Source organism: Sorex araneus, chromosome 3 (assembly GCF_027595985.1).
Source record: "Sorex araneus isolate mSorAra2 chromosome 3, mSorAra2.pri, whole genome shotgun sequence".
NCBI classification, from domain to species: Eukaryota; Metazoa; Chordata; class Mammalia; order Eulipotyphla; family Soricidae; genus Sorex; species Sorex araneus.
Genome location: NC_073304.1, coordinates 84,079,342 through 84,223,520, shown reverse-complemented (window position 1 = coordinate 84,223,520; position 144,179 = coordinate 84,079,342). Strand labels below are relative to the sequence as shown.

The 144,179-nt window shown below is 44.9% G+C and overlaps 2 protein-coding genes and 1 non-coding gene across 4 annotated transcripts; 1 reads left to right on the top strand and 2 right to left on the bottom strand.

Moving 5' to 3' along the window:
* Positions 1–33,712: 33,712 nt before the first annotated feature.
* Positions 33,713–105,840, top strand: RASGRP1 (RAS guanyl releasing protein 1). 2 transcript variants are annotated; one of them, XM_055130275.1, is made up of 17 exons: positions 33,713–33,899; positions 38,592–38,776; positions 75,619–75,724; positions 81,182–81,244; positions 83,361–83,492; positions 85,190–85,343; positions 87,504–87,677; positions 90,745–90,861; positions 92,565–92,840; positions 93,634–93,714; positions 95,462–95,566; positions 96,541–96,650; positions 97,652–97,796; positions 98,621–98,657; positions 99,228–99,380; positions 100,130–100,518; positions 103,445–105,840. In XM_055130275.1, the coding sequence occupies exons 1-17, from the start codon at positions 33,865–33,867 to the stop codon at positions 103,574–103,576; spliced, it is 2,394 nt and encodes a 797-aa protein (XP_054986250.1). In that variant the 5' UTR covers positions 33,713–33,864; the 3' UTR covers positions 103,577–105,840. The 2 variants fall into 2 exon arrangements, with proteins under 2 accessions (XP_054986250.1, XP_054986251.1); XM_055130276.1 differs by lacking the exon at positions 33,713–33,899 and adding an exon at positions 33,954–34,387.
* Positions 52,430–52,536, bottom strand: LOC129403828 (U6 spliceosomal RNA). Its single transcript, XR_008629489.1, has one exon. It is a non-coding gene; the product is annotated as a U6 spliceosomal RNA (small nuclear RNA).
* A 3,425-nt stretch (positions 105,841–109,265) lies between the features above and the next one.
* Positions 109,266–133,730, bottom strand: FAM98B (family with sequence similarity 98 member B). Its single transcript, XM_055130277.1, has 8 exons — positions 133,582–133,730; positions 129,250–129,395; positions 127,592–127,726; positions 122,849–123,027; positions 121,448–121,528; positions 119,870–119,986; positions 113,574–113,741; positions 109,266–109,784 (listed from the first exon to the last, which is right to left on the bottom strand). The coding sequence occupies exons 1-8, from the start codon at positions 133,650–133,652 to the stop codon at positions 109,431–109,433; spliced, it is 1,251 nt and encodes a 416-aa protein (XP_054986252.1). The 5' UTR covers positions 133,653–133,730; the 3' UTR covers positions 109,266–109,430.
* Positions 133,731–144,179: the final 10,449 nt, after the last annotated feature.

Below are 144,179 nucleotides of genomic sequence, written 5' to 3'. Positions count from 1 at the left end.
CTCTGCCTAGATTTATCAAAATGCCTGTATCTGACCTCAGAAACCACAGGGATGGAGGAGCTCTGACAATGAAGCACTGCTAGACATGTCTAAACTCCATGTTACACAGAAAAGCCCACCCCAGGCAGTAAAACTGAGGGAGGCTGGTCCCTGGAGGAGATGGTGTCCCTACAAGCACGTCAATGATTGATTGACCTTCCATCCTGAGAACTGTGTTCAACATGGAGTTATAAATAGTGAGAACCAAAAAAAAAAGAAAGAAAGAAAGAAAGAAAGAAAGAAAGAAAGAAAGAAAGAAAGAAAGAAAGAAAGAAAGAAAGAAAGAAAGAAAGAAAGAAAGAAAGAAAGGAAGAAAGAAAAAAGGTCGAACATCCTGTTCACGGCTTTCTAGTTTCTAAGAAGCCTTCCTAACTAAGACCCTTCTGCCGTCCATAAATCTTTCCTGTAAAAGAGAGTGTTGGTTCAGTACCACAAAACCAAATTGTGAGTCAACTGATCTGCCAACTTCCTGAAGGCCATCACCAGCCCTGAGCTGGACTCTGGCTTCGTGGAACTAATTGTTCCAGGAGTCGGTAACCTCAACCAGCCCATAGAGAGCTTCCCCCTCAAAATGAGGTATCTCTTTAGCAAACTCCAGTGGCCTTCTCAATGAGAGAAGGCATCTCCTTATGGCACTGACAAGGGAGATTCAGAGAAAAACCTAGACATCCTCAGTGCTAATTGGTGATTACCTAACTTTGCCACCTGTTTATCCCTGCTCCACCCACTTCACAAAACAAGATGACTCTGCATACAAATCCAAACTTTAAGCATGCTCTCTGCCCTACTGTTTTTCCTTTCTGGGCCTGCTGCTCCTGTTTTAGAGGCCACATTGCTTCATGTACTGCCACATCCCCTACTCATCACAGATGCCGTGAAAAGTCCAAACTCCCTGCATTTGCTTGTCCTGTTCTTCTGGTCTAAAATGTTCCCCTCTTTCATCACTCTCTCTGACATCTTCTAAGATCCAGATCTAACTTCCAATCTTCTACCAAGTCACACTTGACAATCCTGAACTCTAGACTGTATTTGTAAGCTCTAGTGGTAATTCCAAAATCAAACTGGGTCAAATAAATCTCTCTAAGAAACTTTTAAAATAACACCATCCTCCTCAGACTGAATTTGAAATTTGGGGAAGTTAGATTGGGATATCTTCCTTTGGGTATGTTCCTTTTCTTTATGTACCATGGACTTTCATGTGAGGATCATTGGTCTATAAAGTACCACATAGTACTTGATATAAGATATCACAGTGTTGTTTTTCCATCATATTAAGTTTTTAGCTTTAATTTTTTAAGAAAAATTTTTCTATTTTTGGGGGAGGTGGAGGACAGGGGCATACAGGTAACAAACCACACAACACATGTATGTATTTACACATACCTGTGCTGCAGTATTGAATACATCATACAGATATAATTAATCACTGATGCCAGCTTGCCAGATCCAATGAAGGTAGAAAGGGATGGAATTATGGAAGAGTAAAGAGTGAATTGTTTATAGTGTCTTCTTACACATGACACAGACCATTCTCTAAAGAGCTCATCTTATATGAAAAAGGTTGTAGTCAAAATCCAAAGCACTGGCAAGCCCAAATGCTAATGAAACTATAAATAAGAAGTTATTGCTCATGGAAATGCCAAATGAAATGACCACTTCGGCAGTTTGGCAGGAACTACTTAGTTGCTACAAAACTAAACACTCACATGATCCAACAATCACATTTTTTGATATGGACTCCAATGAGTTGAAGCTTAAATCCATTAAAAAAAAAAAACAATAGAGTCTGGTGAGCAACGCGGCCGGAGCAATGCTCCGGACCCGAATCCGGACCAACAACACCAGGGATCCAGACGGAGGAGGTACAGCTGGTACACCTTTTCCAGATGGAGCCCTGGTGACACTGAGCAGCAACTAAAACGGCTCCGGGTTGCGGGACTGGAACACATCTGAACTGCTCGGCTGCTAATGCGGCGCGTGACCTTTTCTAAAAACTGAAAACATATAATCTTTTAATGGAAAACTAATTATCAAATGCTTCCTTGGTAGTACGGCTGTCTTTCTTGGGGGGAAACTCCAACAACAATAGTGAGTTTTGTTTTGCAATATGGAACGTAATCAAGGTAAAGAGAAAATGAAGTGAAATTCATCAGTTATACAGTTGGGGGTGGGGGGCGGGGGCGGGGGGGTATACTGGGGATTTTGGTGGTGGAATATGGGCACTGGTGAAGGGATGGTGTTTGAATATTGTATAACTGAGACATAAACCTGAAAACTTTGTAACTTTCCACATGGTGATATAATAAAAATTTAAAAAAAAACACCAAGAAAGGAGAGGAGCTTTATGTATAATTAGCCAAACATAAAAGCAAATGGATGTAGGGATTATAAGCATGCTTCTCTCCTCACATGGAGAGTCACTCTAATAATGCCACACCACCATGGTGCTCTTAAGAGATTGAAAGGAGCGGGGGGGGGGGGGGGGGAGGGGAGAGCTAGCTAGGCCATTTGCCTTGCACTCCACCGGCAGATCTGGGTTTGATCCCTGGAAACCCATATGGTTCTTTGAGCCCACCAGGAGTGATGTCTGAGTGCAGAACCAGGAGTAAGCCCTGAGTGTGCCAGAGAGAGAGAGAGAGAGAGAGAGAGAGAGAGAGAGAGAGAGAGAGAGAGAGAGAGAGAGAGAGAGAGAGAGAGAAGGAGAAAGAGAGGGAGGGAGGGAGGAAGGGAGAGAGACAAAGAGAGAGAGACAAAGAGAGAGAGAGTTTGAAAGGAGTTTATCTATACAAAGTACAGGCACCATGTCTGGTTCACAGGAATGGCTATGAATGGCATGGTTATTAAAGCTATACTACAAATACACAATCAAAGTTGCTTGCTTGTTTTCCCAGTATTTTATGCTGTGAACTCCCAACTCAGTTTGTTTGACTTTCTACTTCTTTCAAAAATTTGGCTCTACAATCACCAAACTGAAACATCTCTAGAAATACTTCCTTTCCAGTACAAGTTTGATAACATGCTGCTGTGGTGGTGCTCAGTCCCCGGTCCATAGACCAGTGTTGGTTTTCAGGTATTGAAAGGTGGAAAACCACTGGTCTCCTGCCTTGGTTATAACTGCTGGTCCATGGATGGTGCTGGTCCACAGGTGTAATGAAAGGTTGATGCATCTTTTGGATAAATAATGTCTAGGAGTAATACTCTTGGATCATGCAAATTTACTTTTTTATTTACACAACAAAGTCTTGAAAGAGTATTGATGTTTAGCCTCTGCTCGGAAGTGATCTTTTAATGACCATGGGTAACAGGCCAGGGTCCAGAAAGATAGTACAGAAATTTTCCCTGCACACAACAAACCTGAGTTTAATCCCTGGGACCCCATATGGTCCCCCAAACACAGCTAAGAGTAATTCCTGAATGCAGATCCAGGAGTATCACCATCAGCATCACCAGGTGCACCATAAAAGTAAAAACAAAAAATAAAAAAAATAATAACAGGTAAAACAAACTTTAGAGAAGCTTGACCAGAGAACCCAAGAGAATTATGCTTTTGCAGAAAATCCCTAAATGTTACCATCTGGGGAACTTAAACATTTACAGAAGATGACTATGATGCTCAGTGTAATTCTAGAATTAACATCAGAGGCAGCTTTGCCGTAAAACATTCTCCAAACTAACACAATAAGGGGTGTCTTAGCTCATAATCATCATCACCACTATTCACACACAGTTGTGTATTTCCAATTTCTCATTCTGCATTCCCAACTCTTACCCTGTAAGCAAAGTAAGGTTATGCTAAAAAACAATTTTCCCATGATTTAAGTTATTTCACTGAAATGTCTAATTGAATTACATCATGAATTGACATATGTCCCGGTTTAATTCTTGGTTTCTCAGACTAAAGTAATTTTTAGGAGTAATACTAATTTTAAGAATGTTTTCTGGGCAGGAGGTGCAGTATTAGGAAGTATATAAGGGAGATGACTCTTGAAAGAAATAAAATAGCCCTTTCTGGGCTAGATGAATATAGAAATATTTTCTATCTCCTGGCTGATAAAGGCTCTGTGTGGTCTTGTTCTTCATCTTTTCCTTCCCACTTACATACTTTTCATTTATCTAGGGCTAGGTCAGTGGTGTGAGGGGTTATTTCTCCTTTCCTTCCTCAGACTGTGATTTTTGTCACAAAGGGAACTTTCTCTAATCCTCTGGGAGAAAGCTTTGGCTTCCTGCAGATGGGCATCTTATATATAAAGTGTGGAGCTTTCCCTGTGGTGGCCAGAAGCAGGAATGGCAGCATTAACACGTTGACTCCAGTGCTTATGCTTAACTAAGCCAAATTCAAGTGTGAGTCACTGGTGGTACACACTAGCGTTGACGTGTTAAGGAAAAAGGGACTGTGTCTCATGTGCCTCTCAGAAACCTTTCTTAAGCCACAGTTAACCAATGTAAAGGTGCTGGTAAAAAGGGAACTCTGTGCCCTTTCCCAATCAAGCTACCTTCTCCCACCTACCACAGCTCCCAGTGAACTGCCAGAGCAACTACACTTTCAGAATTGGCACCATGCACAGAACCATGAATGGCTGTTGAGTGCTTCCAGGTGTGATCCCCGAACAAAAAAACAAACAAAAGGAATAAGCGTTGATGAGGACACTTCTTGACTCCAGCTCTTCATTACTCAGATGAAATTCATAGAACCAAGTGGACAATTTCTTGAATCTTCTTCCACTGGGAGAAATCCACGAACCCCTTACCTATGGCCCTTCCCAGAAGCAGTGCTGTTTTTTTTTTTTCTGGTGTTTAGGCTCTCCCTGAGGGATGGGGGAGATTATTGGGGGGAGAGGGGGCGGGTGCTCTGTGGTGTGTTTTCTTGCCCCTGGTCCAAATTGGCCAGGCCAGTGGCTCCGCACTCATCTCTGCAGCGGTGCCTTCACTGTTCTTCCAGGAAACCGCCTCTGGTTTAGACCACATGCCCTAGAGGATGCAGGTCAACCCACCTCCCCAGAACCCCAACCTCTCTGCAGACTTCACTTTGCTAGAGGCCCAACTTGTTGCCACAGACAGGAAATGGCATATTCTCGGTGGGGGGTTGGGGGGTTGGCTCGGAGCACTGTTCCTCAGGAGAGGAGATGGGAAGGTGGATGGGGAGCCCAGGGATATCACTGCCACCCTCCCCCCACACACACATATATTCCACACTTTCTGCTCCCCTGAAGCGTATGCTTCCCGAACAAAGTTTGTGACCTGGCAACCCCATCAAGGAATCAGCTGCCTGAGATGGAGAATGCACACACACACACACACACACACACACACACACACACACACACTAACAGTGTGACTGTCCTGCTCTATGTTCACTCAGAACCTTATGCCACACTGAGCACTTTAGGGAGTGCAGTGTGCCCCCCCATCTCTCTCTCTCTCTCTCTCTCTCTCTCTCTCTCTCTCTCTCTCTCCTCTCTCTTCTCTCTCTCATGTCACTCCTTCCTCTCTTGCTCTCTCTCTCTCTTTCCCTTTACCTCTCTCTCCCCTTCTCCCCACCTTCTCTCTCCTAGACCCCCACCTCTTTCAGAGTAAAGGCAAAATTGTAGAGATTAACAGAGACCTTTTTTTTTTATTACTGCCCCCTGCCCTTCATTGGTATTGCTACTTCCACTGTCAGAGGTTGAGCACATGCCCCACTGAGGTAGTCTCTGGGGAATTACACACCAGGTCTCGGTGCTCACATAGTCACATGCTTACAGGTATTTGCACCCCTTAGCTGTGGTGATGGCACAGGGGCACACTTACAAACACTTTTTTTGTCTCAGTGGACAGTGATTCTTTTTTTATTGAATCACCGTGATTCAGTTACAGACTTTTGTGCTTGCCTTTCAGTCATACAATGATCAAGCACTCATCCCTCCACCAGTGCCCACTCTCTACTACCAATGTTCCCAGTATCCCTCCCACCACCCGCACCTCTCCCCTCACCTGCCTCTGTGGCAGGCATATCCCTCTTACTCACTCTCCTTTTGGGTGTTATGGTTTGCAATACAAGTACTAAGAGGCCATCGTGTTTGGTCGATAGTCATCCGTATTGTTTTCCCAAAAGGCTGGACCAGTCAGCATTCCCACCAACAATGAATGAGAGTCTCTTTCTCCCCACATCCATGTCAGCTTTGGTTGTTCTTGTTCTTTTTGATATATGGCAGTTTCTGTGGTGTAAGATGATATCTCTGTTGTTTTGATTTGCATCTCTCTGATAATTAGTGATGTGGAGCATTATTTTATGTGTCTTTTGGCCATTTGAATTTCTTTTTTAAGGAAACTTCCGTTCATTTCTTCTCCCCATTTTTTGATGGAGTTGAAGTTTTTTTTCTGTAAAGTTCTACCGGTGTCTTGTATATCCTGGATATTAAGCCCCTATCTGGTAGATATTGGGTAAATAATTCTCCCCATTCCATGGGCTCTTTCTGTACTTGGGTCACTGTTCCTTTTGAGGTGCAGAAGCTTCTTAGGGCAAACAGACTCTTAATTGAGGCATCTGAGTTATGATTGTGGTGCTCACCACAGGTCATCCCGCTGTGTGAATGGGTGGTGTTCACATATCCAGTTAGTTGAGTGCTCACAAGGTTACAGGTTCACACCCTCTTTTTTTGATGCTTACACCCTGGATGCAGTGCAGATGGAAGTCACTGTGATGCTGGGGTTGGAACACTGGGTATTTGAACTCACGGCAATGTAGCTATAAGGCAGTTTTCTGAGATACTGTGTAGTCCTCTAGACCCCAAGGTGAGGAATGTTATCTTGAGATTTTACTCACCCATGGCAGAAAAAAATTCTCCCGGATCAAATGACCCCCACTTTTCCTGTCTGGAATGCCCCTTGTCACCTTTGTATCACTCTACCAAGGTGAAAGATGCTATTTTACTTAAAGGTTAAGAATAGCACTTTGCTCGAGAGACAGGGGAGGAGTGGGCCGGCCTTCCCCTTGTCCCAATGGGACGCAGAGATGATGCCACATCTGCCCACCATCTACTTAAGCTCTCACGTGGCCACAATCCAGAGACACACATAGAAACCTCGGACCCGAGCAACTTGCGACAGAGATGGCCCGGAACTTTGCAATCGGCCTTCTCTGCTGGGCCACTCTAGACGGGGGCAGGTGCTGTCCACCGCCTGCCCTCTAAGAGCTCCAGTGGTCGCCATTTTCTAGAAGCCAGCAAGAAGCACCAGCTCCCATGTGGCCACGACCCAGAGACACACACAGGAATCTCGGACACGAGCAACCTGCGGCAGCAGTTTCTTCAGACCCTAATTATTAAAATCTTAGAATTCCTAAAGCACGCGACATCATATTATATCCATATCAAGCAATACAAAACACATTGTCTAGCAATTGTATTTTTGGCAGGTATATAGGGAGGTAGGACTGGTCTCAAAATGTCAAAGGTAACTAAAGTAGAGAAAGAATACCTTGCAAATTGTTTGCCACACAAGCAGGGGGAGGTATGGAAAATGGGAGGGGGGAATACTGGGGATTTGGGTGGTGGAAAATGTGCACTGGTGAAGGGATGGTGTTGGATGACTGTATGATCAAAGTTCAAACATGAAATTTTTGTTACTGTAGCTCACGGTGAATTAATAATTTAAAAAAAAAGGTAAAAAAAATAGCACTTTGAGTGGCTCTGAGAAATAGCTAAGGGCTGCGCATGTGCTTGGCATGTAGGAGACCCTGGGTTGATCCCTTGCACTGTATAGGCCCCTGAACACCACCAGAAGTGAGTCCTGACCACCTCCAAACTCACCACAATAACCACCTTGCCATAAAGAATAACGCTTTTGAGGCTAAAGAGATAATCCAGAGGAGTAGGAGCTTTTCTAGCTTGTTACCAACCCTGATTCTGTCCTCAGCACCAGTCAGTCTCCTGAGCACTGCCAGGAGTGATCTTTGAGTACAGATCCAGGAGTAAGCTCCAAGCATAGCCTAGTGTGGCCCCCAAACCAAAAATAAACATTGTCAATAAATAATAGAAAAACCATATATGTAAAATGCTCATATTTTATGAATACTAATGTATATATTATGGGATTACAGTAAATCTTAGTAAATATTAATACATGTGCATAACATTGCTATGAGCTAGGTACTGTGTTATTTCCGTTTTGCAGGTTTGAGGAAGAGAAAGAGCAGACGCATTCCTTACAGTGATTTATTTTCCCCTCCCAGACACCTGGCCACAGTATCTCCTTGACTGAGCAGTGTTACTCCCCTTGGAAAATGTTAGAAACACATATTTAAGTAAAGAAAAGAATTATTCTGATAAGGAAAACTTTCTGCAGGACTTTAGCTATAGGGGTATTGCGAGAGGAGAGAAACTCAAGTTCACCTCCAAATATGACAAGGACAAGTGGGAATTCACAACCTGGAACAGATTACAGGAAGAGGCAGGGAGGGTCCTGGGTGGAAAATCACTAAGAGGAGACACCTCAAGTCCTGGAATTCTTGCTGAACTGGCCTGACAGGATTCTTGATGAAGGCAGGCCAAGGACTTAGACATGGAAGGTAGGGGATTAGAAACTTAATCAGATATCAAGGATATTGAGGAGTTTTGCTAAACTGATCCAGCAGGGTTCTTGTGAACACTGAACGAGGCAGTCCCAACACTGTCTCAGGACTATGTTCAAGACCTAGGGAGAAGAGAGCTCCAAGAGAGTAGGCCGGAACTTTGTTCTAGGAGAGAATCTGTACACATACACACACACACACATACACACGCACACACAAACACACACTCATACACATTCACACAACTCAGAGTCTCACACACACACACTGAGAGCCTCTTTCTCTCTCTCTCTCTCTCTCTCTCTCTCTCTCTCTCTCTCTCTCACACACACACACACACACACACACACGCACGCACACACACACACACACACACACACACAAAAGAGTTTGCCTTTAAACGAGTCCCCATAGTAATAATTATTTTTCTTAGAAGTTGGGGGCAAATTTGTGGTCAAAAAATTTAAGTTCTGGGGATCAAGAGAGATAGTACAGTGGGTAGGGCATTTGCCTCGCACACAGCCAACCCAGGTTTGATCCCCAACACGCCATATGGTCCCTGAACCTTTCAGGAGTAATCCTTAAGCATCACTGGGTGTGGCTCTAAGACAGCCAACCAAACGAAAAAGCTTATGTTCTACCCATTGTTTTCCCCTTTTTTCTTTAAATCCCAGGTCTAGTAAGGGGAAGCTGGGTGGGTTTTATCTGGTGCAGGAGAGGCTGAACATCTATGTAAGCATAGGTCCCTGTTGAAAGGTTACAAGGAGAACTTAATATTCATTTGAACCTATTTTAATTAGCTCCGGAATAGTATTGAGAGAGGAGAAAATAGTGCTACCAAGTACTTCCTGCCATGATTTAAGAGGATATTTAACAGCCCTGCAGATCAAACACAAAGCAGGGTTTTAAGAAACCTGAGAAAGAACTTTGAGAGGGAACAAATGGTTCTGGAGCATCCTTCCAGGGAACAAGCCTCGAGGACCCCTCCAGAGCATCACCTTTATTGGTCTGTGCCTTATTGGGTTTAAACCATTCTGCAACACTCCAGACAGACCTTTGCTTGCTTGCGCAAACCTGAGAGTGTAACAAATGGTTCCTGTCTGTAATGAAAGCAGAAGAAATTTGTTCTGTGAAATTGCAATTGATTTCCACCCTGTGGTACAGACTGTTTCTGCTTCTTTTAGCAAATTAAAATCAGCAATTCTGATTGCCTATATAAATGTCTTGTCTTTAGCTTTTCTTTTACCTAGTTGTAAGATCTTCCGATTTCTGTCCGTTTTAACCAGTTAAACGAGTTATTCAATATGTTCATGCTATATTTATATAGATTCATGCCTTTACCTTTTCAAAAATTATATGCGAGGAGTAAGAGAGATAGCTCAAAGGGCTAAAGTAGTATCACAGAAAAAAACAAAACAAGACAAAAATGATATATGCCTTAATTGTTATATAACAACATAGTCCTTTTCTGTTCTCTGTTGTGACCCTAAAATTATACCAGATCATTCCAGTTCTCAATGAGAGGCAGCTTTATTTTAAACGGGTGGGGAGCATACCTGGCAATGCTGAGAGTTTACTCCTGGCTCTTCACTCAGGAATCAGTCATGTCGGGCCTTTGGAGAAATGATGGGATGCCGAAGGTCGACCCCAGATCAGCTGTGTGCAAGGTAAGCACCTTACCCACTGCTTTATCACTCCAGCCTAAGAAGAAGCTTTAAAATTAAATAAAACTGGGGCCAAACAGCTCAGATAGAGAAGGAAACAGCAGGTAAAGTATGGTTGAAGGACCTGCTTGGGATGGAAGATGTACACTGAAAGTAGACTATAGGTCAAACACAATGGCCACTTAATACTTCTATTGCAAACCACAACACCCAAGAGGAGAGAGAGAACAAAAGGGAATGCCCTGCCACAGACGTGGGGTGGGGTGGGGGTATGTGGTGTGGGGGTGGGAGGGATACTGGGATCATCGGTGGTGGAGAATGGGCACTGGTGGAGGGATGAGTACTCAAGCATTGTATGAATGAAACACAAGTACTAAAGTTTGTAAGTTTGTAACTGTACCTCATTGTGATTCACTAATAAAAAATAAAAAAAAAAAACTGGGGCCAAAGAGAGTACTGGGGTTAACATGCTTGCCTTGTATGAGACCAATCCTGGGTCCCCCACCGTTCCACAGGATTTGCCTTACCAGCACTGCTAGGTATGGGCCAACACCCACCTGCCACCCTGATAATTTTTTTCAATAGTAATTAAAATTGAGAAGTTTCCTTGCAGGAGAACTACACCTCATAGACATCTCTGAGCTTCGGTGCAGATCACAGCTGCTGGCAGTTGTGGGCATGCCCCCTACTATTGGAGAGCTGGGTAAAATCCGCTCAGAGCAGGGTTGGGAGGCATGGAAGATGAAGAAATCTAGAGAGCAGCCTAATTTCTACTTAAGTTGATCCTTCCACCACTGTCAGGAGTGACTCTGAGCACACAGCTAAGAGTGTACCCTGAGCACAGCTGGGCATGGCCTACACCCCTGCAAAATTTACTTAGAAATTGGGGTTTCTACGATGTATGTGTGAAACTGTCTCATCACCAGTATTTCAAACCACAGTCCTTCAGCGAAAATTGGAGGGGAGCGGAAGAATGTTGGTTTCTAGCCAGGGAGATAAGGCAAGTGATAGAACACATGCCCGGTTTATGTGAGACTTCGAGTTTGATCCCCAGAACCACCTTGCCCTGCTGGGTGTGACCCCTCTATAGTAAAAAAAAAGAAAAAAAGAAGGACTGAGAATCTGTCATTTTATATCATCCTACTTGTTTGGTTTTGTCTTGTTGTGCTTTACTTTTTTCTCTATTACTTGTGCTTTGGTGCCACAGTTGTTAAATCATTTTTAAAAATTGTCCATGACTGAAAAACACAAACATCATTGCTAAGATCAACAGAATGTTATTTAGCATTCTAAAATGAAATAACATTGTTTTATAACTATATGCTTGAACCTGGACAGTTTTAACCTGGCTGAGTGAAATAAGCCAGCCACATGGCCTCACGATTCCACTTAGAAGAGGAATCTTTCATTCAGGCTCATAGAAACAGAGTGAATGGTGGTTGTCAAGGACAGGGGCAGAGGAAGGGAAAAGGGAATTGTGTTCAATATGTATAAAGTGTCAGGTCTTCAGAATCAGTAAGTTTTAGATATGCTGGGTGACATTATGCCACTAGTTTACAACACTCTGTTAAGAAGCTAGCTCTCCTGTGACGTGCTCTCACCAGGTCAACTTACAACTTAGGGAGTTGCCCAGGTGAAATGGAACTAGACACCTAGCAAAGAGATCGCACACTGTAGGTTGTCAAGTGACATGTGAAGCTTGGCTAACTCGTTTTGGGTCAATCTGTACCCACCCATCATAAATGAATCTTAAACGTTTATGTAATTAAGAGGTTTGATCATGTCCACAGAGCAGATGGTCTCAATGGTTCGTCAATCTCTCAAGGATGCATCCTTCAGTGGCTCTTAGGTGTGTCAACAGTGGGCAGAAAATCCATCTCAAAGACAGATTCTTCTCATTGCCCTAGTCCAGCTTCAGGTCAAGCTATGGTCATGATTGATGATCTCCCCAATCATATATGAGAGAGAAAGAGAGAGACTAGATAGGAAAGTTTGAGATAACTATCACTGTCATCTCATCACTCCTCGATTTGCTTAAGTGGGCACCAGGAACCTCTCCATTGTGAGACTTGTTACTGTGTTTGGCATATCGAATACGCCACAGGTAGCTCGCCAGGCTCTGCTGTGCAGGCAGGATACTCTCGGTAGTTGCCGGGCCTTCTGAGAGGGGCAGAGGAATCGAACCCAGGTCGGCCATGTGCAAGGCAAACACCCTACTGTTGTGCTATCGCTCCAGCCCATGAGATAACAGTCATAGAAAAAAAGAGATGGGGAGCTGAGAGATAGCACAGTCGGTAATCACTTGTCTTGCACACGGCAGACCCGGGTTCAACTCCTGTTACCCCATCTAGTCCTCTACCCTGCCAGGAGTGATCCCTGAGCACAGAGCCAGCAGTCAGCCCTGAGCACCACTGGATGTGACCCTTCCCCTCCCACCCCCAAAAAAATTTTAAGCAAGGAGAAGAGAGATGATACAGAGAAATAGGCTTTTGCCTTACATAAAGCAATTCTGTTTCGAATTCCCAGTGCCCTGAGCACTGCAGAAGTAAACCCCAAGCCCCTCTGGGTGTAGCCTAAAAACAACACAGGAAAAGAATCAAGGGATTTTTAGATGCCAACTTTTCTCTTGTTATCAACTCAAGGGTCAAGGATATGGCTCAAAGGACTAGAACACATACGTGGTTCCCCTCCCCAACCCCCCACCAATGCCTGCCCATGCCAGCACTGCCAGAAGTAACCAGGTATGCCCCACCTCCTGCCTCCCCAAAAGTAATTTTATTAATTCAAACATGACAATATAGAGCAGATCATAAGAACAGTAGCTCATAAAGACAGCATCAGAGGCAGCCAGCTGTGGTGTCCACTGTCACACACCGCTTTGGAATCTCAGTTTCTCCCACAGTCCCTGTTGCTCTCGCAGAAGAGAAGAAGCAGACGCCTCGCCACCTGGCAAGTGCCCAGTGTCATTAACTCAGGAGCAGAGAGGATTATAGGGCTCAGTGCTTTCCACAGGGTCCGAAGACCACCAGCATCAGCCACCCAAAAAAGGCTGGTTGGAAATCTCAGTTCTCACAGTTGAGAACCAATAGGTGATTCTGACAGCACTGCGAAGTCTCTAAGTCATTACAATGTTGATCTCATCGTGGAAAGAGGGGAATATGTTGATTAGCCTCAACGAACCTTCAAAACCACCCAGGGCAGTATGAAGCTGAGTTTTAGACACTCCCCCACTGCCACCCCCTGAGCCCAGTCTCCCTCTCCAGCTACCTTAAGGTGGAGAAATGGAACTAACAAAGTGTTTTACTCTTCCCCATCTGCTTGCCATTTTCAAGCCATCTGTTCCTTCCCATGAACTATTTTGGCTATTAAGACAGGAAAGGGTGGTGATTAGAGCTGGATTGCAGAACGAGAATACCAGGACTGAGTGTTGTCTGAATTTGTCACTGACTTGCTCTGAAGCCTGCAGTAAATTACTCTGCCTCTCTGTGCATCTCTTTTCTCACCTCTAGGAATAGAAGTTGCAGTTGTGAGGGTTACACTCATTACTGCAAGCTGTGACCGTTAAGTACACAGGTTGTGAGAATTTGAATAACAGCATAGAGAATGACAATGCAAAGACCCATATGTGATAAGTGCTCAGGAAGTATTAATTGTTATCCTTATCACCGACTTCTCTCCTGTGGTTATTCTTTAAAATAGAAGGAGATTAACAATTAGCAATTTGGTTTTTGTGGGTGTAAAGCAGGAAATTGCTGAGCTACAGTCTTAACTCACCAGACTCCTTATTCCCTCCTTCAGCAATATAAGTCAAAGTCAGATTTCAGCCCCAGAATTTGGGGGCATTTGGGTTGGGGGGGAGAAGTGTGGTGCCACACCTGGCAGTGCTCAGGACTTACTCCTGGCTCTGGGCTTAGGGGATCACTCCTATAGGTGATATTTGTGGTGCCAGAAATCCAACCTAAATTGGACGCATGCATGGCAAATGCCTTACCCGCTACATTATCATTTTGGCTCTCGTGGTGCACTTTAGCCTTCCATCCCCTGATAAAAACAGAGATCTGTGCTAATGCCTGGTACAAGCTCCACAGGTGAACTGAGATACCCCCAAGACCAACCCCGGTTGGCACTGTTCTTCTCTCCCTACCTGAGCCTTGCTCCCAATTTCCTGGTTAGAGAGCAGAGATAAATGCAGAAATCAGTTCAGCACAACATGCTCCCAAAAGGAGAATTAGATTGCTTAAGCTTTTCTAGCCTGAGACTATTCTTTTTAAAAAGAAGATGACATTAAGAAGTGGTAACTACCCAACTAAAGCCTGTCATTTAGATAAAGAGCGAGCATTACTGTTCCCAGAGCTGAGTGTGTTGAAGTATGCCCGAGAAATGAGAATCACTTTAGATAATTACTCTTCTGGCTTTTAAGAGAACTCAGGAGACTTGCCATACACGCTGGGTTGCAAAGTCATTAGAACTGCTGGAGTGTGTCATGTTCTGCTGCTCCCGGCAGCCTCACTCACAGGCGGACAGAGGTACAAACTGGGTTTGGACCTTGAGTGCCTGCATTGCCGCCTCCCTATTATGCAGCAAATATTTGTCCTATGACATCCTAAGCCTGGGAGGTCACAGGGGAACTTCCAGACAGCTCAGCCTGGCCACTTGCTGCCTGTCTGACTTGGATTCTAGAATGTAAATCCCCTGCAAGTTTCATTTTCCTTATCTGGGTGAGACACCCAAAGCAAAATGCTTGTCTCAGTTAGCATGCTTTTTCATTTTTGGTATTTGGTAGTGAGGGGTGCGGGGTGGGGGTGATGTGGAGTCTTAGGTGCAGAAAACATTTCAGCACCCCTATTACATAACTGCAAGTGCATGGGTATGCCAGAAGCTGGGACACATCCCTGCTCACCTCGGGCCTCACCCACTGTACTGGCATCCTTTACAGCAGCCAAGATTTTGGCCTGCATTCTAGCCAGCACAGAGCAAGGGGAGGGAAAGCTCTTAGTACACGCCTCTTTCCATCATGGGAACACATCCATACTCCCCGTCTCCGTTTTCCACCTTCCATTCTAGATTTCTCCACCAGAATTCCCCTCAGCCCTCAATGACTTGCCCCATCTTCTTACATGGTAGCTCATAAACACCTATGACATCACATAACTTCTTAAAAGTCTGTTTTAGGGATCCAGAGCAATACCAGCAGCAGGTAAGGTTCCCTTGCATGTGGCTGACCTGGTTCAATTGGTGGCACCCCATAGGGTCCCCCAGGCACTCTGAGGAGTGATCCCTGAGTCCAGAGCCAGGAGTAACCCTTGAGCACAATTGGGTGTAGCCTTAAGACCAAAAAAAATTAATTTAAAAACATGTTTTAAAGCAAATTTCTTTCTGATTTATTATGAGCAAATGTTTCCTTTCAGACCTATTTTACATAACCTTCTACATAGGGTCACACAAAATTAGTGTGACCTAGAAAAAATTAGTTGGGTAAAATGGGGTCATCATCATCATCATTATCATCATCATCATCATCATCATCATCATCATCATCATCATCCTGTTGATTGTCAATTTTCTCGAGCTGTCTCAATAACATCTCAATTCAGCCTAGCCCTGAGATTTTAGAAGCTTCTCTTTACTCGTCCTTCCCAATGGTGCCACATTGGAGGCTCTTTCAGGGTCAGGAAAAGGAGACCCATCATTGTTACTGGTTTTGGCATATGAATACGCCATGGAGATCTTGTCAGGCTCTCCCATGTGGGTAGGAAACTCTCAGTAGCTTGCCAGGTTCATTGAGAGGGAGAACTAAGCCATAAGATATAAGCTTCCAGGAGCTTGGTTTTACAGACTCTGGATGTTGGTCATTGATGGGATTACAAGGCACAACTGGACAACCCCCCATCCCCCGGCAGTTTCTGGGTGTGACTGCCTAGCTACTGCAAAATGGGGGATATGGGCAGAAGAGACCCAGTCCCAATTCGAGCAGGCTTGGAGATCTCAGCCCCAGGTCCCATACACCTGGGTTCCTCTGCCGGTTCCTTCATGAGTGAGGCTCGTCTAAATGTATGGAGAGGGGCATTGAGCATGGCTGTGGCTGGGTTCCGGAGGTCTTCGGCTGCCAGGGCTCTGCTCGGGGCAGGGAGGGAAACTCAATCCATCCCCTCTGAGGGACTCTAGTTAAGACAGCCAGGCTTGGGAACAAGAGACTTATGGGGTCATAAGTGGAAAAAGTTTATGTCCCGCACCAGACTGAGGTCATCACATGCCACCTCTGAACTAATCTCTGGTGACAGATCCTGAATGGTGAACTGTTCAGGTGAACTATGATCACCCATAGATCTTTTTCATGGGCATCTTAGTCCTTCCTGAGGATAGAGTCACCTTCCCCAGGGACAGGGTGATAGGGAGAACAAACAATAGCAGGACTTGAGGACTGGGGGAAACTGGCTGGAGTTGGCAGCAACCCTCCGCTCTCCAACACCAGCACTACCCTGCTACATTCTTGGGTGAGTAGATGCACCTGGGACTAAGTCTCAGAACCTCGCACATGAGAATCATAACAACAACTGACATTTTTAGGGCATTTCATGTGCCAGAAGTATCTGTGTGAGCATTGAGAATGGAGTGATGCCCTGGGCAGGAAGTGCCATTTTGGTGCCAGTTTTCTTAGATGAGAAATCAGGTGATTCTGTCACCTGACCAAAAAGGTCTGACTCAGACTTAGGCCAGTGGGTGTCAGAGTCCTCCTCTCATTCTCTAAGATCTTTTAGCCCTGAGTGGCAAGCTAACCTGTCACCTCTCCCTTCCCCTACTTGCAAGAAATGTGTAAATGTGTCCAGGTTAGATTGATAGATACACACACACACACACACACGAGGAGTTAGGGAGCAATACAGAGAGCAGGAACCCTCCCATGGGGAGCCAACCGCAGGATGCTGTGCTTAAGGAAGGACAGACAGTGGGGGTGAGGCTGCCAGGAGCTACTCGGCCTGGACCCCTACGGAGGGTGAGGGTGGGGTGACTACAGAGAGTATCCCAGACGAGTGTGGCAGCTGGGTCATTTCTAGGAAGCCATTCTGAAGTGACTGTGGCAAAGTGAAGTGACTCAGGATGCCACTCTGGAGAACAGGGCAGTGTTCAGACATTTCCACCTTGGACAGACTGTGAAGGCCATTTCATCCACAAAACCGTGGGCTCAGGAGCCACTTCAGCAGTGAACTTCATGACCAATTATGGTCGTGTTTAAGGAAACCCAGCCCCACCGTTAAACTCTAGAATGTTCCCTGTGCTCTTTACAAAGGTAATAGAGTAATGGAATATAGCACTGTAGCACTGTCCTCCAGTTGCTCATCGATTTGCTCAAACGGGCATCAGTTACATCTCCATTGTGAGACTTGTTACTGTTTTTGGCATATCGAATACGCCACAGGTAGCTTGCCAGGCTCTGCCATCCGGGTGGGGTACTCTCGGTAGCTTGTTGGGCTCTCTGAGAGGGATGGAGGAATCAAACCCAGGTCGGCCACATGCAAGGCAAATACCCTACCCGCTGTGCTATCACTCCAGCCCTCTTTAAAAAAAAATTTTTTTTAATTAAATTATTCCCCTTCTTTTCTGCTCAGTTTGTTGCTGCTAATGTTGAAAAGGTAGGGAGGAATAGTCAACGGGTTGGGGGAGGCTGCAGCCTTGCCTGTCTGTGGTGCCCATACTCTGATTGTATTGCTCACCAGGGACTTCTGTGCGGCTCACTGAGGTGGTTTGTCATGGGTCACACTGCCTAGTGCCTTGATGCCCATAGATCTTTGCATTGTGGTGCTCGGCAGGAGTCATTTTCCTTTGACATGGTGCTCACCCACACACATGGGTGAGGTATCATCGGAATCACTTGCCATATTGGGATCACAAACAGCAGAGCTGCCAGGAGCACAATCAGTGCTTGTGGCAGAACTTGGGATTAAACTTGCAACCATATGCTTGCAAGGCAGGTATTCCAAACCACTGAGCTCTTCCCCCAGTCCCCACCACCACCCAGGGTTTTTTTTTTTTTAATCAATAGACTAGTAGCCACAATCTCTCACTCTTACCTTGCGAGAGGAGCTTAATATGAGGGGTCCATGGCTGGGAATCAAGATTGTCTATTGGTTTGCACCGAACACAGGTGTTCTGAGAGCTCAGACTCAACCACTGTACTCATGCCCTCATCTCCCCAGCAGTTACATCCTGACGTGCCTGAGCCCTCAGTGTGGGTGCCCATGGACAGTGCTAGAGATCTACCAGAACCCTCATGTGCCTATGAAAAGTGCCCTGACCACCAAGTAAAGGGAGTGTGGAGGGCCCGCTTGGGATGGGAGATACGAGCTGAAAGTAGACTATAGACTGAACATGATGGCCGTTCAATACTTGCATTGTAGACCACAACACCCTAAAGGAGCAAGAGAGTAAAAGGGAATGCACCTGCCACAGAGGCAGGGGGTGAGGGGACAGGGGGGAATGAGGGAAATGGGAGGGATATTGGGAACATTGGTAGTGGAGAATGGGCACAGGTGGAGGGATGGGTACTCGATCATTGTATGACTGAAACATAGGCACAAGTTGTAAGTCTGTAACTGTATCTCATTGTGATTCATTAAAAAATTAAGAATTAAAAATAAAAGAGGAGGGTTGGAGCGATAGCGTAGTGGGTAGGGAGTTTGCCTTGCTTGTGGCCAAACCGGGTTCAATTCCCAGCATCCCATATGGTTCCCTGAGCACTGCCAGGAGTAATTCCTGAGTGCAGAGCCAGGAGTAACCCCTTTGCATCACCAAGTGTGACCCAAAATGCAAAAAAAAAAAAAAAAAAAGGGAGAAAAGAAAAGAAAAGAAAAAGGAAGAAAAGGAAAAGAGAAAAGTGCCCTGGACTTCCCAGTCAAAGAGGAATTTAGAATGTGGAGCCCTAAATAATACTTCCTAGAGGACTTGACCTTGAAGTAGGTTTTCTCTAAATGGCCTACACCACTTCCTGTAACACCAGGTTTCCTGCCAAACGGGAACCGGGAGGACATGCTGTGAGCAGTTTCCGATCACAGTCAGATCCATGAATGTAGCCCACTTCAGATCTGGTCTGTAAACAGATTCGTGTCTTGTTTTAGTTTTTAATGTAATCTAATCTTAAAATTGCAATGGGATCCAAGTTGAGGAAGGGACTGAGGTCACACAGGGCATTGCCACTTACCACTGGATGCCACTGAGCAGTCCTGGGACTGGACTGCTGAGGCCAGGACCCAAGTTTAAGTTCCTGTCCAGATGGGAGAACTAAGTACAAGGGAGCTGTCTAGATCTTTTCTAGCACTTAATTGGTGTTTGCAATGTGAGTTTATCCCATCCTTTTCCCTTTATGAGGTGGGGAGAGGGAAAATATTTAAGAACCCTGGTATAGTTTTCAGGATGCCTGTTACTAAAAGTCCCTAAATTCCTGCCTGTTGGGGTCAATCCTTTTCCAGATAGCTACTCTTTAAATAGGTAAAAATACATAACATATGTGTATGCAGAATAGTTATTTTTATTTCAGTGACTGGTTTATAAGCCCATATGTGTCAGAGGGATGTAATTTCACACCTTTTTAAAATACGTCTTATCACATGTCCCCCAGCACCCCATACAATTCCTTAGACGAGCATTCACTGGAGCCCGTCTCCCTTTTTCGAAGTTGTATTTTTATTAGTGACTGTGTACATTCCCTAGGTTCTGAGTCACAGAAATTCCCCCACTTTGTCTGTTACATCAGGCTCCTTAGTCAAGTGGGGGTGGCCGTTTCCCCCCTTTTCTCCCAACTGCCTTGCTGACCTCTGAGGAGGGGCATGGAAAGCAGGTGGTGATCTCAGACCCGTCTAGACAGCCAGCAGTTTAATCAAGGTTCTGAGAGTGAAGACCTCAGTGAAAAGGAAGGTGGGGTTATCTTGTTCTGCAGTTTGCAATACTGTGTGTCTCTGAGACCTGGAGGTGTCACCCAGTCCTGACAACCGGGGGTGGGGGCAGGGAAGGCAGAAACAAATGGGCCCAGATATGTTTCCAGGGTGGGTCACCCCAACCCATTTACTTCCAGGTTTCTCCTGGAAACATTCAATAGCTAAAAAGAAAGGGAAAAGACTTGAACTCGCCAGTTTCCTGTGACCCTTTTATTTTACTGACAAGAAACCAACAGCTCATTCTTTAGAACCAACAACAGCAGCAAAAAAACAGCACACATGTGTCCCACTTAGCTACTGTGGTCTCAAAATACATCTTACCACATGTCCCCCATCATCCCATACTAATTCCTTAGATGACCATTCTTATGTCTTTTCTGCATTTATGGTGTCTATTTGTGTCCTAGGAGGACTTCCTGAGACGTTTAATCATGCACATGGTCGGCTCTGGTGCCTTGCGACATGCTGCATGGTATCTGAAAACAGAGAAAGCCAGAGAACAAGAGGAAAGAGCCTGCCACGGATAAAGACCACGTGACCTCCTCAGAACTGCTTGGGATGGTGCTCAGGAGTCCTCAGAGCACCAGAGCTGCTGTGAGCTGGGTCAGAGAAAGCAGGACTGTGCTGCGCTGCCCATCGAATTAAACTCAGAGGAGTTAGGCTGCTTTTGGGGAACCAGGACTCTGACCAACTAGACTACAAGCTGCAGGAGGGCCAGCATCATGCATGTCCCTGTCCTCCCTTAAAATAGAAAAGAAAAGAAAAGAAAAATGGTCGAACTGTCCTGAGCAGACTAGAATATGATGCAATACAAGTCCCTGGTCTAAGAGACAGGGATGTTTGTGTTTGTTCATTTTTGTTTGTTTCTTCAAACAGAACCACTAAGGAACGATAGAAATAGCCATCTTGGGGCTGGAGCGATAGCACAGCTGGTAGGGCGTTTGTCTTGCACACAGCTGACCCGGTTCAATTCCCAGCATCCCATATGGTCCCCTGAGCACCGCCAGGAGTAATTCCTGAGTGCAAAGCCGAGTAACCCCTGTACATCCCCAGGTGTGACCCAAAAAGAAAAAGAAAGAAAGAAAGAAAGAAAGAAAGAAAGAAAGAAAGAAAGAAAGAAAGAAAGAAAGAAAGAAAGAAAGAAAGAAAGAAAGAAAGAAAGAAAGAAAGAAAGAAAAAGAAAAGCCATCTACTCAGATATTCTTTTGGTATCTTCCTCTTTTTAGACTCTACCAACATTAATTTTTTTGTTGTTTATTTTGTTTATTTATTTTTTTGCTTTTTGGGTCACACCCAGCAATGCTCAGAGGTTACTCCTGACTCTGCACTCAGGAATCACTCCTGGCAGTGCTCGGGGGACCATATGGGATGCTGGGGATCAAACCTGGGTTGGCTGCATGCAAGACAAACACCCTACCCATTATACTATCACTCTGGCCCCCTACCAACATTTATGAAGAAGATAAATTTATGAGAGGATTCTCACTTTCTCATGTTTGTTTGTTTGCTTGTTTTAATGCTGGGAAGTCTCTTTCTTGCTATTACTTAACTTCAAAACTCAAAGCTAATGTCTTTCCCCTTTTCCATGGAGTGATTTTATTATCCCTGATGGCTCTTTGGGCCTCCTTCCTTAGAAAACTGCACTGAAAAATGTATCACCATGCTCTCAAATTCAGACGCACACCCAAACAACCCCCTAGAGTCATGGTCGACCCAGTCCCTTCAAACCTTATAACTGTATAATCTTTTACTAAGGGATATAAAGAAGGCCAAAGTCATAGGTTTTGAAAAAAAATTTGTCTTGGGGGGTGGAATTGGGAAGATGATAGGGATTGTGTCACACCAAGTTAGGGCTTACTCCTGGTGATACTCAGAGGACCATATGACATACTGGGGATCAAACTGGGGTCAGAGATATGCAAGGCAATCATCGTAACTCCCCTACCATCTCTCCAGCCCCATGTTGGTTTTTAAGTAGTAGTAGTAGTAGTAGTAGTAGTAGTAGTAGTAGTAGTAGTAGTAGTAGTAGTAGTAGTAGTAGTTTTGAGGTCATGCCTGGCTGTGCTCAGGGATTATCCCTGGCTCTGCTATCAGGGGTCACTCCTGGAGGGCTCAGAGAGCATGTCAAGAACCTGGTTCTGTTGCATGCAAGGCAAGATAGTACCTTACCCACTATACAGTCTCTTCAGCCCCACCCCTGTTGTTTTATAAAAGTCACCTCTGAAGAATAACTTTAAGCACATGAAATTTTGGTTTGTTTTTCTTTTGTTTGTTTGTTTTACTTCACAGGACATACCAGTTATAGAATCCTCCAGAACTCTTCTCAGACTGCTTTGCTAAACTGCTCTGAATTTGTAGTGCTACAGTTTAAAAGGTATTTTGAGAATAAGTGCAGTTAAAACAAGCAGGGTTTGTTTCCTTTTTCTCTTCCAGATATTGGTGTTTCTGTTTTGCGTTTGTTTTGGTTTTTGCATTACCCCTGGTGGTGCTCAGAGGTTACTCCTGCTCCTTTCTCTGTGCTCGGAGATTACCCCTGGCAAGGCTCAGAGTACATCATAGGTGTAGAGCACATTTAAATTCTAGAGGTTCTTAAATCACCCTCCAAGATTCATGGTCAAATCAGTCCCTTCAAATCTTGTAACTGTCCTCCCCACCCCACGGGACCCAGCCTCAGGAACCGAAAACCTCCACAACCCAATCACCACTATGCTCAAGGCTGCTCCTCACATGCTCAGGCTGCGCCTCACGCATGAGTGAAGTCCCACAGAATCCAGGTAATGAGGACCTTTGTGACCTTGGATGCTGGGCTCATCAGGACCTGGGAGTGGAGATCCTCTGCCCCTCTGCCCGTTTCTCCCAGTCTCCAGTAACCCAGGGGTCATGCCCAGAAGCCTCCTCCTGCCAGCACCAGATAATCTTGTGATGCATATATGCATATTTTCAGATATATACCAAAGCTCACATTACCCAAACTTTAACACATGTTAGTGATATCCTATAGAATGTCTTAATGGCTCCTGCCAAAATAGAACAATCTTCACACTGTTTCCTATATGAACACGTTTTTGTAAGCATGTTCAGCAGTTCTTCATAACAGACAATACAAAATATATTATTTCGGTTGTGTTTTGGAACAGGGCTTGGGGCTTGGGATGGAAACATCTCAAATTTGGTGGTGGGAAGGTGTAATGGTGGTGGGATTGGTGTTTGAATATTAAATGTAATCAAATATTATGAACTAACTTATACAATAAAACAATTTTTAAAAAATCTTGTAACTGGGGGCTGGAGTGATAATACAGTGGGTAGGGCATTTGCCTTGCATGCGGCTGACCCGGGTTTGATTCCCAGCATCCCATAGGGTCCCCTGAACATCACCAGCAGTGCAGAGCTAGGAACAACCCCTGTGCATCGCCAGGTGTGACCCAAAAAGCAAAAAAAAAAAAATCTTGTAACTGTAAAATCTGCTATCGAGGAGCATAAAAATGCTCCTTCTTCAAAATCCCCTTCCCTTTATTTTATTTATATTAATGTTTTGGGGGCCATACTTGGCAGTGCTCAGAGCTTACTTCTGGCTCTAAACTGAGGGATCACTCCTCGCAGGAGTCCATATGGGATAAAACCTGGGTCAGCACATGTAAGGCTGAGCACTTCACTATCTCTTTGGCCCCTTTATTGTATACCAACACTCAATAGTTAAAAGCTACCAGCTCTCCTGGAACCAAGATAGAGAATTTTGTCTTTTGAGAAGGAGATGGGTTAACTCCCTAGACCAATTCATCTAGGAAACAGTGTCTGGAACCCACGGAAAATGTTTTAATTTCATATCTTTTAATATCAGTAAAGAAGTGAATGTGATGATAATGAATATAATAATAATAAATTCAGTCTGGATTAGAGACCTCTTAAAATGCCTTCACCATCACGAAATATATTTCAAAATATATTTGAAGAGGAAGAGGCCCACAAACATCAAAACTGGAGTCTGAAATAACCCTACGTGGAGAGGCCTGAGGCCAACTCCACACCTCAAACATCCTCTGGCTGGCAGAAGACAAAAGTCACAGACTTTGTCTTTTATTTTTCCAGCAATTTTCAACATTGATTAACTCTAACTCACCTGTTTCCATCGTAAGTCTAACCCAGATTTCTTCATCATTTCCTAAAATTAATGACATCAGAGCCACTCAAGCCTAGACTGGATTATACCTGCATGGGCCAAATTAAGACCCAGCATGAGGTAACACTCTTTGGGGAGCAAAACCTTGCTTCTGGAACATTTGAAAATCACACATAAATAGGCACAGCCTGGATTGATCACAGCATGCAACAGTGCTTTGCACGGATTAATTTAAAACCAACCAATTCAGCTGAGCACTTGCTTCGGCCTTTTCCATTTTCAGAAAGCCATAAGGCAGACCCCTTCAGCTGCAGAGTTCAGTGCTGGCCCAAGTATCAGAATGAGTTGGATCAACAAGGGGCAGGAAAAATGGATGGAAAACGCAAAAGAAACTGTTAATCCCTCACTGTGCGTTTTGGCTATGGTTTACATGGATGCTTAGGCATTCTTTTTAGGCCGGAGAACTAGTGCGGGGGTTAAAGCACTTGCCTGGTACACATCTGACCTAGGTTCAATTCTTGACACCACATATAGTCGCCTGAGCACCTCCAGAAATGATGCCCGAGTAAGAGATGAGAGCCATGAGTAAGCCCTGAGCCACAGCCAGGTGTGGCACCGCCCTAAAAAAACAAAACTAACCAAAAAATCAAAGAAATGATTTCCATCAAAGCATTTCGATCTTTGCCAGTTTGACACAGAAGTAGATCCATCCTGGTTAACAGTTGTAGCAGATGTCAGCTTTCAGCTTTTTTCAAATGTCTTTCTAATTGTCACAAATCTCCCTTGGGTGAGACTTTATTATGGTGAAACAGACTCCACTTACAAAGGCAGTTACCCACTGCAGCCAGGCACTCCTGCCCCTGGGCTACCAGAACACAGCCCTTGGGTCCCCTGCCCCCATGTCCTAAGGCCAAAGAACGAGGAGGGGCAGATTCTTCTACTTTTATTGAACTGTTGTCTGTTCACAAGCGTCTCACTGCTCACTCCCATAACAAATCACTGGGGCACCGAATATGCTGTCAAAATCAAGAAGCCACAGTCTGAGTTGCTTGTAAAATGGCCTACTCTTGGAATCCTTCAATAAGAGAAACGAATGCTCCCTTTTATAGAAAAACAGGTTTCCTTTAAGGATATACCTATAAACAACTATTTGAGAAACCCCTGACCCTAATAGTTTACAATGATTTCCCCCTACACAGTTCACCTTTAAATGTATCTATTACTACCAGGAGTTTTCATTTCAATCTTGTGCTTATCACAATACTCTTTTCCAGAAGCTTATTGAACAGGGTTGTTGTTTTGTGTTGTGTTTTCTTTTTGTTGTTAGTGTTTTTTGTTTTGTCTTGTCTTGTTTTGTTTTGTTTTGTTTTTTAACCAGGAAACTACATCCTTTGTTTGACTGGTCCAAGGCATTTGAATCTTTCTATGAACTGGTTGGGTTTTTTTCCCCAAGTTTTACCCACATGTGTGTGGCTTTAGGTAGCTGTTAAATTATTAAGTGGAATTGATACTATGGGGTAGACATTGAGTGTACAACAGGAGTTTTAAAACTTGTGGCTGCATTGGCAAACTCCTTTTAGCATTCAAATGATTGTTATTCTGATTGCAATGTGAGCTCTTAGAAAATCAGCTGGGTGTTGAATTTTAATGCCATCCTGTCTACATAAGTGCGCACGCTCATACACACACACACACACACACACACACACACACACAATCTCAAGCACCCAAAGGCAAACTTGGAGAGTGGTGCTAATTGAATTACATATAAAGCTATATAAAGTGAAACCGGGGATTTAAGGAGCCCCGAGGGTGGCTCTAAGGTGTGAAGGCAATAGATGAAGCCAAACTTCAAACTTGAGAAAAGTATTTGTGTATTTGCTGGGGTAGAAAAGAGGAATCAGAATAAGTTGTCCTTCAGCAGAATAGTCTTCTCTTTGGCCTTACCTTGGTGTGCTTTTTGCTTTTTCCCATTCCTTTGTCTCTGCCCTCACTTGTTTCCCTCACCGTTCAGCTTTACCTCTTGCCTCTTAGCTCTGATCTCACATCCTCGGAGAAACTGGCTGGTTCCCCAGCAAGAACTGGGGCAGGTGTCCCTTGGATGCTGAGGCGCAGCTCTTACTAGATTCCTGAAACACGCACCTGTGCGCCCACACCTGACCTGAGTCATCATCCACTGCATGAACATGCCTGAGTGGTTGCCACATGCCAGATATATTCCTGGTGGAGCATTGTTCGAAAAGTTCCGCAAGGGAGGTTTTCTTTGTACCCATTTCTATAGACCTTGGAAAGGAGGCACCAGAAAGTAAACTCGCCCGAGGTCACTTTGTAGGAAGCACTAGGGCTGAAATTCAGAACAAATCTGTCTCCATGAGGCTGAAGCAATGGTACAGCGGGGTAGGATGCTTGCCTTGCAGCAGTCAACCCTGGTTTGATCCCTGGCACGTCATATGGTTCCCTGAGCCCCACTAGGAGTGATCCCTGGATAGAACCCTGGAATAAACCCTGACCACCATCAGGTGTGACCCAAAAATAAACAAAAGAAAAAAATCTGTCTTCAGAATGCACACGTCTAGCCACTAGGTCATCCTGTTTCATAAGTATCATTTTTCAAAAATGATTTTAAAGAAACTTGTCTTTGTTGCCTCATCTCTTTTGTGGGGAGGAGGGCACACTGGACAGTGCTCAGGAGTCACTTCTGCCAGGTACTTGAAGCATCATATAGTACAAGGCATCAAACTGGGGTCAAGTGCATACAAGATTGGCACCTTAAGCCATGTAGTATCTCTCCAGTCTCTCTCTCTTTTTTTTTAAAGCCATTGAAGTTAGAATCAGAAAGATTTTTACACCAGACTGATTCTGAATGAGATTTATTTATTGAATATTCATCTGCATGTAATTTTTTTTAAAGTTACTAAGGGGTGGAGAGATAATGCAGCAGGTAGGACACATGCCTTCCATGTGACCCACCAGGGCGTGATCCCAGACACTTCATTTTGTCCCCATCACCCTGCCAGGAGTGATCCTGAGCTCAGATCCAGGAGTAAGCCCTAAGCACCATTGGGTGTGGCCCCCCAAAACAATACTATTTTTAAAAATTTTTTAAATGAAAGTTACAAAGGGGAAACAGTTAATAGTATAATTCCTCCCAACTCAGAGCTTCCTAGTTCCCTCTTCCAGAGGTGAGAACTGAGATCATTTTAGCAAAGACAGGAGCCCGGTCGAGAGCTGTGTTTTCTCAACCATCATCCCTACCCTAGTTTTGCATCACTTCAGTGGGGGCGTGGCCAGAATTATTTTAACGTCACTTAAAGTTGTTAGAAAAGATCAGAGTCATCCACTGACAGTAAGGGAAATGCTTTTTCATGCAGCTCATGTTTTGATTTACATGCAACATAATTGTCCACCTGTATCTCTGCTTATAAACCCTGTAGTAATGTGCAAAGAAATACCTGTGAAAGCTCCCACCCTAGTGAACCCAGAAGAGAGACACTCAGGCATTTTCATCAAATCCCTTCCACTTTCACCTCCCAGAAGTGGCTATAGGCTTTGTGTGAGCCCAAAAAGCCAAGGTCTGGATCCCAGGAAAAAACCAAGCAAACATGTATTCATTGGGGCCAGAGAGATAGTATAGCTGAATAGGGCACTTGCCTTGCATGCTATCCACTGCAATCAACCTAAGTTCAGTCCCCGGCAACCCATAGGGCCCTCCAAGCCCCACCAGGAGTGATCCCTGCATGCAGAGCAAGGACTAACCCCTGAGCAAAACTCCATGAAAGCCTTCAAAGCTGGCTGTGACCCAAAACCAAACAAAACAGTACTCTGGGATGGGAAGGAAATATGCCTCCAGGGAAACCTTGGGAGGGACTTCACAAGACAGGAAGTATCCTACCAAGATGCTGAAAACAAGAATGACTTTTCACCTGGAGGGCTTATACTGTGATGCATTCTCTATAAATGTAGCATATAGGACATTCCTAAAATGCTCCTTGGAGACTCATTGTGGACCTCAGGGAGATAGCGCTCTCCTCCAGAAAGCGCAGTGCTCAGCCAGAGACCACCAGAAGAGGGCTGGGAAGCCAGCCAAGCCCCTTGACAGGCAGAACAGAAGGAAAGTCTTCCCCACAGGACAGGGCCTTCTAGCTCGATCTATGGGGAGCAGTAGCAGACACTGACAGTGTTCGGAGTACAGAACAGCCAGTCGTGGTCATAAATTCCGAGGCCAGTTCTTCCTGTCCGGGACATAGGAGCCGCCCCCACAAGAGCAAAGCACCCACCACATCCCTTCCCTTTCTCTCCCCACAGCTCTTCACTCTTCTCCAGAGCTATGTGTCCCTGAACATGTTTAGCTCTGTCCTCAGAGATCCAGGTGGGAGGCTCAACTGGGATACTTCCATGAGAGCAGAGCACCCCTGATTCTGAGGCGGCAGCTCCTGGACATGAGGCTATAAAACCAAGGTGTATCTGTTCATTTGTAGATTCTATGGCTATTGTGTGGGAACTCATGGGAATGAGGATCTTATCTTTTATCCACCGGATTCTCCCTGCAGAGGACAGCATGTGGCATGATGCAGGCATCCCAAGGAATAAATCTAAGCGACTCCATAAATATTCTCCAAGGACAGCTCTTCACCCAGCACATCCTAAAAGACAAAGTGAGGGCCTCTACACCTGTGAGTCCTGTAGGGCTCTGGCCCTCAGTCACTTGCATAGCCATGGACAGGTTTATAGGTAGAGAAAGGTTGAAAACCACCAGTCAACCACGTAGGTTCTAAGTGCCGGTCTGTAGCCTGTAGGGTTCTAAGTGCCGATCCGTAGGGCTGCGGGACAGAGGCTGGGCTGCAGGTATGAAATGGCTAAAGAATGCTGCTCGAAGGTGATTCGCCACTTCGACATGCATTGGACCTGCCTGTGTCTCTGTGTGTTTTCCAAGTGAAACGAGAAGGTGAGCTGAGGGAAGAATGTGAACAAAATGTGGGAAAAGGCAGAGGACATGTGGCCACCAGGAGCAACCAGGATGCAGCTGCTGAGGTCAGGTGCCTGAGAGGGCATGGCCAGAGGGCCTGTTGAGAGGGGCCACCGATGGGGCCACTCCATGAAGAAGTTTGCCCACTACTCTATAGGCCTTTGGACATGCCTTTAGCATTGGAAGCAGAGAAATGACTTGATCATGTAACTAAGAGCAGCATGATAGGAGGGTCAGGACAAGGCAGTTCTGTCACAAGGAAGACCAGTTACAAGTCTACCACAACAGGTCCAGGTAAGAGAAGATGGGGCTCAAGACCATCATGGATCCCCCTAGCCAAACGGTACTGCATTTTCCTTTTAATTTATTTATTTTTATTTTTTCAGTTTGGGGGCTACACCTGATCTGCTCAGGGCCTACTGCTGGCAGTGCTCTGGGAACCATATGTGGTGCCATGGATCGAACCTGTGTTGGCAGTGTGCAAGGCAAGTGCCTCAAGTGCTGTCCTATCACGACAGCCACACCAGCTATGCTCAAGGTTTACTTCTCGCTCTCAGCTCAAGGTTTACTTCTGGCTCTGTGCTCAGGGATCACTCCAGACAGTGCCAGGGACTGAACCAGGATTCTCAGTGCAAGACAAGCTTCACAGTTGTACTATCTCTCTGGCAGTGCCCTTACCTTCTGCGCCGTGAAGTCCCCATAGCACGGGAGTCCCTGACTGTGGGGCTCAGCAGAGACAGGACTGCAGCTGAGGTCCAGACTCCAACTCTCAGATTCTGTCTAAAGTGTCCAAGTCTGTAGGCACCACGGATCCTGGAACACAGATCAGGGAGCTCAGAGACAAAAGGAAGCTCTGTGGGATTGTGAGAGAAGAGACCTGATTGGAAATAAGGGTCTGGGTGCTGGATAACAAGTTTGAGTAGTCAGACAGGAGAGTCACCTGGGTCTGGCTGAAGCCACATAAGAAAACAAAGCACCTGCTTTGAAAATAAATACTTACAAACTCTGAAGGAAACGGATGTGATCCATTCCAGAGGTTTCACAAATATTTGCCAAAGCCAAGTTAATAATCCAGAGACATCATGTTAAGCAGCTCTGATTGACAGGAGGGAGAACAACAGAGAAAGAGTCCCCAGGGGTGGATTGAAAGAGGCGAATAAGAAAAAGGGAACAGGGAGAAAAGGATTAGAACTTTGTTCACCTCAGACAGCACCAGGAAAACCAAGACCTGGCAGAACCTTAAAAAAGAAATGGAGGTGCAGAGAGAGAGAGGACAGTGGGCAGGACACTTGCTGTGCACACTGCTGGCCTGGGTTCAGTCCCCAATACTCAAAATGGCTTCCTGAGTCCCACCAGGAGTGATTCCCTGAGTGAGGAGCCAGATAAGCCCTGAGCACTGCCAGGTCTGGCTCCAAAACTAAGACAAAACAAAACAACAAAAAAAGATGGAAGGGCCAAAGTCAGGGTACAGTGGGTAGGGTGCTTGCCTTGCACACAGTCAGCGTGTTATAGTCCCTAAGCACCAGGATTGATCCTTGAGTGCAGAGCCATAAGCCCTGCTCGTATCTGACGGCATTCCAAAAAACAAAGAGGTGGGATTCATGTCTGCTGTTGTCACTGTTTAGAAAGGCAAATTGCTCAGGTAGGCAGAGTGAGAAAGCCTCCTCTAGGAGCTCAGGTGGGTCCAGAAACAGAATTGATGCAAGCAGAGCACAGGGCTCTCAGGAAGCCAGAGAGGAGGAAGCTCCCCATGGAGAAAGAGGCCGTCTTACAAAAAAGCACAGTAGGAATAATATTTGTACCCATGTGTTCATTGCAGTACTGTTCACAACAGCCAAAATCTGGAAACAACCCAAGTGCCCTAGAACAGATGACTGGTTAAAGAAACTTTGGTACATCTACACAATGGAATACTATGCAGCTGTTAGGAGAGATGAAGTCATGAAGTTTGCTTATAAATGGATAGACATGGAGAGTATCGTGCTAAGTGAAATGAGTCAGGAAGAGAGGGACAGACATAGAAGGACTGCACTCATTTGTGGAGTATAGAATAACATCACATGAGGCTGACACCCAAGAACAGTAGATACAAGGGCCAGGAGGATTGCCCCATAGCTGGAAGCTTGCTTCATGAGCGGAGGGGAGAAGGCAGCTGGAATAGAGAAGGGATCACTAAGAAAATGATGCCTGGAGGAACCCGTCGTGATGGGAGATGTGTGACGAATGTAGAAAATGGACCAAACATGATAACCTCTCAGTGTCTCTGTTGCAAGCCATAATGCCCAAAAGTAGAGAGTATGGGGAATATTGTCTGCCATAGAGACAGGGTGGGAAAGGTGGGTATACGAGAGGAATGGTGGGAAAGGGGGGTATACAGGGGATATTGGTGGTGGGGAATGTGCACTGGTGGAGGGATGGGTGCTTGATCATTGTGAGATTGTAACCCAAACATGAAAGCTTGTAACTATCTCATGGTGATTCAATAAAATTTAAAAAAAAAAAAGAAAGAAAAAGAAAGAAAGTAAGAGACCTCCTTAAAAAGCACACTCAAGACTCTGTGCAATTTCTGCACTTACACACGTGGGCTGCTGTGTGTGTGCATGTGCACAGCTGCCTTCATGTCATCAGCCCTGTGCACACACACCGAACAGCCTCTCTCTACACAAGTATTTATGCTTTTACACCCAAGTATGTGTTTATCCTATGTGGTCTAGAAGGTAGAAATCTGGAACAGTGTCTTATTAATCATCCTTTCACAAGGGTAGGAGCCACGCCCTGTGATGCTTAGGGGCTACTCCTGGCTCCTTGCTCAGGGTAGTTTGGAGGAACATATGTGGTTGCCAGGGATCAACCTGAGGTAGGCCTCAGGTCTGTATGGCAAGTACCTTAATCCTTGTACTATTTGTCACACCAGTATTCACATCTTTATGCCACATGAACATGTGCATGTGTGTGTGTGTGTGTGTGTGTGTGTGTGTGTGTGTGTGTAAAACTTGGTTCTTTCTATAAAGTTTCTCTAGAGAAATTGCCTTCACTGCTATAAACTCAGGAGACAAATTTTGGTCCCAAATATTCCTCAGGTAGCATCAGAAAAACTAAAACCTGGCAGAACCAAGTATAGCAAAGTATTCTAGACTCTGAGGGGTGTATTTTGTGGGGAAAGAAGGTATTGGGTACCACCTCCTGATACTGTGTGTGTGTAGGTGTGGGTGCGCTCCTAGCTTAGATGGAACCCTAGATAGTGGCATACAGACAGACAAGCATCTTAACCTATGGGGTGCATTTTTAAAAAACAGCTCTCTCCTCAGGTTCCAATTTATGGACCTTGTTTTTCATTTTATACAATTATTTGTGTTGTGTGTTGGTTCCTCACCTTTGCAAGCCTTTAAGTTTTCTTACTTTTTCAGTCAAGGAGGCACATAAATATAGAAAATACAGAGGTGAAGGTCCAGCAGGAGACTTGCAGGTCCAGCCATTATGACTGGGAAGAGACCTGTTATTGCAGCACAGATATGGCATGTGACAATGAGAATGGGTGTGTTATTAGGCTAGTCACCCTGATTACAGGCAGACAGAAAGATCTTGGCCCCGGTCACAGTTCTCTCTGCTGTCTCCTACTTGTGTGATATGGGAGGTAGAGTCTCCAAACCTTCATTTTCCTCATCTCATCTCTGAAAGGGCGACCTCCTCTCCCTCTCGGGAGGAGGTGGATGGATGTGGTCACATTTCTGCTCACTAGTTACCATCGCCGCGATGGTTTGCACAAGCAGGGTGGCGGGGCCGCTGTTCTTGGTCATGTGTGCTGTAAAAATAAAAGGTCTCCCTGGCCTTCTTGCATCTGTCCCCGATCTCCTCCCACCGCCCTACACCCACCCAAAGCACAGAAGTTTGATCTGGTACTAATCATGACCTCGGAGAGGCGCCCCTCAAACACCCGCGGGGGCGCGTCTGGCAGCCTCTCCCTCTCCCCGCCCCAGCCCTACGCTCTGATATAAACTGGATATTTACTGGGGGGTCGGGGTGGGGGGAATTGCACGGGTAGGGGGAGAGGGGGTTGGCATTGACCAGCCTCCAGCTGGCGGGGTCCAGATTGCACTGGGGTTGGGGGTGGCTTCTCTGGGGCACACCTCGCCTCTGAGACCCCTGAAGCCTCCCCACCTCTCGAGCTGGCACCCCGGGACGTGCTTCCCCACCCCCAACGCCCCCAGGAGACTGTGGGGCGAGCTGGCCGGCGGGCTGAGCAGCGAGCGCCGCTTTACCGAGTACTGGGGGCTGGATTCGGAGAAGCGCCACATGTTTCCTCCTGCCGATAACATCAGCGTTGTCAGGTGGTGGGTGCGAGCGGGCGGGCTGAGCGCGCGCACGCTGGGGGACCGGGAGGGCGCGCGCTCAGAAAGTTTGAGCCTGCGGGTGCGCGTTGCTGGGGCTCGCGGGGCGACGGGTGGGCGGCCCGGGGTGGGGCGCCGAGAGGCCCGGGGCGGAGGGCCCGGCAGGCGGCGGCGGCGGCGGCGGCGGTGACCGTGGCGATGCGCCGCGCCCCGCCGAGCCCGTCCCGCCGCGCGACGTGAGGCGGCGGCTCCCGAACGCGGGCCGCGGCCATGGGCACCTTGGGCAAGGCGAAAGAAGCTCCGCGGTGAGTCGGGGCCCCGCGGGAGGGCCGGGGCATCCCTTGCTGGACTCGGGACCTGGGGCTCCGGCGCGTGGACAGGTCACGAGGAGAAATGGGGCGCGGGCGGCGGCCGCCCGACGGGCCTTAGCGCACACCCAGGGCGCGCGCGGAACCCGGACGCCCGGGACGCGGGGAGGCGACGTGGCGGGCGCTGCCGCGGGGCTGGACACTGCCCAGAGCCGGGCTGCGCCCGGGGTAGCACTGGACTCCCCTCGCCACCTGCTAAGGGCTCGGGGGTGGCTCAGGCGGCGCCCCCTGGTGGTCCCGTCCGGCCGCGCGGGGCTCGCACATCGCCCAGAAAGGTCCACCGGCCGCGTTTGAGGGAGCGCACGGTGGTCCAGGAACCTGAGAACCTTCTGCATGGAAACTTATCCTCTCGGCCACCCCGCTAGGATTCTGGAGATCATTTTAGGAGGGTCGTGGAGGTGATAGAAGACGAAGGAAAAGCGACAGTAAGTGTGTGTGTGGGGGAAGTTAATAACTCTTGGCAGGTAAAAGCAGCCTGGAGGGGGCCAGGCCATGTTTGCGTTTGCCTCCCACCCCCCCAAAGGGCGGGACAACTGCCTGGGCTTGGTGGAGGCTGGGCACGTTGGGCACTTTCCAGTGCCACCCACGTGGGCGCTGATGTGACTGCTCCGTGCCCAGCTTGCACGAGCATTCCACCAGCCAGCGGAAGCACTGTCATGCTGGACTTTCCAGAGCTCATACTGTGACCCTTTGCCCTCCCGCAGCCCACCCCTACCGGGCTCCAGGGGTTTAGTAGTTTGGGTCTCTGAAACAGAGGCGGAAGCGAACCGGGCTGAAAGAAATTCACCCTAGAAGCCAATAAAAGCCACCTTTTGGGGCCGGAGAGCTAGAACAACCGGCAGGGCGCTACTTGCCCATCCGTGAGAACAGGTGGGCTTACTGGGCTTACTAATCTTAAAACAAAAAAGTAAAGAGCTATTTTCTAATGCAAAGAAAGTTGTGGAGGTTCCCATTCCCTCTGCTTATTTTCTCCTGTGTAGGCTGGACGGCATAAAAACGTTCAGCCTGACATTTTGACCTGCCCCAGTTCAGAGCTTTGACAGTTTCCTTCTGCAAACACTGTGGGACCTTGACTGCTTTGAGCCTCAGAAAATGCTTTTGGATTGTTCTCTTGTGCTTAACGTTTTTAGTCATTTCTTTTCACTCACAAGGGAACTGGCCAAGAAGCATTTAGCTTCTGTCCTTTTAAAGTAGGCCTAAAGGCAGACATAGAGGCTATTTTCCCCTATGGATTGGTCAAAACTCCATTCGACCTACCTGTAAGGAAATATTTTTGCAATTCCTTATCTGCAGCCATCTCACCAGAAACAACAGTGATTTGAAGGCCAGTCACTGAGTGGCCAGTCAAGATTAGGATATTGATGGCTAAAGGAAAGAGCTTCCTAGTTGACAGTGCCACTAACCCCACCAAGGTTGCAGGATTCTGTGTTGGTTTTAATTTCTCTTCTCCCAGGGTCCTCATGCACAAGCCCCCCTGTCTGACTCTCTGGCATCCATCCAGATGAGATCCCCCAGCCACCCTTGCCCTCCCTCCTGTCCTAAATACTCAAGTTCCTTCTTTCTACTTGAATCTACCCCAGAGCCTCAGAGTTCCGGTAAGAGGATCCACCTCTGAGAATCACCTGCTAAGCCACAATACTTTCCCCTACGGGTGACATCGGCAAACATTTCGAGAATCGGAGCCTGTGTTCCAAGTCCACAGCAGTCCAGGCCACACAGAGAGAGTCAGAGTGGAATTTTCCTTTATCTGTGCAGGTGCCAGACAGAGGCAGACCACCTGGCCCCAGCAGTCTGTGGGGACCTAGTCCCTAGAGACTGCTGTAGAGACGCTAGTGTCAGCCCAGGAGAAAATGGAGGCTTCTACAAAGGACTTTATTTTCTTCCTTTCCAGCACTGCCTGGCTGTATGTCTCTGTGGTGATAAAGGTAGCGGCTAAGGCAGAGAGTTGGCTTTGAAAGCTCTGTGTGTACATGCACATGCATCCCTGGAGGGAAGAGAACTGCCAGGGACACAGCACAGGGACAGCGGGCCTGGGCTCTCCCTGTCTCGGTGTTGGTGACCTCATGTATTCATGTTGTTCTTTGCTCTGGGCTCTTCCGGTCAGTCGACACAGACCTTGGATCGTCCCCCCAAAGAGTACCTCTACAACGGGGATTGAGAACTGTTCCAGGACCTGGCCGAAGCGGGAGGGCCTGGGGTTGAGCCTTTAAGGGTCAGCTGTGTTTGGGGAGCGTGTTACTTTTGTTTTCAGCTGTGATGGTCGGCTTCATCATTCTGGTTTTTCTGTCTTCTTATGTTTGGTGCTCAGGATCGAATCCAGCACTTTATATGTGCAAGGCAAGTGTTCTACCACTGAGTCACATTCCTGACCCTCTGCTCATTCTCATTTAGAGAGAGGAACATGGTTTCGGGCACAATTCTTGTTTATTAGACCAATGAAGCCAGAGAGGCTACCAGATATAAATCCCATGTCTAGCACATCTCAGTTATACAATTCTGGTTATGTTTATTTCTTTTAGACTCCATTTTTGGCATTAATGGAGATAACAATCTTTGGGGGCCATGGCTTTTATTTTCATTTCTGTTTTGTTGTTGTTGTTGTTGTTGTTGTTGTTTTGCCACACCTAACAGTGCTCAGTGCTTACTCCTAACTCTGTACTTAGGAATCAGTCCTGCAAGTGTTCAAGGGATCAAATGTGCTGCCTGGGTTTGAACCAGTATTGGTTCAAAGCAAGGCAACTTTCCTAACCCATGAACTATTTCCCCAGCCCCATGGGCTGTGGACTTTTTAAAGACCACACAGTGCCTGCCGAACATGGTAGCTAGAAGCTGCTTTCCTTTCCCTGGGCAACCTCAGGGCAGGAGACAGAGCCACCGTAAGACCTGCACCCTGAAGCAAGTTGGAAACAGTACTTGAGAAGCCAGGGGGACCCTCCACTAGCCTAACTCTGTATTTAGGAACCTCCTAGTACATTATGCTGTCTGCTGGAGTCCCTAATCTATGTGTGCGCAGCATTTAAATTTTATCTAAGTCCCTTTATCGAAGGCCCTGTCTTTCTTATCAGAGACACTTTCTCCAGTACAGGGCTTGGAAATGATTGTCCTGACAACCCCGTGCTTGGTTACCCTCCATACTCACCAGTTACTTAATTAAGATTTATGCTTGCGTTTTTATATTCTGCATCTGATACTCTTGATTTTTATTATTTTTTTTTCTTTTTGGGTCACACCTGGCGATGCACAGGGGTTACTCCTGGCTCTGCACTCAGGAATTACCCCTGGCCGTGCTCAGGGGACCATATGGGATGCTGGGATTTGAACCCGGGTCGGCCGCGTGCAAGGCAAACGCCCTACCCACTGTGCTATCGCTCCAGCCCCTACTCTTGATTTTTAGATACAACCTTACACCCCAACAGCTAACATCAAAGGAGTTTGTTTGACTTGCACAATAGCTCCCGAAGATTAGCTTCCCATGGGCCCCCTCTGACTTATGCCCAGGTCTTTCTGCCTCCTGGAATAAGTGCTCGCTTGTACTTTATACTGATGTCATCAGGCCCATCAAAATATACAGAAACCAAAGTGGTAGGACTGAGGCATATTATTCTTCTCTCATCTTTGGTAGGAAACTCTGAAAAAAAGCAAAACATTTCAATAGGGAGAGGAAAATTGACGCTATATCTGAAAAAAAAAAACTGCTAAGAGTAAACACCCATCACTATGAAAACTTCAGAGATTATACACATGTTTCTGTGTGTGAAAAGATGGAAAGGGAAATGCTGGAAGGGGGGAAAATGCTTAATTAGCCTTTCTTTACGCATCATTTTACAAAGAACTTGTCCCCAAGGCCGTCATGAGTGTGGAAGTCAGGTGAGAGGGATGAAGGTAATTTCCACTGACTCCCACATCCGGCTGAGTCCTTCTGCCTTCAGCCCTGGAATAAAGCGTTCAGAAACTCTGCATTCTCTTTCGTCTCTAAGGACCAGCGCAATGACTTGTTAGAGTGATGTTTAATGATAAAGTGACTCATAGTGATTACCTGTATTGTCAGAATGAAAAAACAGAATCTTAAAAGCAACCACGATGTGTGAAAATGAGAGGATCCGCTGTAGACCTGAACTCAGTGGACCCCATCACACCCGCCCCCTGCGGGTCAGTCTTGGACTTCTCCCAAATCCTGAGAGGTGCCAGGCTGCCTGGCCTATAGTGGGTCTGGTACCGTTCAAGATAAACCAAAGAAAGACAGAACATTTTGCTTTCAAATTTTTAATTCCTAAAATCAGTCTGCGGCCTGACCCAAAACTAGAGCTAGAAACTAAAACTGCCCCTGCCTCTCCTCTCAGGGAACTGGGAACAGGAGACAGTCACCCAAACCCTGGAGACAGAGCCAGGTCACAGCCCTGAAATCACGCCTTGTTATTTACTCCGAGATGTCTCTTTAACAGCCAACCAGTCTGATAGGTGCATTTGCCAAGTGGGAGGGGTAAGTCTCCTCCTAGCCCAACTCCTGGGATTAATTGTCTTATCTCTACTCCTTTCTTCTCCAATCTGCCTCCAGAGCCCAGAGCTGCCAGTTTGTTCCTCCCCAGGCAGCTCTGCTCCGGACTCACTTGCCTTTTTTGCTCTTCCCAGGAAACCTGCTCATGGCTGCAGAGCTGTCCCTAAAGCAAAATTAGAGGTGAAGCCAGCCCTCAGCCCCGGCCCCTCCCATCCCAGCCAGGCCCAGATCAGCCAGTTCCGAATGATGGTGTCGCTGGGACATTTAGCCAAAGGAGCCAGCCTGGACGAGCTCATCGATAGCTGCATTCAATCTTTCGGTGAGTTGGCGAACTGCCCACACTCAAGGGGGGGGGAAAAAAGAAACAACTATATTACTTTGTTCTTGCTTTAAAAAGTGCTCTATAGAATAGCAACCTAAATTGTATTGGGGCTTTAAAAATAGCTTTGGAGCCTCGGCAGTGTTGGAGACGGTGTGCAGTGCCTGCGGCACGTGACTGTGTGGGTGTAATAGGTCGTGAGGAGAGGTGCGAGTTAAAGTGAGAAGTTACTGGGGAGAGTTTGTGTTTCTGTTCTCCCTGGGATGGCAGTTCCCTCATGGTGAGGACTGTTCCAGAGTGCTTGTGTGCCTCGGGTGCTTTGACATCTTCTGGCGGTGTGTTCGTGGGGGCACACGGGGACTGGGTTTCCGAGAGCCAGTGGTATCAAGTTGAAATGTGAAAGCCTTTGAATCATTTAGACAGAAAGGGCTTAATGATTCCCCTTCCCATCCAGAGGGTAGTTGTGATGGGGTAGGAAAAGACTGGCTGAAGCCAGGATGTCTGTGACTGACAGATAGGGGGTAATAAGCATCCCTGATAGAGGGTCAAGAATCTGTGAGATAAGCAGAGACACACATTGGCAGAGAATTATCTAGATGCCATGCTCTGTCATTGCCTTACTCACCGTGAAGGATGTAGCTGACAAGCAATTAGCAGCAGAGATGCCCTGGCTGTGGGGTCTATAAGCACTGTCTCTTCCCATTGTATTTGTGAACTAGGGATTGGAAAGTACCAACTAGTTGCTCCCTTCCTAAAAAGGAATGATTCAAGTGGTAAGGAATATTGTGGATTCCCAGTGATTCTGCTTCTTCCTCTGTGTGCTCCTTTTCAAATGCCGCCACCTCCCACTGGGGGGCTGATCAGCCCTCTGTCCCCAAGCACCAGATCACTCTGTGCCTGGGCCCCCTGCAGAGGGTGGGGCAGGCGGGCTGCTCAGATTCTTGGTCTCAGGACCTGTCTGTGACAGTGAAAGGGATCACTGGCTTGACGTGTTGGAGGTTTGGGCAGACCTTATGTATAAAGCCTGGAAAGGCTTGATGTTCCTGGGATGGATACTCTGGGCGATTTGTTTCGACATTGCAAAGAACAACTTCAATGGTTTGAATACAGTTTAAAGCAGCCCTTCTCAGCTAAGCTCCATATGGCCCCCTGTGGACCAGCAGGGTATTCCAAGAGTACTTCGGGTGAAAAGGGTGCAAATGGGGGCCTAGGGGTAGGACCTCAAGGTGAGGGTTGGTGGGGGGCTGGAGGGCGGGGCTATAGGAAGGAAACAAGGTCAGAAAGAGGTTGAGAAACACAGGTTTAAAGCAGTGGTTCTCAAACAGTCATATGAACGCATGTGCCAGCATCTGGGCCTCAAGTATCCAGGGTAGGAATTCTCATTGGAAAAAGTTCCCAAGTGATGCATGGGAATGCAGTTGATCAGAGAACCCCACTCTTTGGTTTGTTACGGACTTCTTAAGTTGGAAAAGAGGGAGTACTTTTACGATCACCCATGCAGGGTTATATGCTGATCAAATTTGCTCGTACACTTTTGTAGTGAAGTTTGGGAGTAGACTGGATGGCTTCTAGTTCAAAATAATCTGCCTAGGAAAGGCCCATGCAAAGAATAAAGTGGGAGGAGAGCCCGGCTGTGCCCCAGTTCGTCCTCTTGTGCCAGCCCTGCCTTCCTTGCACCTCTTTCCAGCTGGAATATTCTGCATCTTCCTCCGGCCAGGCGGGGCGGAGGCACTGCGTCAGCTTCATGGGTCCGAGGTTTTATTCTCTCTTCGTGTGACTGTTGAGACCAGGACAAACGGGGATGCATCTTTCAGACAGGATTGAGTTCTCTTCTATCCTGGCTGCCAATTGCCAATCACACAACGGAGGGTGTGCCTGCTCCATTCAAGGTTGTTTTCCTAACCTTCAAATAATCAAAACATCAACCTGAAAAATCTGTGGCTGCTTCTCAAGTCCTTCCCGGAAACCAAGCCTAACCCACTCCCCTCCACAAAGCCGACAAAAGCTGTATAAATTCAGTTTTCTGGAATATGTTGAACGGGGGGGAGGACCTTTATCTGAAAAAACAAACAAACAAACAAACCTCGGGGCTGGAGCAATAGCACAGCGGATAGAGTGTTTGCCTTGCACACTTTCAACCGGGTTCGATTCCCAACATCCCATATGGTCCCCTGAGCACCGCCAGGAATAATTCCTGAGTGCAGAGCCAGGAGTAACCCCTGTGCATCACCGGGTGTGACCCAAAATGCAAAATAAGTAAATAAATAAATAAAACTCACTGAGTTTTATAACTACGTGGGGGTGGGGGACACAGCCGGTGATACTCAGGGCTTACTCTTGGCTTTGCACTCAGGAATCACTCTTTGTGGTGCTTGAGGACCATGTGGGTTGCTGGGGATTGAACCCTGGTTGGCCACAGACCAAGCACTTGACCTGCTATACTATCCCTGAATCCTCAAACCTTTTGTTAATCTATAAATTTGTTATTGGACTCTGGAACATAGTCTAGAGAGTAACCTCTTCTTCATTTTTGAGAGGCAGTGGTGAAGCCCCCTAATTGCAGCTGTCCCTATGCACCAGGAGAATTACAGGGTTAAGCCCCTGCTACACAACCAGAGGTGGGACTGAGAAGTCACTACTAAGGGGAAAAAAAAATCTGTACCAGAGACAGGGCTCAAAAAACTAAGGCCTGTGGGCAGAATCAAGGACTTTCAGTTCTCTCCAGGATGGGCGTGCACTGGGCGCCCCCCACCCTACCCCCTGGCTCTCCCACCCCATCTCGCTGGGCCGCACAAGAAGGCTGCTACAGGAAGACAAGGCCAGTCTGATGGCAAGGCTTTGCTTGCGTGCTGCAGAGCTTCCTGCCACAGGGTTTACATGAAAGAGGCAAGAGAAGAGACACCTCTGTCTGCAGGGAATGGGAGTGAGCTCTGAGTCTGTGATTTGACTGTTTGCTGGCTCTGGTTAGCTGTGAAGTGTCTGGTGCAGAAAGAGGGTGGAGCATGAACAGGGTATGCCAGGCGGGCAGCAATGGCACTCTGAACTAATGGCAAACTGCGTGTCCCATCTGTAGGGTCCCCGTCCCCCGTCCTAGTGCTTCTGAAGAGAAATGGAACCTGGGACGAGCGAGAGCAGGAACTATGTCTCTGCAGTGCTCTCTGGTTGCTGCCTTCTCCAGTTTGCAGATACAGGATTGCCTTTAGAAAGGAGCACTCTCGGGGCTGGAGTGATAGCAAAGCGGGTAGGGCGTTTGCCTTGCACGCGGCCGACCCGGGTTCGATTCCCAGCATCCCATATGGTCCCCTGAGCACCGCCAGGGGTAATTCCTGAGTGCAGAGCCAGGAGTGACCCTTGTGCATCGCCAGGTGTGACCCAAAAAGCAAAAAAAAAAAAAAAAAAAAAAAAAAAAAAAAAGAAAGGAGCACTCTCATTAGCTTTTTGTTCATGAGTTGAGATGTCTTCTCCTTTTGACAACCCAGAAAGAGAGGGGGAAAGAGTGCAGATGTGAGCAGAAACTTTTCTCTTTAGTAATTCGTCATATTATACCCTGGTTTCAGCCACTCCTCCTGCCCCCTTGCCGGGAAGAGGAAAAAACCTCTTTTGAACACAAAGACAGGTTCGTTGATTCATTACTTTCTGGCATCTTCTCTTGCCTTCCTGCAGATGCTATGAGGTTTAAATGGGCAAAATGTGCTGCTCGGGGTGCAGCCACCAGGTGGATATTCAGTGAATTAAAATGAAATGTAAAGGGCTGGAGCCATAGCACAGCGGGTAGGGCATTTGCCTTGCACATGGCCGGCCCGGGTTCGATTCCCAGCATCCCATATGGTTCCTCAGCACTGTCAGGAGTAATTCCTGAGTGCATGAGCCAGGAGTGACCCCTGTGCATCGCCAGGTGTGACCCCCAAAAACTAACAAAAAAAAAGTTTCCTAGCTGCCACAGAGTATCGCAGTGTGTTTCTGCAATCAAAGGAAGACTGTTGGACAGTGCGGGGCAAGACAGATGGCCAGCCTGAAGGGGAAAAGTAACTGACAGGCCTAATGTAAACTGTCAGATTTACAGATGCTTTTGCATTTTTGTTGGAGAAGGTTTCACATCCAGCATTGCTGAGGTGTTGATGTGTGTGGGTGGGGGTGGGACTGATTGCTCCTGGCTGGGTGCTCAGTGCTTGCTTTCGTGTGGTATTCAAGGTACCACATGGTGCCCTGGAATAGAACCTGGGACTTGAACCCAGGGCACCTGTCTGCAGTATTTTCCCATCCTTTGAGCCATCTCCCCGGTTCCAAATTCCTGTTCTTCTAGCTGTTCTAGGTAATAATCTGAACACTTGTGCAGGCAGCCTGGGCACTTGGCTCTGGCTCTCTCTTTAGTATTATTCACCATTAATTATCACCCACACTGTGCTCGGAGGAAGGACTTATTACAGTGCTTTTAAGGGTGGGAGATCGGCATGTACAAATTAAGGGTGCACTTGAAGGTCTCGCTTGCCAGCTCCCCAGTGTCCAGACAAGGTTACAGATCTGTGATTAGAAAGTCCGAGCCTTGAGTCATCTCTCATCGCTTCAGCTGAGAATCAGTCCTTTCCTGCCGTCTGTTATCATCAGGGGTCATGCTTTACATTCCGCGCTCTTCCTGCCAGTTCAAACACTGTTCAGCTGGGCATAAGGAGGCAAATCATCACAGCCTGCCACGTTATGTCAAACGTATGTGAATCACACCATCTGTTTCAGAGGTGCAGAGACCTATGAGCTCATTGGGGTTGTTTGGGGCTGTTATGGGGCTTTTTGAAGGGGGGAGTTGAAGCGGGGGGAGGTACTTTCACCTTGTAAGTGGGCTTCCAGCATCGAAAGCCAAACAGAAAGTTTCAGATTGTCCAAATGCATGTAGCTCTTTGCTCCTCTCCAGCTTCCAACAGCCTCAGGGACAAACATGTAGAGAGGTCAGGGACAAGGATCAGCAGTCAGAACTGTTGCTGGCAGTTGTCTGTGGGAGAAACTCAGCATCTAGGTCTCACCGGCTGTTTGACGGGGCACACATCTCACCTGGCGCCTTCTATTATAGAGTGTGCTTCTTGGCACTCCCTGTGATAAGCTTTTTTCTTTTTTTAAACTCTCGGTGCGTAGGTCAGGAGTTCTTGCCTCTATTGGGCAAATGAGAAAATAAATCGCACATCGGAGAACTCCAGCACCTCCCCTCCTGCCTCCAGTCCAGAGAATGATTCCGTTGCTGTGTCCCCAGCAGCTGCCTGCAGCCGGTGTTGGGGCCGGCTCACATCTCATCCTGTAACTCCCTCCCCTTGCTGCCAGGAGAGCGGCCTGCCACCCAGGCAGCCTCACCCAGGGCCTCCCATCCTGCTATCTGGCATCCCCCTGGGGAGAAGTTAAACTCCGTTCAGTATAAGACACTTTTCTTGGAACCCACGTACGTGTGGGGTGTCCTGAAATTTTGTCTGGAACAAAGTGTGAATTTAACTGACCGTGTTTGTCATACTGTCACTATCCAAAGTCCTCCCAAACCTGAAAAACAGAAAGAGCTGGGGCTGCAGTGATAGTACAGCAGGTAGGGTGTTTGCCTTGCACACAGCCGACCTGAGTTTGATTCCCAGCATCCCATAGGGTCCCCTGAGCACCGCCAGGAGTAATTCCTGAGTGCATGAGTCAGGAGTAACCCCTGTGCATTGCCAGGTGTGACCCAAAAAGCAAAAAAAAAAAAAAAAAAAAAAAGCCGAAAAACAGAAAGAGCAGCTCTATTTTCCATACCATAGAGCAGCAAAAACATCTTATAGATCTAAACCGATATAGGGTAATATACCTATATTTTTATTTTTTATATTTATATGCTATTGTATGATATATTTACATATAAATATATTTAACTGTATGATATAAATATATTTAAGTAAATATGTTGAATAGCTAATGTAAATATGTAGATAAGTATATATTATTTTTATATTTTATATTTATATTTTCTACAGTGTGAGTTTTATTTTTAATATAGGTCTACTATATATATATATATATTTTTTAATGTACAGAACTATTCTTGGTGATTTGGTTTGTTTTGATATTTGGATCACCCTGTGGCAGTGCATAGGGACCAGGCGGTATTCCTGCAGCCAAGGCACATGCTCCAGCCCTTACTTACACTAGCTCCCTGCTCCTTCATAGGTTTAATTTTTTAATTTTAGGCACTGTAACTTACAGTACTATAAATGATGAGGTTTTATGCATATAATGTTCCAGGCGCACCCCTGCACAACAGTGCACCTCACCTCAACAAACACAAACCCTCCTGACATCTCCCATACCACAGTAGCTCAGTTCTGAAGACTGGTTCTCCGTGTCTATTGCTATTGGCCATTTGTTATTTCTTTAATAGGCAGAAGTACTGCTATTTTTGGCCCTTTGGGTCGCACCCAGCAATGCACAGGGATTACTCCTGGCTCTGCACTCAAGAATTACTCCTGGCAATGTTCAGGGGACCCTACGGGATGCTGGGAATCAAACCTGGGTTGGCTGTGTGCAAGGCAAAAGCCCTACCTGCTGTGCTATTGCTCCATCCCCTAATGCTTTTTTTAATGAATAGTGAATATCATAAAAAACCTCAAGCTACACCAAGTGTTGCAAAATGAGAAGGAAACCTTAGTCTACCCCCTCGCTACTCCGGCTCCTCTCATGAAGCCACCAACATGGACAGTTTCTCATGGCTTTTCAGAAATTTTCTGTCATCTCTAAGTATTTGTGTAAAGAAGTGAGTTTTCTTCTGACAAGTGGAACTGTGCTACATACTGTTCTCCTTTGTCATTGGTTTCTTCTTTAATGGGGTCATTTTTAGAGAGATTTCTCTACCTTATTCTTTTGAATGACCATACAGTATTTCTTTCTAATAAATGTGTTGTTACTAAATTGCCATTACTTACTATCATTTTGATGAGGTCCCTTCCAAGCATTTTTATATTTTGAATATTGATATAAAGACCTCTCAGAAGGTTAGAGAGCTAGTAGCTAGTGCAGGCTTAAGGCACTTGCTTTGCATGCAGCTAACCTTGGTTTGTTGCCTGGCACCACCTGTCTCGTGAGCACTGAAGCCTCTAAGCATTACTGGGTATAGCCCCAACTACCCGCCTCCCCCCAAAAAAAAACCCTTTTTAGGTTATTTCGTACATGCCCAATAAGTTTTCTTCATAAATGTTGCCCCACTTTGCTGTCTTATCAGCACTGTGTCCTGTATTTCATCAGTAAGGTGTATTCGTCATTTGTATTTACAGGAAAACCTGTGTAATCTGTTTCCCAGTTCCTTGGGCAAAAAAAAAAAAAAAAAAAAAACACCCTCATCTGTTCTCCAAGGCTTCCTCTTCAGCAACAGATGGATCCTTTCCTATATTTACTGTATTTTATTATTTCATCTCTGAAAATATGCCTTGCACCCTGGTGGGAGTGTATATGGGACAGAAGGGGTGAAGCCACAAACCCTGTCACTGTACTGTCACTGTCATCCCGTTGCTCATCGGTTTGCTCGAGCGGGCACCAGTAATGTCTCCAATTGTGAGACCTGTTACTGTTTTTGGCATATTGAATATGCCACGGATAGCTTGCCAGACTCTGCCGTGCGGGTGAGATACTCTCGGTAGCTTGCCTCTCCGAGAGAGGCAGAGGAATCGAACTCGGGTCCACCGCATGTAAGGCGAAGACCCGACCCGCTGCACTATCACTCCAGCCCAGCCCCACAAGCTGAGGCCAAAGACCCACAGGGACAAACTCCCCTAGCTGTTCGCTGCAGGACCTTCCTATTCCAGGGCCTACCCGGAAACTCACAGTGCCACGGAGGGTGAATGCATGCTTGTGGGTAAAGGAGTTCTCCACACCCTGCCACTTAGAGTGCGAGCACCGAGCCCAGGGACATAGGCCAGAAGGGAAAGGCCATGGGGTAGGGGGGAGTGTACCCAAGAACACACCCCTCCAAGGAACCTCACTCAGTGTAGGGTCGGGAAGGGGCTCAGAGCTGTGGCCACTGTTGTTCTCAGCCCTGGAGGGAGGCTGCCCTCCCATGCCCTTGTGGGAGGAATGGCCTTGGGCATCCACCTCCATTGGCTTCTCCATCACAGAGCTGCACGTGCCCAGGCCTAGAGGAGTGTTCTGCAATCCAGATGCCCTGTGTTTCCAGGTGCTTGGATCCTGCGTCTTGCACAAGCTGGCTCTCCTGGAGAGGGTGGGAGGGGCGTGCGGGGAGGGGCAGGGGTTATAGCAGACCACCTCCTATCAAGGCTGTCTTAAAAATATTTCTGCACAGCCAGGGTAAGTGAAGGCTCGAAGTTAAGGACTGGAAAGGAATCTTACAAGCAAACGATTCCCTTAAGGAGGCTGGGGTGGCCATACTTCCACCAGGGAACATAGGTTTTAGTTTTTATTTATTTGATTTTTGGGCCACACCTGTCTGTGCTTAGGGCTTGCATCTGACTCTGTGCCCAAGAATGACTTCTGGTGAGCTTAGGGAACCATATGGGATGTCAGAGATCCAACCTCGGCCAGCTTCTTGCAAGGCAAGTGTCTTAAGTGTCTTACCTGCTATATTATCACATTGGCTCCAGATTTTAATTTTTAGAAAACTATTAGGGCTGGAGAGGTAGTTTAGGAGTTCCGGCACTTGCCCTGCCCAAGGCCAGCCTTGGTTCTATCCAGGCAACACATATGGTGTCCTGAGTGATCCCTGAGCACAGAGCCCGGAGTACCCCAGAATAAAAGCAAAAAATAAAAAAATGCTTTTAAGATGAGAGTACATGGTGGTCATTTCTCAGTGATAAAGGGATTAATAGATCAAACAGAACTTACACTACTGTGCTCATACCTCTTGCACCTAATTATGGGCCGTCAAATAATATATTTTTGTATTTTTTATGTTTTTTGGTGTTGGGGCCATACCCAGCCGTGCTCAGGGCTTACTCCTGGTTTTGTGCTCAGGGATTGCTCCTGGCAATGCTCAGAAGACCATGTGCGGTACCAGGGATTGAACCCCAGGAGGCTTTGTGCTCAGCAAACACCCTACCTGCTTACTCTCTCTCCAGTCCAAAAGAGCTATAAAATAGACCTTACAGAAGATATTGAGGGCTGTACAACAGTAACGGACGACTTTAACACTGCTTTGTCTCTGCTGCATAGGTCAACTAGGCAAAAGCTCAACAAGAAAACACTAGACTGAAAGGAAGAAATGGAAGAAGTAGGCCTAGCCAACATATATAAGGCACGGTGGCCCCCAAATGTAGAGTACGTGTTTTTCTCCCTTGCACACCGACATCCTCCAGAACAGACCATATGCTGGATCACACAACATTGTCATGCAATTAAGGAGATAGAAATCACATCAACTGTGCTCTCGGACCTAGATGCTTTAAATATTAATCACAGAAATGGGGTGGGGGCGGCTGGGACTCAAACACTAAAAGTTAAACATAAAAAACAGGATTGTCTGAATTTAAAAAAAATTCCACTGTTAAAAGACAGAATCTCTGGGGTCCCATACTTGGGAGCAGGGTTTGCACGCTTAGTTGGAGGCATTTGCCGGAGCTTGTACATGGCTTGGATCAAGTGAGCCCGAGATGGCATGCCCTATTGTGGATTATAAATGTTCATGCTCCCTGCTTCGTGCTCGGCATGTGGTACAGGGCTGGGGTGAGAGTGCATAGCCCTCATGCTTGCAAGGCAGGTGCTGTACCACCCAGCGGTCCCCAGTCCCCTCCAACAGATATTTTTTTAAATAGGGGCTTCCTCAGTGATACTTTGGGATCCTGGGACTGTGCTTAGTAATACACAACCCAGTGAAGCTGCCCTGATAGCTTGGTGCCCACACAGGGGGCCACCAGAGCTACACCGCTGTGCGTGAGGCCATGTGGTCCCAGGAATCAGACCCAGAGCCTTGAGCATGCAAGGATGTGCTCCACCCTTTGAACTATCTCCCCAGTCCTCTCAAGTCGATTTTTAATTTTTTTTTCCTTTTTCTGAGGGCGGGATAGTGGTGAAGGGTGTTGGGACCCCACCCAGTGCTCAAGGGAGCACGTGGACCATATTCCTAGCTCCAGACTCAGGGATCAAACTCAGACCTCCCACATGCAAAGCATGTGATCAGCCTATTGATCTATCTCAGTGAACCATCCGATATAAATATGTATTTTTGTAGGGGTGGGAAGTGCACCCAGAAATGCTGAGGTTTCTCAGCAGTCAACAGATCCATACATCAAGGAGAACTCAAACTCCTCTACTTACACCTCATGCACTTAATGATGGACCATCAAAATGCATACTGTTACACTTTTCATGTTTTTTGGTTTGGGGCCCATACCTACCTGTGCTCAGGGCTTACTCCGGGCTCTGTGCTCAAGGGATGGCTCCTGGACATTGTTTAGAAAAACCGTATGCAGTTCTGGGAATCAAATTGAAGTTGGCCCCATACAAGGCTAGCTCTTTAACTCTTGTGTCCTCTTTAACCAATGTTTAAGGCAATATGTTGATATGAAAAGTTATTTAAATATGATGAAGATATATAAGGAAAATGCACCAGGAGAAAATAAAGGCAGTATGTTCCACAATGGAAGTAGGATTCACTGGTTGGGCATTAAGACCACTGAACTTAAGCCTACCCCATAATGATAGCACCTGGACCCTCTGTCCAGAGCAGTGAACATGGCTGGACTTTGTGCCTTGGTCCTAGGCAGTTTGGCCAGCCACTTAGGTGGATTTATCCTAGAGCAATTGGGCACAACACCCAAAAGGAGAGAGAGAACAAAAGGGAATGCCCTGCCACAGAGGTGGAGGGGGGTGGAAAGGATGGAGTGGGGGAGTGGGAGGGATACTGGGATCATTGGTGGTGGAGAATGGGCAGTGGTGGAGGGATGGGTACTTGAGCATTGTATGACTGAAACACAAGCACGAAAGTTTGTAAGTCTGTAACTGTACCTCACGGTGATTCACTAACAAAAAATAAATTTTTTTAAAAAAATCAGTGTTTCCTAATCTGACTACATTGTACTGTAGCACAAGGCTAGAGCAAGGTTCTATTGATTGCATCTTTAGGGTATAATGGCATAGACTGGTTTGCTATGTTAGGTACATCTCAGCTCCGTGTCAGTAGCTTGCTTTGCCTATGGTTGAAATTATTTACACCTCGGGAAAGGACCAACACCACTAATCAGGACTTGCTCTTCAACCCCACCACTGAGAGGGCCTCTGAAACATGTAATGATTTACACATTCATCCTTTTTCGAGGGCGCTTTACTTAGCTAAGTATTGAGAAAGGAAGCCAAAATGTTTATCACCTGTTAAGATTAAGTAGTTGTCATTTTCCCTGGTTTGTCTCTTTCAACTAAGTGCCTCATACAACAGTTTCTCCATGTGTTCTTTACAGAGAGAGAGCCATGTACCTTAAAGAAATAAAATGTCAGTGGAACTAACAAATTTTCTTAGCATAGTGAGTGACAATGGGGATTAGAAACCGAACAGTTCTCATTCTGGAGGTTACTATCTGTGTCTTTGTTTTTATAAATTACCTCCTTTAAAAATGTTCCTTGCATAAACTAGCCCTTGTTCTTGACCAACCAAACCTTGATTCAGTATTGTATGCAATTTCTGTTTCTTGAATCTATAATCATTTGCCTTCATTTTATTTTTTGCACACACATATTTTTTGTTGCACACAATTCATGAGGATTTTGGTTGCTATATTTCCAGTTTTGTGAACTGTGTCTACTGGTCACTTACTGTTCTGTGTTTTTAATTACTAAAATCTTGCAAAATCTTTTGTATTAAAGAAACTATCAACTTTGGAGTAGTGTTTGCTACAGCCATTCTTAGCTATTTCCATTTCAACTTTTATGTTGCTGTAGAGATTCCAAGTTATACAGATGTTACATTATTATATAGTTAAGTTTCTTCTTAACTTTTAATTTCCCCTTATTGACTTTAAAATGGAAAAAAATCTGTATGCCAAAGATCTAGTGAATATGCTATTGTTGATTGTATCGGTCTCATTATCAGTTGATTATATCAGTCCATGGTATAACATACTTCCATATTTCATGTTGTAGATGATCAAAGCTTGTCAGTAGTTTTTGCTAGAGAAAAGCCTTTCCTTTTGTTTCTTAGTCACTTTGGAACTGAGAACCTGCCCTTCCCTACCTGATGCTATAGTGATCCTCTCCTAGGCTCAAATGTCCGAGTCCAGGTGCACTGATTTGAGGTTTCAACCATAGTGTAGAATGTGAACTTGGAGAAAATCCATCAGGAATTTGTATATTTAAAAAACATACATTTGGACTGGAGCAATAGCACAGCGGTTAGCTTTGCCTTGCACGCGGCTGACTCGGGTTCGATTCCTCTGTCCTTCTCGGAAAGCCTGGCAAGCTACGGAGAGTATCCCGCTCGCATAGCAGAGCCTGGCAAGCTACCCGTGGTGTATTCAATATGCCAAAGACAGTAACAACAAGCCTCTCAATGGAGATGTTATTGGTGCCTGCTCAAGCAAATCGATGAACAACGGGATGACAGTGCTACAGTGCTACATTTGCTCTGTTTGAAAAGCAGTATCCTTAGAATAAAGACCTTTTATTTTGCTTTTGCTTTTTGGGTCACACCGGGTGATGCTCAGGGGTTACTTCTGGCTCTGCACTCAGGAATTACTCCTGGCAGTGCTTGGGGAACCATATGAGATACTGGGAATCAAACCCAGGACAGCTGCGTGCAAGGCAAATGCCCTACCCACTGTGCTATTGCTCCAGCTCCTAGGATAGAGACCTAATCAAATTTAAGCCCATTTTTTCCTAAATTATTAATAGTGGATGGAAGAGATAGTATAGGCACTCAGTTCAGTCCTCAGAGCTTCCTGTGCCCTGAGCCATGACTGTAGTTTCTGGGAAGCATCTCTCCCCAGCACCACCAAAGTAGCCCAGATAATTTGAGCACCCTAGGGCTTGAGTACCACTGCATCCTTGGACTGGTACAGAAACGCCAGCCTGATTGGTCACAACCTTGGACAGACCCCCAGGTCTAGCTGAGTACTGCTTGGTAGAATCCACCTACACCCAGTATTTTATTTTTCTTTTTGGGTCACACCTGGCGATGCTTAGGGCTGACTCCTGGCTCTGCACTCAGGAATCACTCCTGGCGGTGCTCAGGGGACCATATGGGATGCTGGGGATCAAACCTGGGTTGGCTGTGTGCAAGGCAAACGCCCTACCGGCTGTGCTATTGCTCCAGCCCCTCACCCAGTAATTTTAATAACATACTGTATTGTTCTCTCCTAGACTTTTTATTGTAGCAAAATGTACATAACCAAGCAATTACCAGTTACACAGCTTTTAAATTATCATTTTAGGAGGTAGCATAACAGAATGGGCCCATGCTTTGCATATTTGGGCGGCAGTGGGAGCAAGGCCCAAGCACAGAGCTGAGCATAGCCCCTGAGCACTATGGGGAGAGCCCCAAACCAAAAATAATAAATTTCAATTTAAAACATTATCTTAATAGCAGTTAATTTTTAAATATTTACTAGCAGTTGTATTTTATATTTTACATATTCTTAGTTAATCCCCACTGTTACAAATTCTTGAATTTTATTTTTTATTTATTTTTTGTAAGTTAGAAATCTTGCTATTTTAATGGGGCAAAATATGGAACACTTCACAGATTTGCATGTCATCCTTGTGCAGGGGCCATGCTAGTCTTCTCTGCATGGTTCCAATTTTAGTGTATGTGCTGCTGAAGGGAGCACTAATTCTTAAATTTTAAAGGTTTAAATGTATCTCAGTTCCCATTACTTTTAAAATTTTAACAACTGAAAAATATTCAGGTTCACTGTAAAAAACTTAGAAAATTTAATTAGCAAAAAAAAATTAGTCATCTGTTCGATCACCCATCAACATAAGCACTATTACTAACATTTTGTGGTCTATCTTGCTGGATTTTCTTCTTCTTCACATGTACATCAAATAGATCAGAGAATGAAGAACAAATTCCAGATAAGGGCTTACTTTGTCCCTAGGGTCAGAGCACTCCTGGTGTGGCTTGGGGGACCATGTATGGTGCTGGGGATAGAACCCAAATATGCCCTGTGCAAGGCACGTGCCCTACTCACTGTACTATCTCTCTGGCCCTTTGCATATACCATAGTCACATTAAATTTTTATGATAAATTTGCTATGGTTGACTCTTTACTTTCTATAATTCACCTTGTTTGTGTGTGGTAGTGGTATTAAATACCTGTTTGTGTGTGTGTGTGTGTGTGTGTGTGTGTGTGTTTTCTTTTGGGTCATACTCGGCAATGCTCTGCCTCTGTGCTCAGGAATTACTCCTGGCAGTGCTCAGGGAACTATAGGGATGCCAGGAATGAAACCCGGGTCGTTCACATGCAAGGCAAATGCCCTACCCACTGTACTACCACTCTGTACCCTGAACATCTATTTTTTAATAGTTATGATCTTAAAATCAACATTAGTATTTATAAATCTGTCTGTTAACAGACAAGGTTACTCTTCTAAAAATCTACTTCTAAAATAATTCTGGCTTAATCCCTTCAAATATGGAACATGAAAGTGAAGGTTGCTTGGCAACCAATGATTCTAATGAGGAATTAAAGGCATCAAAAGAGTTAGTTTCTTTCCAAAGTGAAATGCTAATGAAGATAGCTATGGTTGATTGTAGTTATAACAAATGAAGGAAACAAAAATGTTTCCCTAAGAGTAAAAATTCTAGGTGTGAGTCTTTTTATGTATAAGGTTCAATGGGTTTTGCTGAAGATAAATTTTACTTCCAGAAACAAAGAAAACATCACTTGTCTTTATTAACTTTCTAGGTGAATCTAAAGAAATAGCAGCTGGGCAGGATACCTAGCAGAATCACCAGGCAGCTGCTTTTTGGTGTATTTATGGTTCTTAGAGATGCGGGAGGGGTGAGGGGAGGCTGGGAAAGGTCAGAGTTGTTTTATTTCTTCTTCCAAAGTATTCAGAAGCCCTGGGGAGGTTGCTGAGTTTCTTCCCCAAATCCTCAGACCACAGATGCTGCTAGAATGGAAATTGGAGTAGGGATGAGGGGAGAGGGAGGAACTTGCACCGATGATTAGATAATGAGCAGGAACTAGAGGTTCTGTTCTTGGGGCCAGGGGCCAGGGGAGGGAAGCAGTGAGGCTCAATTTTACAGTGAAGGCAAGAATGGCGTAACCAGAGCAGTGAGGACATCTGGGAATTTGCAGCAGCTCACTGACTTTCTTCATTGTTGCTCTTTCTGACTCCCCGTTCAGCGTTTATTTTATAGTCGGGAAGGGGCCCGCTGTATTTATGGATTAGTTATTTGGTTTGACCACATCCGGCAAGACTCAGGCCTCTCTCTGCACTCAGGAATCATTCCTGGCATGACTCCGGGGGACCATTTGTCATTTGGGTTCATTTTGCTTGTACTTTTGTAATCCCTTCTCCTCCCCAGTATGTTGATTTTTACTCCCTCCAAACCTGATTGGCTGAGGTCATTATTTGCTTCCAATCCCAGAGAGTTCAGAGGGTGCCTCTGCTTTGCCGGAACAGAGCTAGAGCCCTTGCTTTGTGGAATGCGGACTCGGCCTTAAGTTACATGTGGCCTGGGATGGAGCTTGCACTCTGCAAGTGATGCTGGGGCTCTCCTGACTGTGTGGCACAGCACTCAGTCCCAGTGAAAGGGCTCGGAGTCACTGTGCTATAGACCACCCCGCTGGCCCCAGAGGCTCAGCATCCCCTGACTTGGTCAACAACTACCAAGTCCTCTTGAACTCAAAGTCTACTCCCAGTTTGGTGCTGGGAGGGCCACTCTGACAGTACTGAGAGTCTGTGCAGTGCTGGGGAGTGAACCTCAGGATCCACATGCAAAGTATGTGCAGCAGCCATTTGAACCATCTCAAATGCAAAGCATGTGCAACAGCCACTGAAGCCCATCTGAACAAAATAAGAAATCTTAAGAAAAAGAAACTGGGGACATCGGCAGTAGGAAATGTACACGGGTAAAGGGATGGGTGTTGGAACATTGTAACTGTGTATCTCATTGTTTAATTGACAATTAAAAAATAAAAAGCAAAACCAATGCATCATACCACACCTCAGACAATGCCAATAGTGATTATGTAAGAATATCACATAGTCATTGAGTTTTCAAATTTCTAAATACCATTAGGCAATTTTATAATACTTATGAACATGTATGTGTGTATGCACACATCATTTTTTTAAAAAAGGCTCATACACTGGTTGAAATATCCCGTAAGTCACTTTTTAGTCCTAAACTTCCTAAAAATTCAAAATCATCTTCCTGTCAAAAGATAGCAATGAATGACCAAGTTAGAGAATGGCAGAAAGCTACTCTATGTATTTTTATGAGAACTTATATTCAAAATAAGAACCCCTATAAGCCAATAATAACACAAGGATGCCAATTAAAAGTGGACCAAGTGGGGGCTAGAGAGATAGTACAGTGGGTAAGGCACTTACCTCGGAGACAGCCAGCCTGAATTCAATGCCCTGAGCCCTGCCCAGAGTGATCTTTGAGTATTGAGCCAGGAGTAAGCCCTGAGAACTGCTGGGTGTGGCCCAAAAACAAACCCAAAAAATGGCCAAAAAGGGGGATCAAAGAGAGGGTAAGGGGGTTAAGGTGCATGCCTGGCAACTGATCCTGGTCCTATCTCTAGCATCAAATTACCCCCCAAATACCACTGGAGACACCACCCTACTCCCAAGCATTGCTGGTTTTACCCCTGGTGGCCTGAGGCCCTATAACTGAACTGTTACTCATTGTTGATATATTCATTATCAGTTAATCAGAAAAACATTTTTCTTGGTGAAAGCATTGCATGTAAATATATATAAATTATATATAACTATACTTACAAAGTTCTAAAATAGAACCCATTTATGATTTAAAAACAATAATGGCATTTTGATGGGGTAGTATTAGAGGAGCTGGGAAGAAGTCAGTACTTACTAATTCTTTAAGATATATGCTAGATCTTGACAGGATTTTGGGAAATGTTGACATATGAATATTGTCATTGTTTCATAAACACGAAACTACATAAGATAGGTACCTTTTACTTTACCACATTGCAAAAGAAAATATGATTGTACAGAGCAAGCTCACATCAAACCCAGCAAATACCAAAAACCTAGAAGTGTCTTCATATCTATTTATCTAAATATATAAATATATATTTAGATCTATCTATCTAAATTTATATAAATATTTGATAGCGCAGCAGGTAGGGCGTTCGCCTTGCACGCAACCGACCTAGGTTCAATTCCTCCATCCCTCTGAGAGAGGCTGGGAAGCAACCCGGAGTATTTTGCCCACACAGCAGAGCCTGGCAAGCTACCCGTGGCGTATCTGATATGCCAAAAATGGTAACAACAAGTCTCACAATGGAGACATTACTGGTGCTTGCTCGAGCAAATCAATGAGCAACGGGATGACAGTGACAGTGATAGTGATATAAATATATATTTAGATAGATAGATAGATAGATAGATAGACGGATGGATGGATATCTCAAGATCTGAGACAGAATATCTAGAAACGCAGAAACCAGATCTCCCTTCTGGGCAGAGGTTGGGAGATAAGTAAAAGCCTTCCCCCAAGATCATCTCTACTCAATCAGATGACCTGCTGCTAATGAAATATTCTTTGGAGTACCCTAGAAACTTAAGAGGTGAGTGGCTAATTACTTGAAGGTTAATCCATGAGATTGTTCTAGTGCAAAAACTGTGGTGTTTTTTTTTTTCTTTTTGGGTCACACCCGGCGATGCACAGGGGTTACTCCTGGTTCTACACTCAGGAATTACTCCTGGCGGTGCTCAGGGGACCATATGGGATGCTGGGATTCGAACCCGGGTCGGCCGCGTGCAAGGCAAACGCCCTACCCGCTGTGCTATCACTCCAGCCCCTGTGGTTTATTTTTTAACTCAACCAAGAACTCATATTTTCCCCCTTTTGAGTCTGTTCCAGAGTTATTTTACCAGAGTTGTTGAACTACTAAGAAATAACTATTGTCCCATCCCACTGTGTGTGTTCTCCCTGCTAGAAGTGCTATTAGTGATAAAAATTCCAAGAGTTGGGTGGTAAGGAAAAGACTTTAATATAGAATGAAACTGCGCATCCAAACAATAGAAGAGAGTCCCCTGAGATTGAGCTTTAGGCATCACTTCCTCAATGCTTAGAAAGGGATTGATCCCAGTAAACACCTCCTAGGACCTCAGTGTCGTAGCAGAAAGAGGAAACTAGGGGAAGATCTGTACCTACAGGACAGCCTTCGAAGACCCCAGAACACACACATTTATCTCAGAGAGCAGGAAGAGTTCTGGCCTCTGGTTGCGGGGATAAGGGGGCTGAGGAATCACAGGGGAGTTATCCACACGACACGGAACATCCCCTTGCACATTAACCAAAGTCCCCTGCACCCAGGAGAGTGTGGCTAATGACGACAGGAAGCTCCTTGTGGTCTGAATCACCCCCGCATTGCTGGGGTTCTCTGGCATGCCCCAGGTGTGCTTCTAAGTGTGCTTGTAAATTAAAACTGACCAGATCCCATTAAGGACTCTGTAATGTTGACACCAGATTACCTATTTGGTCCTGCCCTTGGCATCCAGCCCTGACAATAGCTGAAAAATCTCACCGCTGATGAGTTTTCTGAAGTGGGATGGATCTAGCCCAGACCATTTAGTAGCTTATAGATTTACTCCAGGGCCAAAGTATGAATAAAAGTCACCATCAGATATCTGAAGAGATTTTTGTTTTTAATTCTGTGTCCCATCTCTGGTTCTTTTGATGCAGTCAGTAGGTATGAGTGAGGAAAGGCCTTGGAATCCATCTGAGAGGGATTTCAGGTACCCTTTCATGCCACCACCACCACCACCACCCACCCACACACACACACACCCCCCACACAGCTATCATCTGCCATTCTAGTAATTCACTGTTGCATAGATTTAGGATTTTAGCTTGCATTTATCCTTGATTACTGAGGATATTGAGACTGAGCAATTCTTCTAACTTTATAGGACATTAGACATTCTTTTTTTCTTTTTTGTAAAATGCCTATTCACATATATAGGCTCCCTTTCCTCTCTCTCTCTCTCTCCTCTCTCACTTTTCTCTCTCTCTTTTTTCCTCCCTCTCTCTCTCAGATTTAAAAGGACAAAGGTTCTCACTGATACTACATATCCATCTGGGGCAGGTTTATTGGTGTTTTTGTTCTGAAGCTTAGCCAGCAGATCTTGAAAAGTTGCTCAAACTTAATGTATCCCTTTGCTTCCAGATAAGCTGGAACCTGTTTACCCTACAACAGAAAACCATTTATTTTTTTCCCCATGAACCTCTCCAAAGGATAAGGAAGATGAGTCTGTCCAGTGTTATCAAAAAGGCCTCCACATTAAAAATAGATAGAACCATTACCGACTAAAACCCCAAACTTAAGCTGGTGTGAATTTTTTTATTACGTTATCTCTCTCAGAATGACTGTTATTATGCAAGTAGGACTCTTTGAATATTGATGTCTCCTACCCCTTAATATAGTATGATCTTTCCTATGGTTTCCATTAGAAACCAGATGTGTAAGAGGGGGGAGATGTAGGGGAGAAATGCACCCAGTGGGGGAAAGCATTGATGTCTCCCACTCACAGCCTGCTCCAAGCTCTCAGAACTGGCCTCGGGTTTATCATTTATGGAATCAGTGTGAATCAGGGCAAAGGTGCCACTGGGGACACACAAGAGGCCAAGAATAAAGTAATGATATTTCCCACACTCTGCTTAGGGAGGTGTAGCCACTTCGTGGGGACATTTGTGGGGATATCCCCCCTTCTCTCCTTCAGTTCTGTTTTGCTGACACAGTGATAACACACCAGGGATTAGAAGAGGAAAGACAGACTAACTTCGCATGTACAGAGGACTGTAATGTGAACCTGGTCAGTAATGAGAGGCTGTATTGTTTTTTAGAAAGGGGCTAGTACCTTTGGGAGGAACCAACAAAGAATCTTTCAGAGGCAGATGCCATTTAAAAAGGAGTTTGGTGGGAAATAGGGCCTGGGGAGGCCTCTGGGGTGAGGAGGCTGCCTCCTCTTCTAGATACTGGACGGAAAAATATCTTTCCTGCCTTTAGAAAAGATAGATGGGCACCTTTCATTCTTGGGGTCTAGTGCTTCTTAATTGCCTTCATTTCCAATCATTACTACCCAGGCATATCCTGGGGCCTCTTGGCCTTAGCGTCAGCACCATCCTTGCCAGCTTTCAGCCCATCCTCATGTACTTCTTGTGTGTTTGGGGGTGTCTGTGTTTGTTCCCAGCTTCCTGTGACACATCAGGGAAGGACTTAGAGTTGATGCTCCCTCAAAACATGGCTGAGCCTTTCACCAGCGTACTCAGCTTCTAAATTGGGTCAGAAGATGAGTACAGGGGATGGAACTGAGTCTTGAGATTCTCAAAATGGCACAGTGGGGGAGGGAAGCTAATGCTTGTGAGTAAGGATGCTTCCCAAGCAAAAGCAGTCATGTTCCTCCTGCACTAGGGCCTTGGGTGCATGTACGGGCACACAGCCTTGCCAGACACCTGGGCCGTGTGGCAGGGAAAGATGAGAATAAGGACAACGCCCCAGTTTTATGAGTTGCCCACTATGCCTCTCCAGTCTCCCTTCCTACCTACATCTGTGCTCTAATTCAGCCACCCGGGTCTTGTCTTCCTGTTCCAGATATGCTTTGCACTGTTGTGTCTCCCAAAGCGGAAGCCATTTTCTCATGCACACCCAACCCTCCAGTTCTACCTTACCCCTCTTCTATGGTCCACTTTATTTTTTTTTTTTTGCTTTTTTGGGGGGTCACACCTGGTGATGTACAGGAGTTACTCCTGGCTCTGCACTCAGTTACCACCCCTGGCGGTGCTCAGGGGACCATATGGGATGCTGGGAATCAAACCCGGGTCGGCTGCGTCCAAGGCAAATACCCTACCTGCTGTGCTATCGCTCCAGCCCCCTATGGTCCACTTTAGATGCAACCTCTTCACCACGATCAAGCTGTCTCCCACCCCAGTCTGACTTGCCTTCCCATCTGTACACCTTGGGTGCTTTGTTGGTGCCTCCCCTCAATCTTCTGTGCTCTGAACCTTCTGAGAGCCAGTAATACCTCCTGAGACAGGAGGCAGGACAATCTCTACATCCCCCCGCATCCATGAGACCTGTCTCAGTGCCCCTTGAACAAAGAACCCTGGAGAGATGATGCCAACATCCAACTACATTTTTGGTGATGGGACTGTCCACAGCCAGAGATGGTATGCAAAATCTTCAGTAGCTGACCTGCACAGACTCCCTTGCCCTTGGAACAGGGACCCATTGCCTAGGGGGCACTGTCCCGCTTCTCTCCACAATGTGACCTCACCCCAGCTCACAGGTGTTGGGGACAGACGGTGAAGGACGGTGACATGTGTGAGCATCTTTAAAGTGAGAACTCAGGTTCATGCACATGGAAGTCAGTGCTCTTGTGGTTCTGGTGCACATGTATTCTAGGTGGCCCTGGTCCTCACTGCATTCTCTTGCTCTGCACAGAGCAGCTGCTCTGCCTTCATGGAGCAGGACACAACAAATCAGAGGAGTTTGGAATTAACCTATAAGATGCCACAGAAGTTTTGTTGGATTTTTTGTTTGTTTCAAACATCTCCTCTTAACTTTTACTATCTAAGAAATGAGGAATCCATCTATTCCCCCTGGCAGCTTGGTGGCCACTATGGCAGCTTGGTGGCCACTATCTTCCAGTGGACAGTCAGGCATGGTGCAGCAGTTATGAGACACTTAGGACCTCATGGGATAAGGGTGGAGCCAGCCCTTTCCTCCCCCGCCCCAGCAAGACTTGAGTCTCCACCCACAAACAGCCCCTCTGGCTACTGATCAAGATGCTTAATGGCCATGATCCCAGAGACTCAGAAACAAATCTTGGAACCCAGCGTTTTTGGGCAGAAATCCCTCCAGGTTTCATTATTAAAATTTCAGAATTTCAAAACCACGCGATCACAATAGCATATGCTATTCATCATCAGCAATAGAAAACAAATTGTCTAATGTTGCTTTTTTGGCAGATCTGAGTGTTTGGGTAAAATCCCAAATAGTAATGGTGTCTGGTGTCGAAATATTGAATGTAATAAAAGTATAGAGAGAGTAATGTGGAAATCATCTGCCACACAGGTAGGGGAACGGCATGGGGTGGGGGATATACTGGGGTTTTTGGTGGTGGAAAATGTACACTGGTGAAGGGACAGGTGTTTCATAATTGTATGACCGAGATAAACCCAAAAGCTTTCTAACTGCTCTCACGGTGATTCAATAAATAAGTTTATTTAAAAAAAAAAGAAATGAGTAATCCTCCAGTAGTTAAGTTTTGAGAAATGTTATGACCCTTCAAAGACTTTGGGGCCAGAGCAATAGTACGGCAGGTAAGGTACATACAAAGTGCTTTGTCCTTAAAGTTTTCTTGATTCCTTTTCTGCCATTCTTAAAAGCTGGGTTAATCGCAAGTCTTTTGCAATATCTTCCTTCCAGAGGCATTTAACCCTTTGTAGTCGCTGGCTTGTATTTGTTAGCAGCGGCTGGTGGATGTCTGTTTTTATTTATTTATTATTTATGATTTTTGGCCTTCCATGGCATGCTGGGGGAACGAAGGGCGGGAGAGAGGAGGCCTCTCAGTGATACTGGATCAACTGGGGCAGATGGTTCAGTGCTGGGGCCTGAGTATGCAGTGGTGCTCAGGCTCTGCAGTGCTGGGAGAATACTGCAAGCACCAAGGTCAGTCTGGCAGTGCTCAGGGTCCTCCAGGATTACACTCAGCAGTGCTGTGGGGGCAGGGGGATACAATACTGGGGATCAAACTGGGGTTCTTGTGCATATGGGAAGTCTCATGCCTGATCCTTATGCCCTCTCCCCAGCCCCTGGGTGTCATTTTTAGTATTTTGACAATTTTTAATGTTGGGATATAAGTGAACGAATGCCCTTGTGTGATGCGATGTGTCCAGGAGGGCGGACAGGAAGCAGGCTTCTGTTATCCTTATTAATTCTCATGTAAAGGGCAATATAATGAGCAGAGCCTTGGAAGCTTGGCAGAGCCTGGCAAGCTACCCGTGGTGTACTCGATATGCCAAAAACAGTAACAACGATGGTCCTCATTCCTCTGATCCTGAGAGAGCCCCCAATATGCCATCAAGCTACACTAGCATGCAACAGGGACAAATGGAGACGTAATGGAGCTTGCTCAAGCAAATCGATAAACAATAGGATGACAGTGATACAGTGATACAGTGGATCATGGAGTAAAATGGCCTTTTATCAGAAAATATAGTGACAACTAAGTGATGTATGAAATTTAGGTAAATTTAGTCATGCATTCATGTTGTTTTCTAAAAGTTTGTAAAGCTGGGGTCAAAGAGGTAGTACTGCTGGCAAGGCTGTACTTACCTTGCACACAACTGACCCTGGTTTCAGCACCACATGTGGTCACACGAGCACTGCCAGGGGTCACTCCTGAGAAGAGGGCCAGGAATACCCCCTGTGCACTGAGTTGTTGGCCAAAAACAAAAGGTGATAAGTTACTAAAATTATATAAGATTTGGGGACTTATATAAGTAGGTAAACTGGGTAAAGGGCATACAGGTATTCTCATAATCTTGTGACTTTGCTGTAAAAAGAAAAAAATCCAAAACTATTGCAAAACAAGAGGCTGGAGTGATAGACCAGAGGGTAGGGTGTTTGCCTTGCACGCAGCCAACCTGGGTTTGATTCCCAGCATCCCAGGTTGGTTGGTCCCCTGAGCACCACCAGGAGTGATTCCGTAGTGCAAAGCCAGGAGTAACCCCTGTGCATCGCCAGGTGTGACCCCCCCCTCCAAAAAAATTTGCAAAAAAAGAAGCTTACTGAACTGAAAAATAAATACTTTTTTTTTTTTGCTTTTTGGGTCACACCCGGCAATGCACAGGGGTTACTCCTGGCTCTGCACTCAGGAATTACCCCTGGCCGTGCTCAGGGGACCATATGGGATGCTGGGAATCTAACCCAGGTTGGCTGCGTGCAAGGCAAATGCCCTACCCGCTGTGCTATCTCTCCAGCCCAAAAATAAATACATTTTAAAATAGTAGGCAGCACAGGTCCACGCTAGATGAAGAGACCCCAGAAGGATCACGAGAGACTACCTCAGACAGTGATTAGTAGCCCTACCTGCTCCTGCCCTGGAGTCAGTCTTTTTCAGCAGAAAGAGGCCCTGAGGGGCTGGAGCGATAGCACAGCGGGTAGGGCATTTGCCTTGCATGCGGCTGACCCGGGTTCTAATCCCAGCATCCCATATGGTCCCCTGAGCACCGCCAGGGGTAATTCCTGAGTGAAGAGCCAGGAGTAACCCCTGTGCATCGCCGGGTGTGACCCAACCCCCCCCCCCAAAAAAAAGAAAGACGCCCTGAGCAGAGTTGTGGAGAAAGTTAGAGCACCTGCTGGGTGGCCTGGTCTGCCCTCACGATACTCAGGATTCAGGGTCTGGTGGTGGTGGTGGTGGTGTTGGTGGCAGCAGTGGCACTGTGCATTCACCCAGGAGGTGCTTCTGGACGTGCCCCTGCCCTGCACGTCCCAGCAGGAGAGGTGCTCAGGGTCTGCTCCAAACTCAGCCCCTACACTGGCTTTTAGCAGATGTGTGACTTTAGGGAGCAGACAACCCCTTACTGCTCTCTGCTTCGTCACCTAAAAATAGTAAACGTCAGACCCATCCCTCCTCGTCGTGAGGCCCCAACGAGCGGGGGCAAGGTGGTCGGTGGCAGGGAAGAGCTACTGAGCAGCTGTGACAAGTGCCTCAGCTTCTGAGTAAGGACTCATGTGCCTACGTGACAACTGTCAAGCAACCTAGATAACCGGGACCCACAGTTCAACCACACATCACAGCGGTTTGGACTAGTTCAGGACCTTGTTCTCCTCAAAAGATATCAAAGCTCTTTCCTTATCTTGACTGATCTCCTGGTTGTCGCTGCTGCGAGGAGCGGGAGATGGAACCTTTTCAAGCTCTCATTCTGCCAAGGTGCAAAGTCAGGCTCAGAGGCAACTGTGGCACCTGCAGGACGGGCACCTGGGTTCGGATCCCAGGTCTGCCTCTGCATCGTGGCTGTCTGTGTGCCAAAGAGTCATCAGACCCGCTCGTCCCTCCATTTCTTCCTCTAACAGAGCAGAGAAACGGCAAGAGCGAGAGAAAGTCAGGCTTGACTCAGAGTGTGGGTTATTTGTGTTAGTCAGATACTATGTTTCTTCTATCCAGACCAATATTTGTCCTGGCACTCCATCTTCCAGTGGGTTCAGCCTTTTAAGTTGATGTTTCTCTAAGACAGTAACATGTGAATGGACTGAGGTTGTTCTGAACGCTATATATATATTTTTTTTGCTATCGTTGCTTAGTTCCTTCTTCTTTCCGCTTTGATGTCATCCTTGTTGCAGAAGGGGGTGGAGCCCAGCTGCTTACAGTGCTCACCGGGGAATGAATGCTCACTTGGTTATGGTGAGGCAGTGCGTGGACTCAAGCGCCCAACCTCAGGTCTGCAAGACTCACCCCTGAGCCACATCCTTGGATCCTTGAAATATATTATTTCTGTGACTGGGGGAAGCCACATCTGGCGGTGCTCAGGGGATATTTCTGGCTCAATACTCAAATATCACTCCTGGCAGTGCTCAGGGGTTCACATATGGTGCCAGAGATTCAAACCCAGGTCAGCGGAATGCAGTGTATGTGCCTTAACCCCTATACTGTCTCTCTGGCCCTAAATATACCCTACATTTTTTTCTTTTTTTTTTTTCCGGTCTCTGGGCCACACTCCACTGTGCTCGGGGGCTGATTGTGACTCTGTGCTCAGGAGTTATTTCTGGTGGTGCCCAAAAACCAGGATAGAGCCAGGGTCAACTGCTTGAAAGGCAAGCTCCTTAGCCCCCTGCACGATGTCTGCAGGGTGGAAACACGCTCTTGGCGTCTGGCTCCTGAAAAGAGGAAAGTTTTTTCCTTCAGATAATGAAAGACTCTGGACTGCCTGTGAGAGACCTTTATGTCTCGCTCTTCCACAAAGCCCCTAAGGAATCCTCCTGTCTGGAAGCTCTGAGGAGAGGGTGCGTTGAAAGGAAGTTTGGAAGCCCCACAGCAACCATTCCCCACCCCTCACCACCAGTGACCACTTTCATAAAGTGGGCCAGGGCTAGAGAGGAAACCAAGTCACAAAGCTCGTCAGCAAAGATGACAGGACAAACTTTAGTGGACAGCAATCCTCTTGAGTTCTGATGTGTCGTGAAAATTCATAGTCTCGGGCCGGTAAAACCAGTGACTAATCGATGCCGTGAGAAAATTGAAATAGCGCTCCCTACCTTTCATGAGAAAGAAGAGCAACCATCAGTAGTTTTGAATCTTGAATCAAACCCTATCTAGTCTTCACTATAACCAGAAGAGAGGAGTCCCTCTACCCCGTCACTCTGAGAATGACTTCCATCTGAGTTCAGAAGGCTTTGCTCCATCCCTTTTACTGCATGTGGTGATGCTCCTTGCACTGCCTTGTTCACTGCAGAAAATTACGAGGGATCAGTGTCTCTGGTAAGAGCCTGTGGGGGGCGGGGGGAGATGGATCCAGTGCTTTGCTGCTTGTACCACTGCTGCTTCCATCCCAGCGGGCACTGCAGTGAGGCAGTTGGGGTGTGTCAAGACCAAGTCAACTATGGGAAAAAGCCTCCCAGAGATGGGATCAGTGGTAGAACAGATGCTTTGTATGTGAGGGCTCTGGGTTGAACCCCTGGCACCGCCCTCCATAGCCAGGTACACTCCCTAGCACTGCCGCCCGAGTGACCCTGGCCAACTTTGAGTTTGTGGCTCATCCCTCCATCCCAGATAAGCCTTGTGTTGCTTCACTCTGAGAGGGTATTTGAGAAGTCGCCCAACTTGAATCCGCTCATCCGCTACCCTGCAAACGGGCAGGAGGGAAGTGATCAGAACTGTGGTGCAAGGAGTGAGGCAGGAAAGTGCCGGGTCTTCTTCCCCATTTGGTTTGGTTTGTGTTGCTTCGCTGGAGGGTCCACTCCTGCTTTGTGGCCTCCTTCCTGGCCTTCCTGGCTGCTGTGTGGCTTGAGGAGTGGGACAGGACAGGCTTCGAGAACCTGTTTGCCCCCTAACAGACACATTCCCAGGGTGGAGAAGGGTCCCTCGGAGTCCTGTAGGCTGGGTTGACAGCAGCACACCAGAGAATCCAGAGGTGCCTGAGCTCCCCAGCTACACAGTGAGGCTGTCCCCAGGGCAGTCCGCTGGCCGCCCAGAAGCAGCTGCCTTCTGTCCCACTGTGGCTCTTTCTTAGAGTCTGAGGCCGGCACTCCTCCCTCACATCTCTGTCCCACCTCCCCCAGCTCTGTGTCCCATCTGCGCCCCTGCTGGGCAGTTGCACCCCTCCCCCCTCAGACAGGCAGGCTGCCATCCCCGAGGAAGGTCTGCTGTCCACTCAGCAGAGGCGCCTTCTCACTTCAGGCCACTTACGTGCTTGCTGAGACATTCATCGATTGCAGGTGCCCATCCAGAAAAATCTGGGTCAGCCTTTGCCCAGCACTTTGTGCTTTGAAAGAAAAGCTGTGACCAGGGAGGACCGTTTTTCTCCATGTCTAGTTGGCCAAGAGAGGGGAGAGACCCCACAGGTGGCTTTTCATTCTCAGGGGATTTGCTCCTTTCTCCTGGGCACCCTGGGCTCACCCCCGAGCCCCCCCTGCCAACCCAAATGCTGCCCAGATGGCTACCCTGTGTCGACACCATGAAAGTGGTGTGTTGAATCCTGGTGGCCTTGATGCTGGGGATTAGACTCAGGTTGGCAGCCTACAAAGGAAGTGCTCTAATTAATTTCTATATATGTAAATTTAAAAATGTATAAATTAAAATATACATATAGGCACAGTATGAGACTAATCCCAAGGACAGTAGAAACAAGCTAGGAGGTGTGGTCCATGATTAGAAATAGTCCAGGAGGACTGATCCATAGTTAGAAACTTGCCAAAAATTGGTGGGAGAAAGTTAGGACAGAGAAGGGACCACTGTGACAATGATAGTTGGAAATGATCACTCTGGACCAGAACTGACTGCTGAAAGATATGATATATATATATATATCACTTTACTCATATATATATATGAGTGTGTATATATATATACATATATATATACCTTTAAGCACCTATTGCAAACCATAATGTCCAAAAGGAAAGAGAGTGAGAGAGCAAGAATGTGTGTGTGTGTGTGTGTGTGTGTGTGTGTGACAGAGAGAGAGAGAGAGAGTGTGTATCTGCCATAGAGAGGCAGAGGAGTGGTGACAGTAGGAAAACTGGGGACATTGGTGGTGGGAAATAATAAAAAAAAAAAGTGGTGTGTTGAAGGCCTCCACCTTTCCTGGGGACTGGGAGCGTGCCCCAGAGAGAAGAGAGGCTCAGTCTGTGTGTACCGTGTAGGGCTTCTTGGAAGAAAAAGGAGAAATGGGGTGTAGGCAAGGGGTTATCGCAGCTGTCTGGAAGTTAGAGTTCTGGGCTGCCCAGTCTTCACCACTGGGAAGTGGCAGGTGCTGAGGGAGGTGCTCTGGGCTGGGAGCACCACCGGCCATTCCCATCCCAGATTCTCCACTCCCCAGTCCTATAGCTCCGGGCCTGCTCCCCCCATTTCCTCGCGTCCTGAGACTGGAGCCTGGAATCCCTGTGAGAGCTCAGAGTTACTGTGTGACTCCAAGCGGCAAGCCAGGTGTTTGTCAGAGCTGACCCGGAGCCTGTAATTTACATGTGTGTTGCTCACAAGGGTTCTCTCATCTGAGTTGGTGCTTCTGCTGCCTCGTGTGGGCTTCAGGGGGGTGATCATGTGTGTATGTGTGTGTATGTATGTGCACACGCATGTTGGGGTGAGTGCATGTACCTAGACGGGGCCTAACTCGAAACGCCTGCCCCCCCCCCCACACCAATCTCTGGCCCACAAGGACAATGAATCATTATCAACAGAAAAAGCAAGACAGAGAGATAGTACAGTGGTTAGAGCACTTGCCTTGCAGGCGGCTGACCCGCTGACCTGCGTTTAATCTGGAGCACCTCATATGGTGCTCTGGGAGTACTAACTGAGATTACGACCGGGAGTAATCCCTGAGCACAGAGTCAGAGCCAGGTGTAAGCCCTGAGCATTGCCAGATGTGACCCAAACTCAACCTTCTCCCTCCCCACCACCCCCATCCCCTCTCCCTAAAACAAGGCGGACTGGGGATGGCTCCTTGTGTGTGTGAGGTCCTGGATTCAGTCCCTCAAAACAATCCTCCCCTCCCCCGCAAAAAAAAGAGCATGCAGAGAGAGGGGGAGGGGAAGGAGGGAGAGAAGAAACTGTCTGCCATAGAGCCATTGAGGCAGGCTTTGGGGGGGTGGGGCTGTGGCAGGACGGAAACTGGGGTCATTGGTGGTGGGAAATGGGTATTGGTGGAGAGAGGGGTGTTGGATCATTATATGACTGAAACCTGATCATGAACTGCTTGGTAACTGTATGTCTCACTGTGTATCGATTTTAAAAATTACAAAATTAAAAAAATTAAAAACATGCAAATGGGAGGGAGGGAGAACAGGTTAACACCTGCAGGCAATGGCCCTCTGAATCTCAAACCAGCCCTGTGAACTGAGACTCCATCCTTAGCACGCTGCTTTCTTGCTCCTGATTATTCTCTCCCCTCCAGTCTTGAGGGGCTGGAACCACAGGAAAGACCAAGGTGATGCCTGATACCTGTTTGAAAGTGCTCAGGATGGAGGTGTTGAGAGAGCTGCAGCCCTTGAGCACAGATCTCTTCTCCCTTCACACGCACATGCTGGCCCGGGGGCTGCCATGGGCACTAACAAAGTGAAACTGCAGTGACTGGAAGGCGTGTTCAGCTTGCTGGTTTTTGTACAACTTCCCAACATACTGTGATGAGTGTAAATAGTAGCTGTCAAGGAGTTTTTCTCTGTCTTCTTTCTTTACTTTTTAATTTTGATTGCATCACCTTTAGCCTAAGGATGACATAAATCACAAGTTGGTGCTAATGGTATCTCAGTGAGTTCACAAAAACACCATTACCAGTTGCATACATGGGTGGATTTATCTTTGAATGTCTGCCTAAAAGACAGTCCTAAATAGAATCCTAGTCTGACTTTAGTAAAGAATTCACAAGCAAAGTTTGGACTTATAGTTGGTCATGCTGGATTTTAAAAGCATCTGACCGTACAGTTATCTATAAAATATAAGAAGTGTTGAGTATTCTCTAGTTGCTCTTATACATAAGTCACACTTTTTGTTAAGTAAGAGGCAACATTTTAGATCATCATCATCATCATTATCATCCCATTGATCGTCAAATTTCTCGAGTGGTATTTTACTTAGATATAGAATTTTAATAAAATTGGCATGATTGAGGCCAGAAAGATAAAGAGATCCACTGTCAGCTTATCCTCAGCCATTGCTTTTTGCCAGGCTAGTGAACACAACCTGAAACCCAACCAATTCTTCCTCTGTTCCAGGAAATAGTGAAAAGGTTTCCTCAATATTCAGACATAGTACTAGAACCAATTAAATGAAGCTAAGTAGAAAACTAATGTCCCCTCACAGGTTCTGAAAAGGCATTCACCATCTCTTTAGAGGTGAATGTGGCTAATCAAGTCCAGTCATATCTTATGGAGGGAAGATAGTCATCATACTTGCTGACCTGGAGTTATCTAGTTTCCAAACACTGGCCATAGAGTCTATTTTCATCTTTGGACTCAACTTCTGGACACCGATTGCCTAAAATCCATTATTTTTTCTCCTCAAAAGGCAGGGTACTCATTTCTCAAACTAAACCAAGGAACACTTGTGCATCTGGAGTGAGGTGGGGACCCATCAGGCTCCTGCAGGGCCTGGGGCGGGGGTTCACTCTGCATTTCTCTCTTTGGAGCTCACAGCCTGGAAGCTCAGGGGCCAGTGATGGCAGGGATGGAGTCCAGGGCGCCTGCATGCAAAGCTGCATTCCCGGCCTTCAGCTGCACTTCGTGGGGAAGCAGGAATTTAACCACAAGCCGAACTTACTTAAATTAGGACTGCCCAGCAAAGCTTTGCTATCTGCCAATCATGATCTGAATCCTGGTGAATGAGATCAAAATAGGGCACACATAGAAAAGCCAAGAGATTTCTCTGCTTTTGTTTTTGTGTGGTTTTTTGGTAATAAATAAGGCTGTGCCAACTGTTACTCATTGGTAGCTTTTTTTGTTTCAGATAAGCTATAAACTCTGCCCTTTTGCTCTTCTTAATGCCAGCAAAGATCTTTGTTGTTTCAGGGATTCACCAAAGAATCCATCAATGTCTCTTCTCCCCAAGGGATGCCTTTGTGTTTGTTTTTTTTTTTTTGCCCACATTTTATGAGTGAATCTAGCAGCCTGACCTGTCTGGTGTCCAAACACACCTTGGAGATTCAGTCCAGTCATGTCAGTCACGTGCTTTCCTCCTTGCTCCATGGTATGGCACTAGATACACTTCTGGACAAAAAGCCCCTCGCCCTTGCACTCTGATCCATTTCCAGGTGGCTTTCATTGTATGTAACACAAAAGGCCTTTGGTGGCAGGTAGTGTGTGGGGGAATGGGGTGGTGTGGGGGCTTTCTTACAGATGTTTAGCACCCTGTTACATATTCAGACTTCTGTGTTTCTGTCAAGCTCTACCTAGCTGTAGTCTGCCCCTCATTTCTGGAAAGATTGCCTTCGGCAGCTTGAGCCCAGCTTTCTGTTCCAGGCCAGCTTTGCCCCGAGAGTTTTACTCAACCACTTTCCTGTTCCCATGTGCTGGCCCCTGGTTTGAAACCTGTTAACCTGTGTTATGCTCCCTTGGCTGACAAGCTTGCCTCCCCTCCATTTCTGACATTCCACCCATGGTACATGCAGAATCCCATCACACATCAAGGGGTCTCCATGGAAACCCAGAAAGGGATGCAAAGCAGCACTCCTAGAGTTTTCCATGGTGTGGCGCAGGCTTCATGCCTTTTGTAGTGAACTGGGTGCAGACTCCTCCCTGAGCACCTGTGATGGGAAGACTTCCATCCCCATCTTATCCCGTGGTAGAATTTTCTGCCACATTGCGTCCAGTTCTCTCTTACAACTTCTTCTCATCCTCCTCATTCTGTCTTTTGTGGCCTCGCTGAATGAGCCTAAACTTTCTGAGCACCATCCTCGACTCTCTCCTGGGTCTTCTCTTGGCAAATGCATTTAGTCCTTTGAATACTCCCAAATTCAGTCCTTTGATCCATCTAAGGTCCTCTCCTGAACAGAGGAGCATCATGGAGAGAGGTTGGCAGCCACAGGGACCAAGTGCGAAACCAGCTTTTAGCTCCTGTACAATTAAGCCTGTGACTGTGTCCTTTGCACCTGTAAAAATTCTAACGCGAAACCTGCAAATGCATTTCACAGTTTCTCCTGCTCTTTACCAGAGTGCATGAGCATAGGAATGGACCACTTCTTCTTCCTTAGGGAAAAGTGAGTGGACAGACTATTATGTCAGATACTGAATTGGGCAGTTCCCCCACCCCCACCCCATAATTGTGGTAAACTTGAATATATCCATCTCCACACCCACTCCTCCAGTTTTCCACCTTGCCTGCATCAATGATTTTTCTTATGTGACTCTGAGTTCCCTGCCCTTTGACTTGAGATTGGACTGTATTCCTTGATTCGGCCAACACACCAAGACAGAAGGCCCCTCATTCCCTGTCCAAATGCAGGCGTAGGAAGCCTTGGCTATTTCCAGGGGCCCTTTACTTCCTACAGTCACTGTGTCATTGGTCCAAGGAAGGGCCCATTGCTTCACCACCATCAACCCACAGATATGGAGAAAAAAGAAATGGCTCCTCTTTTAAGTCACTGTATTTGAGGGTGTTTTGTTTCACAGAATTTCTTTTTTAACATTGTTTAATTGGGACCTCCCCAGTGATGCCCAGGGGTCATGGCAATATTCACCCTGAAGGGTGAGATAAACGTTCTGAGTTTGGAGCTGTGCCAAAGGACCATATGGTGTCAGGGGTCAAACCCAGAGTCTCATAGGTGCAAGGCATGTGCTTGACCCTTTGAGCTATTTTCCTGGCCCTGTTACACAGAAAAAAAGGGGAGGGGGAGGTTTGCTTTGTTTTTCGTATGTTAAGGGAAAGCCTGGCTGTGCTCAGGATTTACTCCTAGCTTTGTGGTCAGGGCCACTCCTGACAGACCTCAAGAGGCAAGGCAAGTGCCTTACCTCTGTGCTATCTCTCTGGTCACTATGTCATTCAAAACTTTCATGTCAAGAGAACTATTATAGAAAATAAGTTAGCCAGAAAATCTAGAGATAAGCCATGCTATTCCTGCCTCACAAAGATGTGAATTTAGCAGGATTAAAAACCCACAAAACTATGATTAGTTTAGGTGGACACTTTATTTCAATGATTTATGAAATAGTAACTTTGGCTTCTTATGTAAACTGTGGCTAAGAAGAAAATCAGAGTTCATGACAAAAGCAAATTAGTAGCAGAAGATATTAAAACATTAAGAAATGTCCTGTTTGTAAGGGTCACTCATTTACTCGAGTTTCTAATGAACATCTGCCATGATCAGCACCACTCCAGACCCAGAAAATAAGGTCCTGAGAAAAACCAAACTGAGTTTTCAAGGGCTTATTTTCTAGTGGAGACTCAGAAAATTCAAAATTGGGGGCAGAGTCGTACACACAATTGAGACACACACAACTGAGTTGGTGCCAGTTAGAGTAGAGGGAATGGAGGGGTGGGAGGTGTTGGGGTCCTTGGGGGAGGGAGTGATGATGGGTGTGGTATTGGAATTATGTCCATGAAAAAAACATTATTAATAGCATTGTAGCACTGTAGTCCGTTGTTCATCAATTTGCTCAAGCGGGCACCAGTAACGTCTTTATTGTGAGACTTGTTACTGTTTTTGGCATATCGAATACCCATGGGTAGCTTGCCAGGCTCTGCCATGCAGGCAGGATACTCTCCGTGGCTTACCGGGTCCTCCAAGAGGGACGGAGGAATCGAACCCGGGTCGGCCACATGTAAGGCAAATGCCTTACCTGCTGTGCTATCACTCCAGCATTGTAGACCAAAAAAAAAAAAATGATGCCAAAGCAAGAAGGGAAAAAAAAGGAAAGAAAAAGGGGTACAGAGAAATAAGAGGTAGCCAGAAAGACTAAGACTTTAGGGTTTGGGGAGTGGAGCGAGAGTAGAGTGGGTAGGACATCTGCCTTTCATGCAGCCGATGAGAGTTCAATCCCCAGCATCCCATATGGTCCCCCAAGGACGATCAGGATTAATTACTGAGTGGAGGAATAACCCCTGAGGACAGCCAGGTATGGCCCAAAAGACAAGAAAGAGAGAGAGAGAAAAAGAGAGAGACTTCCCCCTCTGATTTTGTTTGAAATAGGAGATTTTGCATGTTTCAAAGTAAACCAGGACAAGGGGAAAGGTTGAGAATGCAAGAAAGTAGCCAAAGGCAAGATCGGGGTTCTTCAGATTGCAGCAGCTCAGGGGCAACTCTGACTCAGAATTGCAAAGTGCTACGGGGCTGGAGGGGGGCTTGAGACGAGGGTAGTGTCCTGGTAGGGATGGGGGTGAGGGAGGATTGTGTCAGCTCATCTATGCTTGCTCAGTAAACTCTAACCTGATGTTGTCATCTGAGAACCAGCCAGGACTTCTAAATCTTGAACCCAAAAGCACTGGGAAAGAATGGAAATGACAACCCCTTTTATATAATGCCATTTAAAGGGCTGTGGAACAATAAAAACCATCATATTGATGCTTTCATTTGATGCGTTCCTCTGAATCCTTCCCAGCAGGGATCAGAATTTGCATGGTTTGTTTAAATGCAGATATTTCATGGAGGAACAGAGAGGAATGCAGTCAAGAGATGCTGTTCTTCAAGCTCCTGTCTCCCCTGGCTGGAGAGACAGTACAGGGTCTGGGCGCTTGCTGTGCACACAGTTAACCCTGGCACCACTGCACATGGTCCCCAGGCACTGCTTTGTGATACAAACCCCTCAAGCTCCCACAAAAAGATCGAGATGTCTGCTACCCCATGGCCAAAGGGCCAGGAAGATGATGGTGTTAGAGCCCAGTGAGAGCTGGAGCTAGGAAGTGATGATTTACGGCAGAAAGCTGTAGCTGCGGCCAGGGCTGGGGAGCAATCAATGCAGAGAGAGCCTGAGAAATACCCTGTGTTCTCTCTCCTCCCTTCTCTTCCTCATGCTTTTTCTCTGTCGAAAGCCCAGCTGGAAGCCTGCAAAGGAGCACTGGAATATAGTCCTCTGGGAGGGACAGCTACATGTGTCAGCAGATATCCACTAACACTTCAAGCCAGAAATGTTGAAAGGATTAAAAACCCACTCCTGGGAGAGCCTTGATTGCCCACTGCCCAGCTCTAGAATGCATCTTTTATTTGGTACCAGAATGATCTGAAAAATCTTGGGCCCTGCAGTAATACAGTAGCCGGGCTGCTTGCACACAACTGACCCAGGTTCAATCCCCAGCACTACGTATGGTCCTGAACCCCTCCAGGAAAGAGCACAGAGCCAGGAATAAGTTCTGAGCACTGCTGGGTGTGACCCCCAAAAAGACAAAGATTAGAAAAATCTAGTCACTGATGGACTGGAGCGATAGCACAGCGGGTAGGGCATTCTTGCCTTGCACGTGGCCAACGCGGGTTCGATTGCTCTGCCCCTCTCGGAGAGCCTGGCAAGCTACCAAGAGTATCTTGCCCACACGGCAGAGCCTGGCAAGCTACCCATGGCATATTCAATATGCCAAAAACAGTAATAACAAGTCTCACAATGGGGACGTTATTGGTGCCCGCTCAAGCAAATTGATGAACAACGGGATGACAGTGACAGTGACAGTCACTGGTGGTCATTGTTACAAATCATCCTGAATTTCTGAACCCCACTCCTAATCTCCAAAGGATTAGTGTTTATTTTCTTTATTTCCATCCAGAGGTATCTATACAACTAGAGAAACTTGAGGATGGAGAAAATACAGGGGAAAGGTGCTGGCCTTACACATGGGTGACCCGGGTTTGATCCCAGACACCATGTTATGGCTCCCCTAAGCACCACTGGGTGTGGCCCAAAACCAAAAAAAAAAAAAAACACTCAGCATGCTGATTGTTCCGGGCTTCCCACTTGATGAGCTGCTTCCAAAAGCGTGGGAGGAGAGCCCTAGAAATGCACTTCGACAGGCACACAGCGTGGCAAAATCTGCAAAAGGAAGCATTTACACTGCAGTTCCAGATGCCCTCTTTTCGTGGGGACCCTTTTTAAACTCTCATCCCACTTATACATCTTCGAGGCCCTCAGACCTGGGGTGCTTACTCTCTGCAGAGTCCATTGTTTGGTGTGAAAGTCGTCCCTGTCCAGGCTTCTCCGCATGTGTGGTTCAGAGGGACCTCTGTGGGGACGGGAGATGACAGTGGGAGGGAGCAGGTATGGAATAAAAACTCTGCCTTCTCCTGCACCCCACTCCGCAACAGGCACACCGCCCCCCCCCACACACACAGTAAAGCAGGCATCAGGGAGGTGTTCAAGCTCACCCCCAGCTACTAGTGGCTCTGTGCTCAGGAATTACTTCAGGCAACGTTTGGGGGACCATAAGGGATGCCAGGGGACCAAACCCCCAGGTGGCTACATGCAAGGCAGACCCCCCTACCCGCTGCTCAGGCCCCACAAGAGACTCACTTCTTTCTGGACCTCACACAGGCCTCCTCACACCAACGCTGCTCTTTGTGTTTTCAGATGCAGATGGAAACCTGTGTCGAAGTAACCAGCTGCTGCAGGTTATGCTGACGATGCACCGGATCATTGTGTCCTCCGCGGAACTGCTCCAAAAAGTGATTGTGCTATATCCTTTGAACACAGACCAGCTACCCCACTGGGCACATTCAAAAGGATCTGGACATTGTACCACACACTTCCATTTTTGTTGCAGTTGATGGGTTCCTCTGTGTGTGTGTGTGTGTGTGTGTGTGTGTGTGTGTGTGTGTGTGCGCGTGCGTGCGTGCGTGCCTGTCTGTCTGTCTGTCTTCTGTTGCTAACACATGACCACTGATGCTGATTGTTCTGGGACACAGTCAAAGAAATCAACAAAATCAACATGCAAACCATGTCCTTCCATGTCTCTTGCTGGTGAAAAATACTTTTCATAGTCACCCTATGCACATTGACCAGGGTACAGACATGACTCCCGAAAGCTGCTTGCTCTGGCCAGTTCTCCCAGCATCCCCAGGTTCTGAAGGAAGCTCCCAGCCCTGCAGCAGCTGAGGTGTCCCCCCTGGTACCTTTTTTCTCTGGGCAGGGGCCCTGGATTTGTGCCCAGGCAAACTCTGCTGGATGTTAATTTACTCCCGGGGTTTCAAGTGAGTGGGGTGGAGAAGAGGCTGCTCCCCCATCACTGGAGACTTGAACTCTGTCCCCAGAAGATAGACAGCAGTGGGCGGGTGAGACTGTTTGGCACCTCTAGACTGACTCCTGGCACTGAGTCACCAATCATGACGCACCTCCCTTCTCGTCAAAGAGCACACAGAAAACTAGGTGAAATCCCGCAGAACTGAATCCCTTCTTGAACCCTCCTTATAAATCGTCACCTCTCCTCAGTGGAGCAGTCCCAGGAGGGAGCACTGAGAGAGAGTCACATAAGAAAAGATGCAGGTATGGGCTGGAGAGATGGAATGGCAGATAGGGTGCATGCAGCCATCCACATTTGGATCCCCTGGGGTCCCCCAAGCCCATCAGGAGGGATCCCTGAGTGTAGAGCCAGAAGTAAGCCCTGACTTAAGCTGGCTGGGGTTCCAAGATCAAGCATTGTCTGTAGCACTGTCTTCCCGTTGTTCATTGATTTGCTCAAGCGGGCACCAGTAATGTATCCATTGTGAGACTTGTTGTTACTATTTATGGCATATCGAATACCCACAGGTAGCTTGCCAGGCTCTGCCATGTGGGTGAGATACTCTTGGTAGCTTGCCGGGCTCTCCAAGCAGGGCAGAGGAATCGAACTCAGGTCAGCTGGGTGCAAGACAAATGCCCTACCTGTTCTGCTATCACTCTGAGATCAAAATAAATAAATAAATAAATAAATAAACAAACAAATAAATATTGTGGGCCAGAGATAGCACAAAGGTTAAAGTATTTGCTTTGCAGGTGGCTAATCTTGGTGTGGCCCCCAAAAAATCCCAAAAAGTTTAATGAAATCATTCCAGTTAGGAGATAATCTTGGTTTTTGCTGCATCCAATGTGTATCTCTCTCTGGCCTGATATACTTTGAGGACCTTTTTCTCTAGGGTTGCAGAAAAGGTGCAGTGCTTTTATCCCTCTAGCTAGATAAATCGATCCACCTGCACCAGTGCCTGTAAGTAAGTTGCGGTGTAACACGTAAGCACTTTGTTCTTAGATGACTGAGTCAATAAGCCACAGAACCTTTGTGACCACTTGCCACAGTTTAAATTTTGTTAGTCATCTGAAAGAGTAATGAAAATGTCATGGAGTACGGAAGATACCTTAAGAAAAAAAAATTTTAATGTGTCTTTTAAGACACACATGACATTGTAACTTATATTGGCCTGTCCTTTTCCCCATTCGATGTGCCCTCCATGGTAGTAATCAGCACTGTTTGTCATCCTTGCTTTTCTAGCCTGGCATAGCAGCTGTCCCCTGTAAGGCCCATGAACAGGGCTTGTCTACAGGTGCAAACACAGTGCAATGTGTTCTCACAATATTGAGGGGAGAAATCTGGGGAGAGGAATTCTGAGAACAGAATATGAAATACGATTCCTGTCATTGAAACACAGGTTAAACATTGAAGGAATAACAAGGTTTTCCCCTTCCAAGCCTGTTCTCAGACCTAGAAGGAAGAGAATGGGTTAGAGTAGGGCCAGAGTGGTTGTACAGTGCATAAGACACTTACCTTGCACTCGGCTGACCTGGGTTCGATCCCCAGCATGCCCCATATAGTCCCCCAAGCACCACAGGAATGATTCCTGAGTGCAGAACCAGGAGTCACCCTTGAGCATTGTCAGGTGTGATCCCAACACAAAAAAATGTAAGCTCAAGAGGTTTCCAGCTGTCTCCTGGTTTCCTGCCTTTGATAGACAGGGGGTAGCAGGTTTGTGAAATGTGCTGTAAAGCATCCAGATGCCCCCTTTCCTGCTGCTCAATGCTCCTAGCAGTGTTGCAGAGAGGAGAGGGGTTGGGCAGACAGTACTGTTAACCCAGGGCAGCACATGCTGGCATTTGCTTCATCTCCTCACTGAGAAAGCAGGTGCCCTCCCTGCCATAGGAGCTGTGGTGACATTGGGTGGCTTCTGCTGAAAATTCCGAGTGGTTTGCTGTGCCTGCCTTGTCCCCTGCCCCATCCCCTCCCCCCGTGCTCAGCACTGGGATGTAGGCTGCCAGTAGTTCTGCACATATGCTCCCCACCCACAGTGACCAGGAGAAAGAGAAACTCCATAGCAGAAATCACCAGGTTGAGGACTACAGCCACCAAGTGGTTGTGGAACAGAGCTGTGTGTTTTTGTGCTGGTTCCTCATTAGAAAGGATGATGAAACATTCCAACAAGGAGAGCAGGTAATAGATAGGTAGAATCTGAAATGTGTTCGTGTGTAGCATGCCTTGGGCTTGAACTGTTTTTTCTTGAATGTGTGGGAGTGTTTTGAGGCCACACCCAGTGGCGCTCAGACTAACTCCTGGCACTGTTCAGGGGACCATATGGGGTGCCAGGGATCTAACCTGGGTCAGTCCTGTGCAAGGCAAGTGTCTTTCCCACTGCGCTTATCTCTAACTGCAAGACTTATTTTTATTTTGACTTTCTTTATTGATGTGTGCGGGTGCTTGTTTTAGTGCTCCTCGGGGATAGATTTTATAGGCAATAAATCAAGTCAAGTAACTAAACCTTAAAAACTATTTTTAAAAAGCTAAGTTTTAATTAAAGTCACTTTTTTTTCTTTTTGGGTCACACCCAGCGATGCTCAGGGGTCACTCCTGGCTCTGCACTCAGGAATTACCCCTGGACGTGCTCAGGGGACCATATGGGATGCTAGGAATTGAACCCGGGTCGGCTGTGTGCAAGGCAAACGCCCTACCTACTATGCTATCACTCCACCTCCTAAAGTCACTTTTTTTAAGTGTATATTTTACAGCTATTGTTCTTTAGGAGTTAAGTTCACCTTACAATATTTGTATATTTCAATACATTTAGCATGTTTTCCCAAGCATTAGGGGGCCTTGAAAAGTTTGGTTAAATTGAATGTGTCCAGAAATTTAAAACTCCCATTTTTAATTTCAGTTGCAAATTTCAGATTTTTTTCCAGTTTTTTGTTTTGTTTTGTTTTGTTTTGGGGCCACACCAGGCAGTGTGCAGGGGTTACTTCTGGCCCTGTACTCTGGAATCACACCTAGAGGGTTTAGGGGACCATATGGGATGCAAGGGATTGAACCTGGGTTGGCCCTGTTCAAGGCAAACACCCTCCCCACTGTACTGTTTCTCCAGCCCCTAGTATTTTCAGATGACGCCCTTAATTCTAGTTTTTGCCACTCTAATAGATTCAGATTATAAGCCATAAAGCTGACATTATCTGAAATATTCCAGCACTCATTATAAAGTTAATAACTCTAAGGCACTGGACTAAGTATCCCCAGTTGAATTGTCAAGACTTTTCATCTTTCTTCATTTTGTTGTTGTTGGGATTGTTTTGTTTTGTTTTTGGTGGAGGGGTCACATCTAGTGATGCTTAGGGGTTATTCCTGGCTCTGTACTCAGGAATTACTCCTGGCAGTGCTCAGTGGACCATATGAGCTGCCAGGGATCAAACCCAGGTCAGCTATGTAGAAGACAAGCACACAACTACTGTACTATCACTCTGGCCCGGAGATTCATTTCTAATTGCTTTCTAAGTAGAGTGGGCCTATACCCTCTCAGTACTGTGATCTGGACGTTCACTTCTCTGTCTTTGATCCTGAAATTTCCACCACCCACTGAAGGAGACCACTGTTGCCTTCAGGGCTTGAAATCTCAGACCATGGTTCATTCACTGGCGTCTTCTCAGGCTGGCATTCTCTGGACCCAGAATCACAGTTACTTACGGGATCATGGTTTCATGATCATGATTTTAGCTGGTTGATAGAAGATGATAGGTTCCACCCAGCATATCAAAATAGTGGATTTTTGCATTTCCCCAACTTGTTCAGTCAATCAGTACTCTTTCCATACAGCTCAAAAAAAAAAAAATACCCTGAGCTTGCTGGGGTTTCTGCTGTGGGGGTTCTCTTTCTCCTGGTCACTGTGGGTGGGGAGCACATGTGCAGAACTACTGGCAGCCTACATCCCAGTGCTGAGCATGGGGGGAGGGGATGGGATGGGGGACAAGGCAGGCACAGCAAACCATTTGGAATTTTCAGCAGAAGCCACCCAATGTCACCGCAGCCCCCATGGCAGGGAGGGCACCTGCTTTCTCAGTGAGGAGATGAAGCAAATGCCAGCATGTGCTGCCCTGGGTTAACAGCACTGTCTGCACGACCCTTCTGCCTCTAGGACCTTGCTGTTCTTTCCCATGCTTAGGTTGGTAACATTCTCTTGGAATATTCCAAATGATAGGGCTCCTTCAACTCATCTCTGACTGGATTTTTGCATGGGTCACACAGCTTTGTCGACTTGCCAGTACAACAGAGGTCCATCCACAGACCTCCTCTCTATATTCTCATTGTTCATAGGATTGTTCTTAATTATCAGAACAATAGTTTGAACATTCTCCTTCTTCTGTTTCACTGCAATGTGTATCAGTCACTGCAGACATTTCCAAGGATGAGAGGCTGCTTTGTTTTGAACTTGGCTTCTTGGTCTGATAGGCACAGCCAGAGGCCAGTCACTGCTTCCATTCTCACAGGACCTCCATGCCATTGGCATCCTAGTTCTCTCACACTGCAGTTGGCAGTAGGAGCTGTCCAGTACCATGTCACCCCATGTCATCCATGCCTTTCCCCAGTGCCAGCTCTCTTCCTTCTCAGCCCAGTAGGGAGAGCCACCAGTCACCCTTGAGGTGATGATAAGCTTTAACACATCAAGATGGCTTGTGCCCTGTGATTGAAGAGGCAAGAAAATTGTTTCATTCAGAGAGTAATTTAGGGCTTGAGCTAAGTGTCGAGCACATACCTCTCTTGGGTGAGACCCTGGGTGTGATCCACTACCACACACAAAGACACACATACACACGCAGGAATGGGGAGAGAGTTTTTGGAAATCCTTCCAAAGATGAGCAGTTGTGTGGTTTCTGTTAACAGATGCTTCCGTTTCCTTAACCACAGCCTCACCTATAAAGATGCCTTGGCAAAGAATTCTCCAGGGCTTTGCCTGAAGATATGTTATTTTGTAAGGTAATGCCTGGGAGTTGGAGTCCCTAGACAATGAAAGATTTGGGTACAGTGAAAGACTGAAGCAAGGGACTAGAACTCCCTCCTGATCCTCCAGCCCTGACCGTCTCGAGAGTTCTATGGACAGAGGAGAAAACCCAAGTTCAAAATTGATGCACAATTTCCTTTTGTTGTGCCTGCACTTAATATCTGCAATGTTTGGGCTGGAGAGATGGTAGAAATGTTAGGAGATTTGTCTAGCATGCAGCTATGACAGCAACACTGGTTTAGATCCTGACACCACATATGATCCCCCAAGCCCTGCCAGGAGTGATCCCCAAACATAGACCCAGATGTCACCTCTGAGCATCACTGGGTATGGGTCAAAAAACCTAAACAAAAAATTGCAAGTTTTTTCCTCTATAATGACATTAAATGCTATATGGAAGAGAAATGGAGACGATAAAGATAATAAAAGTAAAGTTTGCTTTGTATTTATAACTATAAAAGACATACAGCAAATAGCCTATTAGAGAGAATTTTGTGGAGTACTTTTTTGTGTGGGTTTATTGGTTTGTATGTTTTGGAGTTGCACTTGGCTATGCTCAGGGCTTACTCCTGACTCTGCTTTCAGGAATAACTCCTGGTGATCTTAGGGCCCATATGGGTTGCCATGGATTTAACCCAGATTGGCCACGTACAAGAGAAGTGCCCTACTCCCTGCTATGCTATTTCTCTGACCCCTTGTTAGAGAATTTTGAGACTAGAGAAAGGAATGTTTTTTAGGACCCACATGCAGCAGGCTACTCTCAGCTTCTCAGAGCTCACTCCTGGCAGTGTTTAGGGAGCCATACAGAGTGCCAGGACCCAAACCCGGAGCTCCTTCATGCAAAGCATGTATTCAGTTCATGGGATATCTCTCTGGCCATGCAGAAAAGAGTTATCTAAAGTAAGAGTCACTCATACCCAAGTAATTATTTCCTTTGTATTTTTTTTCAAAAAAGATGATGATGGGGCTGGAGGAATAACACAGTGGGCAGGGCATTTGCCTTGCACACTGTCGATCTTGGTTCAATTCTCAGCATCCCATATGGTCCCCTGAGCACCACCAGGAGTAATTCCTGCATGCAGAACCAGAGTAACCCCTGTGCATTGCCAGGTGTGATGCAAAAGAAAAAAGAAACAAGAAGATGATGATGGTGTTGTTGGGGTCACACTTGGCAGTGCTTGTGGAGCCCTGTGGGGCCAGAGACAAGCCTGGGGCCCCACTCGGGCAAGGCACAGACTCTACTTGAGCCACATCTCTGGCCTGCCAAAATTTTCTAAACATCACTCTCAGATTAAATACATATAAAGCTATGAGACCTGTAGTTTTTACTTTATTTTATATCATAGGATATCCCCTCTAGTGAATCAAGACTTTTATTTGTACTATAAATTTTATTTGTACTATAACAATATGCTGAAGCAGAGTCCATAGATCCCTTGCCCCATTCTTGGATGCTTGGGTTGCCAGTAGTTTCCCCTTTTAGGACAACCAATATATGATCCTGCCTTTGTCCTTGTCACTGCTGTCTGGACTACGGCATACCTTGTCCCATCAAATATGTAGTGTGTTGAGGGGCAAAGAATTATCAGTGGGGGATTTTCTTTCTTTCCCTCACCCACACCCAACTTTGTATAAGCTACTTATAGAAATTTTTCTACTTTTTGTTGATTTGGTGTTTTTTTTTTTTTGGTGAGGTATGCACATCTGGCAATGCTCAGGGGGCTATTCCTGGCTCTGCTCAGGATTGACCCCTGGTGGGACTCAGGCAACCATGTATGGTACCAGGGATAGAACTGGGATCTGCAATATTCAAGGCAAATGCCTTAGCCCCTATTCTCTCTCTCTCTCTCTCTCTCTCTCTCTCTCTCTCTCTCTCTCTCTCTCTCTCTCTCTCTCTCTCTCCTCCCTCGTTCTCTCCCTCCCTCTCCCTCCCTCTTTCCCTCTTTGTATGAATCTATTTTTCCATATTTCCAAGAATACAGTAGGACCCCAGTCTCTTGTCTTTTTCTGAACCTCTGGGTGGGGCAAACTCACTGGAATGTGATTCAGTGATGTTAGTTTCCATCACATGTTCTGTCTCGCACCACGTAGGTACTGGATTACGGAGTTCTGGATCATGTTTAAGATGGACGCCAGCCTGACCCACACCATGGAGGAGTTCCAGGACCTGGTGAAAGCCCATGGGGAGGAGCTGCACTGCCGGCTCATTGACACCACTCAGATGTGAGTGTCCAGATTTGAACTGAACTGGCCAAAACTGCCCTTCCTCCCCTGAGGCCATCGCAGCTGCCCAGGGAGGCTGTGAACTTAGCAGCTCACATCTCCAAGGAGCCGTGAACTCAGACTTTTCACACAGGCAATGACCTCAGCATGGAGAAAAGTCTGATGAGTATTGGGGACAAGATAAAGTCCCCAGTGACAAATACCCAAGAGCAGAAGGCAAAGGCCCCATGCAAAGGGCATCAGGTAGAAGACATGGGCTCAAATGCATCCTGTGCCTGAAATGTGAAGCCCTCAGGGCAGCTGCCTGAGCCGCTCAGGACCAGGCCCAGTCCCAGGTGGGGAAGGGACTTTAGGACACACACAAACCCAGGGATTGCCAAGGTGTGGAGTGCCAAGCATGGGCCGCAGATACTGGAAGGGAGCTTGGGAATAGTTGCAGTTCTCCCTTGGATTTTTTTTCTCAATTTTATTTTAATAAAATTGTTCACAATATTTGATTCCATTTAATATCTGAATCGTACCACCATATTTCCATCCCAAGCCCCAACCCTGCCCCCAAAGCCTAACTGAAATAATTTATTTTGTGTTGCTTGTTATGAATAATCTGCTGAAGATGAGACAAAAAGATTTCTTAGAGGAAAGTGTGTGAAGATTATTGAATTTCACCCAGAAGCCATTAAGCCCTTCTATTTGTAGCATGTTGTTAAAGGTTGAGCCTTGTGTGCTTAATCTGTATATGTCTAAGACTGGTTGCCTTCTACTTCAAACCCCATCAAATGTGGTGTGCTGCTCTTGGTATATCAGTCATGTAAAGTATGGATGTTTCGAGGCCACATTCCAGGAATAGATTCTCTCATGGTAAGACTTGTCCAGTTGGGTGAAGAACGGCTGTGAGCATGGCGCTGGTTGAGATCTGGAGGTTTTTGGCTGCCTGGGCAGTCTCCTTTGAGGCACAGAGGGACCTCACTCATCTCCCTCCAGGTTGCCCCGAATAAAACAGCCTGCCATGAGGTCTGGAGGCATATCTAAGGCATCTCCCTTGGATGTTTTTATTTTTGAGACTGGCCCACTCTGGAAATCCTAGCACCCACCCTCATTTCCCACAAGAGAGTACTACTTGGCTGCTGAGGTTTTGCACTCTACAGCTGCTTCTCTAGAATTACACATTCCTGTGAGGTTAAATTCTAGAACCAAAACATGGTCTTTGGAACAAAAGTTCCCACACTTATTTGGATTAGCAACCCCTCTTCTGAAAAAAAAGTATCATTCACACACACACACACACACACACACACACACACGCATGCACGCACGCATGCATGCTTGCACACAAGGCTACCACCATCCACTGGATCTTTTCAGTACCCCACAAGAAAACAACACTGTACTAGACAAAGAATCCAGGACTAAAGGCGAGGAAAGACCCACAGCTCCCTGCAGCCTAAAGTCAATGCACTTCACCTGCGGTGCTCTGCCAAAGCGTCCTTGAAAACCACCCAGATTCTTCTAGTTGCCACCCCGGGAGAAAAGCTGGTCTGAGGGAATTCTGTTAATGCACTGCTTTGTCCAAGGAATGCTCGTCAATGGTGCTCTGTGTTCTGTGGGAAACATTAATGGATTCGTTTGCATGAAGAAGTAATTTTGATGGATTCTTTTTCTCTCTCTTCTCCCATTTCACATGTTTGCCTCTATGAAAGCAATTCCCGTGACTGGTCCAGGAAACTGACTCAAAGGATAAAATCAAACACCAGCAAGAAGCGGAAAGTGTCTCTGCTCTTTGACCACCTGGAGCCGGAAGAGCTCTCAGAGCACCTCACCTATCTGGAGTTCAAGTCCTTCCGGAGGATATCGGTGGGTACCTGGGGCCCAGACACTCTGCCCTGGCACAGACAGGAAAGTAGCAGAGACATTCAACAGCCCATCCACCCCCTTACCCTAGGGATCCCCTCAGTGACCACAGACTCCTTCTGGTCCAGAAAAGCATTTGAACCTCTTAATTGGTCCTCCTGTGCCTGTCCCCCACTCCCAGTCTCCATGACCACCTCAGCCCATCCCAGCCCCGCATTCAGTCTGGTAACAGTAGCACTGATCCTTTGCACACAGGTAGACGTGAGGTATTCACACACAAATGCACACACCTTTTAGCCCTAATAATCATTAGGCTTCCAGGACCTTTTAAAGTTATTTTTTCAAATTTTCTACCCAAAAATGTAGGGAAATGTCCTTATTAAAGAGTTAGAGTTTGTGGGGCCGGTGCAATAAGACAATGAGTAAGGTGTTTGTCTTGCATGCGGCTGACCTGGGTTTGATCCCCAGCACCCTCCAGGGTCTCCCAAGCCTGCCATGAGTAAGCCCTGAGCATCACCTGGTGTATCCTCCAAACAAAGAACTAACTAAATAGACTTCACTCTGGGATAGGATTTGAACAGTTATGGGAAATCCTAAAGTAGATGCCAGAGATCCCTGGAAGTAAGTGTAGGCCCAGAGGCCCCAGTTGGGGCAGGATTCTGTTTGTAGATATAAGCGCCATCTTGATCCTTCATTTCTTATGACCCTTCATAAATACTTTTACATCATTTTTTATTTTCCCACGCAGTTTTAAATAGTTTCCCTGACAACAGAGGTGAGGTAGAATGGGAACCTCTATCCAGGCTGTGAGCTTAGTGGCATTTGATCTTTTCTGCTTTTACAATAGTTTGGGGTGGGGAGAGGAGAGAGATAACTGTCATCTTTTTTTTTTTTTAAGTGGATTCGTAACCGTGAACATAGTATGGAGGTTAAGCTTGCAGGCAGCTGACCCCAGTTCAATCCCTAGCACCTGAGATGGTGCCCAGGTCCTTCCAGGAGTTATCCCTGAGCCAGGAGTAAGCACTGAGCACTGCCAGGTGTGCACTTCCCCCCACCCCCATCCCTGCCACTCCCAAATAAGACTCAGTACTTCCACTTGCTTCTACTTTCACTGACCAAACTCCAAAGTGCGAAAATGGCAGGGCTGGAAATAGCTGGAGCAACTTCCAGGCCCTGGGCTCAGCCTCCTTCTCGGCTGGAACAGAATGGATGTGGACACTCACACAGGCCTTCTTGGACATCTGCAGGTTTCTCCCCACTGTTTCATTGTCAATCACAGCACATGTCCACCTGGAGAATGGTGACCACCAACCACCAAATCCTTAGTGACCTTGGCCTCTGCTCATTATTTTAGCATGAGGTCACTGCTAATCCTTTTACCTGCCCCGCTGCCTTTTTGAGGCATGATCTTAGGGCAGATGTTATCAGTTCATTTTTAAATACAGAAACATCCAGGAGAGGAGTCGGAGACATAGTACAGTGGGTAGGGCATCTGCCTTGCATGTGGTAGACCTGATTTCTATCCCTAACAGCCCTTTTGGTCCCCTAAGCACCACCAGGAGTGATTCCTGAGTGCAGAGATAGGAGTAACTCCTGAGCGTCACCAGATGCAGTCCCCAAAATAGAAAAGAAAACAAAACAAATCCCCCAAAAAATCTGGGAGAGAGGGAGATTAGAATCTTGTGAGAGAATTGTTTTTATTCCTCAACAACAGAGCTGGAGCTATTTCTGAGATTTTCATTTTCTACTTGACTCTTAATTTTTTAAAATATATTGGGTGGGGGTAGATGTTGAACCACACTCCTCAGGTCTCAGGGGTTATTCTTGGTTCTGGGCTTAGGAATGATCTGGTAGCATTCAGGGACCATACTTAGTGCTGGGGATTCAATACCTCTCCAAAACACACACACACACACACACACACACACACACACACACACACACACACACACCACCCCCACCCCACCACCACTTGGGCTTTAGTTGTAGAGAGAGCACATTCATTACAGGTAGAATGAGAAAGAATTCCTCACCCACAAGTGTAGGTGGTGCAGGGAAAGGCAGGCTGAGAAGGGTCAGTTTGTCAGTGGAGCAGAGGTGACATGCCCTCGGGTCTCCCAGAACACCAGGGTGGCACCCCAGCAATGGTTTCTTTCTCCCCAGTTTTCCGATTACCAGAATTACCTGGTGAACAGCTGCGTGAAGGAGAACCCCACAATGGAGCGGTCCATTGCCCTGTGCAATGGTATCTCCCAGTGGGTGCAGCTGATGGTTCTCAGCCGCCCCACCCCACAGCTTCGAGCGGAAGTCTTCATCAAATTCATCCAGGTGGCTCAGGTGAGTGATCAGGATTTTCCACCTGGCCTTCAAGGTAATTATTTCCCCTTCTACCAAAGTCCCCTTAGTCTGTCCATGAGAGCTGCTTGTATGTCTTTAGCTATCTGGACATCTGCTGTGCACTGAATGACATTTGCTCTTTTCCATTTATTATAATAGTCTTGGGGTGGGGAAGAGGAGTGATTAATGGGATTATTTCTTTGTTTCTGAACACCCAGTGCTGTTCCGGGCTTACTCCTGACTCTGTGCTCAGGGATCACTCCTACCGGGTTCTGGGGACACACGGGATGCTCGGTAGTCAGCCATATGCAAGGCAAGTGCTTTGCCCTCTGTACTAGCACTCCAGCTCTGGGATGATTCTTTTCCAAAAAAGTAAATTCATCCCCAATTTTCCCAATTTGGTTAAATTGGAATTTAAATTTACCCCTTAAGTTTTAAGTTCTTTTTTTTTTCTTTTTGGATCACACCTGGCAATGCACTGGGGTTACTCCTGGCTCTGCACTCAGGAATTACCCCTGGTGGTGCTCAGGGGACCATATGGATGCTGAGATTCAAACCCGGGTTGGCCACGGGCAAGGCAAATGCCCTGCCCACTGTGCTATATCGCTCCAGCCCCCAAGATTTCAGGGTTTTTTTGTTTTTTTTTTTTTTGCTTTTTGGGTCACACCTGGCGATGCACAGGGGTTATTCCTGGCTCTGCACTCAGGAATTACTCCTGGTGGTGCTCATATGGGACGCTGGGAATGGAACCCAGGTTGGCTGCATGAAAGGCAAACGCCCTACCCGCTGTGCTATTGCTCCAGCCCCAAGTTTTCAGTTCTTAAGTTGAATTTCAGCTTTGCATCAAAACTACTGAAGGTTGGTTGTACAAAACTGCCAGTGTACTTTATACTGCTGAACTGGCTGGTTGAGATGGTTAGCTGGGTTAAGATACTCAATTGAATATTATGTATTTACCAAAATTAAACACACAAGCATGTTCCACATCAGGTTTCTGGTATAAAGGTGGAAACTGAGAGTTTGCACTCTGAGGCTGATGATTTTGAGACTATGCTCTGAGAACTACCTAGAGAAGCAAAATTAATAGTTCCAGAAGTTTCTGGAACTATACTATTAAGTATAAGAGGGACTATGGGTTACCTCTGGTTACAAGCATAAGGGGTTTTGTCTTTCCAGTTTTCATCATAAGCATGATGACTTTAGATTGCATGTTTATTGGGGTGGAGGGGGGAAATAATCATTGGATTCAATGTGTGAGTGGCAAGAGGGCGCTCACTGGAAGTTATGGGTTCTTTTTCTAAAGTTTTTGCTTTGTGTCTCTTAGTGGTTTTGGTCCACTCATGTTTTTTTTGATTGCACCATCAGCAATCAAATCTTCACAAAGTGGGTCACTGGCACTTTCATTAGGCTATGGATTTCTATTTGAAGTATCACTCCCTGAGCCTTTCTCCCACAACCTCAGGGGCTTAACAAAGTCAAGGTTCTTTCCCGAATCTCAGGTGCTGCTCCTAACCTGGTGCAGGGGTTTGTTCCTGGAAGTGCTCAGAGGCCCCCGTGGTGCTAGGGATGGAATCAGGGGCTCCTGCCTGCTAAGCTTGCACTCAGCCCTGCGAGCCACCTCCCTCACCCAGAGTTTAACTCTCCTTCACACTGCAAGTCAGGCCTGCTTCAGCGGGGGCCTTTGCTGATCATGGTCCTCAGTCCATCTCAGGGGTCGGGATATGTTTTATGTTTATTTAGGTTACTGACATATTTCAAGAGGTACCTAAATTCTTGAACATATTTCAGAAGGTACCACAAACTGGCCTGCATAACAAGGTAAGGCACATTCCTGGGGCTGGAAAGGCTGATTTGCAGCCCCGGCTGAGTTGAATGAATGTGCTTGCTGTTGGATGGGGAACAGCAGAAGCAACTGGCCCGAGACAAATATACTGTCAACAAGGGTTTGAAGTCCCACGACTCTAGCTCCTCTCCTGCTTACTGTCATCATATGCAGCTTCTGGCATTGAATAGGAGAATGAAGCCTTTACCCTCCAAAGTAAAAAATCTGGCTAACCTAAGGGGCGAAGGGTGAAACATATCGCATTGTAGGATCTATTTTTCCAGCAGTTGATAGACTTGCGCTTCCTAAAGTTCAGTATCGGGGGCTGGGACGATAGCACAGCGGGTAGGTAAAAAATCATACACATATAGGAGTACGAAATTTAAAAACTAATAATCTCAGTATTAAAAAAATGGGGGCTGGAGCAATAGCACAGTGGGTAGGGTGTTTGCCTTGCATGAGGCTGACCCAGGTTTGATTCCCAGCATCCAGTATGGTCCCCTGAGCACCGCCAGGGGTAATTCCTGAGTGCAGAGCCAGGAGAAACCCCTGTGCATAGCCGGAAGGAAGGAAGGAAGGAAGGAAGGAAGGAAGGAAGGAAGGAAGGAAGGAAGGAAGGAAGGAAGGAAGGAAGGAAAGAAGGAAGGAAGGAAGGAAGGTTGGTTAGTTCAGTATCTGGCCACCTGGTACATTACAGGTGCAGGGTGTCAGGAAATCTGGGCTCCATCACTGATAGGAGTGATTCCTGAGTGCAGAGCCAGAAGTAACCCCTGAGCACTGCCAGGTGTGGCCCAAAACAACAACAACAATTTTTTTTAAACTGGGGGGCTGGAGCAATAACACAGTGGGTAGGGTGTTTGCTTTTCATGTGGCCGACGTGAGTTTGATCGCTGGCATCCCATATGGTCCCCTGAGCACCAGCAGGAGTAACCTCTGAGCATCACTGGGTAGGGTCCAAAAATCAAACAAACCACCCCCACCCCCCAGAAAATCTGGGCTCGGGTACAGAAGAAATCTGTTTGAACAAGTCCTGTGGGTCTCTGGGGCGGTGACGCTGCCGATGGAAAGGGTGGCCCCAGAGCAGCTGCAGCAGTGTGAGAAGTGCTGCCGTGTGTGATGGGGACCTGCTGGGCTGGACGGGAGTCCCAGGGGAATCACAGCAGCCACTGGCTGGGCTTGGACCCGGTGACCCCCTGGACACTGGCATGATCAGTGACTCTGCTCTCCTCGGTTTCTGTGTCACAGAAGCTCCACCAGCTCCAGAACTTTAACACACTGATGGCGGTGATCGGGGGGCTCTGCCACAGCTCCATCTCCAGGCTCAAGGAGACAAGCTCCCACGTCCCACATGAGATCAATAAGGTCAGTGCTGGTGTCTCCTTCACTCTGCTGCCTCCCCAGGCCCCGTGGCAACCTGGCCTCCCCTCGGGCCAGCCACTCCATCCTTTGTCAGACAGAATAGCAAGCTCCAAGCAACCCCAAAGGACAGGGCTGCCACAGTTCAAAGAATGACAGAGTTGCTCTGACCTCTGCGGGTCTCTGCACACACATACTCAGGCTGGCCGATAGGAATCAAGTGCGCCACTGAATCTTTGGTTCCTGCCTCAAACACTCACTCCCAAGAATGGTTTCCGGGGGCGGAAAAGTGGTTCAGCTGAGGACCGCTTGTTTTGCAAGTCAGAGAGAGTTAATGATGCATTGAAAACCCCGAGGTCTGTAACTGTGGACCCTGACATTCTGTTTTCCCACATTGCTGGAAGTGAGAGTCTCGTGTGTCATTTTGTATTAGACAGTGTCCTATTGAGGAGTCGTTTTCTCAAATGCCCTGAGCACTATCCTGCATGACTGAATTGGGCAGAATACACTTTTTAATCCCAGGTGTGGTTGGGTTAGAAAATTCATGGCTCTTGGCTCACTTGTCCCTCATGGGAAAGGACTGGACTAAATGCAGCCTGCAGACCTCCAACTGGCACACACATGTCCTCAGTCAGGAGATTTGTCTTTCCTCCTCCCTGGGTGTATAACACCTTTAGGAGTTACTCCTCTGTCACCCCGCTCCTACTCCACACGCCTGGTGAGCTGGACACCCTACACTTCCCCGAGAGCCATAAGACCTGGTGGAACACTGCCATATACAGCCATGTCCAGAGCAAACGGAGGGAGTCTGACACTAGTATACCTGTGTACATTAAGCTCCTCATTCCCGTGGTGGTTCCCCCAAAGTAGTGCCATCCTGTCTGCAGCTCGTGCTCCTTGGGGAGGTGTGTGGAGTGAATTAGTAAACTTCCGTCCTGCCAGCAGCTTCTCTGGCCTGTCCTGAGGAGGCAAAGGTCTGTCCTGTGAGCACCTGTCCTTCTCTCCCTGCATGTTTGTGAGTTACAAGCCAGCAGTTAACTCTAGGACCTCAAGTTCCTCCCTGGAGATAGATGATGCTTTTTGAAAATTAAAATGTGATTGATTGCCCCTGGGTTTACAAGACTCTCGTTTTGGGAGTCCCACTCACCCCATGTGTGTATAAACCTCACTACACCACCTAATGCCCTGCACAGGATCAGACCTCGCCCCTGTCCTCTCCTCTCCCCATCTCTTTCCTGCTCCCACCACAGCTTTTGTTGTTTTTATTGGGTTTCGTTTGCTTTGGTCGTTTATGAGACAAATCATCTGGTAATTTCTTTCACTGATGTCATCTTCCCTAATGGCCACTTGGTTTATATCTTCTATAGCTTTTTCACCCAGTCACCTGTCAATGGGCATCTTCATTGTTTCTGTGTCTTGACTATCCCCTGCTTCCTAGCCCGAGGTCCAGTCCGAGAATCACTGCACCAAGACCTACACAAGCCACAAAGAGCTTCACAGCACACGTAACATGTCAGAAGCCCCACACTTAAAACCCACACTTTTCTCTTACCTGCACACCTCACTCAGCATGTCCAACCTCACAGTTAAAATCCCCATGTTGCACCGTGCACGTCTCTGCCCAATCTGGGCCAGGGAGCAGATGGCCGCTGCCTGCAGACAGCTCCCCTTGCCCACAGTGCTATGACGAGCCTGGTTCTGCTTTGCAGGTTCTGGGGGAGATGACCGAGCTGCTGTCCTCCTGTAGAAACTATGACAACTACCGCCGCGCCTATGGGGAGTGCACCCACTTCAAGATCCCCATCCTGGGGGTGCACCTTAAGGACCTCATCTCGCTGTATGAAGCCATGCCGGACTACCTGGAGGATGGGAAGGTGAACGTGCATAAGCTGCTGGCCCTGTACAACCACATCAACGAGCTGGTGCAGCTGCAGGAGGTGGCCCCACCCCTGGAGGCCAACAAGGACCTCGTGCACCTGCTGACGGTGAGCCCCTGCCCCCCCCATGCCCTCCAGCCCCCACCCGGCTCACTGTATCCTTGTCCACATTCCCAAGGACCAAGTGTTGCTGTCCCCATTTTCAGGATGGGGATACTGGCGACACAAAGACAGAATTTCCTGCCAGTCCGATGTTGCCTGGAGAACAAGGTTAAGATGGTTACCGAGGATGTGAAGCTTATTTCCAAGCCCTCAATTTTCCTCAGTGTTCTGATTCTAAGACACAAAACTCACTGCCTCACTACTAACACTAAATTTCAGGCCAGGGAAATGCCTTGTGCACACTCCCTCTGCTGTGAGATAGGGTCTTGGGTTTATTAAGTGCTGTCTAAAGGCTTTGATACTAACTCTGTTTAACAGCTTAAAATCACAGCATCTTGCCTTTCAAAACTTCATAACTAAAAAGAAGTCACGGGCTGGGCAATAGCACAGCAGGTAGGGCACTTGCCTTGCCCAAAGCTGACCTGGCTTCAATCGCTGGCACCCTCTATGGTCCCCTGCGCTCTACCAGGATTCCTGAGTGCAGAGCTAGGAGTAACCCCTGAGCATTGCAGGGTGTGGCTCAAAAAGAAAAAAAAAAAAAAAAAAAACCCAAAACCAAAAACACAAACTCTTGCTCTATAGCAATAACAGATGTTACAGCTACCTTTTTGAATTTTAAGACAAACCACTAAGAGCTTAGAAGAATAAGCCACCACAGAATGAGAAGCAAAAAAGAAAGAAATAGGAATGTCGGACAGCACCTAATCGTTACCCCTGTTCTGCTCCATTTAATCTGCAGCTCTCCCTAGATCTCTACTACACGGAAGATGAAATCTACGAGCTCTCCTATGCCAGGGAGCCCAGGAACCACAGAGCGCCCGTGAGTTTTCCATATTAAGACTCCTGAGTGTTCCCAATTGAATCCCAAAATGAATTTGCGCCATACAGAAATGTCTCTGGAACACAATCATTTACAATCTAGAAATTTACATTTACAATCGTGGCCATGCGAGCTCTCATGATACTCAAAATGAGCAATGGAAACTAAATTCTTTAGCATCTGCCTCTGGAAGTAGGCTTGAACGGTGGTGGGAAATTTCGAGCAAAACATAATGCCCAAAATTAGAGAGATAGCATTGGGGAAATCGTCTGCCATAGAGGCAGGGTGAGGACTGGGATGTGAGTGGTGGAAAATGTGCACTGGTGGAGGGATGGGTGTTCCAACATTGTATGACTGAATCTCAAACATGAAAGCTTTGTAACTCTATCTCACGGTGATACAATTAAAAAACAACCAAAACCGTAACGTGGAGTTCATGCCCAATTCAATCAGCTTAATCAATGGATGAACAAATAGCAGAACTCCTACGTTATTAAAGAGAGAGAGAGAGAGAGAGAGAGAGAGAGAGAGAGAGAGAGACCCCTGAGTATTAAAGGCGCTTTCCAAGCTGCTCCCATAGATCTCAGGTGTGTCACACCCTGTGTTGGCAACAGAGAAGGTGCTGGGATGTGTGTGTAGGGGAATTGGGCATGCTCTACACCGTGTAACAGCATCAGAAGGAAAGGCAGAGACATCTATTTGTGGGCCATTGATTAGAGACCCCACCTCAGTGTTTCCTTCTAATCTGTGCTTTTTGGTGGTGAGAGTGAAAGGAGTTTGCAGACTGATCAGAAGCTAACGTTCTGAGGGAAGCCTTCTAGCTCGGTAGAAAAGCCCAGCACTTGGTGCTCATCTGGGGCAAGAAGAGCAGTCAGCAGCCCCGGAGCCCTTGTGATGATCCCTGGCATAGCATAGGGTAGAAACCTTCTCCTTGAGCTGGGCTCACCATTTCTGCAGACAGGTGAAATAACGTCTTCCTCTGAAGGACTGATAATCCTGTCTCTGGGGAACTTTCCGAGCCTCAAAAAAAGGGTGGTCTATGGGAAAAATGATCAACCTGTAAGAATTGCACTTTGTCCAGCTAGCTAAATGCCATCCTCTCTCCACAAAAAGATCCAGGGACCTGAGAGGTAGTGGATGGATTCATTAGCTTGCCTTTTGGACAGCCAATCCTGGTTTGGTTCACATAGGGAGCAGAAACAGGAATAAGTCCTGACCATACCTTAGTTTGGCCCTCAGATAAAACGATTAAGTTCTGTCTTATTATAATAAAAGATGTTTGAAACACTTGGTAGGTTCCAGTTTTAGAGCATCTACCGGAATGGGTATGTGCCCTGTCGTTAGAGTTTAGATTAGGCTGAGATTCCATTGTGGCTTGTCAAGGCCTCAGATCTTTTCTTGTATATCTTCCTGCCTTTTACTGTCTTCTCATCCACATTTCTACTAAGTAGAAGAGAAACAAACTGTGAATGATCAATCCACTTAACTCCAGTTTAGTATAGCTTCCTTAACTGATGAGGAAGGAGTGGAATGCAAACTCTGGACTTTAGGGGACCAGCAGATGAGACAGTGTCAGGAGCACTTTGCACACGGCCCACACAGTTCTGGCATTAGCCACAGGATTGAGACTTCAGCTGCATGTGGTAGAGGTTTGCCTGCAGAGCCATCACGGTGGTGGGGAAGGATGGAGCAGTGTGTTATAATATTTCGTGGTGGTTACGGGAATTTCTCTTGGATCTTGTTTTAGCCACTAACACCTTCAAAGCCGCCAGTAGTGGTAGACTGGGCCTCTGGAGTGTCTCCTAAACCTGACCCAAAGACCATAAGCAAACACGTCCAGAGGATGGTGGATGTAAGTACAACTGGGTTTCAGTGACAAAAGCAGCACACTGCCTGGCTTAGCTGTGTCAGGGGCAGCACTGAGTGGGGCAGGGGGGAGGAGGAGAGGAGGGGGAGGTGGTAGAAGCACAAAAGTGACAAGCAGGGAACCAGTCCTCATGTTGTAGCAGAACAGTTCCATTCCAAGGGTACGTTTTGCAAACATTAGGCTTCCTATGGGGTGGGAGTAGGGGGCAGGTGTGAGGATTAAGAAAGGATTTCTCTTAGAAATCAGCAGTAGTTAGGATGCATGCTCCTGACCCAGGTCTGATCACCACCACTTGGGCCCCCGAGCATCGCTGAGGTGGCCCGAGTGATCCCTGGCACTGCAGGACCCAAGCAGCCTGGCGTCTTTGTGTTGGTCTGGGTGGTTGAGAATCACCAGCGGGACCCCAGAGCACCACTTGGGATACTCCCTGCCCCCCCCAAAAAAAAAGTTTTCCTCTTAAAGATCTAAGGATGGAGCACAAAGGTGGGTTTGCGGACAGAAGAGCATTAGGAAGCGTCAGAGAAGAGGCTGCATTCCTTTCTGCCTCGTAGAGATGGTTAGCTGAGTGGAGTAATGAAAGGATGCTGGAGTGGAGGAAGCATTTCTGGCCACTGAGCTACGAGGACAAAGAACAGGGCTTGGGGGTTAACGAGAGTAGAAGCACCTGGCCACACCAGCAAGTGGAGGGGGTGATCAGTGCATCCTCGTAGCTGTTTCCTGTTCCTCTCAGGCTGAGAGGCTTTGACCCAGTTGCTTAGGCTCCTGAAAGGAGAAAAGATGGCTTTCCCTTTGTCACCAAAAAAACTTTTGAGAGAGTGCAGTGGGGCTGGAATGAAAGTGCAGTGGGCAAGATGCTTGTCTTGCATGTGACCACCCCTGGTTCAATCCCCGCCATCCTACACAATCCCCTCCTGAATTCCCAGGCGTAAGCCCAGAGTACAAAAACAATTTTTTAACAGTCTGTCTTCAAGAACTATGATCATGACCAGGATGGATACATTTCTCAAGAAGAGTTTGAAAAGATTGCTGCAAGTTTCCCATTTTCCTTCTGCGTAATGGACAAAGACAGGTGAGGTGTGGGGTTTGGGAATATGAGGGGAGGAGTCAGCGGATGAGAAGGGTTTATGCGTGTGTTATAAGAACCATCTGTAGACGAAGATATATTGCTGTGTGGCCACTTAATGGATATTAGGGCTAAGAGTAATCATCAACTGGAGACAGCAAGTAAGGGGTTTGCCTTGCATGCAGCTGGCCCCATTCTCTCCTCAGCACCAAATAAGGTCCCCCGAGAACCATAAGGAGGGATCTCTGAGCACAGAGCCAGCTGTGACCCAACTCCCACCCCACCCCACCCCACCTCACCTCACCCCGCACCTGAAAAAAAGGTTGCATTTCATACCACAAATCTTTGGTATGAAATGAAAAAAAGAAAAGAAACAAATAAAAATACCATGCTTTTTAAAATGCTTAAATTGAAAATTCTGCCATTTTAGGAATAGCACTGTACCACTATCATAGCACTGTCCTCCCGTTGTTCGATTTGCTCAAGTAGGCACCAGTAACATCTCCACTGTTACTGTTTTTGGCATATCCAATACACCATGGGTAGCTTGCCAAGCTCTGCCATGCGGAATAATTTTAGAAATAATCAATTATAAATAAGAAAAAGTTTAGTCTTCCTCCTTTGAAACAACTAGTGCCTTGCATGCATGTTTACTTTTATCAAGTTACTAAGTATCTCAAGTCTCTATATGAAACCAAAAATGTGTTCCGTGAGATATGTATCGTGTAACATAAAAAAAAAAAAAACAACCTTGAAGCATTGTATTCCTCTAGTCTCTAGACACACATTCTCTGTCATTTCAAGTTTTAGACAGTGGCTAAAATAGCTCTGTGGAAATGAGGAATGCCTTGTCACCTGCTTACTGCATGCATCCCTTGTATTTATTATTGAGGCCCTCACATAAGGAAGTGATATCAGGTAACGGTCCTACTCAAGGAAAGGGGAGTGTTTAGGGCTGGTAGCTATTCTGTCGCCCACACTGACATCCTCTTGTCATTTGCTTGCAGGGAAGGACTCATTAGCAGAGATGAGATCACAGCCTACTTCATGAGGGCCAGCTCAATCTACTCAAAGTTGGGTCTGGGCTTTCCTCATAACTTCCAAGAGACCACCTACCTGAAGCCCACTTTCTGTGACAACTGTGCTGGATTTGTAAGTTGTTTGTTCGTAGAGTGCCACAGTGTGGAGGTTTAGGAGATAGTCTAAATCAGTGTTTCCAGAGTGGGTGGGATTGCCACAGGGTGAAGCTCTGAGATGATCCCGGAGGTAGCTTTGGGGAATCTTTCGGATTACTCCCTTGGAGAAACTAGATTTCCAGTGGGGAATTGGGTGCTTTTCTTTTTCTAAAGAGGGACAATAGTAAGTTGGGAACTTCTGGTTTAAATGTTTTTAAAAGCAAGACTCATGACCCTGAAATCATTCTAGTTTTAGAGCATAAGCAAACATTTAAAATAATCCAGATTTCAAGTGTGGCTTTTAATTTGCATTGTTTCCCATTTCTTCCTGGTTTGTTTCTTTTCTGGTGCATGAGGTCTGGGATAAGTGCTAAAGAAATAATGAAATCTGGGATATTTTTCTAAAGTATTGTATAAGAGTATTGAATTTGCATGCCTTTTCAAGTGTCAGGAAAACATGAGAACCTGCCCGACTCTTTCCCCTAATGAAACTGCCTTAAAGAATTCATCTGGGTTCAGCCTCTCCTGTCTGGCCCTATCCACTTTAGTTTGTCATAGGTTAAGTTTTTCCTTTGCTTCATTCACTTCAAGGGCCATCAATGAGACCCTGAAAACACTGGGCTCTGATCATGACAAACTTCAGTTTAAAGTCAGGGAGGAGAAAACATAAAACAAACAAACAAAAAAACCCCACAAAACTAGTTTCCCTCCTAAGGTAGAGGGAAGATGAACAGAGGGTAGCACCTGAGCCCCTCCCCCCATCCCAGTGACTAATGTGTTGCATTGTCATTTGTCACACAGCTCTGGGGCGTCATCAAACAAGGATATCGATGTAAAGGTAAGCCTTGGCTTTGTTAAGCCTGGTCTCAAGGGTTTCTTAAAGCATTTTTACCCACAGTAGCTGTTCATTTCATTCCCAACGCCTCATCTCCCACACTGGCTTCCTTGGGATCCCCTGGCTACTACTCCCCTAGGGCCCTGGCTAGGGATGGCAAGTGGTGACAGAAAGGAGGCCTCCCAGTGAAAGGCATGAAACATCTCTTGGACTAGGAATGACTAGTCAGCTTTCCTTCTTACATACCTTCGGACCAGGAAAAGTCAGGAGTGGAGAGAGCTTTTACTACACAGATGAAAGGATAAGACCTAATGCACAACCAGGGGTCTCCAGGGCAGTATAATGCAGGCTGGCCAAGACCCCACCTTCTCCCTCTAGGAAAACAGAAGCTGCTTGTTGAGATTCACGGTCAGGATTTTGATAAGACAAAAATCAAGGACCCAGAGAGAGTGCAGTCATTAGGAACGGTGGGAGGGCCTCGCTGCAGATGACAGGACAGTTATGTGACCAGGGAATAGAACACGGATGTGCTTGTGAGGTACAGACTTCCTGACCAGAATGTCTTGTTCACAGATTGTGGGATGAACTGCCACAAACAATGCAAGGACCTGGTTGTGTTTGAGTGCAAGAAGCGATCCAAGAATGCAGCAGCTCTCACGGAGCACAGCACTCCTGGGGGGCCAGCACCCGACCTCTGCTCACTAGGAGCCAGGGACCTGCTCCATGGTAGGTTCTGGAGAAAATGCTACCTTTATGTTTGCTATTCTTCCGTGAAATCACCACAAATGCCATTGTAGAAGAGGTCTAGTTATCATGCACCTATTTTAAGAGTTATACGGTAGTCATGTAAAATGCAAGTTCTCATGGAAGAAAGGTGGCAGAAAAACATGAAGGCTAGAAACTCAGCATGGAACTAGAAAGGGCCCAATCCTCAAGCCCCAACTCCCTCTCCCTTCTCAAATACTGCCCGAGGCCAGGGACTTCTAAAGCCAGTAAGCCATAGGGCAATCACGGATATATCAGGCACAGAAAGGACAACCATGTCAAAATTGGCTAGTGATGAGGAAAAACTGACTATTAATATGATCTTCTTATTATATTGATGGTATTGGCTCATCAGATCAAAACTACCAGCAATATCTATCAGCCTCACTGCGACATCATATGTTTCCTATCTTCCGTCTGCTCCTAAGAAGATAAAATCAAGCTGGGATCCTTAGAGTGGGCTAATTTTAGAACCACTCACTGAGGCCACTACTGATGTTAATTAGAAAACTCTCTGTTGTCCAGAAACCATTGTGATCAGTCGTGTCCTGGCTAGAAAGCCTCTGATTTCAGCTTTCTAGGGAGGACTCCCTAACCTGCCAGAAAATGAATCTGAGTTGGGCCTGTCACAGCAAGAAACTCATTCACTAGTCAGTCTTGAGTTTGAGTTCCTGAGTTGGAGGACTCAGGCATCTTGTATCTCTCTCCAGCTCCTGAGGAAGGAGGACCTTTTACATTCCATAATGGGGAAGCCGTGGAACACAGCGAGGAGAGTAAAGACCGGACCATCATGCTCATGGGCGTGTCCTCACAGAAGATCTCTGTTCGGCTGAGGAGGACTGTTGCCCACAAGGCCACACAGACCGAATCCCTGCTTTGGCTTGGAAGTGAGGGCTCTGCCGGCCCTTTTGTGCTGTCATCCCCAAGGAAGACAGCCCAAGATACACTCGATGTGGTTCCTGGTCCCACATCTCCATGCCCCAGCCCAGTCTTGATCAGAAAGCGGGCTTTTGTCAAGTGGGAAAATAAAGATTCCTTCATAAAATCAAAGGAGGAGCTCCGTCACTTCAGACTCCCAACCTACCAAGAGCTGGAACAGGTACCTACCTTTTTTCCTTTCCTTCAGTCTGAGAGAAATGGGTGTAAACCAGAGCAGAGCCTGTAAAGTGAGGATTCTGATTGGGCCGACTACTAGAGAAGCCAATGGGTTCTTATTACACAAAGAGAACAGGATACACAGGGTCTTCTCCCAATGCAGAAGGACCATTTCAAAGCGCTAAAGCTCAGGTCACAGCAGACTTCTTGAGGAAGCCCAGTTTCTGCTGACCAGCTTCACCATGGGGACATTACGCCTGTTGGTGATGAACATGCCAAATCCTCTCCTATACAGGTCTGTGTTAATCTTTCCCATCAAGAGTTGTCTTAGCACCCTCATAGGCATTTCCTAGGAGGTAAGTGAGATTTGTGTTAAAAAAAAAAAAAAAAGTATTGATCACTACAGGAAGCTTTCCCTCCTTCATAAAATTGAGGGAAATGTGCGGATCCTTAAGCAGTTAAATCAACAGTAGCTGGTGCCAAATAAAATATAATTTATAGCCATATAACTTAGAAAATGGTAACAACTGTGCTACCAGAAGCTCCTTCTATTAGGTTTCAACAGCACAACTGTACAGCTGGCACCTCATGAATGGAGGAGGAAAGTAGGAGACTGGTGGCTGTACAAATGCAGTTCAGAGTCAGTTGCCTACTTTTGTTTAGAATATAAAGCTCACAGTGAGAGTGAGCTTACACAGACTTTTTCTAATGGGAACAGGAGACTCAGAGCAATGATATCAGTTGCAGCAGTATTAGTCATTTTATTTAAAGAGTAGGAATGCCAACTTTTTCTAAAACATCAAGTTGGAGATGTAGCAACACAAACAAACCAGCTTATATTGTACTTAGTGAAGCAGCCCAAGGACATCAGGATTCCCTTCCTCTAGAAGTATGTGTCTAACTTCCAGGAGTGACAGCTAAGAGTAATGAAGGGCAGGCAAGGTAGTACACTGGGTAGGAAACTTGCATGCGGCCTACCTGGGTTTGATATCCAGTACCACTGAAGTATACCTCAAAACCAAAAATGAGTGATGAAATTAGGAGCTTCTTTTTTTTCTCTTCTTTTTTGGTCACACCCAGTGATGCACAGAGGTTATTCCTGGCTAATGCACTCAGGAATTACTCCTGGTGGTGCTCAGGGGACCATTGGGGATGCTGGGAATCGAACCTGGGTTGGCCACGTGCAAGGCAAACGCCCTACCCGCTGTGCTATCCCTCCAACTCCAAGAGTTAATTTGTTGAAAGGGGTGTGTGAGAGAGGGGGGGAAGGGGTTAAAGGAGATTTAGCAAAGAGTACAAAGTAAAGTACTGGAAACATTACTTGGAACTATTACCAGCAAATTGGAGGACATATGAATTCCTAGGATCAATCTTATAAGATTGAACCAATAATGAAAAAACTACCAACAGACCAAAGTCCAGGACCATACAATTCACTTTCACAGTCATTGAACACTCAAAGACTGAATATTTATCCTTTTCAAACTCTCTTTAAAAAGTGGAGAGGAATTATTCCAAATTTCTTTTATAAGGTCAGCATTCCCCTTACTCCAAAAGCAGGAAGGGAAACCACAAATTACAGGCCAATATACCTGATGAACTCAGATGTGAAGATCCTCCTCAACAAATTATTATTAGCACACTAATACAATAAAGCATCATTTACCAACATTAAGTGGGATTTACCCTATGGAGACCAAAGCAATCAACATAGTACAGTACACACCTCAACATAACAAAAGCCATATATGATAAGCCCTCAACTCTGCTAAGTTTAAGTTCATGAACAGGAAAGGACTCACCACCTTAGTGGTGTTGGGATAGAATGCAAGACCCCACCCAAATAAGGCAAGCGCTCACCCCTGAGCAGCACAGCCCCACTTTTCTCACCACTGTTATTCTGCGTGGTATTAGAAGTCCTCATTAAAGCAATTAAGTATGATAAAGAAAAAACAGCCACATTAGAAAAGTAAAACTTTATTTTCCAGTGACATAGAGAACCCTAGAAATTCTATCAAATCGCACTGTTGAGGGGGGAATAAAGCAAGATATGATGTTCCCTGGTTTCAAATATTTTACGATATATTATTGTAAGCATGGTATGTCTCTTTAATCCAGTATGGGAAAAGCAAGAGCAAAGATTTAAAGTTGGATATACCTGAATTCAGAACACCTCCACTTAAGCTTCTGCTGCTCTGAGGTTGAAACATACTATCCATGTGTGGTGTGTCTAACTGGTGTATCATATAATATACAGCAAATGCTTGATATTTTATACTAGCTCACAGGTATCTATGTAATGTAGGCTGAGAAATAAGTCAAGTGTATTCCAAAGTAACCTAGAAATCATTCAAATATTCTTTTTTGAGAAATTAATATCATGCAAGATACCAGATTCAGAGTGAGAAGACTTGAAATTAACTTCTGAATCTCTAATTAAATAACTGCAAATTAGATAGCTAAATCCCACTTAGGGATTTATAATCTCTTAAGAACCCTCGAGGGGTAAAATTCTTTATAAGATCCCATTAGTTTTCAATTATTGGGGGCAAGTAGGGAGAACTGAATAAATTGTAGTATCTCATACAACATTCTGATTCACTGCTTTCATACTTCAAACCTGACCAGACAATCTTTGTGTAAGTCATGGTCTCCTATATATAATATCCAAAATTTTTTTCATTATCCATTTACTAACAATTTATTCTGCATCCTAAACATTCCTATCTTTGATGGAGCAAAAAACAAAAACTCACTGCAGTTTGCATCATCTTGTTATTTTGTATGCAGAGAAAAATAACTATCCTCAGAAGTTTTAATTTTTAGCCAGATGAATTCAGAGGTACCAGTTCAGTGTAGTTCTCGGTATTGTAACTCATTTGCTAGCTATTGCTACTTTATTAATATAACTCCTTCTCATTTCACTTTAGAAAATAAATACCCTGAAAGCAGACAACGATGCTTTAAAGACCCAACTGAAGTATGCACAGAAGAAAATAGAAACCCTCCGGCTTTCAAGAAGCAATCATGTCTTAGCTCAAATGGAGCAGGGTGACTGTTAGCCCAGAAAATCAAGGAGCATATTCTACAGAAGAGTACATCAGAACTCACATTTCTTAAACAGATGAACACAAACAGGGAACCACAGATTTTAAAATTGAACTTAAAAAGAAAAAAAAAAATCAAAATTCAGTCAACTCCTTCCTTGACCTGAGATTGCTAACAATGTGGTAGTGTTTTCTTACCTAATCAGCTGTACCAATGTGAAGAAAAGCTGATCAAATGCAGAGTTTTGCCAATCATACCACAAACTTTTTCAAAAGCATGCAAAACGAAACACATGACTGTGATTTCCTGACAAGGTGGTTTCTCACGTGACTTTCCCAACTGCTTCTTAGAATTAAAGTCCCTGGAAAATGTGTTTGTTTTTGTCACCAGATATGAGATTTGTGAAGTAAGTTAGAATTTACTTTGTTCTATCTAAAAAGCTCATTTACAGAAAAACACCGATGTTCTGTAAAAGTAGATTTACTTTCTCAATAGTGCAGCATTTTTTCATGAATCTGGTTTCTCCTTTACTACCTCAGATACAATCATTAGCCCTTTCCCTCTCCTTCCACTACCCTCATATACATATATATATATGATACATATCTATTTACCTAGAAATGAACTTCTAAATATGTAACCATTTTAGGAGCCTACTAAAGATCCAGTTGCAAGTCAGCTTGTAAGTTTTAGTCTCACAATCATAAGTCACAATAAAATAAACAACCAAATTAAGAAACTGGAAACATGGCTATTACCATTACGTTGGGTGTGACTGATTAGCTAAAATAATGTGAACAAGATGTTTGTCCTCATATAGTCTTCAGTGGTCAGAATTAGGAATTTGTGACTTAAAATATTTTGGAGTCTGCTTAATTCACGTTCTGTTATTTTTAAAGTAACTATTTCTAAAGTTCTCTTTTGACTTACATTTGTGCTTTTACTATCTTTAGTACTGATACTATTTAGAAATAAGCTAATTGGATCAGAGGCTTCAGTAACTGAATGTATATATGTATATAGCATGTATATCAGGCATGTATGTGGCTTAGAATTTTTTGTTTTCTATATAAAAATGTGTTAGTGAATTAAACTACTTTTAGTCATTTACACAAATTGATAAGAATAAAGATCCATAGGCAACAAGATGAAAAATTGCATATGATGTAAACTACCATTTGGCAGGATCACAAGTAAATGTCAAGTGAGTTGTCTATTCATGAGAGTTGTGTTAAACTGGCACATTCAGTTGTCTGAGCAACCGCTTACAAACTCATTTGTCAGCTTCTTGTTCTCTTAAAAAATTTATTATGATCATTTTCTCTTGGGAGGGAAACTTACGTTCTATGTTGGGAAAGCCCTGAACTAAACTGAGTTGACAAACTATTAAGGATACAATCTCAAAAGTTTCAAAACTAGGAATACCAAGTCTTAATTGAATTAAAAATATTGCTTTCCTGGATTATTCAGACCAATTCCATTTGCATAACTGGTACTGAATATTAACTGAATCACTTTTATACAGATCTTAGCCATTTTCTAAAATGAAACTCATAACCAGAGCAGCACCACCAGGTATACAAACTTATAAGTGCACTTTACAACGGATCTTATGAACAAATATGAGTTTATGACAAGCTTTAAAAAGCATATTCTTCACTATTCTTGTCCTGATACCTTCCTGACCAAAGGTAGTACAGTTTAGTTTCTTTAAATAGTCACATGACTCCCCCCCCATTTTTTTTACCCCCTTCCAAAATACTGTCCCCAGATTAGTCTCTCTGCAGGTATCTATGATCTAAAGGAATTCATAGGACCACAGGTGCATGAATATGGCTAGAAGATCTTAATCATTTCAGAATATACCACACATGAAGAGTAGTTTCAACACAGGCCTTTACAGCCCAGCAAGGGCTGAAGAACACTGTGTAAAAACTCACACTGACCTCCACTGTAATAGTAGAATCCACAAATATAATCTGGAACACAATTTTATCAAGTCCAGGATCTACCAATTTTTTCATCTTGTATGGCTGTAAATTAAGTTTGAGCACATTTATTATCTGTCTATGTTTTGGTAAATGACTTGTCTTTTAATTGAATTTGTGAATTTCTGTCTAAAGATAGAATATGTGTAAAATTGCAAGGAAACCAAGTGTACAAATTGTAAAGGTGTTTTATATATATATATATGTATTGTACGTTTTCTTTGTGTAATATTTATATGATAAAAGGTCTTAGGATCTCTAAAACAATAAACATCTTGTGTTTTTTTTTCGGTTTGAATATACAGAAGCTTCACCTAAATTTCTATTATAATCCACAGCAGAGAATACTTCCCATCTATTAACAAAACTTAATTTTCCTAGAAAGAAAAATACAAAAACAACCAATTATCTAGCATAAATTTTCGCTAAAGCTTTTTAGAACATTAATATAAAAAGTCAACTTTTCCCCCGGATTTAGTGATTCCCCAAATACCGCATCTACTAATACCTGAAGAAAACATTTAAATTTTAATTTTTTTGGTAGCTTTAGTCTTTAATTCCACATTTTTAAGAAAACTAGCAAGAGGAGAACTTTGAAGTTATAGATAAAATTTAGTGGATATTCAATCCAGTGTACAGAACCATCCTAGATATATATATATATATATATATATATATATATATATATTTTAGCTTTTTGGGTCACACCTGGCGATGCACAGGGGTCACTCCTGGCTCTGCACTCAGGAATTACGCCTGGCGGTGCTCAGGGTACCATACGGGATGCTGGGAATCGAACTCGGGTCGGCCGTGTGCAAGGCAAACGCTCTACCTGCTATGCTATCGCTCCAGCCTCCTAGATATTATTTATAAATATTTAGAATGATTAGAGACAGCCATGCTTTTCTCCTTCATTCCTTAATCAACTTCTGTTTAACCAAGACTGTGATGAAAAGATAATTCCAATTAAATTCCATTGTGTACCATACTGGTACATTTGAATGTGGGCATAAATATCTTTCTGACAATATCACTCAAAATGATGTCACACAACCTGATACTGAAGGAAAGATTAAACACTCTCATTCTCCAACCCAATTCCCATTCCAAATATTTCAACTCTGCTTTTGACAAGTCATCACTATTAAGAACATTTTCTAGCCACAAGTCTTTCTTTAGGTTATCTTACCCACTTTTGATATAAATACAGGTAAAATGTTTTTCTGCTTATTGAGGCAAGGTATCCCTGATCTGAAGAATATAAAGGAATAATAAATTCACAGAAAATATCTGATCCCTGTTGCTGAGGGCTTATTTGGAGTGAATATATGGACAGGACATAGAACCTTCATAAGGTCCATATGAGACATCAGCTACTTCATTAATTCAGAAACTTCCTGTAAGGTCATGTCTGTAAGTGCTATTAAGATAGTACAAGCTAGGCCAAACAGGGGAAAAGAAAATGAAGCAGAGAAAAAAGTGAAATTGAAAATATGGAAAAAATACTAAAGAGACACAGAAAAAAGGTGTCAAGATTTTAGAAAGCAGTAAAATGCCGCTCATCATACGACATTCATGTTGCAATCATTTGCAAATATTTACAAAGCTTTTCACATTATCTTTCAATTAAGGCCCCAAGTTGCCTTATTGCTATTACAGATATTGCTCAGAAGATACTTACACCAAAGAAAATTTACAGAGTGAAGGTTATCATAAAAATCGTACCTTGTGGGAGAAAACAAGATATTAGGGTCTAGAATGGACCAAGTGGACAGGACAGTTCAGTGCTTGGGCCTAGTAATTAGCTGCTGCATAAGCCCTGTGGTTCTTAAGAGCCTCCAGAGCTTCGCCCAAAGTGAAGGGGATTGAGCTTCTTTCAGGGCCTCACAAATATACTTCAGTCCTCAGTGTTTTGTTAATTAGGGAAAGCATGGGGCTGGAGGGATAGCGTAGCGGGGAGGGCCTTTGCCTTGCACGAGGCCAACCCGGGTTCAATTCCCAGCATCCCATATGGTCCCCTGAGCACGGCCAGGGGTGATTCCTGAGTGCAGAGCCAGGAGTAACCCCAGTGCATTGCCAGCTGTGACCCAAAAAGGCAAAAAAAAAAAAAAAAAAAAATTAGGGAAAGAATTTCCCTCCAAGTATCATTTGTGAATTTAAGTATCTTCACTTAATTTGGGGAGCTAGAGAAAAAGCACAGTGACAGGGCACTTGCCTTGCACCTGACCAACCAAGGTTCAACCCCCAGCACCACATATGGTCCCTCAAGCCTGCCAGGAGTATTCCCTGAGTGCAGAGGAGTCAGGGTAACCCCCGAGCATAGCTGGTTGTGGCCCCAAAACCAAAATAATAATAATAATAATAATAATAATAATAATAATAATAATAATATTTTTTGAGTCTAAGTTTACAAAAAATGGATAAAATTTGTTTTATTTAACTGAACAAATTTCTTTAAAGGGTTAGCTTGAAAAATAGTAGGCCAAGACTGCAATATACAAAATACTTTTAAAATTCTAGCATTTAAAATTCCACCATTTACTGTAAAAGGATACAAAGTAAAAATGCCAACCATTCAGACAAGCTCTGGTACTCAAACTTTCTGCTAGCTAGATCACAGAAGTTTGTTGACCCTGAGCCTTGATTGGGATACAGATTTTTCAGTAGAACTAAAAAAGATTGTGTGGTTCTCTTTAATTCTCTTCAGTAAGAAAAGAATGCAAAAAAAAAAAAAAAAACCAAAGCATTACTTGGTCTAGCCTTTAAACTATTATGCTGGAAGCTCTATAAACTCAACAGATTGTACTGGTTATTTGTTGTTATAAGGGGGCAACTGTCACATTTCCTTATTATAAATAAGAACAAATCAATTCCTGCAAACAAGGTCATCTCAGCACACAGACCCCTGGACTAGGACTAAGTGCTCTGACTTGAATTCACAACTCTTGACCTTCAAGCCTTTGACTACCGCAAACCACACGGATATTGCCAAGCCCCATGTTTTCTGAATTTCAATTTAAATCAGAATTACCAAGGGGTGGCCAAGGCCCAAGTTCTGATATACTGAATGCAACGAATCCTGTATTTTAATATGCAGATATCTAAAGTGATTGCACAAATGAAGAAGAAACCAGTTTATAGAAACATATTTTATACATCATGTAAAATTAGTACATCCTTGTCCCTTAGAATAATTCTGACCTCAATATTAACTTTTGCTTTGTTACGCAAAAAATAAAAGTTACACAAATTTTAAATTCAATTGAAAAATCAACCAAATATGTGTAGGAAAAAGTATACTTGGGCTTCAATTCATGGAACTTTTAACAGAGACCTCGCCAGAATAACTGCCTCCAGTAAGAGGGAAAATAATCAAGATGACTACCTATGAAAATTATCAGGGTCTTTTCCTACTATTTTGTAAAGTAGAATTAAATACAGAACACAACCACAGGAATAAAAAGGAAGACAATAGTCTACATCCCTTGCCACTTGAAGTGGGGTAATCTACATCTCAGACTTGAATAAAATACAGCTAACAATCTAAATTCAATCATGACAATAAAATACTTTCCATTTTCCAAGTCAGATGGCAATAAATATTTACATTTTTTTAAAAAAAAATTTTTGCTTTTTTTTTTTTTTTTTTTTAGAAAAGACAACATGCTCAAGGGTACACACAGAAAAAAATCTCTTTGTCTAAGACAGCAAATGGTAGTATAAAACAATATTCTTACATATTAAGCCAATTCAAGAATGAGACCATCAGGGAATCTAACATGGCATTTACTTCAGGGATGACATTCAAGTATGTTCTTTAGGACACCATACCTAATGCATTTACCAAGAAGCAGCTACCTAGCTTGTTCTTCCCCAGCTTTTAGTATCGTCGGTACCCCCCGCCTCCTCCCCCATACGGATCTCCATAACCCCTTCCTCCGTAGCCTCCTCTTCCACCGTAGCCCCCTCCTCTCCCACCGTAATCTCCCCTGCCTTGGAAACCTCCTCTTCCACCTCCTCCCCCACCCCCTCCCCAGCCTCCTCCTCCCCCTCCTCCTCCTCCTCCCCAGCCACCTCGTCCACCCCCACCTCCTCCTCTACCACCGCCACCACCCCAGCCACCCCGGCCACCGCCGCCGCCTTCTTGTCTCTTTTGCCAAGGGGGCATCTCAGGGGGTGGTGGCTCAATTTCATTCGGTCTTCCGCCCCTGTCCGGTACCCTGCCCATCAGCACCTGTGAAGAAACATTTTCTTTCAGTTTCTAATATTTTAAAAGGATTAAATTTGGGGTCATTGAGGTAGTACAGCAGGTGGGGCACCTTCCCTGCATGCGGCTGACCCGGGTTTAATGTCAAGCACCACTAGGAGTGAGTGACCACTGAGCACAGTGCCAGGCGTAAGGCCTGCACATGACCAGGTGCGGTGCAGACACTAAAATCAAATTAACATTTAAATTTACATAAAGAATGCTAAAGACACTAAAGTTGCTACTTCTAACAAAGGGCCAAAATCAAATATTTAAGGGCATGAAAACAGCAGTATGAATTAGTACTGAGAATATGTAACAAATTCTTTAGAATGTACATAAATTTAAAGTAATTTCTTTAAAATTATTTTAAATAATTGGGGCTGGAGCCATAGCACAGCGGGTAAGGCGTTTGCCTTGCACACGGCCGACCGGGGTTCGATTCCCAGCATGCTATACGGTCCCCTGAACACCGCCAGGAATAATTCCTGAGTGCATGAGTCAGGAGTAACCCCTGAGCAACGCCGGGTCTGACCCAAAAAGAGAAAAAAAAACTATTTTAAATAATCAAGAGGGGTATTTCTTGAGGAGTAAATTAATAAAGGATTTATTAATTTAAGTTCTCGTTTAAATTTGCTTCACAAGTTCTTGGGAGTGGGAGGGGTGCAGGTTTGGGCAATGCTCAGGGGTTACTCCTGGCTCTATACTCGGGAATTACTCCTGGAGGTACTCGGGGAACAATATGGGATGCCAGGGATCGAACCTGGGTCAGCTGTGTGCAAGGCAAACCTACCCATGTGAAAAAAAGTACCAGTGCAGAAAAGTACAAGGAATTGCAATAGCCTATTCTTTTCTTATGAGGAACATAAACTCACTAACTTTCAATACTGGCTGCTATATGTAGGAATGTAGCTATAGCATAGTGGGTAGGGCATTTGCCTTGCACGTGGCTGGCCGGGTTCAATTCCTCTGTCCTCAGAGAGGCCGGCAAGCTATCAAGAGTATCCTGCTTGCAGAGCAGAGCCTGACAAGCTTCCTGTGGCGTATTCGATATGCCAAAAACAGTAACAAGTCTCACAATGGAGACGTTATTGGTGCCTGCTCGAGCAAATTGATGAACAATGGGACAACAGTGGTATATAATTATGAAGATAATAAATATACCGTATGCTTTTGTAAACACTCTTTAAAAGGCAAACATCAAAGGAGTTTGGTATTGTTTGCTTTTGGGGGGCCATACCCAGCAGTTCTTAGGGCTTGCTCCTGGCTCTGTGTTAGGGATTACTCCTGGTGGAGGTAGGGAACATGTATGTTACAGGGATAGAACCTAGGTTGGTCCTGTGCCAGACCAGCACCTTACCCGCTATACCATTTCTCCAGCCCCTAAGAGTTTGGTTTAAGTCTCCAGACTTCTTTTTTTGTTTGCTTGTTTTATTTTTGGCTACACCCATTGTGTTCAGGGATCATCATCCCTGCCATATTTGGGAGACCTGACGCAGTGTTGGGGATAAAACTGGAGTTGGTGACATGCAGCATACACACCTAAGCCCCTGTATTATCTATCCCTGTCCTTAAGTTCTCAACTTTTTATAAAGAAAGATCTACTTTATATACCCATAAACAGAAAAAGACAGCAGTGATAAGGGTATCTTGTGCCAATCACAGTCAAGAGAAAATCAAAAGTTTTCAGAGAGCCTATTTCTTTTTTCTTTTAATTAAAAAAATTTTTTTTTCAGAGAGCCTATTTCAAGAAAAGTAAAACACTAACTCCTTCAATAATAATCAATAATAATAATAATAATAAAAAGAAAAAGAAGAAGAAGAAGTTCTGGGGCCTGGAGCGATAGCACAGTGGGCAGGATATTTGCCTTGCACACAGCTGACCTAGGTTCGATTCCCAGCATTCCATATGGTCCCTCGAGCACTGCCAGGAGTAATTCCTGAATGCATGAGCCAGGAGTAACCCCTGTGCATCTCCAGGTATGACCCAAAAAGCAAAAGAATAATAATAAGTTCTGAATGACTTTGGTTCCACTTCCATTGATCCCCTGATCAAAACCATGTTTTCGTAATTTATGTCATGAATGAAAAATAATACAACATTGTGGGGCAAAGCTCAAAGTACATAAGCATTCTATTTAGTCAGCCTTACAACTTTTTTGACATAATTACCCTAAAATTACCTTATAATCAAACCCAAACAAGAAACTTTCCTTAGTTGTTAATCTCTTCAATTTCATCACTATGTTGATTAGTAAATGGGAATACTGCTCTAAGAACTAAGACTGTTTTCAAATAATTAGTGGGTAAATTATACAAATTCAAAAGAGAGGCCAAGGAGATGGTACAGCAGGTACCATCTTGCATGCAACCAACTGATGCTTGATCCTAACATCCCATATGGAGCCTTGAACACCATCAGGAGTGATTCCTGAGGGCAGAGCCAGGAGTAACCCCTGAGCATCAGTGGGTATAGCCCCAAATCTAAAAAATAAACTCAAAAGAAAGATGGATAATGTCACTTAATTGAACTTTTGCTCCAGCAGGAGATTATAAATACCTGGAGCGAGATAGCAAACATATTTAAAGACTGAAAACGGAGAAAATAGGAGACTGACCTAACACGGTAATAAAGAAGCACAAACACTGATGCCAAGATTAGCAAAAATTAGCAAACTATTTTTCATTTCTTTTTAGAGATCTAACTGGATTTACTTAAATCAGTCACAAATGGGGCAGCATCCCATTGGTGAGCTGACACAATTTGCCAAAAGCTGACTTTAAATACAACCCTGGCAAGGCATTCTCTACAGCATCTTCTATGGCACCTTTCTCATTACAGGGATAATGAATAATGAGATAAAATGTCTTAAAATAATTCAACCCCCTTACTTCTGATGCTTTGCTTTTTGGTAAGAGTTTCCAGAATGCATCATCTAAACAGAGTTACATGCTTGTCAAGCCAACATGCATTCTATATTAGTTAATTGCTGCTGCTATTATTTTAAGATAAGGAGGTTATGCTCTAGGCTTATTTAAGACTAATCTCAGAAAGAGATAAATGCTTTGAAGTTATCAGAGTGATTTAGTGACTTGCCTCATCTGACTTCTCAATTGTAATTGATGAAATGTAAAATGACAGATAATATGGGATGAGAGTGGTGGGTAGGACACTAAACAGTGGGGCGTACAAGTGGACACTGATGACGGGATTGATGTTGAAACACTGTATGTCTGAAACCCACTCAAAAATAACTTTGTAATTTCATGGTGACCAAATAAAAAAAATAAACAAATGTAGGATAGATAGATAAAAATGATAGAAAATAAACCAGGTTCTATGACTACAAAGTAGGTTTCCCTTTCCACTGATGAAATGAGCACTATGTCAGCACCCTGGAATGACTCCTGTAGAATTTTAATGACAAGGGATAAAATTCTTAGAAGTCAGTTATTGATAAAGTTATCAGGAAAAACAATTCTTAATTTCTCATATTCAGATAAAATTTTGGTTTAATTTATGAAAGCAGATGTTTCAATGAATACCTACACACAAAATAAACAGAAAGATGGGTCTCTCCACCATTCTCTCTTTTAGGATCTTATTTGAAAAAAATAGAATTAAAATCCATAAAAATATTCAATTAAAGATATAACAAATATTTAAATATGCAATAAAGATATAATAAATGCATCTTTAAAAAAGAATCAAAATCCATAAAAACATTTAATAAAGATATCATAAACGCATTCTCCACTATGCCAGAAGAAACAAACCTTATTTATGGCACACGCCGTCTTCTCCCTGCTGGTGCCACTGCTTGTCCTGATGATCTTGGACAGATCTTCACGGGCAGCTAGGAGATGGGCCAATGTAATTGTCGTCTTAGGTGACAGAGCGTAACGCTTAGGCTGATAAATTCTTGCTATATCATCTGTTTTTACCTAAAAGACAAAAATTAGGGACAAAAGGAACCAGAGAACAAACATTTCAATTGAAAAAGTAAGGCCAGTCAAAATCTCCAGAAAGAAAGGAGACAATGCAGACCTAGTAAAGTGCAAAACATCCAAATACCTAATGACAGTTTGCATATGAAAAGAAAAAACAGACCAACAGATGCTAAAAGAATATATAATTACCAGTAAAAACTCATTGAAAAGGTAACAAAAAAATTCCATTCAGGATGACCAAAGACAAAATACTTAAAATAACTTCACCAAAAATACATATAGGACTTTTAAGAAGAAAACATTAGTGAATCATAAAAACAAAACAGAAACTTGGATAAATGGAGATAAAGTTTCTGGATCAGGACACTGAGTATTGTCCGTTTTTCTCTCAATTGGCTAAAAAAGGAATGGAAAATCTATTGGATTGGTTTGGAGACGGGACAATGAAGCGGAGAAAAATAAATCCGAAGTTAATCCAGAACTAACTACATACAAATAATTTAAAGAGTTCTGAAAAAGAAGAATTCTTCCAGATACGAACACATAATAGGATATTATCATCATTGTCTTAGCAGGGAATACTCATTGCATATTTATTAAATGTGCCAGGATACTAGTCATTTGTCATTATTTCTTTAATTCTCAAAGCATCCTTTTAGAGAGATTATTACCCCTTTTGCAAATAAAAGAAAAATTGAGCTTAGAAAGCTTAAACATTTTTCAAAAAAAAAAAAAACAGAAAAAAGAACAAAAATTTACTCATTTACAATAAGTCTATTTGACCCTCAAAACAAAGGTTTATTATACTAACTCTGACGAATTACATGGAACCTGGGAGAGTGGGGAGAGTAGGGGAGGGGGGAAACAGATTGATGATACAGGACAACTAAGAGTCAGAACCTCATAAATATACGAATCAATAAATGACACAGGCAGCATTCAAAGGTGAGGAGAAGAGAAAAGGAATGAGCTATTTGGGGGGGAGTGGAGGGTTGGGCCACAGCTGGTGATGCTCAGAGATCAATCCTGGTGGGCTTGGGGATCATACAGGGTGCCAGGGGTTGAACCCAGATAGAATGCACTATGGCTCCAGCCCCTAGATGAGTTATTTTTTTAAATGAAAACTGGAAGGAACTGCTGCTTAATGGTAAAATTAGGTATAGCATGTAACAAAGGGAAATCCAAATACAATAAAGGATTTATAGTTTAAGGTTTCATTTTAAACTGAAAAAAAAAACAAAACAACTCAACTATTTAAAAAAATATTAAAAAAATTTTTACACAACAGAAAATTCAAAAGACAACTAAGGAGAGTATTTTCAACAAATATAACAACTAGTTAATATCTTAATATACAAAACACTCAACTGAAAGGGAAACAGGAAGACACTGAAGGGAAAATAAAATGAGACACAAATAGAAACTTTTAAAAAGAGGAAATTCAAATGACTAACACATTTTTAAAAAAGTTCAATTTAACCAATAAAAACAGACCAATTTAAATTTTTATTTTTTAATATTTTTAACATCAAATCAGCAATAAAAATTGAATATATCCGACACAGTAAAGAGAACTAAAGGACAAAATTTAATTTATACCCCACTGGCAGAAGTTTAAATTCAAACGCTCTATAGAAAATATTTTTCCCACTGAATCAAGAACATCATCTTTGACAGTAAACTTTCATTCAGAAATCTACAGTAAGAATAGTCTCTAGGGGCCAGAGCAATAGGGTAGCTGGCAAAGCACTTGCCTTGCACACAGCCAACCAGGTTCAATTCCCAGGATCACATTAGTCCCCTGAGCAGCACTAGGAATAATCCCTCAGTGCAGAGCTGTATTAAGCCCTGAGGTGTGTCCCACCCCCAATTCCTCCCCCCAGAAATGTATTCTGAGGACTGGAGAGATAGTACAAAGGCTAAGGCACTTCCCTTTTGTGTGTCCAACCCCAGTTTGACCCCTGGCACTGCATATGGTTCCCCAAGCACTAACAGGAGTGACCCAACTATCCTACAAATATACTTTGAAACTTACAAATGAAAATACACAAATATTTTTGGTGATGATACAGGAAAAGAATCTAAATGCTAAAAGAATCTAATGCTAAAAAGAATTATAGCATCATTTAAAATATAACACTCAAAAAAAAATCCTAATTAGAGAGGACAAAAGATGGCTCTATGGGCTAGAGTGCATGTTTTGCAAATAGGGAACCGAAATAGATCTCCAGCACGGCATGGTCCCCTGAGTACCATTAAAAGTGACCGAACCTCAAGAAGAAGTTACTGAGCTGTGCCAGACCCCCACCACACACACATACACACACACACACACCACACACACACACACACACACACACACACACACACACACACACACACACACACACACACACACACACACACACCACCCCCACCCCCTAAATATTGAATGGATGTATAGTATAGGAAATAAAGAACTTACCTTGCAGGTGGCCGACCCTGGTTCGATCACCAGCACTGTATATGGTCCCCCTGAAAACCACCAGGGTCCACTCCTGAGCACAGAGCCAGAAACAGCCCTGAGCATGGTTGGGTTCAAAAGAGTAGAACGCCCTGAGTTGTATCCCCAGCACCACAAAGCCAGCAGCGCCACGTGTGTCTGGTGGCCTCTGAACATCACGAGGATGGGTCTGGTGTTCCCTAGCACCATAAGCTGAAGTATACTATAACCCAAACACAGGTCCGTGTACGCCCACTCTGTCAAGCCAAGTCCACCAAGAGGGGAACCCAGGTCCCCAAGTTCTGCAAGGATACCCCTCAAAAGGAAAATTCCCAGAACACAATAGCCAGCTCCAACAATCTCGGATGTCAACAATTTCTAAAAATGACTGCACTTCACAGTTGCTTTTAAGTATCTTGCTCTTAAATATGGACAACCAAGGACCACTATTCATTTACTCATTTGAAGAAAGTCACAAGACCAAGAAAGACCAAAAAAAGAAAAATCAGCCTACAAGTGACAAAAAAAATTATCCTCATTTGAGAAAACAGAACATCCATTTAAAATAAAAATCTTGAAAAAAGAAAAATTTAAGAACCCTTTCCCCTTCTCCCCCCTAGCAATTTCTATAAATTAAATGCAGTAGAAACAAAATTCAATACATGAAATTGACAGTATCTGCAGAAAAATGAATCGAAAAGGGAAAAAGAGGCTTGGTCCTCAAGCCTATGCTCTCCTTTGAACCCCTATCTGGCTTCCTTGTCTCTAGGCCTCTGCCAGCTTTTTTCACTGGAGAAGCCTGTGTTCTCTCTGAAGCATGTATTTGTTCTCTTTTCTCACATCTAAGCTTCAAATCCTGACCTTGCTTCACAAAAAAAAAAAAAGAGAATAATAGAAACAAACAACAATAATTATCCAAGCCATTCAGTGTTTAACAAGAGTTTCAAAAGAAAGACAGAAGGGAATAAATTAATGAAAACATAAAAGCTAAAAGTCTAAAGAGTAGAGGGTTCACTTAGTATTTATTTAGTACCTTAATAAAAAAAAATTCAAACCCACATACATTGTGAATTTTCAGAACATCAAAGATTGAAAATAACCTAAAAGCTTTCAGAGAAAAATAAAAGGTGACCCACAGCCCTAAATGCTAAAGAAAAATGAAGCAATGCCTTCAATATTCTTAGAGTTTTGACCAATAATTTTATATTTACCCAATCAGCAAAATATGCACTAGATGAAACACATTTAATCCCATCACCCTTTGATAGGAAGCTATTTGTGGACTACTAATCCTTTGCATTCAGAGTACCCCTCCTTGGCACTGACAAAATTTAAGTATGGCTCTCAGGAACAGTGATGTTATATACTTATATATACATATTTAACAAACAGCACAAGCCATAAGGGAAATAAATCTACATCACACTACAAATTTGTCCAGAAGTCACGCAGCTAGCGGAAAACTTTTGACACCTAACTATCTAATGGGCACCTATCATCTTCTGATAATGACCAATGTTTGAAAGGAGATCTTCATAGCATAAATCAATTATCTAAAGGAAGGGAAACTGTCTTATCTGTTTAACTGAATACTAAATACTAAAAAACAAATCATTTACTAGTGTGAAACTTGCAGTTAGCAACCAGGTTTACACTCTAATTACCTAGAAAGCACCATACTTCTGAAAAATATCAATGATTTAAGTTTAAATTTCCCTTTATAACATGCCTATATAATATCAAAACATTTTTAAAAGAGCATATTTAAAATTTTATCGCTATTTTTTAATTTTCAGGTTAATGACATATTACACAACCATAAAAAAGATAAAAACTGCCAGAGTAGGGACCAGAAAGACAGTAAGCAGGTAGGGTGCTTATCCTGTGGCTGACACAGGTTCGATCCCAGCAGCAGATATGGTCCCCAGATGAGCCCCAGGAGTAACCCCTGAGCACTCTGTTAGGAGTAAGCTCTGAGCACAGCAGGTCTGGGCCAAAACCCCCAGATAATGAAGAAAACTTCAGAGTGGGTATAAAGTATTATCAGAGAAAAACTGAGAACAAATAGTTTAAAAAATGAAAGAGGAATAAACAATGGAAGAGGTGATGGGACCCAGGAAGTGCTAGAATAGCATAGAATGGACAAGCAAAGAGCCCAGACTGCAACAGGAGGACTCAAACTCAGGGGAGGTGAACAAAAGCAGAAAATGGGAAGACTCCTTGGAACACCTGAGTTTTTATTTAAAGTATATTTGAAAAGAAAAGACAATAGCATGAAATAGAAAAATGCAAATGCAAGAGGAAAACAATTAAAAGAACAGCTGGTAATCTGAGAATATTCACATCCAAATTTCTAGAAGCTATGAATATATTAATCACAATTGCATATTCAAAGTTAAGAATCTAGGGGCTGGAGCGATAGCACAGCAGGTAGGGTGTTTGCCTTGCACATGGCTGACCAGGGTTCGATTCCCAGCATCCCATCTGGCCCCCTGAGCACCTCCAGGAGTAAGTCCTGAGTGCAGAGCCAGGAGTAGCCCCTGTGCATCACCAGGTGTGATCCAAAAAGCAAAATAAATAAATACATAACAAAGTTAAGAATCATAATATGGAAAGATGATACTGGACTACCACAGTAGATCCAGTGTGAGACCAAGGACCCTTAAGAGCAAGAATGGCAGAGACAGGAGGAAGGAAAGGCACAAAGCTCAGAAGATCCTCACTACTGGTTTTGAAGATGTAGGATGAGGACAAGAGCCAAGGACTCATCTTCCATTTGGTTTCTGGAGGCTTTCTAGAAAAGACAAGGAAAGGGATTTCCCCCTGAAGCAACTAAAAGGAATATAACCCTGCCAATACCTTGATTTTAGGTCTTTCTATTTCTAGAACTCTAAAAGACTAAAAGTTTATTATTTAAGCCATCAAATGTGTGGTTTTATAAAAAAATCTGTCAAATGAAACAAATGCAAGACATCATGTATAGAGAGAAACCACTTAAGAGTGAAGTAATGGAAGCACCTGAACAGAAGCATATGAACATGTGAAACAACCATCACGAATGTTCCAGCAAATCTGAGTAAAATTGTGTAATTCCAGCTTATCCCACATATAGCAAAATAATTGTTCAGCCAATATAAAGACTGTAATGATGAAAGACACCCTGGAAAATTATGTGAAGAGATGATATTTGGAAAACTTCCCAATCTACATTCACTTTCAAAAGGAACAAACACAATCCACAACCATATTTTTAAGAACATCAGTGCTATCTGAACTTATTTATTCTTGTCCTTATATTCCTTGATCAGCTTCTCATTTATATCTAACACACTGTTTCCTATAATGCTCATTCTTGTTTTTTTGTTTTTGTTTTTTGTTTGTTCAGTTTGTGTGCGCACACGCGTGCACACAGCAATCTGTGACTCTGAAATAAATGTAAAAGATTTGGCGGATGAGTTAAGATACATGCAAACAGAGAATGATATAAGACCAGGATAAATATGAGAGTAGTAGTTGGCTTAGACATAGTTCATGACTTCAAAGAATTGATGAACTGCAAAATGTTTCAGTGACTAAGAGAGAAGCCAAAGAGCTGTCACAGAGTACCACCTACAGGACACAAATGGGAAAACAGCCTTACCTTGGCTCTGTCAGACCATCCGAAGGACTGCACTGTCACATCTAAACGTTTCATCAACATCCGCCGGCGGCATTCATATTCACAGGAAAGAGCATCGTTTATTCTTTCTAGTTGCTCCTAAATAATTTGGAAACAAAAATCCTAAGCTTTAGACTTATTAAACACAAAATAAAAATTTTAAATTCTGATGAATACTTTGATTTGACTTTCTGATCTCACAAGATATTATACTAATTATTTAAATGACTGAACATTTGCTACAGCATTTATGATGTTATTTAGAAGGTTAATTTATATGCAATTAAATTCAACAACTGATAGAGTGAGTTTCTTAATTTCAATCAAATGTACTGATTTAAGCAATTGGCTATATATCTTCTATCAACAAGAAAATACCAATAAACTTAATTCATTTCAACTTCCAACTCCCATATGCTATTAAACACTATAATACTTTTCAAATCACTATCTGAAAACGTGCAGAGACACAGCAGCGAGTACTGGAAGACACCATATTGCCAGAGATCTCTCCGCGCCCTGTACTAAGCCAATTTCACCAGGGCACCTCAGATGGAGCAGGTGTGCTCTCCTGGCTGCTCCAGATGATCTCTCCGCGCCCTGTACTAAGCCAATTTCACCAGGGCACCTCAGATGGAGGAGGTGTGCTCTCCCTGGCTGCTCCAGATGGAATCCCGGCGACCAAGAGCTTCCACACACAAGGCCCTGGTCCAGGCCCTGCTCCAGGGATTCCCAAATGAATCCCAAAATAGATTAGTGCCCTACAGAGATGTCTCTGGACCCCAACCATTTACAACCTTAGAATTCCAGAAGCCCACGGGAAGCAGCCACGTGACCTCTCATATTCAAAGTGAGCAACAGGAAATTAATTATCTAGCACCTGCCCCTGAAAGGCAGGCTTGAATGGCAGTGGGAAAATTCAAGCAAACTAATGCCCAAAAGTAGAGAGAATGTTTTGAGGAAATTGTCTGCCTTAGAGGCAGGGTGAGGACTGGGATGGGGGAAACGGAGATACTGGGGACACTGGTGTGGAAAATGTGCACTGGTGGAGGGCTGGGTGTTCAATCAATGTAAAGCTGAAGCTCAAACGTTAAAGCTTTGCACCTGTATCTCACGGTGATTCAATTAAAAAAAAAAACTATCTAAAAACATAAAAATCCGAAGAAATTTAGGACCCATTACTCTAGAATATCAAACCTATTTTCATTCCCCATTTCCGAAATAACAACCATATAATACCCATCGTAAAATCAAGACTTCTACTATTAATATTCATTTGTACTTAGGAGCTGGGGAGATAGCTCAAGTGGCAGAACACATGTCTCACATGGGACCCCCAGAAACACTGGCTGGGGCCCTGGCGGGACACTAGCACCACCAGCTCAAGTTTGGTCTAACCCCATGCCCCACCCCGTACACTGCCAGTGGCCCTTACACCCTCTAGCCCTTGCACTCACCAACTGACGCAGTTAGTCATGCGTCACAGGGAGGGACCTGGTGATCAATTAAGTTGTATTCAGTCATTTGATTACATATAAAAAAACAAGGAGGAAAATTTACCGCCTGCTCCAGATTTAAATCAATTTTCAACAGTGGTTTTCCAACATGACTTTTCTGGACTTTGGAGAGAATATCTTTCACCTAAAAATAAATATGAAAGACTGATATAAGTCTATTTCTATTTTAAAACAATCTTATTCTTCCTTACAGTGTTTCAATACTCAAGAATAGTTAAGAGAGAAATTATTAAAATACACCTCCCTATCCTAGAAAAAGAATTATCCTTACAATGTAGACTTTTTCAAAGGGGCATTAGTTAAATTAATTCAAGTTGAAACACTTTCTAGAACAAGAAAAACTATGTATGGAGCCCAGGAAGATAACTCAAAGGGCTAGAGCACGTGCTGTGCGTGCAAGAGGCCCAGTTCAATCCCCAGCCCCACTGGGTTCTCTGTGTACCACCAGGAGCAACCTCTGAAGACTAAACCAAGAGTAAAGAATTTCAGGGTGTGGCTCCAAAGCCAAACAATCACGGAAAACACAGAAAGCCACAGAAAGAGCTACCAAAAGGCTTTACTATGAAAATGTGTGTGCATTCCCTGAAACAACGATGGAGATTCTTGCTTAGGAAAGGGGTTCTTCAATTTATAATTTCCATCACAATGAACTGTTGACTGGCTTAAGGCACACACTCTTCAGTCTCCGCCCTGAAGGCATCGCCCATCCCCAGCACTGCTGGGTCTGGCCTTCAAGGCCCCTACCCCAGGCTTCAGCACCCCTGGGGGTGGCCCTGGTGGTCCTGGGCACTTCAGGGTCAGAGCAGTAAGACATTCTCAGGCAAGCTGAAAACAACTGGGAGTGGCCCCCAGATCTCCCGAGCACCACCTCGGAGGTACCCCCCCCCAAAATAAAGTTTAAAAATGTTTAAAAGATCTAATTCCTAAGTCTAGTAGGCAAATTAGCCACAAGCATAATAAGTCCAAATTCAAAAATTATTTTATATGAAATTATGATCTCTTGAACTGTAATAAACTTACAAGAAAAAATATTTTTTCCCTATCTGTACATTCCCACCCACCAATGTCCCCAGTTTCCCTCTGTCCCTGTCCCCTTCACCCCACCTGCCTCTAGCGTAGGCACTTCTCTTTCCCTCAGAAATACTTTTTAAAATAAATTTACTTTGAGTCCCCTCCCCACTTTCCTGGGAGCTGTCACTGCAGTGCTAGGAGTCAAGGACTCCTCATCCAGAATGGGCTGCAGTGCTGGCCAGCCCGAGGCCTAGCCGAGGCAGCTGTGGTGCAAGGCAGACCACACCCTAATGACTTGTGCCGGGGATGGAACTCCGGGTCCCTCTAACACAGACACTCAACTCTCTCCCGCTCTCGAATATTTTCATTCTTAACACATTTCATGCTAGCCTTCAGTTGAACTTTGAGGAAAATGAAAACTGAAATATGGTACCTTTGACTCCACCTGGGTTAGCGTAAGCGGAATGTCAGAAGTTGTTGATTTGGGTATACCAAGGGCATCGCAGATAGCTTGAATTTCCTGATGAATTTCATTATTTTTATTTAACTGCGAATTTTTGTGTTTCTTGCTCTGTTGTATCTGTAAAGCTTGAAGCTCTGTACTTAAAAATACTATAATAAAATGGAGGGAGAAATGTTACAATTTTAAAACAAAATTTTAAAATACAGTAAGAATTCCTTTAAAAACCCTGTTTCAGGGTAAATATCCAAGCAACTGAAAACAGGATCTCAAAGATATCTTTATTACCAACTTCACTGGATCTAAATGACAATAGTCAAGATACAGAATCTAAGTGCCCTTCAGTTTTAAAATAAAAATACTAAAATGTTCTATATTCACCTGCAATGGAATGTTATTCACCATTAAATAGGCAACTCTACCATTGGCAGTAACAGATGAATTGAGAACACACAGTACAAAGTGAAATACATAAGATACAAAAGGACAAATAGAACCATGCATCTTCTCATGGATGAGAGGAATATAAAATAGACAAACTCATAAAGCAGAAAGTAGAATGATGGCTTCTAGGAACAGGGTAAAGAAAAAATTAAAGAATGAAGTCAAAGTTTAAGCTGTACAAATGACTAAGTCCAAGAGATCTGCTTTATACATAGTAGCTATCAGTACTGTTATGTATTAATACACTTAAAAATCCACAATGGCATATGTACCACAAAAAAGAATCTGAAGAACAGGATAAAAATAAACTTTTAAAAAATAGACAATACACACTCACAATAAGTTTCAAGTACAGTAAGAGAGACCCATTAGCAAATCAACTATTTAAGAATGCAAACTAGGGGCCGGAGTGATAGTACAGTGGGGAGGGTGTTTGCCTTGCAAGTAGCTGATTTGGGCTGACCTGGGTTCAATCCCCGGCATCCCAAATAGTCATATGGTCCCCCAAGCACTTCGAGGAGCAATTTCTGAGTGCAGAGCCAGGAGTAACCCCTGAGCATTGCTGGGTGTGACTCAAAAAGAAAAAAAGAAAAAAAAAGAATGCAAACTAATGTGTAAATTGATATTCTTAAGATACTTATAGCCTCAAGTATCTTGAGGGGCTGGATTGATAGCACGTTTGCCTTGCACGCGCGGGAACCTGGGTTTGATTTCCAGCATCCCATATGGTCCCCTGAGCACCACCAGTAGTAATTCCTGAGTGCATGAGCCAGGAGTAACCCCTGTGCACTGCCAGGTGTGATCCAAAAAGAAAAAAAAAAAAAAAAGATACTTATAGTGTTTTAAAGTAACTTTTACTACAAATGGCTAAAATACTGTGGGTTGTTTTGGTTTGTTTTGGGGGCATACCAAGTGGTGCTCAAGGCTCACTCCTGGCTCTACATTCAAGGATCACCTCTTGCTGGAGAAGGGGACCTTATGGGTGCCAGGGATTAAAATCAAGTCAGCCACGGGCAAGTACTATTGCTCTGTATTATTGCTCTAGCCCGATTCTGTGTTTACTTGTTCTATATCAAACACAAGCGGGCACAAAGCTGTGCACACCTGGACCACAATTTAATACAGTAGATTCCATTTCAGTTTAACAGAATACTTGTTTGAAATTTCAAGTGCCAGGGCCTCATCCTCAGTGATTCTAAACGTCTAGAACTAAAAGAACTGAGTATCTGTGTGGCTTGTTTTATTTTTTTTAATTTTTTTGCTTTTTGAGTCACACCTGGTGATGCTCAGGGGTTACTCCTGACTTTGCAGTTAGGAATCACTCCTGGCGGTGCTCAGGGGACCATGTGGGATACTGGGAATTGAACCCGGGTCGGTAGCATGCAAGGCAAACGCCCTCAACTCTGTGCTATCGCTCCAGCCCCATGTGTGGCTTGTTTTAGACTCAAGATGATTTTCATGGACAGAAAGAATTGAGCAAAACATGTATACTGTTTCAGCCATAAAAACATACCATCCATTCTGTTACTCTTTTTGCTTTAGCTGCTAAGATGGCTCAGCAATAATTCAATTATTTTCCATGACAAATATGCATCATACTATGCTTGTGAGGACTATATAAAGGTCCCTCTGATTTTAAAAACTCCATTAAAACAGATCATTAGTTCTAAAAAAGTTTGTATTTTGGAAAGAACCTGGATTAAAGCTGGCATTTTTCTATGTATGAACTCAAGTTCAGCCTAGTATTCAAAATTCTAAAGCACGCAGATGGCATACAACACTGGAAAAGTTCAGTCTTCCCACCACACATCCTCCCAAGGAATTCACCATAACTCATTACTTGGGTATATTTTTTAGACCGTGTGTGTGTAACTGTACATATATTCAATATAGGTATCTATTACTTATAAGAGCATTCATGTTCTGATCATTCCCCATCTACACATTTAACCTGTTTTCATCTTAAAGGTAATAGTGTTATTACTATAAAGATGTCCCATTTCCATTTCTAGTTATCATTAAAAACTATCTTTTTCATGTATCTTTATATATTTAGGGAAATAAATTTGCATTCCTACTTATGGAATTGTAAAGTAAAAAGGCAGGTGAATTTTATTTATTTTTGCTTTTGGGGCAATACCTTGCAGTGCTCAAAGGTTACTCCTGGTTCAATATTCAGGGGACCATGTGGTGCCAGTGATCAAAATCAAGGTCTCCAAAATGCAGGGCAAGTGCCCAGCCCAAGTAAGCGATGTCTCTGACCCAACAGGGGAATTTTACTTTTCATGATGAAAGTCTACTCTTCTAAAAGTTTGTAACAGTTATTCTCCCATCACAGTCTGACTCACAGCATGTGAGAATAAATACTCCCACAAACTTGTTCTGTACCACATGGGTTTATATCACATACTTGCTAACTTGGTAGGTGAGAATAGTATACTTTTATTTTTGTATGAAATTAAATCAATGACTCTGCACTGAGAGAAATATGGGGAAACTAAGAAAAGGGATGAACACACAAAGTTTTATCCAACATATACAAAGTAATAGAAAAATTTAACATGTCTATTACATTATCACCAACAGTTAAATACACACACCTACACTATGACTGTTCTAATGGAATCAATATTACTGACACTAACTAGCCTAGTTAGTGAGTTATATCATAAGAATGTCCCTTTGTTTAACATAGTATGTTCTATTCCTGGTTCAGTGCTTGGAGGACAATGTACTGTTGAGGATCAAATTCTGGGGCTCCTTTTAGCCCTTTGAACTATCTCCCTGGTCTTCACAGGATCTTTTTATAAATTATGTAAACTTATAGTGATGTTAGAAAAAAATCTTTCAGGGAGCAGAACGATATTACAGCACGTAGGGCAAATGCCTACCATATGCCTGAACCAGGTTCAATCCCTGGTACCCCATATGGTCCCCCAAGCAATGCTAGGAATAATTCCTCAGCACTTTGAACAACAACAACAAAAAAATCAAGGGTCAGAGCAGCGGATAGGATGCTTGCCTTGCACACAGCTGACCTGCGTTTATATGGTCCCCTGAGCCCACCAGGAATGATCCCCGAGTGCAGAGCCAATGCAGGGTGAGACAACAAAACAAAAAATCTTTCAAATGCTTATCTGTAGGGTTCTTAAAACTGCATGATATTCAACTGATTTATGAAGGGACCAAATAAATTAATAGAAAATGTACACTGGTGGAAGATGGGTGTCACTGTATAACTGAACCCCAATCATGATCAGCTTTATAACTGTGTATCTGACAGAGGTTCAATGAAAATAAAAAGGGACCAAATAAGGGGGATCTAATATTTATGTTAACTGTTTGCATACTGGTAATTGCTGTTTCAAATTCAGCCAACTATACTCATTTAATTTATTTAAATACTCAGTTTCTCTTTTTAGCACTCAGTTTATCTAAAAATAAACTATACCCATTAGTATTCAACTAGCCACATTAAAAAAAAAAAAACCAGTATATTCCAAGTGCTTAGCATAGTTTCAGAAACATTAGAAATTGAGTCAATAAATAATTGAGCCAACTTTCAAGGAATCTTCCTAAAAACAAAATTTAGTAAAAGTTATCAAAAGGCTATTTTCCAGAGCTTTAAGATTAAATAGGGGGGCTGGAGCAATAGCACAGCGGGTAGGGCGTTTGCCTTGCACGCAGCCGACCCGGGTTCGATTCCCAGCATCCCATATGGTCCCCTGAGCACCGCCAGGGGTAATTCCTGAGTGCAGAGCCAGGAGTGTCCCCTGTGCATCGCCGGGTGTGACCCAAAAAGCAAAAAAAAAAAAAAAAAAAAAAAGATTAAATAGGACTTTGGAGCACACCCACTTTAACATTGTCATAAATTCCAAGATAAGGGGAAGAGATACAGTACAGGGATTAAGGTGCTTGCCATGCACATGGTTGACCTGGTTCTATCCCGGGCACTGTATAGCTACCCCTGAGTAGCTCCAGGAGTGTTCCTTGAGCAGAGTCAGGAGTAAGCCCTGCGGGCAGCTGGGTGTGCCACCCTCCCCAACAACAACAAAATCACAAGCACAGAGTATTCCAGATAAACCAAAAGGGCCAGAAATGTTAGATGATGTTAGAACTTATACTACCTTTATGAGTTGGCTTCATATTTTAAATCCAATATTAAAATCTTTTTAATATACGAAAAACTTCATTAATAAATCTCCTAAATCTTAATTTAAAAGTAACAAACTAGATCAAACACAAGCATTTAAATATTCAAAGACTACTTACGCAGAAGTTTCAAACAATCATCCTTCTTTTTCAAACGGTCCTTAATTTCTCCTGAAATGAGCACAGAATATGGACAGGCCATTTCTTTCAAAAAACCACTTATTTCAAGTTGGAAGCTCTCTAGATCATCTCTTCCTTTAAAAAAGAAAAATCGTAAAATATTTACTGAATATTTACCATAGAATTATCAACCACTAACTGATTTTAATAATTTATAATTAATTCTAAACTTTCAGTTTCACATTGAATCTTTACATTTGTGTCTCCAAAGCTTAAAGTAACTAATACCTACATGTGGAAAGTAACACTTAAGTGTAGAACCTAGTATCTAATAATGAGATTATGTACATTTTTTGGTGGGGGGCAGGGCATAGGAGGATTGGGCCACACTTGGTAATGCTCAGTGGTTACTCCTGGCTCTGCACTCAGGAATTACTCCTGGTGGTGCTCAGGGACCATATGGGATGCTAGGGATCAAACTCGGGTTGGCTACATGCAAGGCAAATGCCATACCAGCTGTACTATTGCTCCAGGCCCAAGATTATATTTTTATACTTGAATCCCTTAGTATTTTCCAGTGGACTTTCCATAAAAGCAAATAAAGTGAAATTATTTTTATGTCAGAAACTGAAATGTTAAAAGCATTATTATGACTATAATCATTGATTGGCTTCAGTGTCAATAGCTTATTTCTATTGCATTTCTATGAATTCAAAATTAAATGTAATCGCCTAAATCTCACTATCTTAATTATAAAGAACTTGTGACATCAATTTTAACTCACCTTACTTTATCTTATTTCAAGTGAGTCAGGCAAAGGGGGAAAAGTTAAAAGGTCAAAAGTTAAGGCTTTTGACCTTAGCAAAAGCCTAAAAAAAATTTTTTTTTTTTTTACACAGTCTTAAATTCTACCAAAGATCCACACGATCTCCATACACCCAGATAGTAATTAATGACTATGGGGCAGATGGAATATACCCCCAAAACCTGGAAAAACTCCTACAGTTAATCCAGATATTTTAAAGAAAAGTATTCCTATATAAACCTTTGTCAACGTCATACACTTGATAGTAACACTCAATAGAGGACAACATGTACTTGAAAGTAGTATGCTAGGGATAGCGAGATAACTCAAAGAGCTCTAGCACACGCCTGGCAAGCACACGGCCAGGGGAGTTCAGTCCCAAACAACACAAGTACTCCCGGGCACCACAGGTCCAGTCGCGCTGTACCTCAGGCTAAGTTTAAATACTCGGGCCCTAACCTCCAGACCCACCATCACTAAGAGACTCTTCTCCCCTCCCCTCTTCAACTGCCAAAATAACCACCTTAATTTGCTTAATTTGCAATACCACAAATTTTAACTTTTCCCCCTTTGCCTAATTCACTTGAAATTTGCAATACGACAAATTCAGACTCTACTTTACAATTTTTTTAATTTATTTTTTCCAGACTCTGCTTTTTCCAAAGAACAAAACTAAGGCTAAGAGAGCCAACAACTGTTTACAACTTTAGACAAATGTAGGAAGAAATCTGAATATAAAGTTGAATCCTATGACATCACTTTATAATCAGATGAAATTATAAATCATAAGCTATCACTTCATTTTACCACTAAACTAAAAATAAACAACAACAACAAAAAACAATGCCAATACCAGCTGAAGTGATACTTTCTTCCAAGTTGCACAACGATTTTATCTGAGAGCCTAACCAAACACAGAGTTCTGAAAATTCAGGTGATGATAATCCACCCTCCGCTGCCTTGCTAAGGGCTTGCTCTTCTAGCAGTGGTCCTTTGTACCTAGGAAGGAAGACACAAAATGTTAAAAAAGCAACAACAGCAAAAATCCCCACGGCAACACTCTATACATCCATACCCACTTTTCTCCCCTCCACATGTTTTAACTTTAATAGGACAAAATGTTTCAGACAGAGAGATGGGCGGCCTAGCATTATGTATTTGGAAGCTAAGCCAAGCAGAGACATGAAGGCCACCTGAGGAGAAGGCCTCTGTGACGCAGAGTTCCAGGCCCAGAGCAAGCCTGGACCCCTGGGACGGGAGGCCCAGCACTTCATGGACAAGCCACAGAGAACTGAGAATGAGCCACCAGACGTTTAATGCTTTCCCCCCTGAAAAGCCCAGTTAGCTCTTACTTGTGTAAAGAATTCCAGACCAAAGGAATTATGGAAAATATCTATTTACAACTCCATTCCAAGTGCTCATTAGTGTTCATTCCACTCTGGAGAAACCCCTGGTCTCTGGAGCTGTCAAGTCTTCCTCTCCCCGTATTTCACAAATTAACCTATCTCACTTCACCATGCGGGCTGGAGCGATAGCACAGCGGTAGGGCGTTCACCTCTCACTCGGCCAACCCGTGTTCGATTCCTCCACCCCTCTCAGAGAGCCCAGCAAGCTACCGAGAGCATGGAGCCCACAAGGCAGAGCCTGGCAAGCTACCCGTGGTGTATCGGATATGCCAAAAACAATAAGTCTCACAATGAGAGACATTACTGGTGCCCACTCGAACAAATCGATCAGCAACGGGATGACAGTGACAGTGGCTTCACCATTCATCTCCTTCCTGAAATTCTCTCTGCACAGAAGTGATGTTCTGAAAAGGCTGGGTAGACTTAGGACTGACTTTCCTTTCCTGTCCTCACTCCAGCCTGAGTTCCACAGTTCCAAGAAATCAGAGGATAGGGATCATTTTCCACACCGCCCTGTAGAACAAGCGTGACTCGGTGCAGTTTGACCACTGCCCCGTGGAGCTGGTGAGACATCAGGCCTGTAAGGTCTGCACCAGGCAGGTGCTCAAAGCAGGCTTCCATCAGTCCTAAACTTCCCCAGGTATTTCTCTGAAGAACAAGGTGAGGAGAGAGGAAAGTGACAGACTTCCCTGTGAGGTTGCTTCTCACCCTACTTCACATTAAGTTACATAATAGCACTGTCACCCCCTCGGTCATCCCACTGTCCGTGGATTTGCTGAGAGGGCACCTGTAACGTCTCCATTGTGAGACTTGTTGTTACTGTTTTTGGCATATCGAATATGCCACGGGTAGCTTGCCAGGCTCTGCTGTCTGGTCGGGATACTCTAGGTAGCTTGCTGGGCTCTCCTGAGCTACGGCTCCAGTTAGAGTTACAATTAAGTTACACTTTGTAACAAATTATCTTTTCACATACTGCCTCTGACTGTTACAATAATGACAAAAGTTAAGTGATAGGGACAATATGGACAAAGCCTGAAAGGTTTTCTACGTGGTTTGTGACATAAATGGTCCTACTCCATATAATCCACACTTGGGATTTTACAAACATTTGAAGTAAAAGTTATAAACGAATTTTAATCTAAACATTATGTATTAACACCATCAAATAAAACAGAAGCTAATAATGTCACATTCAATATAAGAAAAAATATAGAGACCTAAATTTTAAAAACTAAAACTGCAAGCAGAATGATACTACAGTGGGTAGGGCGCTTGCCTTGCACACAGCCCCAACAAGGATTCGATCCCCGGCCTCCTATACGGTCCCCCACGCACCACAAGCAGTGATTCCTGAGTACAGAGCCACCCCCTGAATATCGTCAGGTATGGCCCACACCCCTCAAAAAAAATTAATGCTGAAAAGCATCTAAAATAATTTTAATCTAAACTATTTGTTTAAAATTCTATATTGTTAAAAAAAAACACTACTACAGAGTATATTTCAACAGAGCCTTGAATTTTCAAATTATTTTAGGAGCTAGAGAGGTAGACAAATTAGGAGCCAGAGAGGTAGAGAGGATGTAAGGCATTTGCCTGGCTCTAGAATAAGCCCATTTCAATCCCTGGTACCACCTATGGTCCCCCCAAAACCACCAGTGTCACTCCTGAGCAGAGTCAGGAAAAGCTGAGTACCATAGAGGGGGGCCCCAAACCTCACCACAAAAAAATATTTCAAATTATATTTTTATATGTTACCTTAATTAAACTAAATACATTTTCTTCTTTCATTATTCTTCTGTTTGTGTCTTGTTTGGGGGCCACAACCCATGGAGCCCAGGGATCATTCCTGAGCATCACTGGATGTGCCTCTCCCAAGCACCATCACCCCTCGTCCCAAAGGGAAAAAAATCCCAAGCTTTTGGGCTTTAAGGGATTAAGGTGCTTGCATGGCACAGGCTGACCTGAGTTAGATTCTAGGTACCACATATGGTACCTCCATCACTGCTAGGCATGATCCCTGAGCATAGAGCCAGGATTAAGCACATATACTTTAAAGATAAATAGGTAGATAATTTTTTTTTTCAGTTTTAGGGCCACATCCAGGGTGCTCAGGCTTGCTTACTGACTCTGTGCTCAGGAATCACTCCTCTTGGTGCTCAGGAGACCATACGTGGAATCAAACTGGGGTGAGCAGCACGAAAGGCAAGCTCTTTACCCACTGTCCTCGCTCTCTAACCTTTTACATATTTCTATTTCTTTTACAATGATACCCATTTCTAATGACATTTATTAACCCTACAAATAAAAAATATAACTTACATAGTTTCAGAACAGAAAAAGCTGCTGGTGTGCGTGCAGGTGCGGATCTCAGTAACCCCCTGAACAAAGTCGGCCTGCCTGACCCTCCAGACAACAAATCTTAGTTCCCTAATTAATTACTGCTATTTTATTTGACTGCCATTTACTAGGGACCTGCTGGGTACAGGTCAAGTAACGGGTGAATCAGAGCCAAGCAACTGTGAATCAAAGCAAAGTGTACTTAACATCACAAAAGCAGTTGATAGGAGAGCAAGCAGTCTGGGGAAACACGGAGGAAGGCGAGGAGCGCGTCCAGACTTCACAACGGCATGGGAAACTGTGCCACGGGAGAACAAGAAAGTCCACCACGCAAGTGGATAAACACTTGTGAAGCAGGCTGCAGTCTCTTTGAAGAGCGCTCTCTCTCTCTCTCTCTCTCTCTCTCTCTCTCTCTCTCTCTCTCTCTCTCTCTCTCTCTTCTTTCTTTCTTTCTTCCCCCTCCCTTCTCATACCTCATTCTATGTCAACCCCCAGTTGAGCTGACTTGGTGGGGTGAGGGAGAGAAGACGGTTTAAGGGACAATAAATAGGCAAAACAAGATCATCTGAGAAGAGGCAGGGCCAGTGAGAAGATAGGACGGACGAAGCTGCGGGGTGCGGCTAGTGCGTGCCCTGTCCCCCATGTGCCAGGCCAGTCGCCTCTCTGCAGCAAGCGCGCGCCCGCGCGCGGCCTGCTCGGCGGGACAATCGGAAACCTACTGGAAATTGATCCGAAATCTATTAGAAAACTACTAGCGGCTTTTCCGTCAGCCTAGCCCATGCATTAGCTCTTGGTGAGTCCCTACGGACACCCCGTGGCTGCGTTGCTAACGGAGGCTGCAGGGGTGGCAGGAATGAATGAACTCGCGGTGAACCCCGAGTCGGTGGGCGCAGGGGACGCGGCGGCACAGCCCGGCCCGGCGTCCACGCTCACTCGGCCCCGACGCAGCCGACGGGCAGAGCCGGCGTGGACCGTCTCCAGGGGAGATCGGGGGCGCAGCGAGCGGACGGGACGGGGCTGCGGGAGTGCAGGGAGCCCCGGAGAGGGGCGGGAAGGCCGGTCCCCCGACCCTCACCGAGCAACAGGTGGCGGCGGCCGGCGGGAAGCGCAGTGTCCAGGGGCCGCCGGGGCGCACCCCCCAAAACAACACTCTCGGGACCGGGGGCCGCCTCCCGGCCGCACGGAGCTCGAAGGGGGGGGGGCGGGTTAAAACGCGGGCCCCGCACCTCAAGCTTTCCACCCGAGGCACCTCCCACGCCCCCCCCCAAGCGCATCCCCAGCGCCCTCCGAGGCGCCCCCAAACGGGCTCGTCCCGCCCGCGCGCCGCCAGCGGGAGCAAGGCCGGGCCGGGCGCCGGGGACGGCGGCGGCCCAGCGGGGGGACCCCGCGGCGCAAGGAGGGCGCCCGGTACATGGGGCCACGGCGTCGCCGGGAATACCCACCCCAGCGCCTCCAGGGTGTCCAGCACGTCCCCCTCCATGGTCGGTCCAGGCCCGGGCTCCGGCCCTCGCATGGTTCCCGGCCCCCCAAGTGGGTCCGCCCTCAAAGGAGCCCGCCGGAAACTGGTGTCTCCGCGCCACCGTTCCGGCCCGGGTTCCGGCCCGGGTCCGCTCGGCCCGCAACGGTCCCCGACGCCGGGAAGGAGCGCCAAGGACAGTCGCGTCCGTCTGTGCCTACACTTCAGCTCTTTTGCAAAATAAACCACGGCCAGTTCAACTACTGGCAAATCGTTTCTGGGTGCAGGGGCAAAGAAATCTTGTTTATTCCTGTGCCCCATCCAGCACGCAAGCTCAGAAGCTGCTCCAGGGCACTCCCAGCGATGCTCGGGGGATCTTTTTGCTTTGTCTGGGAACAAAAATCCGGGCAGGCAGGCAGGCACGTCCTCAGGCTGTGGAGCTACCTCTCCCGCCCTGGAAATCAGGCTTAATAGGATTCAACCTAAGTTGTCATCCTACGAGACTTTGTTTTTTAAACAAATATGAAAAGATACAGTTGCTTTGAAGTAAAAGCAATTCCTCTGATCTTCCTATATATGTAATTTTTACAACATCCATGACAGTGTTGCGACTTTAAGGAAATTAAGGGAAGATTACTTATATCAATATAATAATCTACAGGCTATGTTTGTAGTGTTGAGAAAGTATGGGTGAGTGCCACAATGGATAGAGTAGGGTAAATGACAAGAGCATGTCTTTCACAAATACATGAATATTAGCCTAAAAATTCATTGAAAAGACAAAGCATATTTATTGAGGATTAAGGGACGGCAATTGAGGATCCGAAGATCCAGGTAGAAAACCCAAAACAAGCCCCAGGAATTACTTTTACTTCAAACTAATTATTTCTTTTCAGGTTGAACAATGGAGATGTTTATGTAACAATCATTTTAGTCTAGTTACAGATCGCTGGCCCTGTTCAAAGAAGACAGGTGATGCTATTCCTTTGTAGAATTTCACAAAAGAATCTGATAGAGGGTAAAGAGAGAGCTCACTGGTCTGGTGCGTGCTTGACAGGCTGCAGGCCAGAGTTCCATCCACTCTACCATATGGTCCCTTATGCACCACTGAGAGTGAACCCTGAGCACAGAGCTATGGGTAGCCCCCAACCATTGCCATGTGTGGCCCAAGCACACAAGCACACACCAAAACACACAAAAAAGTATGCTAGAGAAATCAAAGCAGGTAAGTAGAAAATAGACCTACACATAGCTGTAGATATAAAACAGAAGTTAAACTAAAAATTGAAAACTGAGACTAATGGCTAATTATAAATTGATAAAGGATTTATAAACATTGTAAATATATAGGCACCCCACATTTGATAGCACTGTTGATCCCTGGCACTGTTGTAGCACTGTCGTCCCGTTGTTCATTGATTTGTTCGAGTGGGCACCAGTAACGTATCCATTGTGAGACTTGTTGCTACTGTTTTTGGCATATTGGATATGCCACGGGTAGCTTGCCAGGCTCTGCTGTGTGGACGGGACACTCTCAGTAGCTTGCTAGTCTCTCCAAGAGGGACGAAAGAATCAAACCTGGGTCTACCGTATGCAAGACAAATGCCCTACCCTCTGTGCTATCGCTCCAGTCCCACATTTGATAAGGTTACAATAACAGTTGGGGACTTTCGCTCCCAGTTTCAGCAATAGATAAATAACCCAAAGAGAGTATCAATAAACCGGATCTTTGGCAGGGGGAGGGGACACACAGTGGTTCTCAAGGGTCAATCCAGGCAGTGCTCAGGGGACCTTATGTGGTGCCAGGGATCAAACGAGAGATTGAGCACCTGCAGGGCCAGTGCTTTTATCCCATCTCCCATCTCTCCAGCCCCAGAAACAAGACTCATTTTTAATTTTTTAATTTTATTTTAATTTTTAAATTTTTAGGCACTGTGGTTTACAATACTGTTAATGATAGGGTTTCATGCATAACAGATTTCAGCATTATACCCTCCACTGGAGCCTTCCTCTTGCCTACACCATCGTCCCAGTGTCTACCCCCATGCTAATCCCTCCTCAATACCTGCAGCATAGTCTTTTTTTTTTTTTTTTTGCTTTTTGTGTCACACCCGGCAATGCACAGGGGTTAATCCTGGCTCTGCACTCAGGAATTACTCCTGGCGGTGCTTGGGGGACCATATGGGATGCCGGGAATCGAACCTGATCGGCCGTGTGCAAGGCAAACACCCTCCCCTCTGTGCTATCGCTCCAGCCCCGGCAGCATAGTCTTAACAACACCTTAGACCAAATGAGCCAAACAGCTTATACAGAACAGTCTGACCACAGCTAAATACACACTCTTTTCAAGAAGTGCACATACGAGGCTGGAGTGATAGCACAGTGGATAAGCCATTTGCCTTGCACACCGCCGACCCAGGTTCCATTCCTGGCATCCCGTATGGTCCCCTGAACACTGCCAGGGGTAATTCCTGAGTGCAGAGCCAGGAGTAACCCCTGTGCATCACCAAAAAGGAAAAAAAAAAAAGTAACCCCTGTGACCCAAAAAGAAAAAAAAAAAAGTGCACATGGAATATCTTCTGTGATGGATTATTTGTTAGGACACAAAACAAGTTATATTCAAATTGAAGTATCAAGTGTTAGCTTTGACCACGGTGGTTCTACTAGAACTTAGTAATGAGTGAAACACTCAGCAATACACGGACGTTAAACAACACTCTCCTGACTACCTAAACACACCAGAGGAAAAAACTAAAGGAAAAATAAATATATATATATAGAGAGAGAGATAAATGAAAATAGAAAAAATTGGGGAAGGGATACTGGGGACATTGGTGGTGGAAAATGTATGCTGGTGGAGGGATCATTGTATGATTGAAATTCAAACATGAAAATTTTGTAACTAGCTCACAGTGATTCAATAAAAAAATAGAAAAATATAAAAAATGTATGGGTGAGAAAAACATGATATATTAAATACAAAAACTAATTTATAATAGTGGACACATGAAATTTGTTATAAAGCAATTCAACTTCAGCAGAAATTTTTTTTGGTGGGGGGTTTGGGTCACACCCTGTGATGCACAGGGTTTACTCCTGACTCATGCACTTAGGAATTACTCCTGGCAGTGCTCCGGGGACCATATGGGATGCTGGGAATCGAACCTGGGCATGTCGCATGCAAACACCCTACCCACTGTGCTGTCACTCCAGCCCCAGCAGAAATATTCTTTAAATAAAAGTATATCGGGGCTGGAGTGATAGCACAGCGGGTAGGGCGTTTGCCTTGCACGCGGCCAACCCGGGTTCGAATCCCAGCATCCCATATGGTCCCCTGAGCACCGCCAGGGGTAATTCCTGAGTGCAGAGCCAGGAGTAACCCCTGTGCATCGCCAGGTGTGACCCAAAAAGCAAAAAAAAAAAAAAAAAAAAAAAAAAAAAAAAAAAGTATATCTATTTTTTTTTGGTTTGGGGGTCTTAACGTCTATAAAATTTCTCCAACCTATTGTACTCTCCAACACCAGTCTACAAATTTAGGACCCAGAGAGATAGTACACCAGGTAAGATGCTTTTTTTTATGCTCCTGACTGGAATTTGATCCCCACCACATATGGTCCCCCAAGCCCACCAGGAGTGATCCCTGTGCACCACTGCACATGGTCCCCAAAACCAAGCTAAAAAAGAAATTGAGCTAACGCTTTCCTGAACCAAGATTTCTCACAAGCATTTTTGAGAACTGCTTCTTCAAGGCATCATTCCAGTTCCATCTTGGTTCCTAGCTTCTGGCCATTAGTCAGTTAAGAATACAAACATGGCAGTGTAACACTGCTGGCCCGGAAGCAGGGCTGTCCACTCAGAACCCAGCACTTCTACACAAAGACACATCCAGGCTCCCTCCATTCACATGAGGTGTGGGGGGGGGCAATCCAGAGAAGAAATGGGGCCCGCAAACCTATTTTCAAGTTCTTCAGATGGTTCTAACAAACAGTAAGATTTGAAAGCCATTCTTCTATTAGTTCCATATTTTTACCTTAACAGTAGCATAAATCAGCTTTGTGCATTTTAAAATATGTTTCAAAGAGAAGAAGACATGATGATGTACCTTGTATCTAGCGCCAGTCTTTCCATATTTTTCACCTCAAATTATGTCCCTGTATAACCTCCCATCAGGTGTCACCTGCAACTCTCATGGCTTCTAACACCCATTGTTTGACTTAGCTACCAGTCAGAGCGCTGGTGGATCTTTACTACTTCGCCTCTTCTGTGTTTTGTCCATCTTGAATCATGTCTTCGGTGGCTAAGCTACCAGATGGTCTTGTCCTGATAGGCCAGGAATAAACCTGCCGACTTGGCTCTTTAGAGGCGACTCAGGTGCTTCAGGTGATGAACATTTGAGGACTGCAGCCTCTGCTTAGCTCAGTGCTTCTCATCCAAGTCTCTGTCAGAAGATGACACTAAAGTTGATACACCTTACTCCTTTGGAAGATTTGGAAACTAATCAACAAAAGAGAACATGAATCTCACAGGTTGAAACACATTTCTGCACACAGATACTAATAAAGATGCTCAAACAACTAAACCCCGAATAAGTGCACCAATGAATGTTTATTTCCTGGGCCAGAGAGATAGTACTATGAGTATGGAGCTTGCCCTATATGCAGCTGGCCCTGGTTTGATGCCTGAGCACTGCCTAGAGGGATCCCTGAGCACCACCAGGTGTGGCCCACTTTCCCTTCACCAGCCCCTGCCTCGCTGCAAAAAGAGTGTTTCTTGTGTTCTTGAAGGATTTAGCATATCTGAATGAACACTTCTCTCCGTTTCACGGATATGGAACAAAATGGAGATTTTGTTTGTGGGCCACACCCAGTGGTGCTCAGGGATCACCTCTGGCAGGGCTCAGGGGACCACATGTGGTGCTGAGGACCGAAACCAGGTCAGCCATGCACAAGACAAATGTCTTCTCCACTGTACTATGCTTCTGGCACCAAGATCAGAGTGATTTCTAAAACGCATACAAATTGTTCCCCTCAGTTGAAACATCAAATTCAGGAAGAAAAACAGAGAAGAAAAACAGAAAGAATACTTGCTTAACTGTAGTCATGTGATGTGTTTACAACCACGTTCAAGTTGATGATTCTGATGTATAGTTACTGCACTTGTACCCCAAAGTGTCAGAGGCTCTCCACTGTCACCTGTCACTTCGTTTTCATCCGCCTCTTTCTCTTCCCACCTCTGCCCACCCTGACTGCCTGGAACCCTTACCCTCTACGTAGAGTCAAGGGTTTGCCTCCAGAATCTGTCCATTCCCCTGCTTTGTTTCTCTATTACCACAGATCATCCGGTATTTGTCCTTCTGCCTCTGACCTGTTTTCCACTTCACATAATTCCCCTCTAGCTCCAAATATCATGACAAAATTTTGTCTGTTGTTTGTTTGTTTGGGGACCACACCCAGCAGTGCTCAGATCTTAATTGTCTCTCTGTATTCAGGAATCATTCCTGGGTGGTATTCAGGGAACCATGGATGGTAGGTGCCAGGGTGCAAGAACCTTACCTATTGCACTATATCCCTGGCCCCTAATTTGTTTTTAGTTTAAACTAGTTTCTATTGCTTGCAACCAACCAACCGACGGAAATGGAAATATCATCTGATATATATTTTTTTAATGAGTCACCGTGAGGTAGTTACAGACTTACAAACTTTCATGATAATGTTTCAGTCATACAATGATCGAGTACATATCCCTCTACCAGTGCCCATTCTCCACCACCAATGATCCCAGTATCCCTCCCACCACCCTCCATCCTCCCTCCCCCCTCCCCCACCGCCTCTGTGGCAGACACATTCCCTTTTACTCTCTCTATCCTTTTGGGTGTTATGGTTTGCAATACGGGTACTAAGTGGTCATCATGTTCAGTCCATAGTCTACTTTCAGCACACATCTCCTATCCTGAGCAAGCCCTCCAAGCATCATTTACTTGGTGGTCCCTCCTCTATCTCGGCTTCATCCAATATTTAAAATATATTACCAAATGAACATTAAATTTAAGAGTGTAAATTATAGAATGATATTTAGATGCATTTAAAAAAAGAAGGAGCACATTTATCTAGAGTCCTTTTGCATCTTTCTATACCTTAAAAGTACTCAGGAACCTGTGTCTTATGCAAATCTGCAAACTTATTTTTCACCTCATGCTTGCAAATCCTTTCATTATTATCTTGGCACGTTGAGTTTTCCCCAAATTACAGAGATTTATATTCACTTAGTTTTGTGACTTATCTTAAACTGATTGCAAGATAAAAGGAATGTCAATACACCAGAAGGGTGTAACCATTCCCTGACCCAAGGGGTTCTCCCGACAGGAACCTAGGCAGGACAACAGCAGCCGTCTGCACGGCTAGTGTCTGACCGCCAGAGGGAGCTGCAGGGAGGGAAGTCTGGAGGCCGAGCAGGGGACCGCGACCTGGTGTGAACCCCTAACCCCACCCAGTCCCTGCGAGATCCGCTGTACCACAACACTAGCTACAGCGAACTGCGCAAGTTCCAGGGCAGCCCACAACCTCTCCAAGTTGATCGCCGCCTTCCAGAATCGGATTCATCTCGGTGCCTCCCGAAGGAACGTTTCATCCGGGGAAGTGAGCGTTTCATCCAGAGTCAAATGAGCCTGGTGACCGAGAACGCCAGCCCAGAGAGCAAAGGGGTCCGCTTCTCCCCAGCATTTTTTTTTGGGGGGGGGCCACACCCAGCAATGCACAGGAGTTACTCGTTACTCCTGGCTTTGCACTCACCTGGTGATGCTCGGGGATGCTGGGAATCAAACTCAGGTTGGCCGTGTGCAAGGCAAACACCTTACCCGCTGTACTATCGCTCCAGCTCCCTCTCCCCAGCATTTTAAAGAGCCAGCAGGGATCATGTAATGGTCCCCTTCTTACCTGTCCGCCTACGAGAAGACTGACTCATGTCCAGGGCAGAACTTTCTTCCCCTGTGCTGGACAGTGTGTGATTTCTCTGTGATTTCCAGCCAAGCTGGTTCCTCCCTCAAGTTGGGAAGCAGATGTTTCTTGAGCCCATTCTTTTTGTACCATGCTGACCCTTTGGTGGGGTGGGGGGGGCACACTCAGTTGTGTTTAAGGCTCACTCCTGGCTCTGTGCTCAGGCGTCCCTCCTGGCAGTCCTTGGGGGAATCGATGCAGTACTGGGCCTTGAACCAGGGTCAGCAGCATGCAAGGAAAGGCCCCACATTCTCACCAGTTTTGAGTGATTTCATATTTTTTTAAAAGGTTCAGACAGAGACTGGCCCTATTGCTATCATAAGCTCTTTGGCTGCTATAAACCAGGAGACAGAAATGAAATGGTGATGCAGAGAAAGGGCACCTGGGTGTGGGGTCACAGAAGGAGGGTTGGAGGCATGCTCAAGTCATTGTAAACAGACTCTATCAAACTGAATTTTCACAGGCAGAGAATGGGAATTTGCCAAATACCCAAGTAGATTTGGGAAGCACTGTGCAGACTTCTTTATTCCAGCTTCCCTCCAACAATCACCATTACCAACTTGCCAGGTTTGGAAATTCCACCAGACATCAACTCTTTCACTCCACGACATTATGTCAGTCAGTGAAATGCAAATGCTTCTGAGGCCTGGGACTCACAGTGTTTGCAACCTCCATGCAGTAGACACCATTTCAATTCTCAGTCCCTCAGTCACATGAAGCAATAAAACCCTGGCTCACATTTGGGTGAAAGTCATATGAGGACACTCAAGGACATGATAATGATGACAATAATGTTTTGTTTTGTTATTTTTCTTTTTGGGTCACACCCAGCGATGCACAGGGGTTACTCCTGGCTCTGCACTCAGGAATTACTCCAGGCAGTGCTTGAGGGACCGTATGGGATGCCAGGCAAGGCAAACACCTTACCCCCTGTACTATCGCTCTGGCCCCGACAATAATGTTTTTTAGTTTGTTTTTGGGCTACTCAGGGCTCACTCAGCAGTTATCAGAGGTTACTCCTGGCTCTGCACTCAGGAATTCCTCCTGGCAGTGCTCAAGGGACCACATGAGGTGCCAGGAGGGATCAAACCCAGGTCGACCACATGCAAGGCAAGAGCCCTATCAGCTATGCTATCTCTCTAAGCCCCATGGATTATAAGAACATTTTGGTGTGGTTGTTATTACTTGGGGATGCTTCCAAAATATGCTCAGGAAACCTGGGGGACCCCACCAGGAATCAAAACTGAGCAGAGAGCTAGAAGTAAGCCCTGAACATTGCTGGGTGTGGCCCCAAGTATCCCCCTAACTCCTTGCACCCCCCAACACACACACTAAAAAAAGACCCAGAGCATATCATCTATGAGCCAATGCCAATCTTGCCCACTAATCCCATCACCATGGCACTTGACAGTACTTTGATTTCAAAGGACCCTTAGGCTGCATCTCAGCAGCCCATCTCAACAAGCCCCTATGGCTCTGACTCTTTGAAAAGATAGAGTTTTGGATATCAGTTTCTTCTGCCACAGGAGACCCTCAATTCCTTAAGCCAACTGACCTACTTTCTTCCCAGAGACTGCTCTCTGGTTCAGATCCTAACCACCCTTTGAAGAGCAACAAACACATGGTGATATCCAGCCGGATGCAAGAACCACTATATATCAGACGATGCAGGGAGCATTTGGTATTGTAGAGAAGCAGGGTTTGAGGGAGCTGCACTGACCCAGGATTGAGACCTGTTATCTGGGGAAAGCAACGCCTGTCAGTGATCTGAGATCCACACTGTATCACCGTACCACTGTCATTTCATTGATCATCAATCTGCTCCAGCGGGTGCCAGTAACATCTCCATTCGTCTTAGCCATGAGATTTTAGTAGCCTCTCTTTACTCGTTCTTCCCAGTGGTGCCGCATTAGAGGCTCTTTCAGGGTAAGGGGAATGAGACCCCTCATTGTTACTATGTTTGGCATAATGAACATGCCACGGGGAGCTTGCCAGGCTCTGTTCTGAGATCCACACAGCAGAATAAATGGAGAGAGGGATAGCAGAGGGGCAGCAGCAGGGAGTTGGGGTCCTCGGCGCATGCCTGAGATACTCTAGCACAGCACGGGAACAATTTCCTCCATGATACTGGGTTAGAGGCTGCAGTTCATGCACATGCACGGATTTCTGGTTCTCAATTTGCATTTTGCATTTTTAAAATAAAGTGCTGATTAATGGCCCATCAAACAAGGATATTCTGAAATTTAGAGTAAGAATTACAGATTATTAAAGTATGTCAGTAGGAACCTCAAAGCTTATCTAATTATTAAATCCTTGTTTATTTTTATACCACATGTATAAAAATAGCCCTATTCCACGCCACTCCCTCCATGGTAGCACTTTGCTTTTTGTTTGGGGGGCCACACTTGGTGATTCTCTGGGATTATTCCTGGCTCTGTACTCAGGGATTACTCCTGGCGATCCTCTGGAGACCATATGGGATGCTGAGGATCAAACTTAATTTGGCCACATGCAAGGCAAATGCCCCACCCTCTGTACTTCAGCTGCAAGGGAACTGAGCAGGGCTGTTAACCTCTTGGATGATTTGGATCTTTCTCTCTTGCTATAAATCTGACTCCATGATAGTACATTTTGATTGTTAGAGCCAATTGACAGATTGACTTCCTTTCTATTAGACTCCAAATGGATAGATTCAATGTCCCCTCATCACTATTCATTACAGTTATTAATGGATATTAATACTTAACAATAAATTAGTCTTAGACTAATTTCACATTGAAATGGTATAGTTTATGAGCAGGCACAACCTCTGGCTATACAGTTTCAGTTTTTCCCCTGAAGAAGGAGTGGGGGTAAAGAGGAGGATCACTGTCACTGTCATCCCATTGTTCATCAATTTGCTTGAGCGGGTGCCAGTAACGTCTCCATTCATCCTAGCCTTGAGATTTTAGCAGCCTCTCTTTACTCATCTTTCTCACTGGTGCTGCATTGGAGGCTCTTTCAGGGTCAGGGGAATGAGACCCAGTATTGTTACTGTTTTTGGCATATTGAATACGCCACGGGGAGCTTCCTAATAAATATACCTTGCTATTAAACATAGTCTTATCTTTTCAGGGTCTATTCCTAAATGTTCGATGATTCTGGGGAGAAAGAGTGTGGGGGGTGATCAGTGTATGATGCCTGTGAAACCAGAGTTGAAACGGGCTATCATAAATACACAAAAACATCTGTGTTACTTTATTTGATGTAGAGTTTAGCACATATTCTATGCCCAGAACCAAACATACAAAGGCCAAAGGGCAGCCCAGCACTCACGGGGTGATTAGTTGACACCTCAACAGAAGACACTTCTGGAAGCTCAGGGGCCTGTGAAATAGGCTCCAATTGGTCCATCCAAGAAGTTAACAGCCCTGTTCAGTTCTCTTGCAGCTGAAGTACTGGGACTTGGAGGAAGAAGGTGCGGTGGGAGGATGCTGGGTTTCTGGAAGTCGCTTCCTGGAGGAGCTGGTTTCTGCACAGACACCCTCAAAGTCTCCATAGGAACCTCATTTGTATTCCTTTGGGCATCACATGGGAAGGATTCAGCTGAAGG

Coding starts and splice junctions, on each gene's coding strand:
- FAM98B (XM_055130277.1), bottom strand. CDS start 133,652: ATGCGAGGGCCGGAGCCCGGGCCTGGACCGACCATGGAGGGGGACGTG. Junction 129,396..133,581: donor GACACCCTGGAGGCGCTGGG/GTGGGTATTCCC, acceptor CTTCCTTCCTAG/GTACAAAGGACCACTGCTAG. Junction 119,987..121,447: donor ATTTAAATCTGGAGCAGGCG/GTAAATTTTCCT, acceptor CAAATTATTTAG/GAGCAACTAGAAAGAATAAA.
- RASGRP1 (XM_055130275.1), top strand. CDS start 33,865: ATGGGCACCTTGGGCAAGGCGAAAGAAGCTCCGCG. Junction 96,651..97,651: donor TGCGTAATGGACAAAGACAG/GTGAGGTGTGGG, acceptor ATTTGCTTGCAG/GGAAGGACTCATTAGCAGAG. Junction 97,797..98,620: donor GTGACAACTGTGCTGGATTT/GTAAGTTGTTTG, acceptor TTTGTCACACAG/CTCTGGGGCGTCATCAAACA.